General features: G+C 39.9%; 2 protein-coding genes across 5 annotated transcripts; one reads left to right on the top strand and one right to left on the bottom strand.

Moving 5' to 3' along the window:
* The first annotated feature begins 7,198 nt into the window (after nt 1-7,198).
* On the top strand, nt 7,199-15,069 carry VGLL2 (vestigial like family member 2). 3 transcript variants are annotated; one of them, XM_065911709.1, is made up of 5 exons: nt 7,199-7,488; nt 9,793-10,105; nt 12,080-12,613; nt 13,724-13,786; nt 13,869-15,069. In XM_065911709.1, the coding sequence occupies exons 1-4, from the start codon at nt 7,408-7,410 to the stop codon at nt 13,765-13,767; spliced, it is 972 nt and encodes a 323-aa protein (XP_065767781.1). In that variant the 5' UTR covers nt 7,199-7,407; the 3' UTR covers nt 13,768-13,786; nt 13,869-15,069. The 3 variants fall into 3 exon arrangements, with proteins under 3 accessions (XP_065767781.1, XP_065767782.1, XP_065767780.1); XM_065911710.1 differs by lacking the exon at nt 13,724-13,786; XM_065911708.1 differs by having other exon boundaries at nt 13,724-15,069.
* Nucleotides 15,070-31,619: 16,550 nt separating this feature from the next.
* On the bottom strand, nt 31,620-143,415 carry ROS1 (ROS proto-oncogene 1, receptor tyrosine kinase). Of its 2 annotated transcripts, none has more exons than XM_065911453.1 (44): nt 143,293-143,415; nt 131,457-131,501; nt 128,980-129,039; nt 126,384-126,410; nt 121,549-121,609; nt 117,268-117,416; nt 116,171-116,309; nt 113,105-113,306; nt 112,369-112,445; nt 110,765-110,887; nt 110,419-110,603; nt 109,137-109,234; nt 107,006-107,502; nt 105,431-105,643; nt 104,621-104,731; nt 103,467-103,645; nt 101,114-101,305; nt 95,483-95,583; nt 89,849-90,066; nt 89,363-89,523; nt 88,845-88,989; nt 85,841-86,103; nt 82,909-82,972; nt 82,066-82,268; nt 80,094-80,299; nt 78,725-79,008; nt 75,620-75,799; nt 73,572-73,774; nt 71,919-72,063; nt 70,828-71,060; nt 70,564-70,740; nt 66,837-67,005; nt 66,012-66,129; nt 62,813-63,003; nt 60,828-60,911; nt 57,167-57,299; nt 55,732-55,894; nt 54,360-54,424; nt 53,281-53,410; nt 47,137-47,234; nt 46,718-46,921; nt 45,186-45,320; nt 37,709-37,872; nt 31,620-31,930 (listed from the first exon to the last, which is right to left on the bottom strand). In XM_065911453.1, exons 1-44 carry the CDS (start codon nt 143,413-143,415, stop codon nt 31,620-31,622), a joined length of 7,029 nt encoding a protein of 2,342 aa, XP_065767525.1. The 2 variants fall into 2 exon arrangements, with proteins under 2 accessions (XP_065767525.1, XP_065767526.1); XM_065911454.1 differs by having other exon boundaries at nt 75,620-75,796; nt 89,849-90,063.
* Nucleotides 143,416-144,179: the final 764 nt, after the last annotated feature.

The raw sequence follows: 144,179 nt of genomic DNA, 5'->3' as shown, positions 1-144,179 counted from the left end.
CTGTTTTACCACATCCATTACAAAAATAATAAAGAGTAGTGCCTTGCTTTTTCGCTATTCCCTCATACGCCCAGAAAAAAAGCTATACACATTGATGCAGGGCGGGGATTCAAATTTATTTTAACCACTGAATTCTTGCAGAGAAAAAGAAAGCTAAAAGATAAAAAATACATATTAATTTTGAACCATTTCAGAATCACCATCTTCTTAAAATATTTGCAGACACCAACAGACACTACTAAGGTCATGGCCACATTCGGAGTACATGATTTCTTTGGAGAATTAGCTGTGCTCAAGAGTATAAGCACTCAGAAAAATAAGAAACTTCCTTGGTGAAAGTCCACTTTGAGATTTGAATTTCTCAATTTGATTTCTGACATGGTCATATTTAGCTGGCTTTCACTCCAAATTAGCTGGATGACTGCCAAATTTTCTCTTTTTACATATTTTTATTTATTTATTATTTTTGGCTGTGCTGGGTCTTGGCTGCTTCGGGACATTTTCTCTAGCTGTGGCGAGCAGGGTCTACTCTCTAGTTGCAGTATGCGAGCTTTTCATCAAGGTGGCTTCTCTTGTTGTGGAACTCAGGCTTTAGGTGTGTGGGCTTCGTAGCTGCAGCTCCCAGGCTCTAGAGCAAAGGTTGAATAACTGTGGCACATGGGCTTAGTTGCTCCACAGAATGTGACATCTTCCCAGACTGGGGATCGAACCCATGTCTCCTGCACTGGCAGGGGGATTCTTTACCACTGAGCCACCAGGGAAAGCCCCAAATTTTCACTTCGATTCACTGTGTGGCAACATCTTGCATGAGGCATATAAATTGAACAGGATGTACTGTTCTTAAATTGCACATTTCAAATTTTTAAAACTTCAATTTTTTTTCAGGTAATGTCATGGGTTAGGTTATTTTACAAATTGATTCATTCCTCTCATAAAGAAAGATTAAAAAGTCATGGTCAATAGCTAAACTTTTACTTTCAAATATGATGCACAGTATTTATACCATAAAGTTAAGAACAAAATTAAATATGAAGTCTGCCTTGAGGTCTGCTAAGCTATGTGCACCATCGATCTTCTTTCTACATGTTATACTTAAAACATAGTTAAAGTCAACTTATTTATACCATGGTGAAATATACTTAAAAATCAATCATGATAACCAAAGAAGTTAAAAACAGAAAAATACCAGCCTTGGAGTCAGTGCTAAAATTTCTTCCACACATGCCAAGAGAAACTTGCTATGAGTGAGTTCCTAAGAAGCTGTTTCAAGACCTCTTGAGGCATGTGACAGGACATCACACTCGGACGGGTATCTTCACCTTCTGTCTGTTATTTCTGTGGTCTCCTTTTAATCCCTTTAGCATCCTGCTGAAATGAAGTTTATAAACAGAAGTTTGGGAATGGATCAACACCAATACTGTCAAATATCTAAGTCAACAATTTAAATCCTTCAGTCTACTTACACCTTCAGAATGTGCAAAATCGTCTGTATCTCTGCGTCTTACAAAAGGGGCTTCACATACATGTTAGTTTCCAGCCTATGTTTGTGTCTAGGCTGTTATCTTCAGACTGTGTGTCTTTAAAGAAAAAAAAATTCCTATGAGTGAGTCAGACAATGGTCAGAAATAAAAGACAAGTAGGGTGACTTTTCCAGTTAAGTAAAAGATGAAGAACAAATTCTTCCCATTAAGAAATAATTTATACATATTCTCTAAATTAACTCTTTGTGTCCAAACAACTATCAGAGGATGTAAATTTCCTTCTAATATTTGTCCTCTTGTAAAAAATCTAACAAGTCAAAATATTTTACACACAGCTATTCCAAATCTATCTTTTTGCCATTTGTTATCATTTTAAAGGTTTGGGTCTTGTCAATTATATTTGTATAATAATACCTTTATACTAAGCATCTCATAGAGACCCAGTAAAAAGAACTCATTTCTGAAAGATGAATTTGGTCTTAAAGTCCTGGAACTGTTGATTATTGTCAACATGAATTCAAAACAAAAAAACTCAGAAAGTTGTGATTATTTAGCCTAAGCTAAAGTTTTCTTACACCTAACATGAAAATAGTTATTAAAATAGAAAGAAGGAAAAGTTTAACATTCTTATAGTAATCAAATATATGTTAATCATTACAAAGTAGCCTCATCTATTCATCAGGATAAACCATGGAGGATTTTTACTTGAAAACACTATGAAGAGCTACTTTAATTTATCTGAAAATAATTGAACACTCTTTCTCTTGGTTTTTCACTAAGCAAACTGGAATTCCTCCACTTAGCATTTTAGTGAGATTTCAGAGAACAAGAATTTTTTTTTATTTCTTTAAAATAAAATCACCATTCAGACTCTCCATTAATCACTACAGTATCACTACTAAGTAACACTGAAAAAGCTGGCTTCTGCAGAGATGTTTTCAACTAATACTATAATAAGTTGAATCCACAAAATCTTGTCAGCTATTCTCCAAATTCCAAACACATCTCTGCTCTGTAAAACAGGCAATGATGGGTTTAGCGGGGAAGAACAGCCTGTGAGATTACCATGTGTTCATCCTCTTTGGCTGGCAGAATAAGGCAGCATAAAATGCCAACACTCAATGATTCAAGTAAACCATGGCCAAGAGAGGGGTTGGGCTAGCTGCAGGTCAGTGCTCCAAATTAGTTCTATTCCATACATCTTTCCTTTAAAGCAGCTTCTTTGCAGTTTTCAGAATAAGAGATAATACAGGCAGACAGAAAAAACTCAAAAGATAACAGTCAGTTGGCTTATTAAAAAATGAAAGGCAGGTCTTCTAAAGAGGAAATTTCATTGTGATGCTACCTTGAAATATACTCACTCAAAGGTAACTTGGCTTCATTTATTAACTTTGAGAGTAAAGACACCTTTTATTTTCACAGTTACAGATATTGTTAGAATTGTACAAGAGAACTAGGGTAATTAAAGGGAATTTTGATGGAATTAATTTAATTTTCATATAGCAACTTCCCCCACCCCCAACCTTGGCAGCTCAATAAATTGCCATGAAGCTATCAAAAAGTAGAAATCCTTTCTAAAAGTAGTTTTATCTCCCCTCAGCCCAATTAGGAAATTAACAGACAATTAGATTAGATGCAATTCAAAATAGCTGATTTTTCTGGGGATATTAGTACATTTTTTCCTCAGGATCCAAGTTCTGAGACATTCAACTGTTTGGTTTGCAGTCTCTTCTCCTAAAATAACTGTGAAAGAGGAAGTGAGAGAGAGGGAAGGAGAAACTTTTCTCTGTTTTCTCCTTCAACATGTAACCTATCCCCAAGGTCCTGAATCAAAACCTGACTCTTTTGACCCTGCTAATGTCTTGGCAATTTGAATGGCTGGGAGAGTAGAGGGGTTAAATTTACTTGTTTTACTTTCTGCCTCAACACAGAAACAAGAAGCGACCTCATCAGACTGATAAATACCACCCACATGTCAATGACAGCTTTTCAGACTATAGAAAAGACTGAATATGCTTTGGATGTACTGCAGAATTTTCGCTTTCCTCTCTTGACTTTGGATTTGGAGGAAGAAGATTTTTTCCTGCCTAAATTCAGGACTGAGGTTCACTGGCCCAATTCTCCCCATTCCTTTAAGCCCCTGTGCAGGCAGTACCCTTAGTTCAACTCAGTTCAGTCACTCAGTCCTGTTGGACTCTTTGCGACCCCATGGACTGCAGCACACCAGGCTTCCCTGTCCATCACCAACTCCCAGAGCTTGTTCAAACTCATGTCCATGGAGTCAGTGATGCCATACAAGCATCTCATCTTCTGTCGTCCCCTTCTGCTCCTGCCTTCAATCTTTTCCAGCACCAGGGTCTTTTCCAATAAGTCAGTTCTTTGCATCAGGTGGCCAAAGTACCAGAGCTTCAGCTTCAGCTTCAGCCTCAGTCCTTACAATGAATATTTAGGACTGACTTCCTTTATGATTGATTAGTTTGATCTCCTTGTAGTCCAACTGTGGAAAATTCTTAAAGAGATGGGAATACCAGACCACCTTACCTGCCTCCTTAGAAATCTGTATGCAGGTCAAGAAGCAACAGTCAGAAGAGGAGATGGAACAACGGACTGGTTCCAAATTGGAAAAGGAGCACGTCAAGGCTGTATATTGTCACCATGCTTATTTAACGTATATGCAGAGTACATCATGCAAAAATGCTGGGCTGGATGAAGTAAAAGCTGGAATCAACATTGCCGGGAGAAATGTTAATAACCTCAGATATGCAGACACCACCACCCTTATGGCAGAAAGCAAAGAAGAACTAAAGAGCCCCCTGATGAAAGTGAAAGAGGAGAGTGAAAAAGATGGCTTAAAACTCAACATTCAAAAAACGAAGATCATGGCATCTGGTCCAACCACTTCATGGCAAATAGATGGTGAAACAATGGAACACCGACAGACTTCATTTTCTTGGGCTCCAAAATCACTGCAGATGATGAATGTAGCCGTGAAATTAAAAGGCGCTCGCTCCTTGGAAGAAAAGCTATGACAAATCTGGACAGCATATCAAAAAGCACAGACGTTACTTTGCTGACAAAGGTCCATATAGTCAAAGCTATGGTTTTTCCAGTAGTCATGCATGGATGTGAGAGTTGGACCATAAAGAAAGCTGACCGCCAGCTTTCTTTTGAAATGTGGTGCTGCAGAAGGCTCTTGAGAGTCCCTTGGACCATTAGTTAGGTTCAGTGATGTTTTTAAAACCTGTTTCCTGTAAGAGAGGATTGAGAAATGTGAACAGAAAGCAGCCTGGGGCAGCTGGCCTCACCTTCTCTTTTCTTGCTTCCTTCAAAATTTGGAAAATTGTTGCTCCTAAAATGCTTGTGAAAAATAACAATTCGTTGGGCTTTGCTGAGTCTGAAAGGTTTTGGTTTTTTTCCTGCATTTGTGGGAAAGGTAAAGTTCATGGCCAAAGTAGAATTAAAATGTCAACGTGAGGAGGTACAGGGGATAGGAGGTGGTTACTAGGAAGAAGTCAGAGACAGGTTTCCAGCTTCCTGGCACTGGCTAGACCTGCGATTCGGTGCCCGCCTCCTACCGGTTTTCCCAGCTCAGTACTGGCAGCCTCTGGCCACGCTGCGGAGCCCGGGCTGCGAGGCAAGGAGCGCGCTCAGGCGACGAATGCTCGGGCCTAGAGATGCCCTAACCCAAGGAAGCCAGAGTCGAAACTCAGGTTCAAGGATGAACAGCCGAACCTGAGCGAAAGCGGGGAGTGTGACTCGGGGAGGCTGCGCCGGCTGGCGGTGATTCGTTACCGCGCACAGCGCTGCGCGGCCCTTAGTCTTCACCCCGGGCTTGCGGGTCGAGTCCACCCGGGGCCCAGGGCGGTGCGAAGCGACGTGATCCCAGCAGCGAGGGTGGTCTTCTGGAGTGTTCGCTTTTTTGTCCCCAGAAGAGAAATGGATAAGGCGGTTGTTGCCCTCCTCCGAAACTCCTGGAGAGGGAGGGCTGGTGTAACGCTGGGAAGGGGTGTTCATTCTGCCTCACGTGTGCGCCCGGACCGCGGCAGGCTGCAGAAACCGCGGAGCTCAGCCACGAGACAGCCCGGCCGCTAAAAGCAGACTTGCCTGGAACTGTACCACAGAGGTGTCTTTATTTGATTTTAATTTTCTTTAAATAAACTGCATTGTAGTTAATTAAAGAAACATTTCAGTCACTGAGGACTTCTCACCATTTATAAGCCGAACTGGAGATATGAAGCCAACTTATAAATCGGGCAAAACCAAAATTCAACCCCAAAACTCTTTGGCTTAAAATACTCACGTTTTAAAGACAACTGTATATTTAATGGTGCATTTATTCGCAGTTTTTAATAGTCTGTGAATCACTGTGGGGCTTTCTGTTGTATTTAAACTGTATTTAAACTCCAGTTATTCACTAGAGGTCATTTCTATCAGTAATCCACGCTGTCACTTCCTTGGGTCTGGGCTCGCAAAGCTCGCAAACGCTACCCTCTCTGCTCTCCAAGTACGCCCCACAGGTATTTCCGTAACGTGCTTTCCCCCGCCTGACCGGATGGATAAAAAGCCTCGTCTCAATACGTTCCTAACCTCTAAGGACCGGGCACACCAGAGCTGGGGGAGGGTGCTTGGAAAGGATGGAAAGCGTCGCAGAAAGCCGGTCCGAGCCGTGAGAGCTCTCAGGAAAGAGAACGGCGATGCGCAAGGCGAGTTTCACAATTGAAGTGTATCCTCTTTCCCAGCTGCTGTATCACCGGCTGAAGAGTCAGCAAAAGCCCTCTCTGACCTGGCTGCAGTGCCTAAGATAATTCCTCTTGCAGCCAACGAGTCCTTGTTCCAAAAAGCTACTGAAACTTCAAAGGACGTCGGCCGAGGAGACTCGGGGCGGCCGGGGGCTGGGTAAGGCCTCCTGGACTCCTCGAAAGCAGCGTGCACCGGGAGGAGCCGGAGGCGGGGCGCGAACAGCGCGGACCCAGCAGGTTCGGATGGAGGACATCCCGGAGAAAGGGGCGGGGATCTTACTCTAGAGGGGTGGTAGGGGCCCGCCCCAGTGAATGGAACTGAGAGGTGTGGGAGCTGACGGCGAGTAGATCGGCTCCGAGGGGCCGCAAAGGAGGTGCCGCAGGGCGATGGTTGCACAGGCTTCGGCTGCAGCCGTTTCCCCGCAGAGGGAGCTCCTCCGCGCGGAGAGGAGTTCCCGGACTCTGACATCCTATCTGCGAAGATCCGGATCTCCTAGGGGATTCCTGGGGATGGCGCCGTTCCTCCCCGCAGGAGCCGAGCGCAGAGACTCTCCCTCACCTCGTCACCCCAGAGGCACACGCTCGATTCTCCACTGTGAGGTCGGGGCTCTCCCTAAAGACCTTTCCCCACCACGCCACAACTTCCTCTCTCCAAATGTAAGATCCCCGGTTCCCCCCTCTCCTCTCCGTCCTCCCGCCCCTGGGCTTTAGCCTGGAAGATCCCTACTCCTCCCGGTGCGAAGCTTCAGGGCTCAAGTTCCGGGCTGCGCAGGTCGCCGCACCCTGGCCACGGGCTCGCCGCGGGGTGTCCCGGGGAAACGCACCGGCAGCCCCTCGGTCCCTAGTCCCTCTCACTCCATTGGCCCCCCGGTCCCCGCCCCGCCGCCCCCCACCCCCCCGCCTCTGCGGCCCAGGAGTGGCGTCAGCACGCCTGCCCCGCGTGGGGTTTAAATGCCCACTAGCGGGAGCCCGGGCGCTTCCAGCTCGGAGCGCGGTGGCGGCTGGAACTGCAGGGGTGGGAAGGCAGCGTGCGAGCGGGATCCCGAGCCGCGGAGCGCGCTGCCCCTCGCTCCGCCGCGGATGACTCGGGAGCTCGGGGCCAAGTGGCGCCCAGGCAGCATCCCTGCCCTCCGCCGTCCGAGGAGAGTTGACGATAAAACATTTAAAAGTCTCCGCTGCGGGAAGCCATGAGCTGTCTGGATGTTATGTACCAAGTCTATGGTCCTCCCCAGCCTTACTTCGCAGCCGCCTACACCCCCTACCACCAGGTACGTGTCTCCTCTCGTTCGGGCCGGGTAGACAGGTGGCGCGCCCCGGCGGCCCAAGTACTGCCAGTACTCCGAGGTTCCCGGTACCTCCGCGCCGGTCCAAGGGAGGCCGACCAGCTTCGGATGCGGGGATTGCCAGCGCTGCCACCCAATAGGTTGAGCTAACCCCTTTAGCTTGCCCGTTTGCTCTCTCGGGAAGGCAGCTAAGCCCTGCTAATGCGCGCCCCGGATTTCCTGGGAATAATCAGACCAGGATCGCGCGGACCGCGTTGTTTCTTTGGAGTCTGTTGGACTCCAGATTGTTCCGAGCCCCGTGCCGGCTCGTGGAGATGCCAGCAAAGCTCACTCAGAGAAAACCAAACTTTGGTCCCAAACGTGAGAGTGACGACGAAACAAAGGCAAGGGCCTGCCTCTGTCTTTCTGAGATGCAAAGATTCGCGTTCTCATCCATGCAAGCTTATCAAAGCCTTTTTTATCCCCGTTTCAATTCTTAAGCGATCAGGCCAGTTAATTTCAGAACCAGCGAATTCCTTATAAAGAATACCGCACGAAACTCTCTAACTTTATAATCTTTGCTTTGCAAAGTTCTGGGGAATATTATTGACCCAAAGTTCTGGGTACGATTGACCCGGCAGGGGCCAGTTTCATAGATAATATTAATACTTCGCCTTTCGCTAGCCTGAGTAGCTGAATCCGGCTGCCCTGCCGTCAACAAACCCACTTTCGAGAGAACCACTGGCCCCGGTTCTGCAAACCCTTCAAGTTTTGTTTAATTATTCCAATTTTCTATTCTCGGGGTATTTTCTGATTGAACATTTTTCTTTTCAGTCCTCGGCTGATGTAGTTGAAACTGGTGACAGTAGTCAAGGAAATGAATAAGATCATACACTCCAGTGGGTGGAGGGGGGATCCCCTAGGAGTCCTAAGCAGGTTCCAAAGGGAGAGTCTGGACTCCTGTTTTGAGAAAACTGAAATACACCCCGGTGCCTGAGCCCGTTTTTTGCCAAATTTTGCTTGCAAAATATATATTTGAAATTTTCCTGATGAATTAATGATGGAATGGGTAGATTTTGCATTTTGGTTTCTGCTTTTTCCCCTCCTCCTCTCCTTTGCAACTTTGGGTTTATTTTGCAACTAAGAGTTTATTTAGTCTCAGTACTAACTTTAGGAATCACCAGAGTCTCTCATTTTAAGTCAAGTGGGAATATGGTAGAAATGGTGATGTAGCTAAATAACTTCAGTCCTTTAGCTTCAGTGTCTAAGATGAGCTTCTTCCCAGGCTGGGAGTGTTACAAAGAGAAAAAGGTGGGTTGGTTTTCTGTTTGGTCCTTTCTCCTCCCTGACCCTGGACCAATCTATATCACCAAGATCTCTGTTCAGTTTTGTATGATCAGGGTCTCTCTTGAAGGACACCTCTGTCTGCATATTGCTTTAGCGTTGCATTGTCCATTGCTCGTTGCTAAGAAAATGTTTTCAGCAACCACACTTGGTTTTGTAAATCACTATCAGACAGTCATGATTTACCCAACCTCACAGCCAAGATCATCCTCTGCTTCTCTTCATTTCTTTTTTTTCCTCAATACACACTGGTAGTGAGGGTAGAAATAGCCCACTGGCTTTTCCTTTCTCAAAAGAAGGTCTCTCTAGAAGCTGAGACTTTTAAAATGGCCAGTTCATAGATGACCACATACCAAATTCCGTTTATTAAAACGATCCATATCACATTGTTATTCCATGTTTTTGGAATTTATTCCATAAATTCCATAACAATTTATTCCATTGTTATCCCCATAGCAGTTATTGCATCCTGGTTGTGTGGAGTTGATTTTGTTACCTTCATATTCTATCACGAAGATGCTTAATCCTGCATCTTGTATATCTGCCCTGAATTCTCAGCAAGGAACAGTCAGGCTGTAACTGAACTTGGGTGCCCTTTACCCTTGGAGCCTGATTTTAAAAATATATCTGCCTTGAGCCTGCCTCTGCGGTCAAACTGCTTAGCCTTCTTCCAGGACCTTCACCCTGACACCTTCAGACAGTTTTCTCTGTGGCCTAGCAACAATTCTGGGGAGACAAGCTCCAAGAAGGACCTCATCTCTCAGGAACCCCACCTTTGTTCGGCTGCAGGTTGGAAGGCCTGCGGACTGCGGCCCACATTATTGAGGTTATTGAGGACCCGGCACAGGCACTCACAGAAGGCAGTTGCTCCTGGTTACCTTAGGGATCCGGATGAGGGAGTGCAGTGCGAACCCAACTTGTTATGTCTTTTGAAATTGACTTCTCTATTATTTCTCCTTTGAGCAGAAACTAGCCTATTATTCCAAAATGCAAGAAGCCCAGGAGTGCAACGCCAGCCCCAGCAACAGCAGCGGCAGTGGCAGCTCCTCCTTCTCCAGCCAAACTCCGGCTAGTATAAAAGAAGAAGAAAGCAGCCCGGAGAAAGAGCGCCCACCAGAGGCGGAGTACATCAACTCCCGCTGCGTTCTTTTCACCTATTTCCAGGGAGACATCAGCTCCGTTGTAGACGAGCATTTCAGCAGGGCCCTGAGCCAGCCTAGCAGCTATTCCCCAAGCTGTTCAAGCAGCAAAGCCCCGCGGAGCTCCGGGCCCTGGCGGGGTAAGTACGGGCCTCACCAGCAAGAGGGGGTTGAGAGCTCGCGCACAGCCTGGGGTCCACCTGCAGAGGCGGCTGAAAGAACTATAGGTGTTAGAGAAGAGGTGAGATGGGGCATCGAGGGAGAGTAAGGAAATCGGAGGACGAATAGATACAGGCAGGCATAAGATCTCTTCTTGAGGAGGCAGAGCAGAGCAGTGGCCTAGGAAAATCAATAGCTCTGAATTGGGAGCCCTTGGTTTGTGCATTGGATTCCACCACTCCCTAGCAATATGACCTTGGGCAAGTCTCTTAACCTCTTGGAGGTCACTCTATTTACTGGTCTCTAAAATTAGAATAACACTTGCCCTCTTAACTACCCCTGGAGATAACAGTAAGGCAACTAGAAAATATATGTAAATGTGCTATGGGAATATGAGGTTTCCAACAGTCTCCCAAGTCAGGTGTGGGGGTGGGGGGAGGTGTATCTTCAAGTACAATAGCTTTCAGGGCCCTTAGTTCCTTTCTGAAAATGTCTCCAAAGAAAAATGTCTGAGAATGCATTGCAAGCAAAACCTGCTGAAGAGTCTCCTAAAACCTACTTATGCCTCTTGCCAGATTTCAATTAATTGTGAAATCTTGAAGCGGAGAATGTCTTTCAATAAGCAAGTAAAGTAAAAAAGAAATAAGACTTAAAGGGTAGCCAAAACACATCTAAAGGTTTTCCCCAAAACACATCCCCTCTTTATTACTTTACCATTCTCACAAAGCCCTGCTTTAGCTACCCTGGGACAATGGTTTCTTGGATAAGTCAAGGAGCTCTCCCTTCTATTCTGAAATCTCCACCTCCCTTTATTACGGAGACAAGAGTGGAGGTAACTATTTGGTAAAATTTCTCACTAATCTTAGTTTTTGATGTGTACTAAGATGAGAAATGAGGACTTTATTGTAAAAAGGAAAACAAGTATTACAGTTCGGGGGAAATGACAACCATCGACCTTCCATTTTTTTCTTAAATCTGATAATTTGTACAAACCTTGCCTAGACAAGATCCAAAACCAAAACATTCCTCTTATTCTCCAGTTGCCTCAATGTTTTTAATAGACTGTTCACTATGCATTTTCGAAGCATTTTAAAGTATCGACTATGAAGTGCAGATGCCTCCTCCAAGGTCCTTTTCATTAAATGCCTTTCCTTCCTTCCCCCCGCCCCCCCACTAAAGGCAACAAATTTGATCTAAATGCTGCTCGCTTAAAATGCTTCCAGACACTAGGGGTCAACAATGACACGGACAATAATAATTATTATAATATTCCTGGGGCCCATACTTTGATGCATAAAGTTTGTTAATTAAAACGGAAAAGACCTGTCCGTTAGTGTCCCTCTGTGCAAATAATAAAGCTGTCCTTTTAACATGTCAAGTTTACTTTCGGGGTGGGGTGGGGGAGCTTTTTGAAAGAAAGTTGCTAGAAAGGAGGCTAATAATAGCAAGACTCCGAAATATGTCGATGGACTTCCAGTCTATCAGAGGCCTTGGAGAGGCACGATTTCTGGTGTAAGGGAGGCTGAAATGCGAGAGCGGGTAGTGAGATCGCTAGGCGACCGACCAAGAGCGGGAAGAGGTAGCTTTAGCTTGAGAAGAGGCTGCAGGCCGGGAAGGCGAGGCCGTTTCTGGCCCGAGGTGGCCCGGCTCGGAGTCCGAGGGAAGCTCCCCGCGCCCCGAAACTGGGGCTGGGGAAGGAAGCGCCGCAGTTCCTCTCCCCGCCACTCGCGGGGTTCCCGCAGCGGGAATACATCCGCCACTTGCGAGGGAGCGGCGCTCCTCCCGGACCTCGCGTTCCCAGGCCGCGGCCCCGCGAGACAAGCGCCCTTCCTGCCCTTCGCCCATCCGGAGCCATCAGCTCTGCGGCGGCCGCGCGGGGTCGGCCGGCGACCGTCTCCCGACGGTGACGCGGTCCTCTCTCTCCCTTCCCTTCCCTCCGCCTCGCCCGCCCGAAGACGGCTCCTACCCCATGAGCCAGCGCAGCTTCCCCGCCTCCTTCTGGAACAGCGCTTACCAGACGCCGGTGCCCGCGCCGCTGGGCAGCCCGCTGGCCGCCGCACACTCGGAGCTGCCCTTCGCCGCCGCCGCCGCCGCCGCCGACCCCTACTCACCGGCCGCGCTGCACGGCCACCTGCACCAGGGCGCGGCTGAGCCCTGGCACCACGCGCACCCGCACCACGCGCACCCGCACCATCCGTACGCGCTGGGCGGCGCCCTCGGAGCCCAGGCCGCCGCCTACCCGCGGCCCGCCGCCGTGCACGAGGTCTACGCGCCGCACTTCGACCCGCGCTACGGGCCGCTGCTGATGCCCGCCGCCTCCGGGCGTCCGGCCCGCCTCGCGCCGGCCCCGGCTCCCGCGCCCGGCAGCCCGCCCTGCGAGCTCTCCGCCAAGGGCGAGCCGGCCAGCGCCGCGTGGGCCGCGCCCGGGGGACCCTTCGCGAGCCCCGCGGGGGACGTGCCCGGGGGTCTGGGCCTCAGCGTGGACTCAGGTAAGCGGGAGAGGGGATGTGGCATCCCCGGGACCCTCCTGCCCTGCGCCCCAAACTGGGCTGAGCCGGGGACCCCATTTAGTTCTGCTTGGAGACCCCAGTGACCCTGAGGCGTGAAGGTCTGCACACAGCGGGGTTGTGTTTCAGCAGACAGATGACTCTGTCATCGGTGTGGACAAAATGAGAAAGTGGCCGGTTACTATTACAGAGGATTTTTTAAGAATAAAATTTGTCAGAGAGGTTCTAGCTCTGTGCTGTTCAGTACCGTAGCCAGCAGCCACGTGTGTCGGCTGAGCACGTGAAACGTGGCCAGGCTGAATTGGGGTGTGCTGTAAGTGTATAATACACACTGGATTTCAGGACTTTGTCCCCAAAAAGAATGTAAAATTCATCTCATTATATTTTATATTGATTGCATGTTTCAACATTGCACACTAAATATATATTGGGTTAAATAAAATATTTTACTAAATTAATTCTCACCTGTTTCTTTTTACTTTTTTTCAATGTGGCTGCCAGACCATTTAGAATTATACCCATGGCTTCCATTGCTTCTATTGGACAGCGCTGATCTAGAGTACCTGCTAAGAATGTCGTTTAAAATCCTCTACAACTTGAGGGGCAGAGAGGGTCTTGTCACCCAGTGATAGTTACAAGTCATACAAATATGACCCATGACTGATAACAACTCAATTGCCAAATGAAATACGTTTCTTGAAAACAGAAAACTTAACAAGAATATGTTGTTAGTGATAATATTATGTCCCTAGCTTAAAGAGTTGAATTTGAAAGGTACACTCAAATAAGGCTTTACTTTTTTGTTTACTTTATTTTTAGGGCAAAATGAAAAAAAAATTTGCATAATAAATGGGATTGTAGTCTTTCCCCACTCTCTGTTCCCTCAGGTGCAGATGTGACATTTGTTTGCTTTGCTTTTACTTTCATCCATGCCCTTTAGATGAATTCTGTGACTTTCACAATAAAACACTGGTGTTTGTCTTTCTCTTTCTTTAAATACCTTGTGCCTTCCCTCCCCCACCCCCTTCTCTCTCCCTCTCTCTGTCTCTTCTCCCTCTCTCTCTCTCCCTTTTATTTTCTCTCTGTTTTCAGGTTTGCAGCCTCAGGACAAAAGCAAGGATCTGTACTGGTTTTAGACAACCCACCTTCTTCCCTGTAGGTCTCTGCATAGTGCAATTGGTGACGCTCAGAGCTGAAATCAAGTGGGTTTGTAACAGCTTCTGATCTTGGTTTGCAGCTCGTCGTTATTCCCTCTGTGGTGCATCCCTCCTGAGCTGATCTGCTGACCTTCCCCCTGCCCCTTCCCTTCTGACCAGCCATGGAGGCTCAGCATCTGTGCCTCTCACTTCATGGATGAGGACTTGGGGGAAGGCAGAGACTTCAAACTGCTCCGTGTATCGGGAGAACCAAAACACACGCGACAGAATTTTCATCTAAAAATAATGCCTTCTGCCAAAAGAGCAGACCCAAAGACTGAATTAAGCTCAATGACTTGTGGGCAAATCACTGGAACTATCCGTGGTGAGATCACTCAGGTGACAAGATGTCATGGTTTTCTTGGAAAGAAGGAAAGAAAAAGAGACGTTTTGGTGTGAATATTTTTTTTTATGCTGGTGTGAATTATTTCATTAAGTAGTGGGATCACAGCACTGCTGACGTCAATATCCTCACATTGAAAATGTCTTTGTATTTGCATCGAAGACTATATGGTAGAGAAGTCAAAAGAAGCCAATTCTTTCTTCCTCACCTGTAGCCTCCAGCTCCCTTTCTGCCCACTCCCTCCCTGCAACACCCACTCCAGACACAAAGACACACCTTTTCCTTCGGACTGTGAACATGGAAGCCTCAGCCTGAATGTGAGTGGCAAGTGGCTTATCTGGAGCCACCTGCCCAAGTCTTACTGAAATGCAGCTGTCGTAGGACAACTGTTTAAAACTCCAGAAATACACCGACCAAGGTGGCACTTCCCAGTGCTCGGCACAACAATTGCAATTGCACTGGATATGTTTTATACATGTGTGTGTGTATCATATTTTTTACAAAGGACATTTTATGATGAAAGAAAAAACTCTCTCTGCCTTCTCTCCCACAAGTTCTGTCCCTCCCTCTATCCTCCTCTGGATGAAAGGGGGAAAAAAATTAAGCCTCGAGAGACCCCCATGGTCTCCAAGAAGAACTAGGAATCACCACAAGGGGAAGAGATGTCCGTGGAGTCTCGGGTACCTCAGATCTTTTTCTCAGTCTCTATGGTCATGATTTGATCACTTTAGTATTGGGACAGGGGAAGGAGGTACATGTGTGGGCAAAACTGAAGGTGATGAAGAAGAAACGAACATTAAAGATGTTTGTTTACCACTAGGTTGCTGTGTTATTTCTTCAAAGGAAAACAAATGTCTTAGTTTTTCTCTAATAGAATAAAATAATTTATAGTAGTATGACCTGATGTCAGTAAGTAAAATCACTTTGTGTAAGTATTTTTGGTTTTCCAAAGTGTTTGCCATGCCATGAAATCTGAGAACTCCTTTCCACCTTGTATCAGCCTTGGAGATGAGAACTTAGGTATTCCCTCTCTGTTTCGTAAATGAGAAAATCATGGCCCAAGGAAGCCCGGGTTACCTGATAGTCCTCATAAAGTAAAAGAAATGTATAGGAAAACCGACTTGTGCACCACTCAGTCAGACACACACATTATTCTCCAAAAGAGAATTATCGTTACTTCCTAGATTCTAGACTCTTAAAGATAGTAAAGTACTCAGTTTAAAAATGTTTTTGAAATCTTGGTTGTTTTATACTTCGATCAGCTAGGCTAAGAAACCAAACATACAACAAAGCCAAAAAAAAAAAAAAAGAGAGAATTTATTAAAAACGTAATGGTTTTATGTTACCTTGATGCCAAGGTTATTTGTGTTCTTTCCCCTAAAGAGAAAGAGTTAATGTTGTGCCCAGATTGCCCTTGAAGGCTGTTAAAGCATAAAATATTAATTCAAATCTTGATCTTCATTATAATGTGTCTGATTTTTTTGCAGCCCCATTTACTGTAGCCTGCCAGGCTCCTCTGCCCATGGGAATTCTCCTCCTTCATTATAACACAAGAGGCAAATACCATTTATCTTGGATAGTATTCTCAAGAGATGGTTGCAGTTAGGGGACCTTATTCAGAGCATGGCTTAGCAGAGTTACCCATCTCTTCTTTCTGTCATTTGGTACCTGTTAAATAGACTGTGATCATTAAAGAACCTGCTACTGGTTTTGCTCAGATGGAAGGTACTATGTGATTATATTTCCCCAGATATGATAGCAATCAGTAATAACTATTAATAATTGCATTGTATATAGCAATAACACATATTAATTGTTTATCATTTTTCCAGGCACTGGTCTGAGGGCTTTATATATAGGTTAACTCCCTTAACCTCACAACAGTTCTGTGTGGCACTTAATACCACAGAGGCTCACAGAGGAGGAATAATCTGCCCAGTCACATAGCTAGTAAGTGGCAGAGCCGGGAAACCAACCCAGGCATCCAGGGGCAGACTGTGCTGTTACCCACAGCAGTAACTGCTGATCCACTTCTGACTTGTCTTGAGATGCTCACCTTTGGGCTTACTTTCTCCCCCACAAAAGATGAATAAAGAAGGGAAAAGAGGCAGGGCAGCAAAGACCAGCACAGTAGAATGTACAGAGTCCCAGGTCTCAAAGGAAATATCATAGGACATTGTCCAAACTCCTACCTCCAGACCATGCAGCCAGATGCCGATTTCCATTCATCTCTAGGAAGGACTTATTATTGCATCTCTTATTAATTCATTTCAGTATTTTTAGCCTTCTTTGCTCTGAAGCTCTTCACACCCAACCCAACCAAGTCGTGTTAAGCATGTTAGTCTGAGGTTTGGACACTGAAGCAATAACTAAAATTAACTTTGGACTTCTCTGTGTTTTTTTAAATCCATGTTCCATTGGCACAGATTACCAGTGTATACAAGCATAAATAAAATGTGTTCCCTTTGAGAGCACTTTTAAAAACTTGCCGATGAGTGTACAGATGAAGACAGCAAGTATGTTCTCTGCTGGACATCTTTTCCTAGTAGTCTGTTCCCTCTCTCAGAAGCTTCCCTGAGTCCCACCTATTTTAGCACTCAAGATCTCTGATCAGAACCCACGGGGAGCCTTTTCCCAGCCACGAGGTTCTGATTACCGAAGCAGAGCTGCTGCTCTCCTGAGCTGCATCTGACCTGAATATCAGGTTGCTGGTGAGGAGACTCATTCACTGGAACTGGCCTCCGGGGCGGTCCTGAACAGACCTTCCAGGCTGCCGAGCAGGGCTCCGGTGACCTGGCGCGGGGAACACGCAGAGCCCGGCCCTTCCCTCCATGTTTTACATTCCCGAAGGAGAAATGCAAGAAGCCCTGGGACTCCCATCATTCGGATCTGCGTTAATAGTTTCAGAGGGGACTTTGGTGAATTCGTAGCCCTGACATTTTTTCAACATTCTCTTAGGCCTACCAAGTCATGTAAAGGATGAAGTCTCATGCTTGTCTTGCTAGTGTTTGTGAAACCATGCAGACTAGAGGAGGCCCTAGTAGTTGAAAAAAAGACATTGAAGGAAAGGAGGGATGCCATGAGAAAGGTAAACATGATGTGTTTGCACGTATTATACCCGGTTGGGGGTCTCAGAGAGATTCGATTCTCCTCTGATCATCCCAGTTGGCACCGGTGTCCTTCTTACCCACGGTTTTCGCTTTGCACTTGGCCTCCACTGAGGGAGAGGTGACGAAAAGGGGAGAGACAGCTCTCTGCTACCAAGTAATCCTGTTGCCGATTGCCCTCTGGCTGAGAACTCAGTCACCCAACTGCAGGGAACTCTATCTGTTCGACTCCTCTGGTTTAATAGGAGTTGCCGTCTTGTCTCATTTCCCCTTTGAAGTTCTATTTCAATGCGTGGCAAATTCTAGCAATGACTTAAGATTGATTCAGGCCTGGATGGGAGGGAGGGCAGAGGTGGTGGGTGCTGGGAACGCAGACTGCCTGACTGGAAGCTTCCCTTGCCACTCTTCCTGGGTAAGTACTGCGTTTTCTGAACCCTTTCAAACTGGGGGAAACAACTCGTAAGGTAATTTTAACCTCCCATTTATTAATACTTAGAATCGTAAATCCTGTGCTTATATGCAGGCACCCGTATACCTTCTGTCAAAATAAACACGCTTTTTTTTTTAAACACTTAGTGATTCGTTACTTCAGAGTTGGAGGAGATTTTAAAAAATAAAACTTAAGCTGCTTTCCATATGAATGCCGTTTCCATAAGCTGCATTTTTAAACATAACTCACCCGGTATCAAAGCATGGAGGAAAAACAGAAAGATATTCGAAAAGACTTTAAACGAAACCAGAAAATATAAGATTCCTTTATAAAATTGTTTTAACAATCTGTGGATCATTTGCATGCTGATAATTCATGTTTTGATTATACCTCTGAAAGTCTTTGCTCTCTATATTCCCTTCTTCCTTGCAAGAGTTTTAGGATTTATCATCATTCATTATTTGTTGCATATTTCTAAAATCTGGAGTTAAGGAAAAAGCATCCTAAAGGCACTATCATTATTACAGTTGCTCTCTGCATGTAACTGATGTTTTGACGTTTAAACAAACAGGGTAAAGCAAACATAAATTTCATACTTCCTCATTACTATTTCTGCTTCCTGTCCCATAAATAAATGAAATTCATAATACAAATACAGGATCCACACGATAGAATCTGTTTATCTATAAATACCACATACACATACACACACATAGAATCTGTTCATCTACAAATACCACATACGCATACATGATAAAATCTATTTATCTACCAATACCACATACATTCACACACATCACTAATGCAGGCCTAAAGAGAAATCAGAGACCCCATGCCCTCTCAGACAGACACAGACACAAATGATTATTCTCACTTGACACCAACTGTACCACTCTTTCCTTGTATTTCACTCCAGCCCCAGAGGGCTGGATCAGGAAAGAGACACTTGATAGCTGCTGTTTCCATGGTTGGAATATTTGTAAAGTTAACGCATAATCTGAAAGCAGAAGCTAATAAATTATAGGGTGCTAATTGGAGCTGGAACAGAGCTGTCAATCATGTTATCCTAAACACAGAGAGACCCTCATAACCTAAAAAGGCAAGGCAGCCTTCAGGAGGAGCGCCCAGTTGTCTCCAGCCTTGACCTCCACCCCAGTGGAAACACTGCATCCAGGCAGGGCGGCCACTGATAGTGGGCAGAGGTGGTTCTGCTAATCCAAGCTCACGTTAAGAAAATAGACACATTCTCTTTGGAGGAAAAGAATCAAATATTTGACTGAAGAATTAATGTTTAGGGAAACATTGTTCAGAGCAGTATATATAGTGAATTTACTGGAATAATTAACACTTTGGTAAAACATCACCCTCTATTTGGATTTTTTCACTTTATAACTTTTAACTCAGTAAGAGAAAGATCTAAAGTTCTCTACACTTGGTGTCATGTTCTACCTTAAATTACAGTGTTTCCAGGCGTCTACCAGTGAACTCTTATGGAACTAAACTCCTCTAAAACAGAAGCAAATTTCCTTCATCATATTGAATTCATTTGTTTCATCTAGAATAACAATAGCAGCATATTTTCTGTTCCTTTGTTTTGTCCTTAGAATCTCCTAGTAAGCTATAGTTATACTTTTCTCCCAAAATTTCTGGTTCACTAAAGAGTGATTTTGTTCAAACTATCCTCCTCTGTCATTATTATTTCCATTTCCTCTCAAAACTGTATAACTGATAAGTATACAATTGTTATTACCTATTAAAAAAAAATAGGTGAAAGATAGGCTAAAATTTGAAAAACAAAACTAAAATATTAACTTTTTATTTCTAATCATTAGTTGCATGACTAATGATCTAGTTACCACTTAGAGATTTTTACCAACATTTATTTAATGAGTACATAGTTTAGTCTGTATATGTATTTATAGGTATACATCATATATGTATTTATAGCTTATAGATGTACAAATATATGTATGTATTTATAGTCTATATATGTATTTAGTAAAACACTCTGTTTGCCTCATAATTTGGAAGCTTCTTTAGAATGCTTCACATAAAAAATTGTTTTCACTTAGGAAGAACAAATCAAGTATCTTAAAAATGTAAACACACAATTGCTTAAAATATGCATTATAATTGATGGGAATGTCAGAAATTATTTCTTTTTCTGCTAATTCTCATTATTACTGCATTGCCCTTATTTTTGGCAATGACATTATTGGCCCTTTGCCAGTCATGGTATTATCAAGAAACAGGGTGGAAACCAAACAAAAAATAAAACTTTCTGTTACTGCTTTTTATTTTTACTAGGCCCAATCCTTTTTTTTTTTTTTTTCCCTTCTAGTGCATTTTACCCACTGTGTAATACATTTCAGAAAACAATGGGATGTTTTGTCATCTAGTAACATAGCACTTTTCTCGTTGTACCTGCTTTTGGGGGGAATTTCTTGACATGTCTGGAAGGTCGTTTCCATATATCTGAAGGTTCTGTATTAGTTGTATTCTTCCACCTTGCTTGTGGAGTGTGAAATCCTGTTTTGACCTCAGGCAGTTTCTCCTCCACACTCAGAAACTGACAGAGGGCGTTGACAGATTTGGTAAGAAACACAAAGAACAGGGCTTATGCTATTTGTTCCTCCTTGTTCAAAGGCTTCTTCTAAAAACACATTCTTGTACTATTTGAAAGGAATAAGAAAAGAGTCTAGGGAAGTGTCAGACTTGTATCCTAAGGGAAAACCATGATACAGTTGCATTCACTTGGGATTGATGAGAAGGGAATTTTTATTCACAACTTTACACTTAACTGTTTCAAACTCTCTAATAAATTTGAAAAATGATAATATAGGCTCTGTCATCTTTCACTGAAGTTTGGGACATCTGGGTATTTGATGTTTAAGGACTGAAAATTTTTTTAATTCACCGGTAAGTTACCACCATCTCCTTTTTTTGGGCTGTATGTTTGTGATATAAATTGTATTGAAACTATTTTAAATCAACTGTACTCCCATAAAAATTAAGATAAATAGAATGTATAAAAACTTGAAAAGTAAGTAAAGCTTCATTACCGTAAAATACCAGGCTGCAGGCTAATATAGGCTTTGGGTCTCAGGAGACTGAGGTAGAAAGTACAGGTACCACTGACTCTCCATGTGTCATAGCAACAACGAGGGCAAGACGTTAAGTTAAAACAAAATTATACCACTTAGTAATGTATATTCTTTAGATCATGAAAGTTTCTGACTACATTTTCACTGCTACTTTAGAGTGCAAATTTAATTTTTGTCACTTCTTTATTAGAGGACTTTCTAGTTTGAACTCAATTATACATGCTTTAGAGGCTTCCCTGGTAGCTCAGACGGTAGTGTCTGCCTACAATGCAGGAGACCTGGGTTCAATCCCTAGGTCGGGAAGATCCCCTGGAGAAGGGAATAGCAGCCCACTCCAGTATTCTTGCCTGGAAAATCCCATGGACTGAGGACGCTGGTAGGCTACAGTCCATGGGGTTGCAAAGAGTCGGACATGACTGAACGACTTCACTTTTCACACATGCTTTATTCTCCTTTTTCTTACTTACTGTAAACAGAAAAGTTCTAAAAGTGACATTATAAAAAATGCTTTCCATGTTGTCTGCTCATTTCCTGATCTAGTTCTTATGCTTCCTAGTCCTTATGTCCATATGGATGCTCAGAATAAGGTTAGATCTGGCTTGTCACAGTTCTCAGGAGGACACCCAACTCACCATCAGATGCTTTCAGCTCAAGGGTACATCATCTAACAATTCTACTAGACTGCTCTTCTGTGTTAGCACACTCAGCAATATCTTTCTTATATTCTACAGAAGCTTCCTGGTAAATTCCTCCCTCCTGTGCTATTAGAAAACCTTCAACCTAACTACCCTCTCATCCAAATGCTATCAATTCTTCGAAGTCTAAGTTCTGCCTCTTACACGAAGCCTTGTCTCCACACTAGCCCTGGTGAGTGGTCTCACCTGTATCAGAACTCTTACTACCTAATGTCTATGCCATGTATTTTCCATTTATTATTTAACATCTTGTGACACAAGTTCAGGATTTAAAAGGTTGCAATAACCCTAAAGAGTATCGCATTCTCTCTTGACTTTAATATTCTTTACCCCCTCAACTAGATATTAAGTACATTGAGCAGGTACCACCAACTCTTGGGAGAAAAATACACAGATTATTGCATTAATTGTTTTATTTTATTATGTGCAAAGCAATTTTAAAATATAGGTTCATCTAAGGTTTAATGTACAAGTTGAAAAACAAAGAAAAAGTCTAAAAACCTGCTTAAGTTAAAAAAAAAATCCTCTTAGTAAAAGGAGTGGGGAGAGGTTCTGTCACTTTTAGGAGGCAATTAGTGTCCCAAGTGGCTCAGCGGTAAAGAATCTGCCTGCCAATGCAGGAGAGGTGGGTTTGCTCCCTAGGTCAAGAAGATCCCCTGCAGCAGGAAATGGCAACCCACTCCAGTACTCTTGCCTGGAAAACGCCATGGACAGGCACCTGGTAGGCCACAGTCCATGGGGCCACAAGAGTCAGATACGACTGAAGAACTGAGCACGTATGCGTGCACACATCCTTTTTCTGTGCTTCTATCCGGATCCTCAGTCTGGGTCTTCCGCTCAAGGACATCCCTTCAACTATTGTCCTCTCTTTTCCTGCACCATCATTTCTCCCCCTCTGCTGGATCATTTCCATTAATATAAAAACAGGCTGCAATATTTCCTGCCTTAAAAAAAAGCAACCTTCTTTGACCCCATCTCTTTTTAGTTATTGGGCTTCCCTGGTAGCTCAGCTGGTAAAGAATACACCTTCAATGCAGGAGACCCAGTTCAATCCCTGGATTGGGAAGGTCCCGTGGAGGAGGCATGGCAACCCACTCCAGTATTGTGCCTGGAGAATCCCCATGGACAGAGCAGCCTGGAGGGCTACAGTCCATGGGGTCACAAAGAATCCAACACCACTGAGTGACTTAGCACAGCACAGCACCTTTTACTTAGTAACTCATTTCTCTGCTCCCTTTAAATGGCAACAGGCCTTAAATGACTCATCTTCTTGCTTTCTCCACTAACTTTTACATCTTCTCTTGTGCCAAGTCTAGCTTAGATTCTACTACACACACTTGTCAAGGTCATCAGCTAGTTCTATATAAACCTGAAAATGAGCTCTCAATAATCTTTTATTTCTCTCAGCAAGAGGATGATGCATCAGTTAAGATCCTCTGATAAGCAGATGTCAAGACACGTACCATGCACTTGAGGCGTTATTAATATATTCTAGCAAAGATAGTGGCTCAGATGTTAAAGAATCCTGCAATGCAGGAGACCTGGGTTTGATCCCCAGGTTGGGAAGATCCCCTGGAAGAAGGCATGGCAACCCACTCCAGTATTCTTGCCTGGAGAATCCCATGGACAGAGGAGCCTGGCGGGCTACAGTCCATGGGGTTGCAAAGAGTTGGACACGACTGAGCAACTAATACTCAGTACTAAGTTACTTAATACTAAGTAACTTAGTACTTACTATACTAAGCACAATACACAGCAAAGATACTACATCTAGCATGGCAACTGCAGTCGGAGTTAGTATTTGATTTGACTCAAGCTACACTATAGCTATTCTCCAGAATCCATGCAGTTTTTTCAGGAGCTCTGGTGAAATAGAAGCAAATAAGACAGAAGCCATGAACCCTGTGACCTTTGGAACATAAATGCTGGTGCTAATCATTGTAATTCCCCCGGATCCTATTGTATTCTTAACTTACTGTATCGGCTAAGGGAGGGAAGAGAGGAGAGCCACAGTTCCAGAGATGTCTGTTTGGCCTTCCACGCACCATGATACATTTCACCCCACAGGTCACAGATGCAGTGAGCCAACCACCAAGTATATCAATCCCTATTACACATTTAAAAAAATCATTTATTTACCTATTTGGCTGCACTGGGTCTTCATTGCTTTGTATGGGTTTTCTCTAGTTTCTGCAAGTAGGGGCTGCTCTTCATTGCAGTGCTCAGATTTCTCATTGCGGTGGCTCCTCATTGTGGAGCATGGGCTCTAGGCACACGGGCTTCATTAGTTGTGACACATGGGCTTAGTTGCCCCATGGCAGGCATGTGGGATGTTCCCTGACCAGGCATCAAACCTGTGTCCCCTGCATTGGCAGGCAGATTCTTCACCGCTAAGCTGCCAGGGATGCCTGGTTCCCACCATTGGGTGTTAGCTAATTTGTGTAATTCCTTTGAGATGTAGTCTCTTCCTCCTTTATCAGATCCAGTCTATCCCAAGCCAGGCTGGTCTGGGATTTAATCTGGTTATCAAGCTGGCCGTATCCAGGGGAAGTGTGTGCAGCTCCCGAGGGGGCCCATGTTTCTTGCTGTGGAGAGGCCACCGGAGTATGTTCCAGTACAGAGTGCTGGCTCTTACATTAGAGCTATGAGCCTTCTCGACAAGCAGGGAGGGGTGAGAGCGGTCTGCTGAGCCAAATTCCTTCGGGGCATCCATCTAGTCTCTTTCCCCAGTCCGGAGTTTCAGGGTCTTAGGTTTTCTCAACAGACATACCTTGACCGATGGGTCCCACCTCTCATGCAAGGCTTGCCCCTTACTTGTGTCTGCTTTTACTTGACAGTTTATAAACGCCTCTTTTTAACCTATCAGAGACACCCTCTAGCCCTCATACTTAGCCTTTATTTGTTACATAACCTTGACTTCTCATGATCCTTCTTCAGGGAATCGGGGCATCTTAGTAAGAGACAACCAGTTCCTCTGTTCTCATAGACACTGTCAAGTCTGTGTCTTTCAAAGACCTGAATCATCCCATTGGCAGAGGTTCCCCTCCATGGGACATTTTTCTTATTCACCACTGATGAATCCCTTAGCCCTTGGGGCCCCCATTTTGTGCCCAGGACTGTCCACATCCCACATATCCCTCCGATGAGGCCCTCTTAGCCCCCTGAGTGATGAGTGAGCCAGACCCCAAACCCCATCTTGCTACCTGTTTTCTTTGGCTGTTCCTGCTACTATCTATATTAGTTAAGGGCCTCAAAGAAACAGATGCCAAGAGGAATAGATGCACAAATGATTTGTTGGGAGAAATGCTTGGGAAAGATAAAGGGAGGGAGAGAAGGAATAGGTTTAAAAAAAAAAAAAAACCTTAAGATTGCAATTCAGGCCTGAAACCTGTTAAGAGAGAGGCAGGAGGATTGGATGAGGAGAGCCTGGGGCTACAGTGCTGTTCTGGGTAGGTGTCAGCCAGACCAAGAGGGTGTTAGTCCCCAAGCCAGAATGGCCTGACAGTGGCCAAGTAATGTCCAGATCAGGCAGGAATGGCCCATTTCTGGTACTCCCCTGTGTTTAGTCAATGGCTGGAAATGCCAAAGGGAAGCATGACCTGGTATGAATGTCACAGTAGATCTGAAGGTACAGCAGCTGGACGTGTCAATTAGCCATGCTCCCAAGGCAGGTTCTCTTGAAAGATGATCTAAACAAGCACCCCTCCGTGTCCACCACAGGGGACCATGTAATTTATGGTCTGAACAAGATCACTTGTAAGTGTGAAATGAACATGGGTCATAATCCAGGACAAAGGCATAAACTGGGAGTACCCAGGCAAACTAAGACATATGGTTACCGTCACTGTCAATAATATTTGACACAGTTCATAATTCCATCCTTCTTCAAACACTGTGTTTATTTGGCTTCCAGGATTCCACGGGTTCTTGATTTTCACGCTACCTTTCTGACACCTCCTTCTCAGTCTTATTTGCTAGTCTCTCCTCGGCTCCCTAATGTTGCAACATGGAAAGACTTTGGCTTCTGCCCTTAGCCCTTCCTTCTTATTTATCCACACTGCTGGTTGAGCTGGGCCAGTCTCGTGTCTAGTCTCAGCCATATCGATACACTGACAACTCTCCAGCCAGAACCCCCTTCTTAATCCCGTCTCCCACTGCATATTCAGCCTCTTCCCTTAGGTCTCTAAGAATCCTCTCAAAACTAACACATCCTAAACTGAACCTCTAATTGCCACGTCACCTCTCAAAATGAATCTTCTCCCCTTCGGTCTTTCCCATCTGATAAGTGGTAACGTACGTTCCTCCCACTGCTCAGGTTGAAAATCTTAATCTTTTCTTCTCTTGTACTCCATATCTAATCCATCAGCAAAACCTTCAGAAGAAACAGAATCGACCGCTTTCTTCACTTTTACTGCTGTTTCATCTCCTTCCCTGCCAAGCCATCATCATCTCATGGTTAATCGTCATAACTTTCTAACATTTTCCTATTTTTACCTCTCTGTCCCACCCTACTCTCAGCCCCTTCTTCACACAGGCTCTGAAATGAAAACCAAATCAAATCATGTATTTTGTACGTTCAGAACCCCCCAGTGTCTTCCTATCAGGTAAAAAGTCAAAGTCCATATGGTGGCCTGCATGAGCTAACCCCCACTACCACTCTCCTCTCAGTCCTTTCTTTTGTTTTACTCGCTGTTAAGTTAAATGAATTCTTTGTATATTTAGCCCACCAGGCTCCTCTCCAGGCAAGAATGCTGGGGTAGGGAGTGGGTAGCCTTTCCCTTCTCCAGGGGATTTCCCGGCCCAGGGATCAAACCCAGGTCTCCTACATTGCAGGTAGATTCTTTCCTGTCTGAGCCACCAGGGAAACCTGTGTTTGGGGTATTAACCCTTTATCGCATTTATAATTCCAATTATTTTCTCACATCCAGTAGATTGCTTTTTAATTTTGTTGATTTTTCTTTTTAACTGTGCAAAAGCTTTTTAATTTGATGTAGTTCCACTTGTTCAATTCTGCTTTTGCTTTTGGTGTCAGATTCAAAACATCATTGCCAAGACATATGTCAAGGAACTTACCACCTGTTTTCTTCTAGAAGCTTTAAGGCTTCAGGTCTTATATTCAAGCTTTTAATCCATTTTAAGTTAACTTTTGTTAACTAAAGGGAGCTGTATATAAGAGAGCGATCCAGTTTCATTCTTTTACACAGGACTGTCCAATTTGCCCAATGCCATTTATTGAAGGGACAATCCTTTCCCCATTATACATTCTTGCCTCCATATTTTGTCATAAATTAATTGACCATATATGCCTGTGTTTATTTCTGGCTTCTCTATTCTCTTCCATTAATCTATGTGTCTGTTTTATATCAATACCACTACTATTTTAATTCTATAGCTTTGTAATATAGTATGAAATCAGGAAACATGACACTTCTAGGTTCCTTCTCCTTTCTCAAGATTGCTTTGGCTAATCAAGGTCTTTTTGTCTTCTTCAATTTTTTTAGTTAGCATCTTATAGTTTTCAAAATATAGTTCATTCACTTCCTTGATTAGATTTATTCTTTTTGTTGCAGTCGTAATTGGGATTGTTTTCTTAATTTCTCTTTCTGATAGTTCATTAGTAATGTAAACTAAGGTGGCAGACTTTTGTGCATTAATTTTGTATCCTGCAACTTTACTGAATTTATTAGTGCTAATAGTCTTTTTATGGAGTCTTTAGAGTTTTCTGTATTTAATAGTATCTGCAAATAATGACAGTTTTACTTCTTCTTTCTCAATTTGGATGTTTTTTATTTCTTTTTCTTGCCTAATTACTCTGGCTAGGACTCCCATACTATTCTGAATAAAAGTGGTGAGAGTGGTCATCCCTGTCTTGTTTCTGACCTTAGAGGAATAAGTTTCAGCTTTTCACTGTTGATTATGATGTTAACTGAGTTTGTCATATACTGTCTTTATTATGTCGAGGTACATTCTCTCTATGCCCACTTTGCTGAGAGTTTTTAATCATAAATGGATGCGGAGTTTTGTCAAATGCTTTTTCTGCATCTACTGAGATGATCATATGATGTTTATCCATCATTTTGTTAATGCAGTATATCATACTGACTCATTTGTGAATGTTTAAAACATCTTTGCACCCTGGAATAAAGCCCACTTGATCATGATATATCATCCTTTCAATGTATTGTCATACATACTTTTATTTTTTATTTTTACTATGTCTTCTCCCCCATCTAGAATGCCAGAATGTAGCCACCATCAAGGCAGAGACTTAGCTTTGTTTATGGTTCTATTCCTAGCACCTATGCTTTCTGTGTAATAAACTTTCAATAAATATTTATGAATGAATGAATCTACATGGGAACACTAAACTACAGTGTATCCATCCTAAGGGGTTGTATGCAGTTATTAGAAAAACAAGGAATTTTTAATGATAAGAGAGAAAGCATGTACAAAAAAGTTAAGTGGGAAAAAAAGGAGAAACTAACCCAGCCATGAAAATAAGCTCACAGTGAGGAAGAAATAAAGAAACCTAAAAGGAAATATTCTGAGTTACACACAATGGCATTTGGGTTTATATGTTGGCCCGTTGTTTCTTCTGGCTGTGAAGAAGCCTAGAAGGATTGTGAGAGGTCTTCTAGTCTGGGCAACCCAGAGCCTTGATCAACTGTAAACAAGCAAGACTGAATGGTCTCTTTACCAAAGAGAGAAAGTCAAAGAGAAGTCAAGGACAACTGAGCATCTATTCCACATCCATAAGGCCATTCCAAGGATAAAAGTTTGAGTTTACAATGAGAGAGAAAACTGATTTTTTGTCTCCTTTAATATCCTTTACCATCATTTCAAGGACTTTCAGCATTTCAGGCTCATCTAAGTCTGATCTGAAACTCAAAGCAGTCCACAAACTTCTGTAATATATCCAGGTCTCAAGAGATAACTCAGGATCAAAAGAATCCTCATGAGTGTCCCTCTCAGCAATATACCAGTCTTCTGGCATCTCTTTTATGAGCTAAAAGTGAAAACTTGTGAAATGTGTTGGAAAAGGATGATGAGAAAGCCAATTCACCCATTAAATATGAATACTTACTTTATATTAAAGATGCAAAGGGTTGAAAGACACCACCTGTGTTTGGAAAGCTTGCAATTTATTCAAGTTAATAAAACATATAGAAATAAGGTAGAAATACCATACCACAATACCATGATTGCCAGCTAACAAGACATAAAGACAAGAGCAGCAGTAATTCTGATAAGGAGGAGGGGAGGGAGTTAGAGACAAGCCTTTCCAACAAGGTGGAATATGAGCTGACCCTAAAGGATGTCTGGAATTTAGACAAGCAGAGAAGAATAGGTGAGAACATTCCAATAGGCCAGGGAAAACCAGGATGGGTAAGCAACACAGAATATCTGAGATCAGGGACAGGTTCTTTTCTCCAGGACATTCTGAATAAAGCATTTGCAGCAGAATTATAGCAACATATTAATTTTATCCAGGTAAATCTTTGTTCAGCTGGCAATGTTAAAAAAAAATGTTTTTCATTTTCAACTTAAATATTTTTCTTACAGACTGTTTCTTTTCCTTGAACAATTTAAAATGAAGGTTAGAGTTATTGATTGACTTTGTATTGTTTTGTTTTATTTATACCAATTATAACTTCTGCCTTTGGGAGCCATAATTTCTCTCAAGTCTAGTATTCCCAGGTCATTTTTGCAGATAAAAAAATTTATCAATGAGATTTTATTCTTCTGTTAATTTTTAGTGAATAACACATTTTAACTAGTGCCAATTTTGGCCATAGCCAATTTTCCCCTCTTGATTATGAAATCTAATTTTTCCAGAATAAACTTAAAGTTTTCAATATTATCAGCCATTTGTATTTTTATCAATTACTTTGATCTATAATAAATTTTCCTATGAGGTTTCAGCCACTGTCTATGTTATAGTAAATATTTCTATTAATATCATTTATTATGAATTAACTTTAAAAGTCTAATAATTTGCACTTATATCCTAGCTAAAACGTGATAGCTTATGGGCTGTTCTCCTCAGATATTCTGTAAATTTCTCTATTATCCAGATTGTAATGCAAGTGTATTGTACCGAAAATTCAATTCTTCTATATGTTTCTTTGTGCATTCCAAAATAAAGTTTCTGTATTACTTTGGCAGAGCAAAAGTCGTAGTTGCAAAAAACAGAAACTGACTCTGGCTGACTTAAAAGAAAAACATTTATTAAAAGGATATGGAGATAAGTCACAGAATCCTTGGGGGGGCTTGAGAACCGAACTCAGAGGCTATGGAACCCCTGCTAGAAGCACACAGCAGAACCAAGCCCCCAGTCTGCCTGCCCCGGCTGCCAGAGGCACCAGGCTCCAGGCTTGCTCTCCTGGCTCCCCTGGCCCTGGACGATGCACTCTGGGAGCAGACTAACTCCACTTGCCACCGTGAACAGGGATGACTCACCGGGGACCCTGCTTCTTTGCTTCCTTCTCTCTCGATTAGAAGCCTGTGGTGGGTGTGTCTGAGTGGTGGGGGCTCGGGTCACTGCCTGCCTTCGTATTGCATGAGATCTTAGGGAAGCAAATAGAACATGGCTCCCCATCTGAAGATAAAGGTAGGGGAACTCCCCAACAGGGGAAGCGGCATCATACGGTGGGCCAACAAAAAGAATGATCAATGCCCATTAAAAAGTCTGAAGATCGGAGGGAAAATACTCTGCCTTGTTCAGTGGATACTAGATGTGATAGAGTGGCCATGACTCCTGGACCTTTATTTGGAGGCTGTTCACCCCAGAACAAACACACTGACTCCCTGTGTACCCTACCACACAGCCTGTCATCGCTGCAAGTTCTCAGGCAGTGGACAAGTTTAAAAATGAACTAAATGACCCAAAGCGAAAATGGATCCATGTTCTGCTTCCGCAATAGTTTTTAGCAAATGTTATTAGTATGATCAAAGTATTCGTTGTATCTTGTGAACATTCTGTATGCTGCAACTAAATAACACATCGAATACTTTCATTAGATCTGTTGTGAGAAAGTTTGAGGCTTTCTGATTTAAATAGGTAACTGCAAAGAATGACTGGCTTTAAATTAGTGTTTCCCTGAAGCGATTTTTTAATAGTTCTCATTTAGGTGCTTATTATTTTGTATGGTTGCTGAAAATCATACAGCTTGAATTAACATTATATTATCATTTGTATTTAATTTTAAGGACAATTTCATAGTAAATGTAATCGTAAGTATTTTATGTAGAAAATAGATATGGCAAATAAAAAATCTATATTAGCTAATTCCTATAATATTAATAGCACACAAATCACAGAGTCATTTGTATATCATCCAAAGATCATGAAATGCTAAACTTTAGAACATAGAGATCTTCATGGTCCTCTTTGCAATATGATTGAGACTGCTGTTCCAAGACTCCAAAACACAAAATATTTTAGAGTAGTCATTAAGGACAACATTTTTTTGTATTAATAGCTTTCTTAATGACTTGTGTCTTGGGTGCTGGTTCCTTCTTTATGTGTAGAGTTATTTAGTCATTTCCTTTGTCCTGCTTGGGATAATCTGTAGTTCACTTGGCCCCCTGAGCACACTTCTTTTCCTCCTTCAGGTCTTTGAACATAAGTGTTTTTTTTCTATCTAACTAAAATGTTTCTCTTAGAGCCCAGACTGAAGGGTGGGAAGGGGCCTAAGGGACCTCAGGGCAAAGAATTACAGTTTCCTTTCCAGACTCATTAGTCTTTCTAAGCTTTTCAAATGCTCAGAGGTTCACCACAGAGTTCTGCTCAAGGTTAGACTGTTGGTATGGAGATTGTCTCAACCTAAACCAAATGGCTCTTAGAACCAAAATTCGAATACAGGAGAGTATTAATTTGACACTTTATGGGCTGTTCTCCTTAGATATTCTATAAATTTCTCTATTATCCAGATTGTAATGCAAGTGTATTGTACCGAAAATCCAATTCTTCTATACGTTTCTTTGTCCAGTGTTAATTTGGAGTTCACAGACCACCACACCACAACATCTATCACTCTACTAGGTTTTCTTTCAGTGACCACTTAATGGAAGGAGTGTTTATCTCAACCCTGCATGTCCCAAACAGAGCTATTAATCAAACCCATCTCCATATCCACTGTGAGTGAGGCAGGCATAGTTCAGGCCTTCAGGCTTGCCAGGAGGGCAGTAAGCCACTTGTTTTTCTTGGCAGATAGCTTTGTCTGCATGTGGTTCCTTCTCTTCTTTCCTCAGACCACAAGATTCAGATTCCTTAGAGCCTAGAGGACCCTCAGAATTGGCTTCACCTTGTCTGCATTCTGTGGCAAGTACCATGTAGTTTAATCCTTCTTGGTTCTTGGTTTCCATAAAAGCAATGGACGTAACGTCATCTGAATTCAAACAAATTGGATGACCATCTTCATCTGTGAAAAAAAAAAACATCATTCCAGCATCTATTTGGTTTCTTATATTTGTAATATCCAGGCTCTATGAAAATTAGAAAAACACCAGCCTTGCTCATTGGTTCAGTAAACATTTATGATGACCACTGAGGGAACACAAAGAGAAAAGACATGTTCCCTGTCCTTGATACCACTGCAGTCTAGTTACGAGAGCAGAAGTAATAAACTGTGATGGAAGGTTACGTGTGCTTATGTAAGAAAGGAATACATGAAGCAGTAAGAGCACAGAGGTAACTCTGCCATAACAGGTGACACAGGTCTGGTCTTTGTGACAGAAATTAAGTGCCCCTAGGATGGCCCTTTTTGTATAAAGTGCTTACCCTTTCATCTTGCCACATCGGCTAAAATATCCACCTTTAAAGATGTACTTTTTTAGATCAAGGAAGTCAATCATTTATTAAGCTAATATTTATTGCCTGCATACTGCATACCAGGCTGTGTCCTAGGTATTGATGATATAACAGGGCACGAAACACATTTGCTGCTATTTGGGGCTTACACTCTAATGGGGGGATACAGACAATAAACTAGTGGACAACTAAATCTATGTCAGGTGGCGATAAACACTGATATGAAATATAATCATAACAATTGTTATTAATACTTACAGAATACTAATTACATACCTGCACTATTCTAAGCTATATGCATATATTAACTCATTCTTCCCCTATTAAGTAAGTACTGGTACTATCTCCATTCAACACAGGAGGAAATTGAGGACAGAGAAGCTTAATACTTTGCCCAAGGTCACACAACTAGAATCTGAACCCAAACTGTCTGGCTCGAGTCTGTCCTCACATTCACCTCCCCAAGCAGAGAGGAGCTGCCGTGCCATGTGCAGAGGAGGCGGGTAGGCAGTGTACCCTACAGGAGGTAGTCAAGCCCCTCCTTGAGAGGGGCTGACTCCAGACGCACATGTGCGAGGAGGGGGTGCCTGCAGAAAAACGGATAGTCAGAGAGAAATCTGACCTTCACAACTGTGCTCATATCATTTTCTTTCTCTACTTAAAGGCTGACCTTCAGGGAACACATGTAAATCCATGGCTGATTCATGTCAATGTATGGCAAACACCACTACAATATTGTAAAGTAATTAGCCTCCAACTAACAAAAATAAATGAAAAATAAATATAAAAAAATAAAGGCTGACCTTCTTACTTAGAAACGTATAAAAATTCTATTGAAACCTAATAGCAGAGTTTCTGAAACATTCCACAAAATTCTAGGGAATCTACAAGATAAACATATGCATGTATATTGTAGGAATTATTTGGTTTTTTATCCATGTTTTTCAATCCCTGAGCATTACTGCCTGGATGAAAAGTTTACAGTCAGAAATATAACTGTTCTTTCACATAGCATCACATTTTACAAATCAGAAACATTTCAGTCAATAGATGAATGTCCGTCCCTTTCTCCTAATGATACTTGCAGCACAAGAGCGTCCAAATGTGTGGGTGAGACCAGTCTGGCTGCCAAGCTTCTGTGCATACCCCAGGCTCCATTTATTTGGAATGTATTTAAATTGAAATATTGGAAAAATTTAAACAATTTTTCCTTAAAAGGATGAAGGGAGGCACTATTGCACCTATTTATTCCCTGATGGAATTTAATGGATCTACCTATTAACCAGGGCTTCCCCAGTGGTTCAGCGATAAAGAATCTGCTTGCAATGCAGGAGACACAGGAGACATGGTTTTGATCCTTGGGTCAGGAAGATCCCCTGGAGGAGGGCATGGCAACCCACTCCAGTATTTTTGCCTGGAGAATCTCCATGAACAGAGGAGCCTAGCGGGCTGCAGTCCATGGGGTCCCAAAGAGTCAGACATGACTCAGTGACTTAGCACGCATGCACACACCTATTACCAAGTTCCAAATCTGAACTACAAAGCTTATTTTATTATAAAAACACATGAATCACTGTTCTTGCTCTGTCTTAGCAGGTGTTTATTTCGTTTTTCAGGCCCTCTCCCGCTGCCGAATAACACAGAGGCCAGGCTGCAGGCTCTTTGGTATCACCCCATGTTCCTCTTCATTATTCCAATATCATTCTAGTATATTTCAAACCATGTGAATAGTCAGTTATTCTAAAATATCTCCCCCATAAAAATAAGCTTATCAGACGTTGAGTTTGGTTAGTGCCTATGTGCTGAATATATATGGAAGGATCCAACTGTTATGATTATTGTCAATATGTACTGATAGCCATTGAGAAATGCTTAAGAATAACTTGCTATGCATGAAAATAGCAATAAAAATATCAAAAAATGATAGGAAGAAATAGGATTAAACTGCCCAATGGCCCAGATTATTGAGAAAACTAGGATGATATTCCTGAAGGGCTTAAAGAAATTAGGCTAAAAGAGTTTAAATTTCAACAAAAACATATGCTTATAACATAGGTCTAGGTACTCACATTATCAGCTGCTTCACTGCCATACCTTTGGCTCATTAAATGGTATATTGGGAAGCATGATTTAATTTTTTTGCCTACATTGGAAATAAATTATTTTCCATAAGGGAAATAAATTCTATTTTTACAAATTCTGGTGCAATATGTCAAAGAAAAATCATTAGCTCACTCTTTCATCGCTTCATAGTACTTAGGACAATATTTAGTAACTTGACCCTGGCAAGCTTTCAGCAATGAGTACATCTTCTTATTGCATAAGGAATTTATGAGAGATGGTGTGGGTTGTTTATTTTGATCTTAAAACTACTAAATAGAAAACTTGCAGGTTCTTAGAGCAGAGATCCTGAGCAAAGACGGCATGCACTTGGCAACCCTTGATTTAAGAGGGAAATGTTAAAATAAAGACTTCCAAGTAAGACAGGGTATTTACAGACGAGACATATGCCGGCTGACTGGCTATGTTTAGAACAGCAGAGGAGCATTTAGATTTGTTTCCTGTAGAACTCTCTGGGACTGATGAGGTGATGTTTACACAAATGCTTGGATGAAGTCACTAGGATATTTTTACTAGATGCCCAGATATGTTACTAATCTTCTCTCTATCCCCTCTCCACCCCATTAGGTCAGTAGGACCATAGCATAGGCATGGTATTATTGCTCCCTTAATCCTAATGCCCCCTTCCTTTTTTTTTTTTCTTCAAGAAAGTCCTCCTAGTGGCTCTACTTGTCTTCTTATATATCTCTGACAATAACAAAGACGACTTCTTACTGCTTTGTGAAATACATCCACCAGTCTGCAAAACAACAAACTATTATTAAACACATTCTTTTACTTAAAAGTCAATTAAGTGTAAGCTTGCCTTAAAGTGACTTCTATGATTTCTATCCTTTGCAAATATTCAACCTCTGCTTTTCATTTTATTTCTTCTCATTTCTCTGTCACTTTTGTTCCGTCACATGCCAATTATCAAAAAAGGTGATCCCCATATATCTTTCCATTCCTTGTGGTCACGATTTACATTTGTTGTAGATTTCAGAATGTGAATTTCTCTTGTTACCAAAATCATATATCTGTCATGGCACAGACTTGTTTCTAAAAAATTATTAGAGTTTGATTATATTCCCTGTTAACCTCTTCAAGTATCCTTATTCTGCCTATTTATGTCTGCTTCTCTATTTTTTAAAAATATCCTTTAGAATTTTAATTCAGTCTGTCAACAACTTGGCGCCTCAATAAATTAGATATAACCAGGACAGATTTTCTAGCAGGCCAAAAGTAGCAAATTCTTTCACTACCCCTAGCTATGCAGAACACTAAAGATAACAAAGTTTCCTTGCCTTAGCTGCCACTCTGTGAAGTCTGAGAGTACAGGCTCTAGAATAGAGTCCTGCTCCAGCCCCATTCAGCAGGATGACCATGGGCAAGTTACTAACCTCAGTCTTTTCATTTGTAAAATGGTAATATTATAATGCCCACTTCATAGGGCTATTGTAAGGATTTAATGAGTTAAATAGCACAAGTGGAATATTCAAAAGTGCTGAAATAAAGTTATATAGTATTGCAAATAAAAGCCATTCATTAAAAGGGATTTGTCCTTAATAGATACCCTGAGCAGTTTGGTATTAACTTCAGCTTCATAGATGAACTAGGTAACGCTACATGGTAAAAAGATTTCTGTAAGGGTTCATGGAGACATCTGGTAGACCCTAAGGTAAAGCTAAGCTCTCAGGCCTTCTAACACCCATTATGGAAGCCTTTGCTTTTTTTTTTTTTTTTTTTTTACAAATGTCTGTACACATTAGAAGGAAAGGCTTCTGTGAGCAGAGCTGAATTTTGAAATATAACACAAGTCAACTATAAATTCCTCATATCCCCACAGAACTCTTTTTCTCTGCAGCGTTTGATCACTTCTGACTCTGAGTCTCTCTTTTCGATTTCCATGACAACCTTCCGCTTCCCATTCTGACTTCTCTCAGTGCCCACCAAGAAGTCAGTCAGTCTTCTGTCTTCTACCACTGACACTCTCAGAATCATCAGCTCAGCTTCATGATGAGGTAGCAGGTAGCGCCAATGTGAGATTATTAACAAGGCTTATTCTGAGGAGGATCGGGGTGCATGCTCAAAGCATATCTCTTTCCAAATTGTCACTTAGCTGTTCATGTTAAAGAAAGTCTCATGATCAGAGTCTTATCTCCATTCATGTCATGGATCGAAATTTACTCAAAATGTGTAGTTAGAAACACAGCAAATAAGACAAGTAGATAGTCATCCTGGGCCTTTTATTTTTCCCTGCTATTATTAGTCAAGTGCATCACTCAAGGCGAAGGTCCCACTGTAGAGTGATGCCTCCAGGGCAACAATCAGCCATTGTATAATCAATCAGTACTGAGCCAAGAGGCTTAATTTCCGAGGGATTCTGAGTCATGGTCCATCTTGCCAGGTTTATTTCTAAGCAAGAATGTTTGCATTTGAAAAAAAAAGAAAAAAGTCCTGTGAACTTTTAATTATGGAATGGAGTTTACGAACAACTGGAAAGGATCATGTTAAAATTTATTTTTCTGCAGCCAATTAGGCAAATGTATTATAAATCTGCCTTTGGAAATGAAGTAAGTGACTATTGTGTTTTAATACCGAAATACTGAGGTGGAATTACACTATCCTTTATCAGGGTAGGACCCACTACAATAATCACAGCAAACTAACTAGGCAGTTTGAAGTACTAGATTAGATATACACACATGGATGACTTTTAAAGACACAGTATTAATGTGAAAAGGAAGAAAAGAAGCACTGTAGAGCACTAAAGTATCCATGCATACAATACACATTTTGTAGAAAACATACAAATTAACAGAGACACATTAAACGGCTACCTGACAGGTAGAAAGAGGAAATAGAACAGAAGAGGAACACAGGTATAAAGGACTAAACCAACAAATGAAAGAGAAACCCTGCATAGACCAACGATGATAACGTACCATCAACTGTAATTAACTCAACTCTGACATCGGGGTCCAAACTGGCATGAGAAGTGGAGAATGAAGAGAACAGGCCTCATGAAAATACAGCCCAACATGTTAATTCTCTTCCTTACTATCTTAAGTTATAAATCCAGGGGCCATATCATTATTATTTTTTTTAATGTAATGAACAAAGTAAAATTACTTTCAGAGGAGGATAATAAATACTTAATTATGAGGATGGTGCCAGTATATTATTCCCCCTGTGCATGGAAGGTATCTTCCAGGTACATCCCATTTTGACCTTGTTCAGTTAACACTGGAGACAAAACCCAGAAATTCTGAGGAAGAATCAAACTTACCTTCAAAGCCTTCATTTATGACTCCACTGGGGTTTACTTCTCCTCTGCACTGAGAAATACTATTTAAGGGAAAATTTCTGAATAACTGAAGCTGTTCTTGAATTTTATGGAAGGTAGGTCTTTGGTCAGGTTCTTGAGCCCAGCACTGGGTCATTAAATTCCACCTGGATATATGAGTAAAGACATGAAAGTAAATGGTGACTGGATATCATTAGGTAGCCGTTACCGATAACCTGGGTAAGGTCATTTCAGAAGGAAAAGAATTTGAGTTATTGCCAAGTTTTCCATAATTAATATTAATTGAACCAGAACAAAAGCTTTTGTTTCTTATTTATTTAATTTCTTGTTGTTGTTTAGTTGCTCAGTCAAGTCTGACTCTTTTGCAACCCCACGGACTGTAGCCTGCCAGGTGCCTCTGTCAGTAGGATTTCCCAGGCAGGAATACATTTCCTTCTCCAGGGGATCTTCCCAATCCAGGAGTCAAACCCATGTCTCCTGTACTGCAGGCAGATTCTTTACCGCTGAGCCACGGGTCAGGAAGATAACAGTTGCTGGCAATATAACTACCTTTATTAGAAAACTTCTTCCTTCTGAAAGACCAACATTTAACAATTGTTAATCAAATAAATAGATAAATATACAGTTAGAAAATGTTTACCGAACCAATAAGAAAACCAACAGCTATACAAATTATTGAAGAAGCTGAGATTAAATTTTACATTTATACACTGATATCTGAAACAAAATCTAAGATGTACTCCAAGCCACACAGATATTTAGTGGCAGAATCAGAGGCAGAAATCAGATCCATTTCTTCATTGTCAGGTTGATTAAGATGCTCAGTTCCCCTGGTCATAAATAGCTGGTTGTTTGTTATTATCTTTTCCTTAATGATTGTCTAAGACATGTCTGTACAGAACTCTCAATGAGTGTTCATTCATTCAGCAAAGATCTGCTGGACACATTATATACAAGCAGGGTATCAAGATCAAGAGATGTGTTGGTATGGCTCCTGTCCACATAATTCTCAAAGCCCCACCCAGCAGAAGAAAATTAACTTCATTTAGAACAATGCCAGTTATAAACTAGTCTGTTCTGAAAGCCACCCTTATTAGGTAATCCTCAGTCTTTTATGGCTAATAACTCGCTGTCTCTTATCTTCAGGCCATTCCTACTCCCTCTGTCTTCCTCTCCAAGGGGATGTCAGGATTTGAATGAGCTGTACTGGCCCTGTGAAGGATGCTTTGGGCCCCACTGTGCCCTCCAGGCCTTCTCTAGTCTCAGAGTGGAATGATGAGGAATTCCATAAGGAGCAACTGGTCTGGTCCATCCTGCAGGCATCGGCTGCTATCTGCAATCCATGATCTCTTTACCTGCTCTTTTGGTCCGTCTCATGGAACTGGTCCTCCCGTTTCTCTCTCTAGCTGCAGGCCTCTCTGAGACTGCATCACGTCCTACATCTGCTGACAAGGCTCAGGGAATCCTTTCCTGTTTCTGCTGCCTGCCTATAGGATGCTCCCTAGCCAAAGTTCTAGCTTTCAACAAAATTTTCACTTTACACGGGGAAACAAAGGAGGTTTCGAAGTTCAAGCTACATGTTCTCTGTCTGGACGTGCCAGTCCATCCTACTCAGGATGCTGAGTGTCCCTGTCAATGTGGGGGGTCCTTGCTCAAGGATCTCCTTGCCATCCTGCCAGGCTGGGAGGAGCAGGCAGCTGCTCCCTGTGTCTGGAGGAGCAGACACACCTCATCTAACTGAAGCCTCCAGAGGTTTCAGGACCTAAATATCCAACATCTTCACACTTGTATCTCTGTCAAGGTTTCTTCTTCCTCCCCTTGTCCAGAGCTCAGAAGGAGTGGAGTTTCTCTTCAATTCTTCTTGCTTATTAGATTATATAGAATTATAGGTTTAGTAGCTCAAAGTTGCCATTTAGCAAACTAACAAGGAGCTAAAAGATTCTACATAACCCACTCTCTGCTCTAAGCATTGTTTCCAAGTCTGCTGGCTCACTAAAAAGGTCAGTACCTGCTCTCTTCTTTCACTCTCTGGAGCTAGAAGGCTGACTGGGGGCAGAGAGAGAAACACTAGTAAAGAAACATAAACTGGGAAGTATTTAAAAATTTTAGTGCTACCATATCCACAGATAAATATATAATTAAAAATGACAAGTTCTAAAAATGGTACTATAGAAAACAAATGTGAACTCTAATTAGAGATGGAACATTTTTGGTAAGTTGTTCATAGAAGAATTTCTGCAAAGGTGACATTTAAGCCAATGAACTCTGTAGAAAAATAAGATGCTAGTCATGGGAACTGGGTGGGGATGAAAGTCAGGGAACACACTAGAAGAGGCAAAAGCATGTGTAAATTCCTAACTTTGGAAAGAACTTGGCACATTTTAGAATGCGAAAGACAGCCAATATTGGCTATAGAGCAGTCCCTGAGGGGGAGAGTGTAAGAGATGAGGCCAGAGAGGAAGGCGAGATCACAAAGGTCAAAGATCAGCCTTGGCGCTAGATTTTATGCAACACAATGGAAGCTGTCAAAGATTTTTAAGAGGGCATGATCTTTACATTTTTAAAGGATGACTCTAGCTGATATATATGGAGAATTGATTGCAGAGGGGCAAGTTGGAAGCAAGGAAGTTACTAGAGAAGACTAGGTGAGAGGCGATAGTGGACTAAAGCAATGACTATGGAGTGAGAATGCATTCAATCTCTAGGGGACAGTGACCCAGAAACCGTCATAGGTATTGATTGAATAGTAATATCTATATGTGGCACAAAAACTCCACTTCCATCTCTTTTATTTCTTGACAAGCACCTCAGGTCAGTGGTAATACTCAATATCAGAGTATTATAGAGAAACCTAATACTGATCTTTTTCAGTATTGATCTCATGACTTTTCATTTATATTACAATTTACATTCTGGATATAGAGTACTGAACATGGCTGTATTTTTTATAGATTGGAGTCATCACTAAGAACCTAATCCTTTACATATTGCTTTATAATCTTTGGCATTTAGCAACAGGAATGAAACAAATAACTCAAAGAAGGACAATTTGACTGTGAAATAATATCATGTAACTGATACTTGATCATGGAATTTAAACCAATATTTAAAATAGAATGTTAATGACTGACCTAAGGGTGGACTGCTAAAGTGGTGTTACCAGTAAAGAATCCACCTGCCATTGTAGGAAACGCAAGAGATGCAGGTTCTATTCCTGGGTCAGGAAGATTCTGTGGAGTAGGAAATGACAACCCTCTCCAGGATTCTTGCTGGGAAAATCCTGTGGACTGGCAGGCTACAGTCTGTGGGGCCACAGAGAGCTGAGCACAACTGACTGACTAAGCACACAGTTGAAAGGAGAAAGTAAAGTGTAACTTGCCGCCAGAAACCTCACCTCTTCTAAAACAAGGTCGTAATTCTGAGATATTACCAAAGGATACGTTGAATCTCCCAAGACTTGTCATATTTCCGTTATGAAGTTTTTCCCTTATTTATAATCCACTTCATTCTACAAAGTATTCAAGACACTTAATGAAGATGATAGAGTGAGAAGGAAGGAGGAAAAGGAAGGAGGGAGAGAGGACGGAAAGCACCCAGACAATTGCCCCTTCTCCTCTGAACCTCACCCACTCCCACTTTCCTGCAAAAGTTTAGTTTATGTAAGTTATGTAAGCAGACATTCCTAATTTTTCATCTATGGAGGCTTTAATTTACATTATTCTGCTTAACTCTCTAATGGCAAAAACAAGTGACCTGATAAATATATAAAACTCTTCTCTCCCACTGTCCAGGGTCAAATGAGTACAGGATTGCCCTAGATTAAGAAAAGAGGCACACTCCTTGAAGCAATAGTCATTTAAAAGTAAAGAGTACAACTTATTCAGGCTTCCCAGGTGGTGCAGTGGTAAAGAACCTGCCTGCCAATGGAGGAGACACAAGACACGTGTGTTCGATTCCTGGGTCGGGAAGATCCCCTGGAGAAGGAAATGGCAACCCACTCCAGTATTCTTGCCTGGGAAATCCTATGGACAGAGGAGCAGAGCAGGTTACAGTCCATGGGGTCTCAAAGAGTTAGACTGAGCACACACATAACTTGTGCTCTTAAACAATATTAAGATGGCAATGGAATAGATGACTAGGTTTTTAAATATTATCAGACCCCCAAAAAATGCATTTCTTGCATCTTGTAAATTAACAACTATTTCTTTGGTATAGGAGTCTTTCCTTACAAATAGGGGTCTTTCTTCACTTGTCACAATTCAATATCATCCATTAAATACTTTTACCAAGTTATAGTTACAAATATTCAATCATATTAGTCTAAATAAAGTGACAGGTCCTTCAATTTTGTTAAAATTTACCTGGGCTGTTTCTACCTCTAAACAGATACTCCGAAACTTGAAATATCTCATTTAGCTAAGTGTTTCAGTTCGAATTCTTCCATTCACCGTACCAACCCTATTACTCCTCTTTGCTTCAATTTTTTCCCAAATAGCACAAAACTCATTAACCATGCTCATTATTAGTTTTTATGAGTAAAGTTCTTGGATTCATAAGGCAATTGAAATTCAACAGATGAAAACTGCATGGCATCTTTCAGAATTAAGAGGAGGTTAATTAATAGGGGTTTAAGCAAATCACATTAGATTCAGATTTGAAAAACTCCCTTACTTATTATATGCAATCCTGGAAAGATGCAATTAACATCCAGATATACATATTCTTGGGCTTCCCTGGTGGTTCAGATGGTAAAGAATCTGTCTGCAATGCAAGAGACCCGGATTCGATCCCTGGGTCAGGAAGATCCCCTGGAGAAGGAAAAGGTCACCCAGTCCAGTATTCTTGCCTGGAGAATTCCATGGACAGATGAGCCTGGCAGGCTACAGACTCTGTGGTCCCAAAGAATCAGACATGATGGAGCAACTAACACTTATACATATTCTTAAAATAAAAATAAGATGGTGAGCCTCCATGTTCTCTATCGTGACCTCCTGCATTGGAGAGACTCTCCAGTAACTTCAGTTTCCCCTGTGATGCCTGTGGCCGAGAACCCCAAAGAGCTCTCACTTGATGTAGATTGCCCTTTGATCCCATTTATTCCTGAGAGTGCTGAGCTTGTTGTGCAAAGTAAAAGCCGAAGGGAACACTGAGGACTGCGCTTTGCACCATACATCCCAGACTATGGAGAGAAGGGCGGGAACGCTCTGAACTCCCACATTCCATTAATAGCTGAGCACAGCGTAGCCGCCCATGGGCTCCCTGACCCAGAGAGCATCCAGGTGCAGAGCATTTAAGCGGTGAATGGAAGGTGCAGATCGGCTCAGCACAGACTTTCAGCCCTCTAAGCTGGCCTGTGATCCCAGAGAGAGGCTTCAAATAAAATCAGTTTCCTCTGCACTCTAAGGAGAGTAGTTAATCTTTATCATGACAACTTAAGGCCGTGGCCAGATGAATGGCATCGCTGAGAGCTCCATTTCCTTAGCAGGGCTTGTCTTCCTAGTCGGCCATGGATCGTTAACCCTTCCTGGGGATCTGAAGCAGGCAGCCTTTGGAGGGTGTGGAGCGTTGTTTGTTTTTTAATTACTGATGTTCAAATGAACTTCAAAATCAGCAATGGAAATTTTGACTTCAAGGAAACTATACTTTCATAAAATTAGAGCAATAATATATCCAAATGAATAATTACTCAAGATAAAATCATATAGAACATTATCTTTTTTCACTCATAATCAGGAATATTTTTCTAGAACTTTTCTAGCACTCCTTCTTCCTTCTCCTTCTAGTTAAATTTCTGGATACCTTTGGAGAGGGCAAAGTTCAATATAATTGCATTTTTCTTCCTTACAATAGGACAATTAACTATCTACCTTCTTCCTCCCCAAACGGAATGAACACATTAATCAAAATGTATAATTCAGTGATTCCTAGAGTGCCTATCAAAAAAAAGAAATCCATAATTATGATGAGATACATTACCCGCTAGAGGGGAAGAAGTGCCAAATAGAATTCTAACAGTACAAGGAAAATTTTGTGCAACTGAAATTTGGGGGAAATTTTCTGAGTATTCAATAGATGTGTAAGAGGTGCAAAACAGTGATTAGTTTGCTAACTACTTGATACAAATATATTTCATACTTAGGAATGCTAGGGTTTTTTTTTTTCCCTCAAGCCCTAGACTAACTTTTTAAAAATTTGTATAAATTTCTTACCCCTAACTTATAGAAGTTTTTCCATCTGCCCCCAAAGGATCATGAATCATATTTTTAGGCACTGCCACCAAACTCATTCAGATATGTGTATAACTGATCCTTCTGAAAATATCCCAGAGGCTATAAAAGCTAAATCAGAAACAGACAGTGATTCCAATCTTCTTCGAGCTGGAAGACTTAAATAATACAAAAACATTCACCCACACAACATCCAACCAAGGTGCCCAGTTCTTAATCATCTTTTGGCTCCAGTCTGAATAATCCTCTAAATAACACAGCATAGTCAAGGCAGTACAGCCATGGTGTGTATCCGCATACTGCTAATTCCTTTTGCACTTCTCTGTACCACACAGTTTAGCACGTTATTACATGTTGGCTTGTTATCCAACTGCTCCATGTGTGTGTCTGTTCTTTCAAAATACATTTGGAGATGCTGAAGAGCCGTGGCTCTGGTTTAAACACCTCTGTATTCCACACAATCTGTAGCATGGTGCAGTACATACAACAGGGGAGTTTATACTTGTTGATTCTATGTTCTTTCAGAAACATCTTGGGTAAGACACCTTTCAGAAAAAGTGTCAAGACTTCCTATTTCTGCTAAAAGGTTGTTCACAAGAAGGTAGATTTGTCCACAGCAAAATAACCTGGTTTGTTTTCCCTTTATAATTAGATCAAAATCACCTACTGTTCCAAGGAACACAAATCTATTAGAATTCAGTAGTTGCCAGGACCAATTTGATAGAGTCTTTAATACTTACTCTATGTTAAGTTCATAAATAGATAAAAACCTATACAGGTTGTTATATATTTTTAGTAGTAGTATACCCTAATATCAGCTTTATTAACAAAAGCAATTCCACTTTTAAACAATATATTGCTATTTAAGAGAAACTCTAAATATGCAGATTAGGATGTTAGTCAAATCAGATGTTCCAAAATAAAATGAGTATGTTTGTGACACACACAAACATACTTTGTTTACTTATTAGAATTCACTTAACCAAGTGTATAAACATATTCTGTTCTTCTAGATTTTGCTTCTGAAGTATTATGTGTGTATATGTATATAAATAAAAAGAAATCATCATACATTTAGTGAGTTAAATGTCACAATCAATTTACATTTTAAATAGGATATACAAATACATGAACTCCAGCTTTTATTTAAAAATACCATACCAGTGAGGCATAAGAATGCATGTACATGTGTTTTTGTTCTTGAGATGATTATGGGAACATAATTAACTTACAGATCATCAGGACAATTTCTTGGTGGCTCCAGTCTCCCTCCTGTTTGCACATAGTTTAAAACATCAAGGTTGGAATGAGCTGGGTAAGGCTGATGACCAAGAGTTAAAATTTCCCAAATCAGAATTCCAAAAGACCTAAGGATGTTAAACAATTTGCTTTAATTATACTTATTACAAACATCATCTTTACAGTAGTTTTTCCAACATAATTATTCCTGGGGCTACCAAGAGTCTACTTTATGATTGGCATCATTGGCCCCATAAAAGTCAAATGGGAGACTTAAAAGCAAGTCAACCTCAAGAAAAAGTCGAACAAGCAACTGCCTACTAGCAATACTTCAAAGGTGATAGGAAGGCTTAGCAGGGGCGCGCGTGCGAGCACACACACACACACCACACACACACACACACACACACACACACACAGTTTGCTCTTCCTCCCTGGCTGAACCTGCACTGCAGACCTCCGTTACCTATGGCTTTCATAGCTTCATTGTGTAAACACACTAGGGGTGGGCAAGAAAGCTTTTCATCCACGTGAGTTTGAGTGCTAGCAAACGTGGAGAGGGAAGGCATGAATAAAAAGTGGCAACACTGAGGGCCAACTTTATCTTATCCCCAATTTTGCAGAGGTCCAGTCCAGCTTAAAAGTTATTGGAGGGCTTCCCTAGTGAAGAATCTGTCTGCCAATGCAAGTGACATGGGTTTGATTCCTGGTCCGGAAAGATCCCACATGCCTCAGGGTAACTAAGCCGGCGTGCCACAACTTCTGAGTCTGTGCTCTTGAGTCCGGGAGTCAAAGTGCTGAGCCCACAAGCCACAACTACTGAAGCCCGAGGGCCCTCGAGCCTGTGCTCCACAACAAGAGAAACCACGGCAATGAGAAGCCCGCTCACCACAACGAGGCAGCAGCCCCCGTTCCAGTAGCGCCCGCTCACCGCATCTAGAGAAAAGCCCAAGCATTAACGAAGACCCAGCATAGCCAAATAAATAAATAGAAAAAATTACTTTTTAAGTTACTGGATACATCTTTACATTTTGAGCAGCTCTAATCAAAAGTTTGGGGTCGACAAGCAAAAATGAGGGGTTCTATTCAAATAATAAAGAGCTGTCCAAACCTCCCTCATGTCCTAATCTTTTTGAGATCCATGGTTTAAATTCTGCTTATAAATCAATGACCAAACATCCCAAAATAGTAGGCATTTGGACACAAACTTAGACACTAATTCATAGGTGTCAATTCCTATTAGTCATAGCCTCTACATTTTTGAAGACTAATAAGATAGTTGAAGTAAATGAATCTCTTGAACATACACCAGTAAGCTAAAGGATCAAAAAGAATTGGTGTAAACTGCTGAGACCCAGGACTAGCCTCTTCTTGCCCTCTAGCTTTCACTTTAGCTTGAGGAAAATCACTCAACCTCTACGGTCTTGTGTTTTCTCACATACAAAACAAGATGACCTTTTGAGGTCCCTTCTGGCTCTGATATTTGATGGTGCTGCCCACGTTTCTCTGTGTCCTGTAAGCTCACCATACATCAGACTGAGTAGTGAAGATTCCATCCATCAAACTTTCTGGAGCCATCCACCGAACAGGGAGCAGACCTTCTCCTCTCTTCCTATAGTAATCGTTTTTATAGATGTCCCTCGCAAGTCCAAAGTCCCCAATTTTCACTATCCGTGATGGATTGGTATAGTCCTTCATGGAGACAAGGCAATTCCGAGCTGCCAGATCCCTAGAGCAGAAGCTATATTTAATAATAATACTAACAATAAAGTTCCAGAGATCAGAGAAGCAACACTAGTAGGTCTGGAGAGAAGAGAGATTTTAATAGAAAGTATTGCTATTTTGAAGGGATGAAAATGTTAATTATCTTGTAAGTTTCACCCAAACTAAGGTGATTATTGTATCAATTTGCATAAGAACCCAGTATCCACAAAGTCACTATACCTATGAATGAAGTGCATCTGCTCCAAGTAGACGCAGCCTTTTGAAATATCTACACATAGGTCCACGAGGTCAACCAAGGTGAGTAAAGGGCCATGACACTGTAGGAAACAAAAGAAAAATTACAGACACTTTTCCAGTTTGCACTATATATATATATGGCTGGGCTTCTCAGGTGGCACTAGGGGTAAAGAACCCTCCTGTCAATGCAGGAGACAGGTTTAAGAGACACAGGTTGATCCCTGGGTCAGGAAGATCCCCTGGAAGAGGGCACGGCAACCCACTCCAATATTCTTGCCTGGAGAATCCCATGAACAGAGGAGCCTGGGGTGTCCATAGGATCGCAAAGAGTCGGACACTACTGAAGCGACTTAGCATTCATGCATACATATAACTGCATATATATGATGTTTTTAAGGAATTTTTAGTTACGGTTAAGGAATTCAAACAAAGAGGAAAACAGCTATATTTATAGACTTTGCACCAAAATATACATAAATAAGACTATGTTTAATAAGCCAAGGCAATGTAGAATCTTCATTGGAAAACTCTCAGGGTGTTAGTCAAATGGACCATGTTAAAACCTATTTCTGCTACTTAGAAGTTGTGTGAACTTGCTTACATGGCTTAATGCACGAAACCACTTTCTCATGTATAAAACGGGAACAATAAGACTGATTGTGTTGGATCTGAGATGAGATATGTAATCTGGTGGTACATACCAGGAACTTAATAAACAGTAGCTGCTCTCATAAGTAGTAGTTATGATAGTTTAATTATTGGCCCAATGTCATGCAATAATGTCCGTCATGAGAATGGGCTTGTTCTCCATATGAGCCCCACAGAAATTGCTAGCAATTCTCTATTTCAAGGTCACAGATTACTCCTCTCATCTAGGAGAACCAGCACAAACACATAGTTGAGCCTGTACTAGCTGCAATGATTTCTACATGAAAAAAGCCAGTTGGAGTTTTTATTAGGACCATGTGGAAAAAATTCAAAGTTCCTTCCTGGAGGCTATGTTCATATGTCTGTTCCTTACTATTTCCCTAAAATTATCATCCCTATCTGATGCTTCCCAAACTCCCCATGTCTCCAGCCCCCTGTGCTTTAATTAGCTCACTTTGTTGTGACCCACTGCCTGCAGCATCTATTAGAGATCCCTGAGCACAGCCTCCATGGAAGTCCCAGGCTGCACCAGCCTCTCCTCACATCTATTTATTTTCCACAGATTCTCCTCCCACAATCTGTGCTTCGGTCACACGGGGCCATTTGCAGTTCCTTATACCTGCTCTGCATTTCTCAACCTCTGTACATTATTCCTGCTATCATTCCTGGAAGGCCTTCCCTATGCTTGATTTCCATCAACATCCGTCACTGAGCATCTCAAAGGATTCACAACCTTGAAATCCCTTGATTCCTCATAGACAGGTGCTCTTAAATATACTTGTTCCCTCTGTCTCCTCTGACAAGCTCATGTCTTGTCCCCAGAGTAGGAAGAATCCTGATGATCTTGGACTCAGTATTGCCATGATCCCACTCGACCACACCTGCATCTTATAACTCGACCTGATTTCATTCCCAAGAATTGGTCCCCTGTAGCCCTGTTATGGTTCACCAGAAGCCTGTCCCATAGCCTTGTGTCTGAGTCCCTGCTGGGTGTCCCACCAGGTTCACTGGTTCTTTGATGAACAGAACCCTGCTTTACTCCTGGCAAAACCTACTCTACTCTTGAAGACATTCTTCCCAGGGAATCCTCCTCCTGAATGACAGTCTGATGGCTGGTGCCTTGTTCCCTGCTGACAGATTTTCAGATGCTCCTTGCCTGCCTGGATTTCCAACTAAAACTTACACCTATTAGTCCCCGTGACAACCTACTGGGACACCTCATCACCCATGTCAGGACTCTCTAACTCCAGATGCTACCCTGGACACCTGTCTTCTCTTGCCAACCCTCCAGATGTATCAAATCTCTATCTCGGTCTGTCCCTAGTCAAAGCCTTTTATAACTCACATGGGTGTAGTTTCAGAAACTGTTCTCTCTCACACCTTGATTGTGTCCCAAACAGAAGACCTCCATCATGCAACCTTCTTGCATCTTGCCAGAAGGTAACATCTCTCTTATCTGAGCTTCAGCGGTATATTCTCTGCTCCATTCTAAGGAACCTTCTCTCTTTCTACCTTAAATGAGTTATTCACACGTGACTTACCCACTCTACCATACGGCGAGGTCCCTGAAAGCAACTGCCACATCCCCCACTGTTGTATTAAATGAAATAAACATGCAGCAGATATTTCACGAATTCAATCATATCTGGCTATGAATGTGTATTATAGATACAAATAATAGATTTGTATCTACAGAACTTTTTTTGATAGAGCTTTTTTGTTTTTTTTTCTTTTTTCACTCTTTTTGTTTTTTCACTTTTTCTATCTTAGTACATCTTAGAATGTCAAAGTTAAAAGGAACTGAGAAAGTTTAGATTCAATATTCCACTTTACAGATGCAGAAACTGAATGTTCTGAAAATGAAGGACTAGCCCAAGGTTTATAAACCCAGTTGCAGTCAATCCCTAGGCATTCAACTCAACAAAACAGTCTCAGAGCAGGGATGAGGAGAAGGATGTTTGTGGCAAATCTAGAAAGGTACCTCTGAGCACCCTCCGTGGAGAGATGGCTGGCCCCACACGAACTTAGCCTGTTGAGGGCTTAGAGCCTGTGGTGCTCTGCTGCGGACCCCAGGCCTTAATTCTAGCACTGAGCACCTAAGGGCACCCTGTCCTATGGGGTCCTGGCAAGGGAGACAAGCGTGGAAGCTGCCTGGGTAGCCAGCAGGAAAGACAGCAGAAGGACTGATGTGCACTTGAGAACCGATCATCTGAGCCACTAGGACACTAGCTGAATAGGATTCATTACAAAGAAGCAGCGCTGTGAGTTCTTTCAGCCCATCTTCATTGTCTCTTCTCTCTCCAACAAAAAACTAAACGAAGAAATCTACCGAGAAACTTTCTTACTAAAGTCTCTTCCCAAATCTTACTAAAGTGACCTTATAGAGGGAATGTTATAATCTCACGAGGGTGAACAGATGAGAATAGATAGAGCATGAGCCAACGTTTTGGAGGAAGGAAAGCGGATGGAGGCGTGGTCATTTAGCTGAGCCCAGAGAGGTGAAAGCTAGCTGCCTGCAGAGAAGAAGACAAAAATTAAGAGATTTTTTTCACTATAGAACCCTGTAAGTACTCTGGAATTGAAGGCAGCAAGTATCTGTGAATGCAGGTGTGAGAAGTAGAGTGAAGAGCAAGGTGAATACTTAAAAGCTTGTTTTATGGGCTAACTAGAGCCCCTCACTGCAGCAGGAGGCTTTCCTCTGCAAACTGCAACCCACCCTCCCACCCATCACACACACATTCACACAGAACCAAAACAACTCCAAGTTCAAAGATAGCAGTCATGCTGAGGCTCTGTGCTGAAAACGGAGAAGGAAATTAAACACGCATCCTCATTCTGAGCCTTGAGACCCCCAGCTCTCTTCCCTGCTTCAACTCCCTGAACTGAGGCTCACGCATTTATTGCCCAGGCAGGAGACCAGCCGACTTCTCTCTGGGGGAAACTGGCATGTGCCAGGGAAGACATCCAGATGCTGTCATTAGGGGACCTCAACAGAATAGCAGCAAAAGGAAGGTACTTGGACACATAGGCTCCAATCAGCTTCTTAGGGCTCACTATTAAATATGCAGACCGGCCACAAATTACCACACATTTGAGAAAAGCTTCTCCCATTACAAACAGGTCCCAGAACAAGAGGCAAAAAGGAAGTCAAGACAATGTAGAAAGCAAATTAACACTTAAAAAAAAAACAACACTATAACTAGTATCCTAGGAAAGATAAAAGATGATTTTGCATGTATGGAAAAATCAGAATACTATTTTAAGAGGCAGTCAAAATATAAGAATGAGCTGTGGAAAATTAAATTTTTAAATTCTATTTCAAAGTTGAGGAAATATACCAGAATTGAGAGCAAAAATACAGAGTAGAAAATAGGAGCAAATAGTTAATAAAAGGATAAAACAAAGATGACCATTATCCAAATAATAGGATTTTTAGAATAAAGAAATAAAGAAAAAAAAGAGTTAATTGCCAAAGAAATGATATGAAAAAAATCCCAGAACTGAAAGGTATGATTTTCCAGGCTGAGCATCCAGATGAGTAAAAAGTACCACAGATAAGGAGAAGTTCCTAAAATTTTCCAAAGAGAAGGGCAAAAAAGCAGATCACTGATCATTTGTCCAGGAATCAGAATGGCACAAAAGATTTTAAAGGCAATTGTAGAAGCTAGAAAATAAAGACAAAGAGGATTTAGTTTTGAGGAAAAGGGATTCTCAACCTAGAACACAGCAAATCATTGATCCAGTGTGAGGGAATGAAAAAGAACATTTTCTCAAAGTGGAAAAGAAAAAAAGGAGATTTTTTCCTCTTGTGCTTTATCTTTTCTAAAACAGAATAAAGTCATGGAATTGAGGAAATAAGGGCCCAACATGGAAATTACCAGGGTAAACATGAAGGAAACCCCTAGATAACAGCTCTGTAGAGATAGAAGACAAGGTGCCCATATCAACTCCATGAGGGAAGTGTCCAGGGGAAAAATTGCGAGGCGCTGGATTACCTGATACATTTAACCATGTTGAGAAAGGATTACAGTTCTGCCAGAAAGTTTAGGTATATAGAAAGCTAAGCAAATGGGGGAAAGAGGCATTTATTAAACTACTCAAGAGAAAAATCACAATCATAGTATTTGAGTATCAAATAATAATTAAATAGGCATAGCAATGTAAACCTGCAAAGGTGATTTATCTGCAAATTGGGGTGACTGTCAAAGAATGGGGAAAATGAAGTTTTTCTGTGTGTAGAGCTGATGGGGCTGGGCTGGTACATGACTAAGGGGTTAAATCTTTGCCTCTCATGGTAGACAGTCAATAGATTTCCCCCAAGGTTGAAAACTCACTGTGTACCATATCCACAGAGCACTTAGGATCGCAGAGGTAAACACCAGAAGGAATGAGCAGACACCTACTTTTCACCATAAACCTTGTCATGTAGTTCAGTTTTTTATGCATATAATGTGTACTTTGATGGGTCTCCCTAGTGGCTCAGACGGTAAAGAATCTGCCTACAATGCAGGAGAACTGGGTTCTATCCCTGGGTTGGGAAGATTCCCTGGAGAAGTGGCTACCCACTCCAGTATTCTTGCCTGGAGAATCCCATGGACAGAGGAGCCTGGCAGGCTACAGTCCATAGAGTGGCAAGAGTTGGATACAACTGAAGTAACTTAGCACACATGCACGCACATGTACTTTGATAGAAATAAAAAACAGAAATTTTAAAACTACAGATTTAAATTTTAGTTACTTGTTTTGTCTCAAGTGTTTCTCATCTGAGACCTAAAGCAAATTCCATAGGAGCTGAGACACCGACCCCACCCACGAGCCTGATTCAACACACACAGGCCACTGGATTTCCAACGACCACCTGTGCAGGCCGAGACCACCTGCTCTCGGCCCCAGGGAGATGGGGAGGATGGACTGGGGCTGCATGTTGTAAGAGGAACCCCAGAGCAGACAGGACCTATTAGCCTGATGATAGGAAAAGAGAAAGTAAGGAACTGGATGGGGGGCATGAAGGAGGATGCATGACATCAAGAGATCTGTTTTTGAGATGCCTGTGAAAATCCATACAGAAAATGTCAACTGGGGAGGGACATATAACCTAGTACTTGGTAAAGACATGAGGGGTGGAAATTTCAATTTGTGACATAAAAGCAGATAAATTAAGTACAGAGAAACTCCACACACTCTCTGTTCTTGAGAGAACACGATTCTGGCAGCGTGGTGGTGGTGGTATACTAATTTAGTATCTAATTTCCATTAGATACTAAAAACAGGCTCTATCAGCCAGAAAAGGCCAGACATTAGCCCAGGGTTCTAGTATGAGTAATCCAATATGAAGGAAATACAATAATTTTTCTGATGGAAGTCTTCTAAATTTCTACCACCAGGCAAAACTGCAGTCTATTGAATTTAAAAGAAGTTTAAGAGGAACTTAAAGGTCATCTGTGTTACCAAACCAATAGTGTGGACCACATTTCCTACCTGCGTCATCCGGGCTTTACGCAAATAGGTAAGAAGGTCTCCTCCCTCCATCAGTTCCAGGATAATGTACTGGGGTTCGTTCAGCAGACAAACTCCAAGCTGCTTCAGAATGTTGGGATGATTAAACTTGCTAAAAGGTGGAAACAGACAGGCAGGATGACATGTCAGCGACAGAAGTCTCGTGAAGGCCTTTGTGAAACAGAGGAAATCTTTATCTCTGGTTTCCTTTCAACCCCTGATTTTTTCCCCTCTAATAAATGAAAGCCTCCTTTTCATGCCTGCCTTACAGAGGTAATATTGCAACCCCTAGTGGCCAAGGCATGTGGATAGAATAGGGCAGAAGTGGCATTTATAGCAAGTATTTTATGTTTTGGGAAAAGAAAGTAACTTTAACCAATATCTTTATTCAAAAGACATTTTAAAACACTACATTTTTGGTCATGACAAGTATGAAATAATTCTCTCCCTTTTAGAGAAACAATTCAGACACGCAATTTTTGGCTACAATTGTTTTCTCAAGAGGTCAAAGTAAATAAGCCCCAGTCTAATGGTCAGAACCTGCAACCTGGGACCCTGTCGACCACCGCCTCAGCATTGTTAAAATGTACTTGAGTCGTTTCCATTACTGTCAAGTAACTCTAACTTGAAGACAAGTTTACCAAGTCCAAGAATATTTTCACTGATGTCACGGTGCTTAAGAGAATTCTCCCTTACTTGGTCTACTTGACTTATGATTACACATTTAGAAGAACATAAGCATGTATAAAGCTTATCAGCCTCAGAAATCACTTGCAAAACATGATTCTTATTGGAGGTAAAATAAAAGAAGACCTATTGTCTAAGGACTGCCTATGCCCAGTCTCAGAGAAACTATCATAAAAATCTATTCTACAGAATACTTGTCACTCCAGGCATACTTCCTTTTAAATTTCAGCTATGAAAAAAAAAAAAATTTCAGCCACGCTTATTTTGAACATAATCTGCGATGTCAGCTGATTTTGAAAGTTAAAAATCGACTAATCATATGTAAAAGCTTCCTACCCATACCAAGGGAAAATTATTTCAGAACTGCCTAATACCTCATCAGATGTGCCTCCTTCAGGAATTCAATCTTCTCCTGGTCTGTGGAGCCCTTCTTCAAAGTCTGCACAACATAAAACAAGCCAGGAATCAGTATAACAGGCATTTCTGTGAGCTAAGTAGTTAATAGGGACAACGTTTGTTTTGTAATAGCCACCTTTATCTTACAAAACTGTTCTCCAACTCCCCAGCCTTTCTTGCAAGCAAGCATGGTCATATGACTCAGTCCTGATCAATGAAATGTTAGGGGTAAATTGTTGAGGAGGTGTGTGGAAATTTTTTACTTTCCTGAACATATACACGTAACACTATCCTTCCCCTTTTCCATATCCTGAATGAAGATGTGATGCTTGATTCTTTGGCAGCCATCTTAGAACCATGAGGCACCACACACGTACAAAGTCGAGAGAATTTCAGATATACTAGCTCTGGCTTGACACAGTACTACACCAAAGCCAGAAGTCATCTTGTTATGTAAGAAAAAGAAACACTTGTTTAAACCACTTGAGATTAAAGTATGTTAAAATACTATCAACCGGAAATGGAGAGAATTTTGTAACTTCTCTGACAACTTCTCAAAGCAACAAATTCTTAACAAGCAATAATCAGGATATTACTCAATTACATAAAAGATACGTCATCTGTTGATCAAAAGAAAGTTTTATAAAAATACAAGAGTATATCCAGCGATTCCTTTTAACTGCATTGAATGCACTATGATGAATAATTTTGTAGTACAGGGGTCAGCAAACTACAACCTGTGGACCAATTCTAACCTATCATCTATTTTTGTACAGTTATAATCTGAAAATAGGTGTTACATTTTTATTTTTCCAGTTTTACTGAGGTATAATTAACTTGTTACATTGTGAAATGGTTGAAAAAAGTTATAAAAAAAATAAGAGAACTGCATAACACATGAAAATTATGTGAAATGAAAATTTCCATTTTTATAAATAAAGTTTTACTGGAACACAACCACAGTCATTCATTCACATATTGACTGTGGCTGATTTCACAGTGCAGTGACAGAGCTGCATAGCTAGAACTGACACCATCTGACTAGCAAGTCTATAATATTTACTATCTGCTCTAGCACCAAGCACCGCAGTTCTCTTAGAGCATATTTGAAAGGAAAAACTCTCTGCTAGTCTTAGTGAATCAGTAACCTCAGAGGTAACTGTTAATAACAGAACTTATGCAGGAAATGGAAAAAAGGACTGTTGATTTCCGTAGCCATGGATAGGTTTCTACCTTCTCCCAGGCATCTTTTCAGTCAAGATCACTCCTCTTTTCTCAGTGTTATATTTAAATAAGTCCCTGTCAATAACGCAGACATAACAAGCCGAGGAGTTAAAAGATCCACATTACCTTCACAGCGACTTTGGTTTCTCCACTTCCAACTCCTAAGATGTCTACCGCTGTCCCTTCATACACTTCTCCAAAGGCCCCACTTCCCAGTAAGAGACGCAGAGTCAGTTTTTCCCGAGGGAAGGCAGGAAGACTTTCAATCTCCTCTTGGGTCGGAAGATTACTGGAAAATAACGCTGTTTTTGGTCTCCCAAAATGGTTTATAAGTGGATATGGGTATTAGTGTTTGAGAGTAAAAAAGGAGGAGAAAGGGAAGAGAAATCTCATGGCTTGGCAACGCATTGAAGGTAGTGCCTTCAATGTGACATGGTGTTGTGTCTGCATCCCTATTCCAGTCCTGTTCCACCTTCTAGAATATTCCTTCTGTCTTCTGAAACCCAGACAGAGTAGGCTACTTCACTTCTAGGCAGCTTCCTTTTGATAACATGCCTGTGAGTGCATTGCCTCAAAATTTTTCACTGTAGTTTGTTTTGTTAAAATTATCAGTTTGTATTTTCTTCAGGTCACCTATTTGTATAAAAAGCTATTGCAAATTAGTAATAAATACAGCTGGGCTTATGAGCTCAAAGCTTTTACTTTACTTCATACACCTAATCTCTCAGGTAATACAAAATTTACTATAACATCATTTCTTATCCATCAGATTAACTTTTAGAAAGTCAAGTTTCTCACTTGGAATATTATGAGGAGGAGAAAATTCACCAGCATTAAAAATGCTTTGAGTTTTTAAAAGAGAATCTTGAAAATCAGATACACTGCATATTTTCTCAAGGAAAAGTCATCTCTGAAAAGCATATTTAGGTCACCTCTGTGTCTACTTCAAGTCCTGTGTTCTTGTGTCTTTAAATAAATTTCTAGAAATAAGGCCTATGACTATATATAATCCTTTTTGCATGGAGCATAATATAGTGTCTTTTAAATGAGACATTTAAATATCTTCTTAAATTAAGATGACAATGGAAGTTAAAACCTCATATATTTTAGAGAAGTTTTGTAGACAATCACCATACAATTTCTGAAAACAGAAAAAAATTGACTTAATAGCACACACAAGAGAATCCGTCTCTTCTTGTTGAATCAACCATATTACCATCTACTCCCTTCCACGTAGCATTTATCTCTTTGTTTTACTTATTTTTAAATAATGTGCTAAAACACTAGAAAACATTTGATTTTTGTTCATGTTTCTTAGGATAGGATAACAACATAATTTGCCATCCATCCCAGGTCACATTTGAGAATGAAAGGGGATGTCATTTTTGAATATGACAGAATGATGGGCATAAACCAGGACAGTCCTGGGCAGCGTGGCACTCATGGACAGTCTTTTTAGAGTTGCCCACAGTAGGATCACAGAGTCCAACACGCCTGAAGCGACTTAGCACGCCCACACTTCTCATCTAGGTGTCCCGTAATGCCAGCCCAGGTTACATACTGAATCGCATAGCAGGCGTTTGCCAGCCCTACTCCAGGGGCCAGACTTCGCAGTTCAGCCAATTGTTTGTCTTCGTTTATGAGAACCGTCAGCCCTTCCTTGGGAGTGTTTTGATTCTTTAATCTATGCCAGACTATAAAGAAAAAAAAAGCATAATTTACCAAATAAAATATTGCTTTCTCTTTCTTTAGAAAATGCTGCTAACAATACATTTTTAAAGTTTATACTGAACAACACTACTGACAGAACAACCAAAGTTGATTGAAAAAAATAGGCCCATAATAGAAAAACTAACTAAATCCAGGTAAAAAGTCATATGAAAATGTATAACTTATACCACATCACATTTTATCTCACTTCTCAGGATAACTCTTAATATATTTCCAATTGCTGTTATAAACACTTAGAAGTATCTTACTATCAGAACTTATTTCACAAAATCACTCATAGACTAGACTCAAAATAAACCAAAACAAATTTGCATTATAATTGTTAGTGAACAAATTCATTTTTGAATCCAGATACATCGAGGTTATTCTCCTCAGCAGACCTGAAGGATGCTTTCTATATAATGGCATGTTTTATTTTAAAAATGCAGAGGTCAGAGTGTATATTCATTGTTTTTCATAATACATATACTCACATACATGGAAAGATTATTAGAATGAAATCTATCAAGTGTTAGCAGTGTTCCTCCCTAGTTGTGGAATCATGGGTGATTTGTATTGTTTTCTTCATATAATGGGCAAATAATATTTTTATAAACATAAAACATGTTATATTTTTCAAAGATTAAAATACGTTTATGTCATTAAGATTGCCCATCTATACCAGAATATTGTCACAGAAGTTGAAAACATTAAGGATGTTTTGCAAGATGATGATTAAAATTTGAACTTTATTCCACAGTAGCTTCTGTACCCAACAGGTGAGTTTTACGCAAGTGAAATTCCATCTGAGGGACCAGACAGGAAAAGATCTTAAGTACTTATGCTAATGCAATTTTTCTAAACCTGAAATGCTCTTACCACCCGTCTTTCATTTTTAAAGACCCAACTCAAGACTCCATATCCTCAGAGATGCTATCCAAGGCCTCTGCAACCTCTGTTGATATCTCATCTCTGAACTTATAAGACCAATTGTGGCTCTCAGTCAGCATGACTGTGTCACTGTCTTCTACATTCCATTTACTACTTCTTTTTATTACTGTTTAACACATCTCTCATTATACTTTTTGCACAGGATATGTCTTGAAAGTGAAAGTCACTCTGTCACGTACGACTCTTTGTGACTCCATGGACTATACAGTCCACACAATTCTCCAGGCCAGAATAGTGGAGTAGGTAGCCTTTCCCTTCTCCGGGGGATCTTCCCAACCCAGGGATCAAACCCAGGTCTCCCACATTGCGGGCAGATTCTTTACCAGCTGAGTCACAAGGGAAACCAGTATGTCTTACCTCCCCCATTAAACGACAAGCTCCTGAGGTCAGCAATTATATTTTTTAATTTACTTTTAACTGGAGGATACTTGCTTTATAATGTTGTGTTGGTTTCTGCCATACAACAACATGAATCAGCCATAAATATACATATATCCCCTCGCTCTTGAGCTTTCCTCCCACACCCCATCACACTCCTCTAGGTTGTCACAGAGCACCATTACAGCCTATTTTCCTTTGCTCCCAGTGTAAGGCTCACGTTACACGGTAGATATAACCACTCACCAAAGAGTAGGCTGTTGATGCTTATTTTAAAATCTTTGTTTCAATTTTGTATTCATGACTGATGAAAGCCCTCAGCACAATTCAAATTTTTAAACAATTGGTATTTTCATTATTTGAATAACTCAATCTTTCCTCATGCACTCACACAATCCTACCAGTAAAACCACATGCACTACTACTAAAAGTCAAAGAACCAAATTAGCTTAGCTCCACTCAAAAATGCATGAGTTCCAAGTAGAATAAAGACCTTTAAGTCCTGAGAAAGTTAGATATCCATGAAGTGTCTTGAAAGCACAATAGGTTATCTGAAATTATCTCATGTTCATCCACTAGAGTCATGAGTTTAGACAACGGTGATGTACAAGTAAGTAGGCAAAGGTCAGATGCAGGATCCTTCACGTAATACTCCTTCCCAGCAGGAAAGCAGACAGTCAAGCGTATATGCCAACTGCCAAATATACTACAGTCATATGCGTGATTCTGGAGGGGCTGGCTTAGGGGCACAAACATCCGCTGTGCAGTACTTAGACTCCTTGGAACCACAGGTTAAAATCCTGGCAGGCTCAGCTGAAATTTTTAGCTTTCCAAGTTAGCTGAAGGAATCATATATTCCACATACTGTTTGGTGTGGAATGTTTGAAAAAAAATCTCAATTCAAGTTTCAACATGCTAATAGCTATGACTCTAATCAGTTTGGGGAAAGAATACAGATTTAGGACATGGAGTGAAATATTGACTTTCTTTATCCTGAGGGTTCAACTTTATGTTTGTTGAATAAGGAAAAGGTTAACTTTTCCTTAATCTTTCCCCTATTTATTTAAAAAAAAAAGAAGCTGCAATTTCCTGAATATATGCTTGAGTGTTGGTTTCTGGTAAATATTCTTCAGCATGTCAGAGGCTCATATGTTAATGACAGAGTGACTGTGTATCTTATAATCCAAATCAGGACATTTCAGGAGACTGAAAGCAGTAGGGATGACTATAATGGAGTGACGGGAATAAAGCAGGATGTATGATCCACTATGATAGCCTGAGAGTGAAAGGCTCTCAGTCATGTCCGACTCTTTGTGATCCCATGGACTATATAGTCCAGAATACCGGATAGCCTTTTCCTTCCACAGGGGATCTTCCCAACCCAGGGATCAAACCCAGGTTTCCTGCATTGCAGGCAGATTCTTTACCGACTGAGCTACCAGGGAAGCCCTGATATATGATAACCTGAAAGGTCTAATGTTTAGTCACCTTTGGGGGGCTTGTCCCTGTATTTTCTCATTATTAGATGTTTAAAGAAAGACTTTTAAGACTAACACATTAGTATAAAATTAGTGATGAGAAATAACTAACTTTCTATCAATCTAGCCAAATTGCTCTACTTTCCTGGTTATTTACAAATGAGCAGAGATTTGAAACAAATAGACCAGACATCCAAAAGTGAGAGTGAATGCTACAAGCCAGAAATGGATCTTCTGCAAGAGGCCCTGTTCATTTTAAACTAGGCTGTCTGCCTGAAAACCCAGACTATCCCGAACAAGGGTTTCACTGGTCTCCCTTTAATCCTACACTTTTTTTATACCCAGAGTTATTTTTCTTTTACTTTTTTCAAACTATAAGTTACAAACACTTGTTATATAGCCAATCTGTAATACGGTTTTAAAAAAGGCTAGAAGTTGGTGCCTTAGCAAGTGGTTTTATCTAAAGAATACTGTGAAGTGTAAATATGGATATATTTTTCATGAAATGGTTACCCCAGATTAGAAAAAACAATTCACAGGGTTTAATGGTGACTGAAGCACAGCCAAAGGTAACATTGTGAATTTCATGAATCTATTTCATGTAGAAAATTAATCAGATATAAATTAAACTCAGATAAATCAATTAATACGATCAAGTGACCAGTTTATCACCTATTGATGTATTTTTAAATCTATTATACTTACCAAAGACTAATGGGATTGTAATAACCAGAAATATTCCAATTATAATAGTAAGTATAAAGCTTGTTTCTGGTATCCAAAAACCATCTAATAAAATAAATGAGAAAAAGAACATAATTCAAAGAGTAAAACTCAATTGTCTCAGTATTATGCCAGAATATGCCAAAGTTAACTCCTACTGAATTTTTGCAAGCCAATAGTTAAACCATCAGTAGCTTGAAATCATCCATGGAGAGAGTATATTTACACTGTGAGTAATCAAAGTCAAGGGATTTTTTTCTCTTTTTTCATTTCCAGTGATCTGGTTTCCAATATACCACTGGGATATACCCACCCTATCTCCTGCTTTAAAATGGTTGATAAAACATGAATAATCTTTTTAATGAATTTGGGACAAAGACATCTCAACTTTCATTTATCATACAGTTGGGAGCATTATTTCCTCTATAACGTCTTCATATACATTTAATTCCATGAGCATTTAACTGAGGAATATAAACATGGAAACATGATGTGTGTGTGTGCTTGCTAAGTCACTTTAGTCTCATGTCTGACGCTGTGGGACCCTATGTACTGCAGCCTGCCAGGCCCCCCTGTCCATGGGAATCTTGAGGCAAGAATGCTGGAGTGGGTTGACATGCCCTCCTTCAAGGGATCTTCCCGAGCCAGGGATCAAACCCACATCTCTTACATCTCCTGCATTGGCAGGCGGGTTCTCTGCCACTAGCGCCACCTGGTGAAAACACTGAGAAGATGAACTTGTGGACCAGAGCTTGGCATCTATGGCATGCAGGCCACATCTGGCCACAGTAACCTCATTTTGTGCTATTCGTGAACCAAGAACAATTTTTACATTTTAAAAATATTATCAGAAAAAAAAAGAAGATGCTACAGAGACATGTAGCCTGGAAAGCCTAAAATATTTACTATTTGGTTCTTTCAGAAAAGGTTTGTGGAATTCTTCTCCAGGTAACTAACTATAACACAAATAAGAATGACGTCAGTTTTGCACAGAACAACATGCTGTGTGTGTCTAAGGAGCAGCAGTTACGCATCACAATGGATACTGAGGGATGAGAAGAATTTCAATTGACAAAGTGAGAGACAGAAAAGCCCAGTTAAGGGCAAGTGGTAGGTGGTGCAAGCCTGCATTGAGGCTGAGGGAACATGGTGTCATGGAAGTTTGTTTGTTTGTTTACCAGTTTGGTATGGCTATAGCCGTAAGGATACATATTAGGAAAGAGGAACCACAGTTGGAGGGCAAATCGTGGAAGGCCTTAAATGCCACAGAAAAGTTTGTACTTGATTCTGAAGGCAGTGAATGGAGAGCCATTTCAAGATTTTCAGACAGCGGTGCAGTGATCCAGCTCGTGCTTCAGCTGGAGTAGCTGTCGGCCGTGGGCTTAAGCCAAGAGTATGGGCTTGTGTGGTAGCTTAAGTTAGGAAAGCCAAAGTCGAAACAGGAAGAAGGGGACTTGGTGGACAGAAGTCAAGATAATAAAGTCAACAGAACTTGGTGACTGAATAAAGGGGAAAAAACCAAACATGGTACTGCAATTTCTAGCCTATGTGGTTAGAAAGATAAAGTATTATAAACAAAAATAGGCTCCCCAGTGGAAGAGGTAGATATTGGAGAAGAGACAAAGTCGAGTCTCAGGTGTGTTGTGTAGCAGATGAGAGATCCAGGAACAGAAAAATAAGGCTGGATAAAAAACAGACTGTGAATAGCCTTAGAAGTCCATCTAGGAGCATGGACTTGATGCAGTAGGCATTAAAGATCAGCTGATGGCTACTGAGGAGAAAAAGGACATGTTGATATTGATGTTTCAGGAAGCTCACATAGTATAAAATAAATTGTTCAATAGTTTCTATGGTAGTTTGGTGAAGTTATATAGTCACTCAATTACTGCTAACGCTAAGAATACGCTTATCTTTATTTCTGAATCCTTGTGTAATAAGTTAGTATGTAGACAGACATGGTAACATACCTCCAACTAATATAATATCTTCACTGATTCCACTGTATTCACCAAACCCCAGATTATTTACAGCTACTACCCTGAACTGAAATGTTCCTCTCAGGTTTTTGGACTTCCATGTGCAAATGCTATTGCATGAGCCATTAAAAGCCATCTTCCATGTTAAATTCTGGTTCCATGAATCATTTGAAGTGCTTTTTCTGCAAAAAAAAAAAAAAAAAAAAAAAAGCAGAATCATAAATATAGGAAATATACAAAACAATATATGTGATATTTCTAGATGTTCATATATCATTTTAATGACAGAACTCCGGAGCGTCTCCTGTTGCACACTTTGCCCTTGATCTCATTCCTCTCACATGGTTTGGCTACAGAACATAGCAGAGTCTTATAAAGTCATCCCAGCAATGCCTGGAGCCAACCGACTCAGCCCATCTGGAAAATGACGAATAATCAATGGCTGAGAGACAGCTGAAGAGCCTCTTCTTACTATCGGAGTGTGCAAACTTTCTTCAGAATTCCAAACACATAAGTCAGTGATTTCATACTTTTTAACTGGGAATTTTAAAATTTTTCTTAATTTTCAGTCTCTTATGCTATCTGTCCTTTACTGATACCATATCTGGATAAAACACAGAACATAAAATTGAAAAAGAAAATAAAATAGTTCAGCCACCAAAATTATCATTGTATCTGAGATTCCGAGCCTCGTTGCTTCCAATTAGCCTACACTCTACCTCAGTATCAGTCCTCATTACTCTTCCTAATGAAATATGGAAAGAGAACAAGAGCTGGGTTCAAAAGACATACTAAAATGACTTTTAACAGAACCATAGACTGAAGGTAAGCTCAAGGCCTTCCCATCATGTCTTTTCTGACAATGACCTTTTCAAGTCTGCAAAGGTCTGAAACTTTTCAGACCGCAGCAGCTTTAGGGGATGGTACCCACCCACAGTCAGCTTGAAGATAAATAATGGAAGCCAGTTCTGCTCCCACTAACTGAATGACTGTCCTGAAAGAGCACCAAGGACAGCAAAAGCTGAGCCTCCAAGGGACAGAGGATGAGCTAAGACATCATGAGGAGCAGGACAGCAGCAACGGTCACAACTGTGACCTGCAGCTAAGTGTCCTTGGGACCATCCTGAGTAAAGCTGTGGGGCAGTGTTTCTCCTGCCTTGTCTGAAGCCTCATGTTGGGAACTGGCAATTTCAATTTTCAACCCAAACAACTCTGATCCAAAAGAAAGAGACCTTTAAACATGTATAAAATGGTAAAACAATTGTCCTTCAGTTAAAAATAAATAGATTTTTAAAATGTATAAATTGGTTCTTCACAGACATTGGCCACTAAGGAAGAGAAGGAAGACTTTTTATACTGGTTGAGCACCTTCTATTTACAATATCATACTGGGGCTTTTCATATGCTGTTTCATTTCACTGAATCTTCACAGCAACCTGAAGAGGTAGATATCATCAGCTCATTTTACAGACGAGAAAGCTTAAGTTCAAAAAAGAAATAGAGCAAGGATTTTAAGTAGTCTATGTGCTGGGTTGGCTAATCCCCCTCAAACTTCATGCCACCCAGACCTTCTGAATGTGACCTTGCTTGGAAACAGAGTCTTTTCAGATGCAATTAAGCCAAGATGAGATGGTCCTAGTTTAGGGTGGGCCCTAAATCCAATGACCAGGGCCCTCTTAAGAAGAGACACACCCAAGGAGAACATCATGGGATAACAGAGTCAGAGAGTGGAGAGATGCCTGTACACATCAAGGAAAGCCAAGGATTGTGGTCCATCACCAGAAGCTGAAAAGAGGCAAGGGAGGATGCTTCCCTAGAATCCATCCTGCCAAGACCTTGACTTAAGACTTCCAGTCTCCAGAACTGTGAGAGAATACATATCTGTTGTTTTAAGCCAGCCAGCTGGTGGTACTTTGTTCTGACTGCCCTGGGAAACTGCCCTGGGAAACTCATGCAATCTACTCAGCTCCCAAGTGCATGCACTTTGCACTAACACCACCAGTACAACACGAGCAAGTACACACAAAGGTCCTGACCGAAGAAGTTACTCTGAGATACTGTGAGATTCTCTGAGATAGATGACACTTTATATTATCCTACAGTCTCTCTCCTGAGAGTAGAGACTTGGGAGCAAGGAAATGCAGAGTATTTATGGAGCTATGCACTTCACATGTTACTGAGGGGAATACACTACAGAGCTCCTAGCAAGGCTATAGTAAGACTATGGTGTGGCCTGGCTGGTGAACATAACTGCAGTCACAGACCACCAAGACAGTTCTACAGGTCAGGATGTACTTCAGTCTGCATCATTTTTTAAAAAAGTACCAGAAATTTCAAGAAGTTTTCAGTTAGAAATAAGCAAACATAATTCTCTAGTGTGAGCAGGAAATTTTTTTAAGGTTATGGGAATGCCAGAGCAAGATGAAGCAAAAATAGATCTAAAGCTCAAGTTGCCAGGACTATAATTATGGAAGTGACTTTTGTCCTTGGAGCTTCTTAAAAGATGGTTTCATAGTCCCGTGAGGGGAGTGTCTGTGGAATCTGGAATTCTCTCCTTAAGCTGGCACGAAATCAGCTCATCTGAGCCAGTTGTGATTCACAGAGCTCCCCATACTGGCCGGATCTGAGGTTGCGTATGTTCATCAGATTTTCATCGAAGGCGCAATTTTAGTCCCTGGGAACACACTACAAACTGTAACCCTGAAAATGGCGAGAGAATCCTGGGTTGCCTATACACTACAGACCATTTCAGATCTTGACTTGACTTCACCTTCTGAAATATACCAGCTCATTGTCAGTTCTCACTAGATCTTATTCATCTTTCTAAAACAAATCAGTCTCAGAAATTTACATACATATCATCATCTAACATCAAACATCAATTTAGCTTCTTAAACAAAATCAAGTAAATATTAGGTGCATGCTCAAAAGACCGAGTTGTTTCCACTGACAAGGTGTCGCAGATTTCTGAGAAGAATGACTATCTGCCTTGAAAAGGAATGCCAAGGCTAACCACTAGGAATTGTGTAAAGAATATAATGAGGCATGCAAGGCCCTTACACACTAAAGATCCCTTATGTTTACTTATAAACACACATTCACAAATATTGTTAATTTTGATCCAATAATACCTTAAAATCAACTGCTTAGGTCTTTGTAGTTTACAAAGCACTTTTGTAAACAGACATACCTGATCTCAAGGATATAGTACATAAGTCTGCTTCCATTATCATCAGCTTTTTCCCACTGTATTGAATTTTTACTCCCTTCTAATAATTTTGGAATGCCTGGTTTACTTGGGACTCCAGCTTTGGAAACAAAAGAAAATTTGATTGATATGTTAGAAGTATAAAATATTCTGCATAACATCTTTCTATAGACAACATTTACTAAGAGAAAAGCCAAATACATTAAAGAAATGTTCAGAAATACGTTCATATGAGTGCATATGTTTAAGTGAGTACCTGAAGATTTTTATTAGTGACGGTTTAGATAGATTTATGATAGGAGTAACAATAGATCTTAGACCGACACAAAATAAGTGATGCAAGTAAAAAAGATGATTGTAAGATTTGGAGCATTTTTCACTTATTATTACGGGGATCAACTTGGAGTTATGGAATAGCTGTTAAAACACTGGTTAATTTAATATACTTTTTAGATTTTTTATTTTTAACATCTTGTTGTAGTAGTCTATAAGTAAATATTTGAACACCCAGTGACACTGTTTTCATTTACTTCTTACTACAAAATATCATAGCTAGACAGAAAGTCAGAATAATGAAAAGGTGAAACAATTTTTTCCAGTTTACGATCCTGCAAAACCAGACAAGTATTATCTCATTACTGGCTGTAAGAAACCCCTACCTCTTTTCAATTTCTTCAGTCAGGCTCTAAAGATAGTAATTTACTCTTTTAAGAAAAATCTCAACCTCTAGGATTAGTGAAGCGAGCAATGAGAAAAGAATTGAGCGATGTCTAGAGTTTCCTAAGTGTTGAATATGTTAGTACTCACCTTTAGTCTTAAAACTTCCTGGAAGCGAGGTGCTGTTTGCGCCTGTCCTATACACCACCACTACTCGGACATTATAGGAAGCATAAGGCTGGAGGTCTGTGATGTTACAGACATGAGCAGGACCTTGGCTGCACGAAGCTTTAACATGGTAAAACTCATTGTGCTTCCACTAGGAAAAGAAGTCTCAATTAACATTTTTCTTTCTTTAAGAAAAACTTCTTAAACATAGAAATTCAAAAGCCTGTAGCAAGCATTAAAGCTTGCAGTTTATACTAAAATAAGAGCTTCTTTATGAGTGTCAGATCCCAGATAGTATCCCCTTCCACCAACAGCAATTTTATTTTTTACGACAAGCTGTAAGTTACTTGAACGATGCTCCCGAGGATAAGTCCAAGGTGCGACGTGCACCTCTGACTGTTTATCCTTGGGAGGATTGTTTGGCTTCTTGGTATCCCTAATGATAGGCCTCTTTATCAAATCAGGATGGCTGAGGATGCAAATTCACAGCTGAGGGGAAATGATCAATTAAAACTGTGATATTTTCAATTCTACATATTTGCTGATTTCAAAGTAGTAATATTTTCACAATATTTCACATATTAAAGAAGTTCACAGTGATTTATAAATGAAAACATTTAGTTTTTCCTCCCCAAACCCTCTTCAGGCATCTAAGCAACATTCCTTACTTTTCTACATATGAAGCCTAGTTCCCTAAAAGAAGGAAATCTTTGCCTATTGTCACTCAATCACTAAGTAGGCAAGGTTAGAAGTTAAATATAGGAAATGTTACTTTCATTTCACTGGGTCTGTAATTAGAGCTATACTAAAATTCTTTCTCTGAAACACTGCTTTTAAAAAATCTGTGTATTTTTAAATATCTGTGTATTCTAAATAAGATTCAAGATCCTTAATATCTTATATGAAAATGATGACTTTTTTCAATATACAAATAGGAGAAGACAGAGGATACGGCCTTCTGTCAAGTGTTCTTCGTGTATTTTCCCCAGTAAAGTTTCCTAAGAAGATCAGTTTCCATAAATAAACCTCACTTTACATCTCCTTTTTCATTTAGCATTCACAAGGTCATGCCATTTCATTGGATGGGCACTTTATATTAGTTTTCTATTCAGTTAGAAATAATTCATAGAAAAAATAAAAAAGAAATAATTCACTATAGCACCTTCAGGAAGTAGATCACTCTATTACAGAAAGAGGAGCAGAAGGAAGGAAAAGAAATGCTGATGTCAGAGACATTGCCTGTTAAACTCAGAAATGTCTCAGTCCTGCTGATTCATATAGCCTAATGAAATAGATGCAGATGCAAAATAATATTTATTCTGAACCTTCTGAAGGGGTTGAGGGGCAAGGAGGAAGGGAGATGTTGATTCCTGGCTGAAAATTTTTAGCCCTTTTTGGTCCTGCCTCCTTAATGCCTCTTCAGTGAGTAGTCTAGATGACCTGACATTCCACACCACCCAGAAATCATAAGAACCCCTTGGAATGTCAGGGAGATATTTGGCCAAGGGTTTTGCTGGAAAACTGTAGCATATTGACCTCACCACAGCAATGAATGTCCTGGGCGGACCACTAACTTGGAGAGATGCCATGGGCTACCCCAGTAAATCACAAGGGAGTTGGGATCTTCATTCATCAGAGGCCAAGAAGTGCAGCGGGGAAGGCTACCAGAGAGGATTTCCAAATTATTAAGCAAGGGTGTGGGGGAAATGGTGCAGATTATGATGTCTCAGAGACGGAAACTTCGGAAATGTCTGGTTCTGGTAGGGATTCCCCTGGATAGCTGAGAAAAAGACCATTTTAGTGAATTTTCATGAAAAAAATTTACCAAAGCAAAATTACTTGTTTCTCCTCAATCTAAATTGAATGTGTTCTTTTTCTACGCATTATTATAATAAAGAATCTATGAAATCTAGAGACCAAGATAAAAATTTAGCCCTTGTGCTCTAAGACTCTCATTTCTCCATATAAGGAGAAGATGAAGACTGGAAGCTTATCTTTTTCTCCCTTTCCAGAAAGGAGAAGGGTGGAGGTGGAAAGGAACAAAAAAGATTAATTAAATTATGCATATTCACCTTTGTCACTCACCCCTCAGAGTTTCGGTGTGGCATTACAAGAATGTTCCTAACTTCCTATCATGATGAGGTAGGTTCAACTTACTCAAAAGAAATAGACCTTTCCAACTAAATGTCATCACCAACCCTCTCAGAACACAGCCTTCTACATTAGTACTTGTAGGTGATCATGCATGTAGAAATTGACATCTTACATTTGCAGCTTCATGATTTCTCAAGTGGTCTATCTAAAAATCTGTTCTGAGCAAGGGTAGAGGAGGTCTTGAAACAAAAGCATCATAAGAAAGTCATGGGGACAGAACCAGGTGGCCCCGTCTGCTGCCCCTCTCCTAAACTTTAACAAGTGGGGTGGTTGATGATGACTCATGTTCCTTCTGCAGATGGACTAAGGGAAAGCCTCTGTAGCAATGAGTCAGCTCTGAGGGTCCTCCCCGTCCAGCCATGATTCTGACTCATCGGGCCACCTGCCTGAATCTCCAGCCTCTCATCAGTAACAGGAGAAGCTGGAATCACCTCTAAGGTCCTTCCTCAGTTCACACCTTTGATATGGGAAATGAAATTTACAACCCTGCCGTTGACTTCAAGCTGAACCGCATTAAGCTTACTTAAATAGTTGTCCCCCCAAAAAGATGATCCTTCAGTTTCTCCAATTTAAAACTGAATTTTTATGAAATGACTATTTTCTAAATAGGCAACAAATCATCATTAACATGCTCAATGGAAAAAATCCAATTAAACTGTGGTCTTTGGTCTTATCAACTTAATACTTAGAGCAATTTATCACTGCTGTTGCTTATTTTTCATAGTTTTTATCTAAAACTACAAGATTCTAAAAAATATTTTATATAGTAAAAATTTAAAACCCCTGGGGAACAACTTCATTTTTAAAGAAAAGTGAGGTCATGACCATACTGATTTGTTTTTACAAAACACTCCTAACCAGTCTTTACAAATATGGACACATAAATATATAGTAGTGAAAAATGAAATGTCACAATTATAAAAACTTAATAATCTATTAAGTGTATCAGTATAAAAATCAATGTAGATTTTCCTTAGAAGTGAGTTAATTAGATTAATTGATGCTTAAATTCAGTGGATAGCTTTACATTGGTTAAAGCATGAAGATTTTTGAATGGGGAGCTATTTAAAGTTTACAAGCTAAGATCCAACTACTTTAGAATAAACTAGTTTATCATTTACTTCTTTCCTGTTGCTATACAGTCCTTAAATTGTTGAAAGAACATTTATAAACAGGTTTTAGGTTTATGTTTGTTCATTTCATTTCATTTTTTTCCCCATAGAATAAAACAAATTGCTATGGACTTCAAACCAGAGAACGCATGCTGATAACATCTAAAGTAAGTAAAACATTATGAAACCAGTTAACCATAATTTATACCCTTTTATGTGGAGCCTTTTAAGAGCAAATTAATCTCTCTGGGAATTTTTTCCATCAGAAATCAGTCTAGATAGCTTACCACATCTATCTGGAAAATCTGAATCAATGAATGTTGTCAAATATATCACTCATTTAATACAAGTGAATGCCCTCAAGATATTTTTTGAAAAGTCCTTTTGATTTATTCTATAGCATAAAACAAAGATTTGCATTAAAAGTGTACGTTGAGATGTACCTTTTGGAGTTCACACCAAAATCTGATGAGGTGAACATTTGAAGGAGCATTCCAATGTAACTGCAAACTAGTGTTCCCTGGAAGAAAGCCATAAGGTTTCTCTGGCGAGTCAAATGTTTCCACAGTGACAGGGTGACTCTCTGTACACCACATTTCCTCGGCGTGGCAGGCCAGAACCTTTTAGTAAAAAAGAACAATTGCTTAACCTTTCTCGAACCTTGCTCTCGAGCGTGGTAATTAAAGTACCCAATCCACTGGCCGTACCTTTAACACATAGAGTTTTCCACCAGACAGTCTAGTAACGAGGAGAGAGAGACTCCCATCTGGATATTCACTTTGCCTTAGTGGAATCTCTGGAATGGGAGCCAGATGAGAGATTGCCACCTGATAGCGGACGGACTCTCTCGGTCCATTTGGCCTGTGAGATTCCGTCCAGGATATAACGAGGCTGGTGTCTGACTGCACGGTTGGGTTAATGAGCCAAACCGCCTCTGGTACTGAAATAAATAGCAGCGCACAATAAGGGATGTTGCAACAGCACTGAAAGATGGAAAGAAGTCATAGGGTCTTGGTTGAGGAATAAGCATATCATGTGAGCAGAATGAATGACAGATGTTCCAAGGGAAAGCCAGCCTCTTATATAATGGTAAGTTACCAGGCTGCCTGAAAGGCTCTGGCTTATTTTTGACTAATGACTAAATCATTCTCTGACTCCAGTTCAAGGATCTGGCCGATTCTGGTTTTGTGAAAGCCATCGGAGACATGTGAAAGAAATGGCATTTCCTCATAATAATCACCACCTCTTACGACACATTTTCAGACTCTAAATCCATTTTCTTTAAGGCAGTGAGGTTACATGACTTTACATCTCAGTAGCCCTCGGTAAAATTCACATAGACCTATGGTTGATTCATGTTGAAGTCGAACAGAAAACAACAAAATTCTGTAAAGCAACTAAATTAAAACTTCAATTAAAAAATAAATAATTTTTTTAAAATTCACCTAGAGAAAAAGTTTGACTTTCCTGGGTCTCACCACGTGTGCAGAGACCTAGAAATATACAGGATGAGAGTGACACTGTGTGGTGAGACCAAAGAATGTGTTTCCAGTAACAGAATTTGTTACAATGTTTTGCTATATAGTTGCTTTTCATTTTGATGGAATATTATCCATCATCTTCTGGTGTTAGAGTAAGGATGTCATCAGAATATTCTTCTACAAACACATTTTTCTATTAAGCTTAAAAAACTCACATAAGAAATATTTCTTAACATCCAGATAACCAAATATAGGCTCACACATCACGTAAATTGCAAAATCCTACTCTAGAAACCCACACCATGCCCATAACTCACCTCCACTTTTAGTTTTTCCCCATATCTCTTTTCCCAGAGGTATTTGTTCCAAAGGATCTGAATAATAATTCTTTACAGCTATCTGTATCATATATGTTGAAAATGGCTGTAAACCTTCAATAAGGGCAATGCTCCCCTGAAATTCCTGTAATTAATTTTAAAAAATCAATAACTTATTCTTATTTTTGCACAAATGGGGAGAAATTATTTAATCAAAGAGAGAAAAAGGAAAAGACTCAAAATTTTTAATTTATTTTTAAATCTTGGATCATGACTGATGGTCTTCATTGTCCCGGTCTGCCCAGACCTGAGTTGTTTAATGTTTCCAGGAATGCCAAATGATTGGCAGCCCTCAGTTAGTTGTTACTTAACTATTTTATGTAGGATGATAAATTCCCAGAGGACAAAATTGTCTTATTAGCTGTGCATTAGAAATTCAGCAGGAAGGTATTGTGAGGATGTGACACATAAGTGAATACAGTAAAAGATTAAGCTATGCTACGTAATCACTCTTAGAAATAAAGCTTAAGAAACTGAAAAGGCTTTCCTTAGACCAACAGTTCTCAATTTTAGTTATACTTTGGAATCATCTGGGGAATTTTAAGAAAACACTGATGCCTGGGTCCCACCCCTGGAAATATGATTGCATTAGTCTTAGGTGAAGCATGTGCTCAGAGACTTTAAAAACTCCAATGCACTATCAAGGTTGAGAACCACTCACTGCCTTTGATCCATGTTAATCACTGTGAAGCCAAAACGATAGATTAACTCTAATAAGAGAAATGCCAATGCCAGAAGCCCAATCTTAGTCAGCCAAATGATCTAATCTGTCTCTGAAACAACTCCTTTTAGAAATGTGTAAAGGAAGATTAAAATAGACAAAATTCAAAAATAAATAATATATATATTTTAAATAGACAAATGAAGTAACAAGAATCAGATGTACTTTCTGTCCAAGTATATAGCGCTTGTTACCTCCAATAGATGATGGTCAATTTCACCTTTTCACTTGATCAAAATATAAGTACAAAGAAAAATACGAGAAACACATGATTCCATCACGTGGAATTAGAACATCAGGGCCAGTGATGGAATGAATTGTGTCCATTCATTCATTCAAGAAATACCTAGTAAATGCCTATACAATGCCAAGTAGTATGCTAGGTGCTAGGAATACAATGATGGATGAAAAGGCAGTCCCTGCCTAATTGCACATTTATAGAAAATAAAAATATAAAGTACAATTTGTATATTAGCTATATACGATGGAAAAGAGGTACACAATAATGTTCTTTCTGCCCAATTTACTTGTTACCCCTCAATCTTTTGAGAGGGCCACAAAAACAGGACTCCATCACTTTCTGGGTATAATTAGATAAAATAATTAGAGAGACAACAAACCCAGCTCTTGTAGGACACTCAGGGAACAGTTACTATGAGGCAATCTACCATTAGTTAGAGTTAAGGTACTTCCTTAAAGCTTAACTTACTCCCAGGCAAGAGACTAGAATCCAGAATGGTTTGATGATTCAGCTGTAAAAAATCAAACTAATAGCATATTTCAGAACATTATACAGAAAATACTTTGGCTGAGGATTTTATATCAAAATAGGGCATCTTGGGAAAAGACAAGACAACTGGCTTCAGCCTTACCAGCATTTTATCTCTCAGTTCAGAGCTGTTCTTCATGTCAATTACTTCTTTGTAATAAACCAGGTATGTGGGAGTGGGACTGGTGATGCCGTCCCATGTGAGTTTTGTCCGAGTGGGTGGTAATCTGATTGTGAGGCTGGTGTTAGTGGTGTTAAGTATAGTTGGCTCTGCAATATCGGAAGCTAGAGACAGAAATGCTCTATCTAAAATAATAATAAAAATGATTAAATATATACACATATGGATAAGATAGAATCAGCAGATTTATCTAACATCAAGGATAATGTCACATTTCATTTTTATTTAACAGATAAGGTATGATATATTGGAGTGTTGGAAATGTTATTCTGGACAGGAAGACACATTTTTTTTTCATGCATTTTGGAGATGCTAAATGCGTCGGGAAAAAGAGAGCAAAGTAACTGGTAATTGCTTACAATCTCCAGCAGATGGAGCTAAAGTACACTTAATTATGTACCTGCTGCTGCGTTAATCACTTCAGTTGTGTCTGACTGTGAGACCCTACGGCTTGTAGCTGGCCAGACTCCTCTGTCCATGGGATTCTCCAGGCAAGAATACTGGAGTGAGTTACCATTTCCTTCTCCAGGGGATCTTCCCAAACCAGGGATCGAACCTGAGTCTCCTGCATTGCAGGCAGATTCTTTACCCGTGAGCCACCACGGCAGCCCTAATTATGTACCTGCTGCTGCTGCTGCGTCGCTTCAGTCGTGTCCGACTCCGTGCGACCCCATGGACTGCAGCCCACCAGGCTCCCCCGTCCCTGGGATTCTCCAGGCAAGAACACTGGAGTGGGCTGCCATTGCCTTCTCCAATGCATGAACGTGAAAAGTGAAAGTGAGGTCGCTCAGTCGTGTGGGACTCTTAGCGACCCCATGGACTGTGCATGGCTCCTCCGTCCATGGGATTCTCCAGGCCACAGCACTGGAGTGGGGTGCCACCTAGACAGTAGCAAAATGGACCCTTTTTTATTTCGAAGAAAGTAATGAGAGCATTCTGTCAGTCCCGTTTTTCAATGAACTCCTGTGATGAAAACTGATGTCACCTTTAGGACTTTCATCCTTCAGATATGCCTATGTGCTCAATCTCATCTAGATATTGCATGTGCCTTTTGAATCTCTTAACGAATTAATTACCAAAATATACATTCAGCTTATTTATGAATTCTCCCAGTTTTCATACTGTATAACTTACATATTTTATAACTGAATACATTTAAGCAAAGAGAGTTTCTTCTCTTCATTTCTGTCCATCTCTAAGAGGGAATTATACTGAATTTAGAATGACATTGTGACTTTAATGGAAGAGAGAACTTAAGAAAACCACTTTAGGTTTGACTCTCACCCATAAGGCTACGTGATGCTGCTTTTGTTTTTGGTTGGTTGGTTTTTATATTTCAAACATTTTTTATTATGACTCTCAGCAAAAAATATAGTCAGTTCCACCATAATATGATACATACATTCCTAAAAGTCATTGTATTAAACAAAATCCAGAAGGTTTCTGGGGAAAACAGATTTAGGAGCACAACACTAGAAAACTTCATGGATGACACATGAAATAAACAAGATAGAAACAATAAAAATAGTAGCACAAATGTACACACGTTAAATAGTTGACATATATAATACTATAATGCATAAGTCACTTCACCTTGAAAAAGACCTGAAATTAAATGCAAAGCTTTTTGACACCACTGGGAAGTCTAAAATACCATCAGGGGAGACACAAGACAAAAAGAAGGAAAGTTATGTGACTGAGAAGAGAAAGAGAACAGACAGACAGATTGACAGGACAAGGATTTCCCACATCTAAAGTGGCCTGCCACAGCCCAAGCCGCGAGTACACATAGAGATAAACTGTGACCCAGGGCAAATAGCAATTACAGCGTGCACCAAACCCTGAGCATTTGGAGCAATGCTGAGAGCACAATGAAGAGCTGGAAGGACTGCCCTGGAGGAGGAGACATTATGAGATTTTCCTGATCCGAAACTGGGAGAACAAGCTTATAAAAAATGTGACTTTCCTACCTGGAAAAGACTGTAGAACTGAACTGTAAGCCAAAATATGCTTACTCCTTGGGGCTTCCACCTGGGAGAGGATGGCCCCATTGCTTTTCTTTGCTTGATAAATCTGTGTGCTGTCCTCTACTTTGGAAATCCAATAAAGAAATTCTCCATCCACAGTCAAGCTAACAAGCATTTTTCCTGCTGATAAAAATCATAAATGAAAAAAAGAACATAAAGAACAAAATACATAGCTGACATTTTCTGCTCTAAGCAATATGTGAAATCTTTTTTTCCGATCAATTTTGAATCTATTATTTCAGCACAAAAGAATAATTTTATTTTGAGTTTTTAGCCTAAGTATTTTACAGATATTTTCTCATTTTAGTGTCATATCTGGCCAACCTGCCATATCAAGCCATATCAAAGCAAATACTATTATTATTAGTCTAATTTTGTAATTAGGAAACTGAGGCTTGGGGGGTGAAATAATCCCCTCAAGGCCACAAAGTTATCCAAGGGCAGAATCAGGATTCAAAACTTAGCTGTGTGATTTCACATGAAACAACACTGAATGAAGGGAGGTAAGAGATGAGGCTCAGGGCTCAGTACCTCGCTCAATATTTTTATCCATGATTTAGAATGAATGCAGAGCAAACATATTTATCAAATTTGCAGATAATACATATGAATCCTAATGTCACTAGTGCAGTCAGTCTTAGGCTTACCATTCAAAACTATCACAGCAGAATCATGAAATGGATGGGAATTCAATAGCTTTTAATTTAATAACAAATATAACATCCTAAATTCAAGGTTAAATTAAGTCTGTAAATTAGGAAAGAAATCTGGCTTTATAATCATTAACATAAAGAAGACCATGGGTTCTTCAAATGGCAGGCAACTCAAAGGCCTGATGTCACTTTCAGCTGCAGTAAAAAGACCTGGGTAATCAGAGGTCCTCTGCACTGACCAGAACATATTCAAAGTACAGTGAGTTATTATGGGGCACCATTTAAGAGGATTAAGCAGCTAGAGTTAAATCTCAGGAGGGTGGACAGGGCAAAGAAAGATCTAGAAGCCACATCACCTAAGGAGTACTTATAGATACTTAAATTTTTTCCTCTAAAGGAAGTGCATCTGTTTCTACAATTAAGTGGCTATCATGTGGAAAGTGACTGATTTATACTTTGTAAATTTAAAGATCAGAATTCAAGCCAATGAATAGAGAAATGGGAGAAAACTTTAAACATAAGAAAAATATATAATACCTAGAATTGCACAAAAATTAAACAGACTTCTTTATAAGGTAGTAAATGTTTCACAAACAAGAGCTCAAGCAGGGCTGTTTTTGTAAAGAAGATTTCTTCCAATATTACACCAGCTAAAAGATCTCTAAAGTTATTCTAATTTTCTAATTTTGGGATTACGGATTTCAATTGTGGCTTCCTGAAAGACTGACTAGTTCTATAAGGGCCCATTAAATAGTCCTGTGTATCAGATGTTAAGGAAAGTTATTCTGACACTTGTTTAAATGGTCGGGAAGACTTTAATCAAGGTTGTTGGAATATTGCAATGGGGGAGGGAGACGTGGACAACTCAAATGCAACAAGGACAGCAGGTGCTGTTGCCAACGAGGAGAGGAGACATCAAGGGGCGGGGGGCTCCTGCTAAGCTGGTCCAATCGGATTTTTGCTAATGGCGAGCCAAGAACATCAAGAAAGGGGGATAAAGAACTTGGTCAGATACTGAGCGGGAGGGATTCTCTCTAAACTGATCTGGCAAGATTCTAGGTAAAACTGGACTCAGCAAGGATGGACATGCAAAGTCAAATGTGAGGCCTAGTTTAGTTACACGCCTCACAGGAGTGTAACTAAAGGTTAATTAGGGACTTCCTTGGCAGTCCAGTGGTTAAGACTCTGGACTCCATGCTCCTACGGCGTGAGGCACTGGCTGGATACAGGAAGTAAGATCCAGCAGGTCACGAGGCACGGACCAAAAAGAAGGAATTAAAGTTTGACCAAGGAGTCTTTGTGAGTCTTTGTCACAGATTCAATACAGGCAAGTTACTCTCCTATTAAGAGAAGTTCAAAACATTATCTCTAATCTGAAGCCCACTGAAAGTACATTGGAATTATTTCTAGAATGCTCTGGGTGACATGTCAACAAAACCATACATTCAGTTATACCACACACACATATACACACACACACGTTTGCAGTTTCAAAATGCCCAATAGCACTTTTGATGATGGAAATATTTTATATCTATGCTGCCCAGTACAGTAACCTTAGCCACTTAACGGGTTTTGAGCATTTAAAATGTGACTAGTGTGGCTGAGGAATTAAATTTAGAATTTAGTTTAATTTTAATTAATTTAAACTTAAATCACCACATGTGATGAGTGATTACTATACTGGATGGTGAGGACTAGAGCTTTAAGAATATATGGGGATGTTTAGGGTGTTTTTTAAACTTTACAGGTACTTCTAATTAGGAGACTACCAAAATGACTTTAAAATATTTCCTCTACAAGCTTGTGAATTTCAACAAATAGACCTGTCAAATATGGACCAAGTCATACTAAATGTGGAGGCAATGAGATCAGCATGGGAGTGAAGTACTGGTAGGAAGATCAGGGATGCTGTAATTAGGCCCAATTTCAAAACACCAGCTCCTGTATTAATTGTGGCCTTACAGACATGTGACCTTACCTTTCTCAGCCTCAGTTTCCTTATCTGTAAAATGCATGTATTAATATCTACTTCACTGAGGTGTTTTGAAGATCAAATACAATAATGCATTTAGTAACCTGTCTAGAATATGTAATTAAGCTCAATAAGTTATATTAATACTTCTGTTAACTGTAAAATGACAAGAAAAAAGCTCCCTAATCCAGAAAATTATGTGAATGCCTATGTACAATTTGCCTGAATACAGCTTGAATTCTACAACAACATTTCGCATGGTCTGGAGCAAATACCATATATGTATATTATATGTATGTATGCATATATATGTATATACATATATATTCATTTGAGTATATGTTGACTGTAACTCCTTTGTAATGGGACAGGAAGGTCCCCCATCGCCAGTGAAGACCTACATACACACATGTGTCTTACCAAGAAGAGCAGGCAGGATGATAATTTGCCAACACTGACATCCTTCTAGATCTGTGGCCCAGATCTCTTGACCTTTGACAAAGTATATCTGTGGTTTCTTTAGGTCAGAGGTGTCAATAGTCATTGCTCCACTCAACTCAGATTCAGTCACATTGCAAGAACATTGGCTCCCGTTTGGATGGTTTATGACTGGGGCTTGCAGAATTCTGTGCACAGTCTGGTTGATAATACTGTAGTAGAACATCTGAGATCCAGAATCAAAAACTTCTGTCCAATATAGGCGACTATTGGGGGGAAAAAAGATCCTCCAGTTTAATCAGTTAAACCTACCATCACACATAGCACTTTCTAATGAAGAGAAATCTTTTCTGATGGCTGTGGGAACAAATGCCACCTTTAGAGAGAACATGTCTCAGTGCTCAAAAACCTTCTGATGGAAAAGGTCACATGAAGTCTAGTATGTAGCGTTTCCCAACAATTTCTCAATAAATGTGTTTACAACAAAAGACTTGGATTATAATGACCTTGTAAGTGTGTTTAGTCACTCATTTGTGTCCGACTCTTTGTGGCCGCGTGGACTGTAGCCGATCAGGTTCCTCTATCCATGGAATTCTCCAGGCAACAATACTGCAGTGAATAGCCATTCCCTTGTCCAGGGGATCTTCCCAACCCAGGGATCAAACCCATGTCTCCTGAATTGCAGGTGAATTCTTTACCGTCTGAGCCACCAGGGAAGCCTTAATGATCTTAGGTATTGTATTAAATGGCTCATTAAAGGCTCTAAATATGAAATACATTTGCATACTTTCCATCAACACCATCTCCATTCCTCTCTTCTTAATTTTGTTTCTACTTTTTAATACTAGTTACCAATCTAGTTTCAAGATAGATTATAACCATGCGAATGGCACAAACATAAGCAACCTGAAAAACTGCCCTTCAGTTGTTGAATGGAGGTCTTAAAATTCATCTAATGAAGACATTAATTAAAGACGAATGAGCCCAGAATATCATTTACTGTGCAAAACAAACTGCCAATCTCCTGCTCACTCTCTGCCACTGTCTCAATCCCCTTCCTGTCCTTACCAACTGGGGGTGTTTATTAAATTCACTGGATTAAAAATACACTTCAGTTTCCTGCTGGTAATTAATCTAACTTCAGGTTAAAGGAGTTCTCAGTATGGATTAATTTTATATAGTGGTGGTTATGGGCTCATTATTCATACATAGAATTACTTACTGTAAGTTAACATCAAGAACATTAAGCATCTTAGTGTCCCATCATTGACTCTGATATTAAACCAAAGATATCACATTAAATATGTTTATGTCTATTTCATCACAATAGAAACAGATACACTTCACACACCTTAAAAAAGGATACACAGAAAAAGAAGTTATTGTTGAATTTCTGTTGCAAACTTTCAGCTTCCTGGGATATTTCACCTTGTTTTCAAGATCCATATCAAATATTTGCATTCCGTTTTGTGATTCTTTCAGCACAAAGTAGAGGTGCCTTGAAATCCAGTCAATTGTAATAATTGTGATATCAAAAACCAGTGCATCTCTGAAAATCTTAACAACAGGTAGAAAGCACGATCAAGAAGATAGTGGTCATTTTCCTCAAATCTGACGACTTTTTTTAAACACTCATATTACTTATTAACTGCACTTCTCTTTTGTAACATCAAACCTTGGTAACTCTGGATTGTGTACCATTGTAACACTGGACCTCTTTTCACACGTGGTTAATTTCAATCACCATGACTTCAACTGTAATCCATAGACCAGTGCTACAAATCTACATCTTCAGGCAAGGTGGCTCATTGAGTTACTGATTCAAATATCAAACTACCTTCTGAAAATCTCCAAATTAACGACCCCTGAAAACAGAATGCATCACTCCACCCCCAATTCTCCTTTTCTCCTGCATTTTATATTATTATGGATTTCCAACACTCACCTGAGGAACAATCTTGACAATTGTTATTCACCCTTGACTTCTTCCTCCCATTACTACCCATAGTGAGTTATGGATAGTATCTCCCGAGTTTATCCTCTCTTCTCTCACTCACTGTCTCTCATTTCCTGCTTAAAATTTCCTGTCTGGATTTCTGTGCTAGCCTCCTGACTGCCTCCGACTTAACCTTCTCTAAGGGTATTCAGACAGGTAACAGAAAGGTCTTCCTGAAACACTGGTTGATTGCGTTAATGATCCACTAAATGTCTTAAATGGCTTAACGCTGGCTTTAAAATTGACACTCAACTCCTTAGCACAGTAAAGAAGGCCCATTATATTCAGGTCCCTGCCCACCTCTCTGCCTTTCACTGTGCCCTCACCTCCATCTCCATTCCAAATTCCTTCTACTTGTTGTGTAGTCACCAAATCACATTCAATTCTTCTGCCACCCCATGGACTGTAGACCGCCAGGCTCCTCTGTCTGTGGGATTTCTCAGGCAAGAATACAGGGGCGGGTTGGCATTTCCTTCTCCAGGGGATCTTCCCAACCCAGGGATCAAACCCATGTTTCCTGCATTGCAGGCAGATTCTCTACTGCTGAGCCACCAGGGAAGACCTCCTTCTAGTTACAGCTCCCCAAACAGGCTGTGACTCTCTGGTTTCCCAGACTTTGCTGATCGCTCAGCCATGCCCCACTTTCACCTGGTTCATCATCTTTGTACGCAAGATGTCTTTCCACTCTACCACTACCACCACCATTCCACCCTGGGTTAAGTATCCGTTCTCTGCAGTCCCACTGCATCCTGCCCTCAGCACAGCCCTTACAGTCTTCTGCCTATCCCCTCCACTAGCTAAATTCAGTGAATGCCTACCACATGCCAGGCATTGTGCTAAGTGCCTGCCAAGGCTTAGCTCATTAATCTTCTAAGATGAGGGACTATGCAACCACAGTGGTTAAAGAAATTGCTGACGATCACAGATCTAGCATGCAACAGAGTCAAAATTAAACTCTAGCTTGTCAGATTTCAAAGCTCACCCTCTTAATCACTAAGCAACACTGTCTTCGTCATCTTAGACTATGTCATCCAGACTTTGTCATCCAGACTAGACTGGATTTGTTCAAAGACAGTGACTTTTTTTTTTTTTTACCTCTATCCCAGGTAACACAGTGCCTTAAAGTCACTGTTTGCTAAATTAAGCCTGAATCACATTTGCCCCAAATCTAACCTGAATTCATTTGTAACTAAATAATTATACAACACCTGTCTTTTTCAGCCATTCTAATCTTAATGTCTCAACCACTGGCCAGTCATTTTAATCACAGGCTCGTGTGATAGGCAAATACTCCACTTTGGTTCAAAGGAATTACATAGCAAAATACCTTAGTGCTGGACCGGCTGTCCATTTTGAGGAGGAAGAGGGAGTCTCCCTGAGCATAGTATCCCACTGCATCATCAGCTGTGTAGCCCATGGCACCAACATTGCCTTCTGCTGAAAATGTCCATGCCACCTGATTTCGATCCATATCTAATAAAGTTATCTTGTTGTCAACAAGAGTTATGAGGTATGGAAATGGGTTAATTTCTAAAAACAAAACAAGTAGATAATATGTATGAGAAAAAGAACTTTAGCAAAACCCCTTGATTCAATATCAGACCATTTTGAAATCAATGAGTCTCTGGGCTCATGAACTACACCTACACCCGTCTCGATGGAGACTGCCCAGGCACTCTAAGCCCAGGTTTATATAAGCAGGTTTGGTGATGACAAAAGTTGATTACTTTATTTGACTTTAGTTTCAGTTCAGAGACAGTACTTGGGTATCTCTGAGAATACTAACGGTCAAAATGTTTTTAAATCAGTAGAGAGAGAGTGAAGTGAAAGTCGCTCAGTCGTGCCCGACTCTTTGCGACCCCATGGACCGTCCATGGAATTCTCCAGGCCAGAATACTGGAGTGGGTAGCCTTTCCCTTCTCCAGGGAATCTTCCCAACCCAGGTATTGAACCAGGGTCTCCTGCATTGCAGGCAGATTCTTTACCAACTGAGCTATCAGGGAAGCTCCTGATAATTAAATCAGTAATTGTTGTTAATATCTGATAATTAAATCAAATTTATATTATATAAAATTACTATGTTAATATTATATAAACATATAATATTAATATTTTATAATTAAATTACTAATTGTTATTAACACTTGCACAGGTTTCAGATGATAAATACCTGATGTTTTGGACTTTACTATGTCAGAAAATGGTCCAGGTCCTTTGGATGTGAAGACTCGAACCTAAAGAAAGAAAAGGATATAAAGAAGTGCCTTCAGAAGGGTCCTGAGTGACAATAATTAAGTTCTGAGACTGATAAATTATTGAATGGCTCATTTCAGAGTTATGAGATACACTATGAATAGTTTAGTTAGTCACATCTAAGTATACAGCAATAAATTATGAGGGAAAATATTGTCCTAAACTAATGTTGGTAAGGTTTTTATTGTCCAGAAAAGTACAAAGTAATGGCACAAATCCCTATTGCAAAAGATCTAAAGTTCTTAAAAAAAGTCTTTAGCTATTTCCAAAATTAAGTTACATGGAATATTTAACAGAAACAAAACTATACAGATTATGGTAAACTACTTATTGTGAAATCAACATGAAGTTTCAAATAACTAAATTTACTGTACTTTTTAAAAAGGAGATTTATAAAAAGAAAATAGTAATTAACCCTTCTATTTGAAAATGAATTGTGTGTTTCAAACCACTTTTACATATATTATTTCTTTTGATCCTCACAACTACTGAGAGTAGAAACTGGACAAAGATCATCATTAGGGTGGGTAACCCAGCCACAATGACACATGCAGGAACTGGCATAAGAACTAAGTCTTCTGAGGTCTGTATGCCTTTCTTCCCACTGTGCCACGTTGCATTCCAACAGCAACATTTTTTAACAATTTTTATTAGGTGTCTTTTATTACATAATAATTATTTCCACTTCAAAACCTTGCCTGTGTACTATAGCCTACAAGAAAATTGTCATCCATAATGATGACCTTGAAAGATAGATCCTCAAGTGTTCTCTCAATCAACAAAACATTGGTTCATTTTTATTATACTTCTATTAAATCTATTCTATTGTATTCTATTTATCACTATCTGTCTATGGTGTGTGTGTGTATGTGTGTGTGTAACATGGTACATATATATATATATATGTATATTTTATATATATCAAGCAGTCTTTACTTCTACACTGGACTATTCTTTAAGTAAAACTCATGCCTATGTATGTATATCACTTTGCAAAGTTCTGTCCTGACTGAGATCTGAACCACTATACTAACCATACAGGCTCAGCGGTAAAGAATATGCCTGCTGATGCAGGAGACATGGGAAGAGCCCCTGGAGGAGGAAATGGCAACCTACTCAAATATTCCTCCTGGGATATCCCATGGACAGAGAAGCCTGGTGGGCTGCAGTTCACAGGGATGCAAGAGTCGGACACAACTGTGAGACTAAACAACAGCAACAAGCCATAGAGGCAAACACACCTAACCAGAGTGTTTGTTTAACTGGAACACACACAATTCTTAACAGATAGGAATGTGTATTATCTTTCACTTTTATGTATAATTTTTATTAGTATATGTTAACAATACTTTGGCCACCTCATGTGAAGAGTTGACTCATTGGAAAAGACCCTGATGCTGGGAGGGATTGGGGGCGGGAGGAGAAGGGGACGACAGAGGATGAGATGGCTGGATGGCATCACTGACTTGATGGACATGAGTTTGAGTAATCTCCGGGAGTTGGTGATTGACAGGGAGGCCTGGCGTGCTGTGATTCTTGGGGTCACAAAGAGTCGGACACGACTGAGCGACCGAACTGAACTGAACTGAACTGAACATATTATAAAAATAATCGTTGAATTAAAATTTTGCAAATTTTGAATCAGTTCTAATGAGATGGATGAAACTGGAGCCCATTATACAGAGTGAGGTGAGCCAGAAAGATAAAGAACATTACAGCATACTAACACATATATACGGAATTTAGAAAGATGGTAACAATGGCCCTATATGCAGGGCAGAAGAAGAGACGCAGAAGTACAGAACAGACTTTTGAACTCTGTGGGAGAAGGGGAGGGTGGGATGTTTCGAAAGAACAGCATGTATATTTTCTGTGGTGAAACAGACCACCAGCCCAGGTGGGAGGCATGAGTCAAGTGCTCGGGCCTGTTGGGCTGGGAGGACCCAGAGGAATCGGGTGGAGAGGGAGGTGGGATGGGAGACCGGGATGGGGAATTCGTGTAACTCTGTGGCTGATTCACATCAATGTATAACAAAACCCACTGAAAAATAAAAAAATTTAAAAAAAATAAAAAAATAAAAAAAAAAAAAAAAAAAAAAATTTTGCAAAAATAAAATAGATCTTCTGGAAACCACAAATCTCTAAAACTCTCCCCAAAACCTTACATTTCCCAAAAAGGATGGATGCATAACCTTGTCACTAACCTGATATATAATGAGGATGTAGAAATCATCAAGCCATCTACCATAAGGGGAAAGTTTTGTCATATTAAATTAAAAATGCCAAAACAGGTGGCAGTAGCTTTTTCCTTTTAACTCATACTCTCTTTTACTTTCTTCTCTCTCAGCAGCCAGGCGAAAAATGTGAGATGTCAACTACCCAGACCCTCAGCGTCTATTTCCTTCCGTAACTGGAAGCAAGGGCATCCCCGCTTGTTGGATGCCTCCCAGCAACTGATGTGATATGATGGAAAGGATTCTAGAAGCCAGACCAAACAGCACACTACTTCCCAACCACACAGCTTTGGTACCTCCCTGATGCATCCAGGGACATGACTTTTTCTTCACAGACAATGTGAAGATCAAATGAGATAATCAATATAAAAGCACCTACATGGCCTTTAGTGATGGAGCCAAAAATAATGATTTGTTCTGAATCTGGAAGCAAGAAAGTGTCAAGATGTCCTTAATCCTAGCGGTCCCCTCTCCCTGCTACATATTTGCTGCCCACTCGACCTCTGTGATTACAGCATAAATCAAATTATTAACAGAGCAGGCTTCTTAACCTAGTCCTTTAATCCACTCTCTGTTTACACTGAGACCCCCGTATCCCCATTTTCACTCCCGTACCTGGAAGGCAATGCTGTACCCGGGACTCATGCCCTCCAGCTGAAAAGACATCACTGAGGGAGTGACATTGACAGCAATCCAGTCTTCAAATGTTTTGTTTGTGTCATTTTGGTTGGATATTTGGTAGAAAATTTCGAATCTTGTTAACACACCGTTTTCATACTGAGGCTTATTCCACCTAAATTCCACCACAACTTCATCCTTGTTATGGTGTTTTTCACTTGGTAATATAAATATTCTGGGATTCTCTGGTTCTGATGGAACTGAAAAGCAGAGACACAGGGCAGAAAAGAATGTAAGGTTGACTTCTATCACTCACAATGAGGGTACAGAGCAATATAGTAATAACTATTTCTCATTCCAGACAGTTAAGGTGTATCTGTCTTGTCCTTAAAGATCTTCTGGAGAGAATACGCCATAGATTTCTTCAGGAACCTATCCTGATATTTCTGCTAGTCTTCCTTTTCTCCAACCCAAATCCTGCTTCCTACCACTGATGAGGCTCATCTTTCTAGTCTGTGTCCGTATACATGGAAGCTGGCTAGTTCTCCTTATAAAATACAGTATTTACTCCCATTCTGGAGATGGAAATGGCAGTCACCATTGGAAGGAAGACACTATCTCTATCTAGATTTTAGTCAGTTCAGGGTGTAAAATAAAGCATATCCAGGGTCCAGGTCATCTCATCTTGAACCCTCTCTGGGAGTATGGCTTGACTGTTGCCATCTATTCTAGAGCCAAACCAAGCAATTGAGCTTCTCGCAGTCCTTTAATTAATTTCTCTCTGTGTGTGTACGTCAATCAAGAGGAATTCTTCTGCCTGTTTTCCAAGTCGTGCCATCCAAGACGTTCCTCTTCTTTCTCAGGATTCCCCCACAAGGTCTTCTCCCAGTCTCCCATTCCAACCCCATTGCTCCTTAATGTTCAGCACTCACATCATTATCCAATCCCCAGGCCTTTTTACATCGTACCTACATGGGATAAACCTCTTCTTGCTTCATCCCTTGGAGCCCAGCTGAAGTTTCCACTCCCCGAAGGAAGGCCTTCCCTGGTCTCACCAGTCCACAAGCATGGCCCTCTCCTGAGAATGCTTCACTTCATAGAGGTGAAGGTTTCATGGCTTGTTTATTCACTCTATGCTATTGCTAGTCAACTGTCACTGTCTCATTTCTATTATTATTAGCAATATCTGTGTTTATCTCTCTGAATTTTTTAAAAATTTCCCCACAGCTTTATTAAGATATAATTGATATACAGGCTTCCCTGGTGGCTCAGATGGTAAAGAATCGCCTGCAATACAGGAGACCCAGATACAGAGTCCTGAGTCCTGAAATACAGAGATCCTTGAGTCAGGGATATTCCCTGGAGAAGGAAATGGCAACCTGCTGCAGTATTCTTGCCTGGAGAATTGCATGGACAGAAGAGCCTGGCAGGCTACAGTCCATGGGGTTGCAAAGAGTTGTATACAACTGAGTGACTAATACTTTCAATAGACATATAACACTGTTTAGGTTTAAGGTGTACAATGTGATGGTGTGATATACACATATATATTGCAAAATGATTAAGGTCAATTAACACATCAACTTACATAATTATAATTGCTTGATGTGACGATAACATTTACTATCTACTCTCTTAGCAACTTTCAGATATATAATACAGTATTGTTGACTACAGTTACCATGATATACATTGATCCCCAGAACTCATAACTGTTTTATGAGCTTCATCAGAGAAAGAGAGAAGGCACCCTTTCTTAATCCTTATTAAATCCCCCCAAATCTAGCAGAGGACTGGCACACAGTAAGTGCTTAATAAATATTTGTCAATTTGAATAATTTCCAACTGTATTATAAATTTCCCAGAGACAAGTGCCAAATTGTATCATTCTTCCTTATTGCCGAGTACTGAAGATCCCTTGTTCCCAGTGCATCCCATGGTGGATGCAGTCAAGTCCATTCCACAGAAGAATTCTACCAAAGCTAACATCCCCAAGGCAATCTCAAAGAGTGCACACCTGAATCCAAATGCTAACTGCTCCGGAACCTGCCCAGGTTCCACTATGTTCCTGTTATGAGACTCATGAATAAATACTGCTGATAAAATCTTAACAGTTTTTAAAAAAATGCAATGGCAAATGGATTTCTATGTTTATTGTACTCTTACTACTTGCCAGGTCCCATGCTGGGAAGTTTATGTAAATTAAATTAACATGATATGATCATTTACCATTGTTTACAAAACTGACTGAATGGAGATTTGAAGAAACCAGAGTGAAAAGTCCAGAGTAAGCCCCAGCCCAGCCACTTAACTATCTTACATGGGGCAACTCCTAGGCTTAACATAATGTAATAACCTGCTAAGTGATTGTTATCTCTTAGCATAACGGAGATAATAACACCTGTTCTACCTACTGCAGAGCTGTGTAAGGATCAAATAAAATGATACAATGATGTTTCTGACACATGATAGGGATGTAATAAATGTTTAATAAAGAAATGATACATATAAAGGTACTTTGTACACTTTTAAAGTGACATTCACATGTAAAGATGTGGCTAATTTCCTTTTTAAAAATATATTCCAAAGAAAAACACTTTTTAAAAAGTTTAGACATCAGTTATTCATCTACAAAAGATTCTGAGTTACCACCTATAAGAACACCTCCTGGTAAACCTGCCTTCCAGGAAATTTTTATGTTCTTAAATCGCCTTTGTCCTTAGGAAGCATTTCACAAATAACCTGAAACATATTTCTGCGTTTGGTACATACATCATCACAGTCAAGTGAAACAGTCTTTAAGAAATCTGAAATATTGTTTTGAAGTTAATTATGCAGATTTATTTTGCTATTCTAATACCCAAAAAGTCACTGAAAGAGTATTGAATCTAAATATATCTACACAAAACTAAAAACGATTGTCAAAAATGATTAATTATCCACTCTAGATCATGGAAAGCAAGATATTGCCTTTTTTAAAAAGAGGTTTTAACCCTTGTACCTGATTCAGGTGTTCGGAGTGATAGAGATGTTTTGGGACCCTTTCCCCAGTAGGTATAAGGAGTGACAGAAAGATTAAATAAGGCATAGGGCTCCAGCCCTTCCACAGTAAATACAGGTTTAGACTGTTGTTCACTAGCCAGGAACTAAAATATAAGCACAAAACATTATTTTCTTAGGGAGAGAATCATAACATTTTTTTTCAAATTACAATCTTTAAACTTTAGTCCACATGAAAGTTACCCTTGCAATTTTGGAAATGCTAATGTTGCTAAGTTCCATGTTGTTCCACAACACTAGTGTATGTAACACACGAATGGTTAACACTAACCATAAAGCAATCAGAGACTAGCTGTAAAACAGAATTCTCAGGAATAATCTTTACAACCAAATGCTACAGGAACAGTGAGGGAGATGGATTTGGTTAAGTAAAGATTAAGTGTAAATCAGTACAGGCAGGCCTGATGCAGACGGCACAGTCCTCTTGAAAACTAGAAGTTACTAGAACCAATGCCATACCTTAGAATGAGCACTAAATTCCACACTGTAGAAAATGATGCCCCAATCCACTGCTGGGGGAGCATTCCAGAGGATGTGAAATCTCGAAGCATTTCCTTCGATCATAAACGAAGACTCTGGAATGGCATCTGGGATAACCTTAGGGGTAAAGGAGAAGTTCCCTATGGGAGGAAAGAAAGAATAGAGAGAGAAAAAAATGGGGATTATCAATTATCACGGACACGTGGAATATTAATAGAAACCACTGATAATTAGAACCAAAATAAAATTTTTCTTTCCTTTAATATATCCTGAAAATCATCTTTTTCTGACTGTTTCAGGCTGTAAATTTGGGTTAAGAGTTAAAAGGATTGCAAGCACAGAAACTACTAAAGCCTTTTTTCCCTCTTAAAACATAATTTTAAAGGAAAAAAAAAAACCCAATCTTAAAATTTATTTAACAGAAAGTATGGAGAAGAGAGGGTAAGCAGGAATACAATATCCTACCTGGCAGAGGCTTGAGGGATGTCTGAACAATTGTGAACTGATTAAATTTGGCTGGTTCCAAAAGGGAGACGCTGGTCCTCTGACCGATTTCCTGAGCTGTGATAATGCGGAAGCCGTTGATCCAGAAGAGCCGACCACTGTAGAACATCAGTGCATTCTGAGAAATGTCGGAGGTGCTCCAGGCTGCGAATTCTGTGATGGTGGTGTCCCCGGCACTGCTGAAACAGGACGCCAATTAGCGTGTGTCTGGAGTGGGGTAAGGGGTGGTGCGTTCAAGTAGAGAATTCAAGAGGTGAGAATGTGTGTTTGTTTCGTGTGTGTGTTTGAAAACAAAGAGAACAAACTTTGAAACAATAATTCTCTTTATTCTTAAGTCTCTGTAAAGTTGACTTTTTGCATTTTTTTCAGGAAGTATTCCTCAGGTAGATTTTCCAGGGCTTTTCTTACGAACGTGATATTGCAATAGCAAGTGTTACACAGATCTTAATAAATCCTCGTGACTTTTCGTAATAACCTCACATCGAAGGCACAACCCACTGATTGGTTGCTCCTCACTGCCTTCCTCTTCTTCTTGGTTAGTTGTACTATTTACTCACCAATCTTTATTCTAAGCTGTTTAATCCTTCACTTTATACTATTCCCAACAGTCGGTTGCTTCATTGATACTTACTAATTTCCACAGTTTAGTCCAAATGCTGTTTCAGACCAGGGAATTCAAGTAAACAGAATGTCATTTAAAATTGCTTTTAAAGTTTTTTCTCAACGACGAGGAATGTTATCATGATTTTTACTTTAAAACTCTGCTTGGTTGTTTCTAAAATTACTTGGATTTTCTAGTACTCAATAATAACTATCTCAATGATTCTCAGCCTTTTGGAGTAGTCATTTCACTTTAAAAAAATGATCTCTCTATATCTTTTAAAGTGTTGACATTCCCCTTTTTAGAAAAATATGGCACTTAAAATCAAAATAAATAAAAGGTTTGTTTTGAGAGTTTCATTAATACCTCCTTGAGAAAATCGAAATTACCTCAGAGGACCTGGGAGTTGTAAGCCTTATAAAGAAAAACAGCATTCACTTGTACTATTCCCATAGTCCTTTTTCTTGTAAGAGATTCTTTATTCATACCTACTCAGATGTGAAGATAGCCCCTGGCTTACCTTTTGGATTTTCACCTTTTCTAATTTTACACTTTCTTATTTCCACTTCTCAGGAGACCTTTCCAGTATATCTCTTGGTGAGATATATAAAACCAAATTCTATATGGAAAGAAGCTCACCAAGCAGGATGCACTTGACCTGAGAAGGCCGGCCCTTCTGGACCATGCCCAGGGATGCTGCAGCCTAGATCCCACAGATATGTTCCTGTTAGCCTTGTTCACAGGCGGTTTGTTCAGCATTCCCAAAACAGTCTCCAGGACAGAGACTTCCCTGCAGACTAAGACTGGAAATCCCTTAATTGTCATTGGCTGGAACTGCCCCTCATTCCCAGCTGAAGACTTCTCTTCTGTAAGTATCTCCTGGGCCAATCCAAAAATTCTTGACATCCGGTGTTCATCACAATTTCAGCACAACTTCCTCACTTGCAGCAAGTCAGTACCTCAAACCCTTCAGTCCCCAGCAACCGGTAGAGCTGGATTTAAATCACAGCTCAACAACAACAAAAAATCACTAAAAGGTAAATCCTTCCATGAAGCATGTGATACGTATAGAGGTCAGCTGAGGTTACTCTACTAGAGGTTTACTCATTTATTAAGTGAACATTGGTGCCTAGTTCTGTGGTGGCCACTAGGAGTACAGTGGTAAATAAGACAAACACAATCCCTGCCCTCCTAGAATATACAGCCTAGTAAAATAGGCAGGTAGGAAGCAAATAACCACATTATTGAACAACACTGTCAATGGAAAGGTAGAGTGGGCTCCTTAACAAGGAGACCTAATAGGATCTGGTCAGAGAAAGCTTCTCTCAGAGAAAACCATGTTTAAGCTGAGCCTTGCAGTCTGAACACAAAGTAACCAACAGAACCAGGTTTGGAGACCGTTTTATTCAGAGAGAACAGCAGAGTGTGGGTACCTTTAGAGCAATATACTCGGTTCTGACGTGACTAAATATGCCTGAACTTTTACGACAAATGCACCCTTTTCAACCTCCAAGACAGATTTGGTGTTATACTGATAATAGATTCATTATTTAATAAACCAGAGGGAATGGCTGTACATACCAGAGGGAAGAACAGTTTGAAAAGCCACTTACAGTTCTTGTCAAGTTCAGAGTATGCTGAAAGACAGCAAACAGCTAATCTCATCTCTATTGTTGTTTAGTCACTGTGTCTGACTCTTTGCAACTCCATTGACTGCAGCCTACCAGGCTTATCTGTCCACGGGATTTCTCCGGGCAAGAATACTGGAGTGGGTTGCCATTTCCTTCTCCAGGCAATCTTTCTGGCCCAGAGATCGATCTTGCATCTCCTGCACTGGTAGGTGGATTCTTTACCACTGAGGCACTAGGGAAGCCCAGTCTCATCTCTACTGTATGCTAGAACTACACTGTCCAATAAGGTAGGCTACAGGTGACTGTTGAGCCCTTAGCTACTAAAATTAAGAAACTGAATCTTTATGTTATTTACTCTTAGTTCATTTAGGTTAGAATTTTAAGCTAATATTTTATTTATACATTATAAATCATATATATGATTTACTAGAAAACTTTTCAAGTATTTTGGAAAAACTTGGGTACATAAATCAACTTTTCAACTGTAAATTTTATAAAATCTAACTGCAGATCAAATATTTCCTATGAAAATTTAGTGTGCAAATTGAGATGTGCTAAGTCTGTAAAATACACCCAGGCTATTAATTAGAATTAATATGACAAAAGAGTGCAAATAGCTCATTAATAATTTACCTATGTTTTTACTTTTTTAAATGAAGCAACGAGGAAATTTACAATTATGTATGTAGCTCACATTATTTGCATTGGGCAGTGATGATTTAGACTAGAGGTAAGGAGCTTGAAATGCCGTAGAAGGAATTTTGGTTATATATTAGGGAAAATTTTCTGCTTGTAAAATGGTTCTGGAGTTCCTATCTTTATCTACCACTCTTTTCTCTGGTATGATAAAAAGGCAAGACTTACTTGGAGGGCAAAATGCCTGTCATTTCTATAACCCTGTCAAGATCTGCTGCACTCCATTGGGCATGCATACAAGGAAAATTAACCTTGAAATAAAGAAATGCATTTTTAAAGGAGAAACTCCCTTCTCTTATCTGCTGAATCCAACAGTATTGATTTTCTGGACACTTGAGAGCAGGACTCTCAAACAACTCCAGTTAGACTGTCCTCTGAGATAGGCAGACAAGTACATAGAATCATGATCCCTCAGCACACCGTCACTTTGAGCACTGTCTATGCACACAGACAGACTCTTTTGACAATCAGATTGCCAGTACTTCACACTTCTAGAAAAAGGAACAGCCAGTTTTCTATGGTTCACAATTGGGAAACTAGCTAGAGCTATATGTTATAGCTGATATAAAATAAATGATTAATCACATTGCTGTGTATATGCTGGTATGAATTATAGGTATGCATTATAGGTCTACATATATATATAATATATATGTATATATATAGGCTTCCCTGGTGGCTCAGACGGCAAAAATCTGCTTGCAATGCAGGAGACTTGGGTTCAATTCCTGGGTTGGGAACATCCCCTGGAGAAGGGAATGGCTACCCACTCCAGTATTCTTGCCTGGAATATTCCAGGACAGAGGATCCTGGCGGGCTATAGTCCATGGGGTCACAAAGAATTGTACACAACTGAGTGACTGAGGATGCATGCACATACACCTTTATATATACATACATATATACTCCATTATATGTTTATATATGTATGCATATTCCTTTTTCATGTTCTCTATGACTAAGAATTTTTCCATAAACCAAACAAAAGTATTTTTTAATCTAAAAGTAATCTTGAAATTGTATTCATAGAACAGGAATTTTTGGCCTTTGTGAGATTAGACTCTTTTGAAAATTTGATGAAATGATGGATGCTCAGCTTCCAAGCACTCACACACATCCTGAAGCCAGCCATGAACTCCCTAGGGGATCCAAGAACCCAGCATTAGAAATCTCTGCCCTACAGCAGGACGTTTTGCTTTACTTTAACTGTTTCCTATCTCTCCAATTTAGTGTGTGACAGTCAGCAAATTTATATACATCTCTATGTGTATAATGTTTCACTGTCCTCATCTATGAAATAATATGACCTCTAAATTCTCCCTCTGACTGCTGTTCTGTAATGACTTTTTGTCCTTATCTTAATTTGAGATATGTAACTGTTTCCTTGAAGTTAAAAACTATTGGCTGTTTAAATTAAAAATAATAATAAACATGGATTTTATAGTATAGGTAAAAGTAAAATATATGACAATGAGAGGACAAAGAGTGGAGGGTGGTAATTGGAAACATATCATCATAAAGTTTTAAAATCATTTATGAAATAAGAACACTTTGAATATGACGATGGTAACTTGAAGATGTTTACTGTTAAAAGTGCTTAGTTTACTCTCTCTCTAAAGAAAATTATAAATACACATAATTTAAATGTCATGAGAGGAGATAAAATGGGATACTAAAATAGTATTTTATTCACTGTCAAAAATGCATAGAAGTAGAATAGAGGAATAAATGGCTGATGAGACAAATGGAAGTCAAACACCAAAATGGTAGACTTACATCCAAACATATTAATAAATAATTATATTAGATGTAAATGAACCAAACACCCCAATTAAAAGGCAGAAACTGTCAGACTGCATAAAAAAGCAAAAACTTATATGCTGTTAACAAGGAACACACTTTAAAGATAAAGACAAAAATTGAAAGTAAAGAGAGAAAGAGCTGTGCCCTACAAACTAAGCATAAGAATGCTGCTATAATATCCTAATATCAAAATAGTCTTTAAGATTAAGAGTATTACCATAGTTGAATGAGAATATTTTATAGTGATAAAAGGAAATATAATCAAGTATATAGATAAGAATACTAACACAAAGCATTCAGATACATCAACTAAAGAGGACTATAGGCCTACCTATAATCATAGTTGGAGACTGTGCTAAGAAGCATAGAAACCTATCCACTCATTTCCTAGGCTCTTGAGGGGCATTCTCCTCGGTGCCTCTACTGGACTCTCTTCATACCCCATTGCCATATTCACCATGGTGGTGGTTTAGTCAGCTAAGACATGTCCAACTCTTGCAACCCCATAGACTGTAGCCTGCCAGGTTCCTCTGTCCATAGGCTTCTCCAGGCAAGAATACTGGAGTGGGGTGCCATTTCCTTCTCCAGGAGATCTTCCTGACCCAGGAATTGAACCCAGGTCTCCATCATTGCAGGTAGATTATTTACCAACTGAGCTAAGAGGAAAGCCATAGAATATTCACCATATTCTACAGTAATTAGTTGTTTACAAACATCTTTCCTTGCAAACACAATGCCTGAAAACACAGTGGATAATTAGTAAATGTTTATTGAAAGAATAAATGAATTCTTAAGCACTGTCACTTATAACTAAGGGGCAAGTTACTTTCTTTTTCTCAACCAATTGCCTTCAGTATTACTCACCTGTGACCCCGAAGAACAGCTGTATACAGGTGAATACACTGACTGTCTTGAACCAACCAATATAGGAACCCATCACTAAGGTCTAAAGTTAGAGCAATTACCTAAATAGAAAATAAGGAAAGAAAACAAATCAAATACATGTTTAATCTTTGTGATTATGTCACACTTAAGCTACAGATTTCTCTTTAGCATCCTCTTTGGAATAATAAACTTACTGATTTTTACCTTTCACTGAATATAAATATCATGTGAGTATGCTTAATACTATGTAGTTTGGATATAAGCACTGGTTTCCTAAAAATCCTCAAATGGCAGAAATTATCTATTATTCACTTCTATATACTTATCTCTAGTGGTTCTCAAAGTTTGATTTTTGAACTACCAGCATCAGCATCAACTGGTAACTTGTTACAAAGTTTCAACCACACTCCAGGTCCTTCTGAATGAGAAACTTTGAACCACTGTGTTCACTGTGTTCACTGTGTTCACTGTGTTCACTGTGTGAACCTTGTCTAAAGCTAGCACAACTTTGGACTCTTCAGTCACATAAGTCAATGAATCTGATCGTTGTTTAAATCAGTTATTCTCAAACATTGCTGCAGATTAGAATGACCTGTGATTCTTAAAATATTTCAATTTCCAGTCTGGCATCCTGTTAAATTTTGATCTCTGTAGACGGTACCATCTCCAGTATGTCTTCAAATTCCCCAGATAATTCCAATGTGTCACCAAGTTTGAGAACCAACCATTCAAGCCATTTTAAATTATATTAATATCTGTTATTACAACCGAAAACATTCTGATAATTTTCTAAAATACAATACAGACATGGTTTTCATGTGATATAATTGGATAGAGTTGTATACATATGGAACTTTAGTCCCATTTCCAGCTGACATCTTACAACCACTTTTTATTACTCTTTCTTTGTCTTCTTGTTACAATTTGTGTCTTAATTTTAAGTCCAGTTGCTTAGGTGAGACCTGTGGAAAAGACTGAGTCTTCCTATGAAATAGAGTGCAAGAGACAGAATTTACAACCCAAGAGATCTTTTTTGCTTTCTTTGGCTTTATAGATATTGAGATTACTAGGAGTCTGATCTCAGAGTAGTGGAGTCTTTCTAGAGCAGACCTGGAGGCTAAGAGGTATCAGATAAAATAAAGTTGATGACTATGTCTTTAGCAAGATATAACAGCATATAAACAAAAGCATCAACCAGTGAAAAATACAAAAAGAATACAATGAAGTATCCAAGAACTAAAAGTACTTGGTTACCTAAGACTTTCTATAAAGAAATAATCTCAAGTTTCATGGCTGCCAGAACCTTCAGTCATCATATGAATCACAGTCTTCTGTCTTTAAGAAAACTCAACCTACTCTTTTTCCAAAAGGTAGAAAACTATTCTAGCAATTTCCAGCCTTTGGGAAATTGAATTATGTCCTTGCTTCAGGCTAAAAGAGATTTATTGATAATTTTTCCAGTTAAAGTGAAACCAGGTTAACATTACTTTTTATCTATAATGAGATGCCCTAGAGTTTTCTAAATTACAGATTAACTCTACTCTATCTCTTAAAAAAGAAGATTCTACAACTCCCTTTGCTGAAATATGACAAACTATGCCAGCTATAAGTCAAATTCAGGGGATGGGTCATTACCCCATTCCTTTATATCAGCCATTGGAGCCCATGGTTAAACAGTGTCAGAGGGCGTTCCATAAACCTTTGGTAACCATCATTATGTCTAATAAAGCCCATCCCTTGGAAATAATCCCTTTGATCTAAATTAACACCTTGAAGTTTAATCCTGTGGTAAAATGTACTATATACTATGAGTCCAACATCTTTTCACTTTAAAGGAATATCTCATTTCATTTTCCTTTTCATCATACAAATGAGTCTTTTCTATAAATGACTATTTTATCATACCTACTGATTGCGAAGTATCTTATGACTCCATGATAAATTTGTGAGTAACATGTGAAGGAATGACAGTGAGAGGGAAAGCTTTACTCAGTGCAAAACATTACCTTTAAAACACTCACTAGCATTAACAGAGATGAATGAATAAAACATCAAACAGTGGAACCAGAACACATATTGGCACAAGCAGCAGCACCATTAGCCAGCCTGTGAGAGAATTTGGAGTGGATTTTAAATAAAAATGTATTTCCTCAAACATGCTGAGACATCTAAAAATTCACTTATTTATACAAAAGTCCCAAAGGGCCCCTCCAGGGCTGTCTTGAGTAGATGTATCCCGAAGGACGAGATCAGGACAGTGGGGTGATTACAGATGAAGTCAAGGGGATGAATAGGAAATTACTCTAAGATACTATTATCTTTAATATGCTTTTACAAAAAAGAGTTTTTCCCCTAACATTTTTTTATTGAAACATAAAAAATATACTTTGTATTCAGACTCAAGTGGCCCCAAAATACAATTAAGGGATCTTCTCATTATTTGACAGAAATGAATAATCTCTGGATATGGTGTGTAACTTCTATTTCTTTTAAATACCTGTGTTATAATCTGTATATGAAAGTCTTAGGAATTATAACCAGCACATCTTTCGGAATTGCGGATTGAATAAGTCAACAATTTATTTGTTTATAAATGATCTGGTATACCTGTATTATGTATGTTTTATCTCTATTGACAACAAAAAGGGATAAAAAATTTTAAGAAATATTAAATAGATAGAAATAGTATGAATGATTTATTTCTTCCTCACACTTTTCAGTGATTTCTAAAATTTCTACAGTAGAGATATTCTTAAGAGCATCAGAAAAAATAAATTTTCAAAATATAGATGGATAGTTAGAGGGAAGCTAAACAGGATCATGAAAAACAGATGTTGCTTCTAGAAGTTCAGGAAGTAAAAAAAAAATTTGTCTTAGAATCATTTCTCTTAATATATTAGTGCATTTTTTAGATTGAGTTATAAAATATAACTTAACTATTGAGTGGTTGTTCTCACTACTTCCCATGAATTATCTCATTTAATCATCACAACAACCCTAAGAGAAAGGACAGTTGTTAATATTCCCATTTTCCAGTTAATGAAACAGTTACAGAAAAGTCAAATAACTTTCCTAGGAACTGCATTATTAAAGCAGTCAGTAGCAGAAATTGACTAAAAATAATAAAACACCTAATAATCACCCACGAAGTTCTAAAATATCCAATAGAAATCCTAAAGACTAAAAATGCTCTTAATGTGTGAGATTTCAGATTGATTATATTTCTTGCAGCCACAGATGGAGCACTCTATACAGTCAGCAAAAACAAGACCGGGAGCTGATTGTGGCTCAGATCATAAACTCCTTATTGTCAAATTCAGACTTAAATTGAAGGAAGTAGGGAAAATAACTAGACCACTCAGGTATGAACTAAATAAAATCCCTTATGACTATACAGTGGAAGTGAGAAATAGATTTAAGGGACTAGATCTTATAGAATGCCTGAAGAATGATGGACGAACGTTCATGACATGCAAAAAAGCAAAATGGCTGTCTGAGAAGGCCTTACAAATAGCTGTGAAAAGAAGAGAAGTGAAAAGCAAAGGAGAATAATAAAGATATACCCACTTGAATGCAGAGTTCCAAAGAACAGCAAGGAGAGATTAAAAAAAGCCTTCCTCAGTGATCAATGCAAAGAAATAGAGGAAAACAATAGAATGGGAAAGACTAGAGATCTCTTCAAGAAAATTAGAAATACCATGGGAATATTTCATGCAAAGATAGGCTCAATAAAGGACAGAAATGGTATGGACCTAACAGAAGCAGAAGATATTAAGAAGAGGTGGAAAGAATACACAGAAGAACTGTACAAAAAAGATCTTCACGACCCAGAAAATCACGATGGTGTGATCACTCATCTAGAGCCAGACATCCTGGAATGTGAAGTCAAGAAGGCCTTAGGAAGCATCACTATGAACAAAGCTAGTGGAGGTGATGGAATTCCAGTTGAGCTATTTCAAATCCTAAAAGATGATGTGGTGAAAGTGCTGCATTCAATATGCCAGCAAGTTTGAAAAACTCAGCAGTGGCCACAGGACTGGAAAAGGTCCGTTTTCATTCCAATCCCTAAGAAAGGCAATCCCAAAGAATGCTCAAACTACCGCACAATTGCACTCATCTCACACACTAATAAAGTTATGCTCAAAATTCTCCAAGCCAGGCTTCAGCAATATGTGAACCGAGAACTTCTAGATGTTCAAGCTGGTTTTAGAAAAGGCAGAGGAGCCACACATCAAATTGCCAACATCCATTGGATCATCAAAAAAGCAAGAGTTCCAGAAAAATATCTATTTCTGCTTTATTGACTATGCCAAAGCCTTTGACTATGTGGATCACAATAAACTGTGGAAGATTCTGAAAGAGATGGGAATGCCACCTGACCAGCCTCTTGAGAAACCTGTATGAAGGTTGGGAAGCAGCAGTTAGAACTGGACATGGAACAACAGATTGGTTCCAAATAGGAAAAGGAGTACATCAAGGCTGTATATTGTCACCCTGCTTATTTAACTTATATGCAGAGTACATCATGAGAAATGCTGGGCTGGATGAAGCACAAGCTGGAATCAAGATTGCCAGGAGAAATATCAGTAACCTCAAATATGCAGATGACACCACCCTCATGGCAGAAAGTAAAGAAGAACTAAAGAGCCTCTCGATGAAAGTGAAAGAGGAGAGTGTAAAAGTTGGCTTAAAGCTCAACATTCAGAAAACTAATATCATGGCATCCGGTCCCATCACTTCATGACAAACAGATGGGGAAACAGTGGCTGACTTTATTTTTTGGAGCTCCAAAATCACTGCAGATAGTGACTGCAGCCATGAAATTAAAAGACACTTACTCCTTGGAAGGAAGGTTATGACCAACCTAGACAGCATATTAAAAAGTAGAGACATTACTTTGCCAACAAAGGTCCGTCTAGTCAAGGCTATGGTTTTTCCAGTGGTCATGTATGGATGTAAGAGTTGGACTGTGAAGAAAGCTGAGGGCTGAAAAATTGATGCTTTTGAACTGTGGTGTTGGAGAAGACTCTTGAGAGCCCCTTGGACTGCAAGGAGATCCAAACAGTCCATCCTAAGGGAAATTGGTCCTGGATGTTCATTGGAAGGACTGATGCTGAAGCTGAAACTACAGTACTTTGGCCACCTCATGCGAAGAGCTGACTCATTGGAAAAGACCCTGATGCTGGGAGGGATTGGGGGCAGGAGGAGAAGGGGACGACAGAGGATGAGATAGCTGGATGGCATCACCAACTCAATGGACATGGGTTTGAGTAAACTCCGGGAGCTGGTGATGGACAGGGAGGCCTGGCGTGCTCCATTTCATGGGGTCGCAAAGAGTCAGACATGACTGAGTGACTGAACTGAACTGAAAGTGTGAGTTCATTCAAGATAAAGCAAAATATAAAAATCTCCATATTATATTTTATTTAATCAATTATGACAATCAAATAAGTCTTAGAGAAATTTGATTATACTGAGATCTTATCATAGTAGTATTTCCTTTTGGATTCTACCTGAAGTATTCACAGCAAGTGGAAATAGTATTATTATAATTATACACAGCATTATTTAGTATAATTAAATATCAGATCTTATTTTTTTAACTTTCACCTTTTTCCCAGAAAACCAAGGCTGTGCCTGTAATACAAGTGGACTTTCTCCATTTAGCCTGGTACTTTCAACTGAATATAATGTGGTCCAATAGAGATATCCACCAACTGAGTCCACCACCATATCATTTACCAGCAACTTCACGTGAGTCACAATGTCTGTGTGTCCTGTCAACACAGACTGCCTTTGAATCTATAAAACAATCATAACTCAGTTAGTGATTTTCAAATGGCATCATTATTTCTGAATAGTTTATTGCAATTGTTAGTAAATTACTGCATTCATTCATTCATTTCTCCAGCCATAAATATTTACTGGCATTCTATGCTGTGTCCTGTGCCTAGCTTCAGGAATGTAATTACAAGGAATCTTACTCCTTTTCGTGTCTCTGAAGAGAAAGGAGATACACTTATTTTGAATTAATACTTGTTCTCCCTAATCATATACCTAGACAATCAACACATAATCAAAACATAAGAATGTATTTGATTAGACTCCCAAAGATGTATACTCCAAATAGTGATGTCTCTCCTTGTTCCTCTCTGTCTGTTTAATCTCCCTAATATTAATTACTGTCATTATTGAGTACCTATTATATGCCAGGCACTGTACTTCTTTTTTATCTTTAAAATGTTAGTTATTATAACCCTCACATTAAGCCTGTAAAGAATTTCCATTTCCTACTTTTTCACAAGTAAACTGGGTTCAAAGAGGTGAAGTGATTTTTCAAGAAGTTAAATCATTTTATGAGAAACAGAGCAAATACTTGAAACCAGTTTTTGTACTACTCTTCCACTTCCTCCTTCAAAACTATTTTCAAACTAATCCATTTTCAGAAGCATTCTCTGATTAACCCCACTCAGTTCCATTCTGCCTACAAGTCATTGGCACTTATGAATTCAGACGATATCATATTACTTTGCTTCTAAATACAATGCTCTGTCTTTGGGGAAGGAAATGGCAACCCACTCTAGTATGCTTGCATGGAAAAATCCCATGGACAGAGGAGCCTGGTGGGTTGCAGTCTATGGAGTCATAAAGAGTCAGACACGACTGAACGCACATAACAACAATGTTGTTGCTGTATGCTTCTTCTAATGACTCATGATGTTTTCTTTTTTTGGCACTGGTCTTGGTTGTGGGATCTAGTTTCCTGACCAGGAATCAAACCCAGGCCCCCCAGGAATTGGGAATGTGGAGTCTCAGCCACTGGACCACCAAGGAAGTCCCCATGAATTTATTTTTATGTCATGAAAAGAGCAGGGGCAAGTGGTGATGGTTGCACAGCACAAAACATACTAAAAACCACTGCATTTTATATAATCAAAGGGTGAGTTTTATGGTACATAAATTATATCTCAACAACAATTATATCTGATATTTTTTTTTCAAGGGCAGAGACATGACTACTATTTTCCTCATATTCTCTACTATGCCTATTTTCAAGGCTCTACACATACTGGTAACAGATAATGAATAAATAAACAAACAGACATGTGCCCTCCTGATTAGAAAATGAGTTTTGTACCATGAAACCAAAATGACTTTTTCGTGTCATAAAACTGAAACAGTTTTTTTCTTGATCTGTTAGACCGTTGATCTCATCATCAACCGTTCTTTTCTTCAGCGTGCACAACGCACAGGATGCCTTCATCTTGCCCCCAAATCCCACCCTGTCCACCCTCCTCAGTGGCCCTGAGCCTGACACGGATGGACTGCATCGACCTAGCTCCCTGCTCCCTGGCTTCCAGGGAGGTTCAGCCAATGGACGCAGTGGCAGAAGATCAGAGGGCAGAAGAAAAGAGGGCTGGAGGTACATATGTACTTTCGTATCACTGCTTGCTGGACTATACCTTTTGACCATGGCTGGTTTTCATCTCGGCCACTCTGCTAAAGCTACAGCCCTCACCATTCCTTCCTGGCTTTCCCTTGTCTTTTATGCCTAGAGGCAGTAATATCCTCCCACACTTGCTAGCCCAGAGCATGCTTCACCGTCCTATGCTCATTTTCCTTAGCCTTGTCCATACTGTTGAAAATAGTCCCCTCACTTAATTTCTTCTCATTATGCTTTTGGGGTGTGCCATCTTCCCCAGGACACTACTCCACCGGTGAACATTTTAATATATTTATTTCAAGATATTACTGAAAATATATGACTAATCAAATACTGATATAGAATTTCCTTTCTACATAAATATTTTAATTAAAAGGTGAGTAAGCTTAGAGACAAAGATTAAGTAAATAATAACATGGGTGAAACACAAGTATGAAAAAAACCATGAAAATGACATTCCAGTCACTGAAGTGGGTAGGCATTGTTTGAGAGCTTGGAGGATGTCAGGCTTTAACTTACCACATAGGTCTTTCCAGCCCAGTAGAGAAAGTGACCCAGCCACTCAAAAGCTAAAGCCCCTGCTCCTGCAATGTTGGGTATGTGATAATTCTCTGAGACGTCTGTCCCATTCAGCAGCCATACATAAACATCACCTTTCATGTCGCTGTAGTAGAGGCTGTTGTTATACCAATCCATGTCTCAAAACAAAGTGAATTGGTAGCAGTTATTTTTTCATGTATGCCAGTGTAAACATAGCACGTCAGCAAATCACACATGCACCTCAGCAATAACATAGATATTCACTAAAGCTTCAGAGACATGTCAAGAATGTTTCAAAAATATTATTCTAAAATCTTAAGCCCTGGAACTAGACACAGGAATTATTATTCATTGAGCATCTCCTCTTTGCCAGCATTGTCCTGGGCACTTTTATATATCTCACTCAACTCTTAAAGCTCTAAAGTAGAAATCATTTCCATTTTTTGACATGGCAAACCCAAGACTAAGTGAAATTATCTGTTTTGCCCGAGGTCTCACAGATGAAAAGAGGAGGAACCCACACTTGAGCCAACTTCAAAGTATCATTCTTTCCATTAGTACCATACCACCTCCTAAGTCCAACTCATTTTGGTCAGAAGTGCTATGGTAATTTTTAATGACCAAATAAAGAAATCAAATAATTAGGTAATTATGCAAGATGTCATTAAGTAACAAATGGGTAGTTTTGCCTTGGGCATTTATTACATAAGCTTCTTTGCCATGAAATTCTTTCTTATGCTTTATTTAGAACTTCACATAGCTGTTCTGTGCTCCCATCTTATAACAAATTCATAACAAATTACTTAACTATAGCTATCTTCATGGAACAAGATAGTCTGTTACTTTGAGATGACATTGAGAGATTAAAATACATGAGAAAGTATATCAAAGCCTTCCTGAAATGGGCATACATCATTAAATAACCTCACATTTGGTGGAGTAATAAATGGCCCTCATCCTTGAGAACAGACATTTTCTTCATCATGTCACTGGCAGTATAATTAAGTCAATATTTTTTCCTTTCATTATTGACCTAATATTAAAACATTCAATTCTTCTGATTGGTTGAATATCTCAGGAAGTCTAACAAGTAGAAACCTGCCATCCAAGTGTGCAGGGAACTTGGTGTTTACCTGACACATTTCCTACATCAGAGGATAGGAATTCTCCCGGGCCAAAGCTATTTAACGGCTTACTCCAAAGTCCATCTTCTTTCACAGCCATGATAAATGGTGGTTCTGCAGCTGTTTGGTTTAAAAAAATTGAAAGAAATATCACAGAAGACACGCATTTTTAGGTACACATCTTGTTTGTTAGATTTCTTTTATAAAGTAAATCAGCATTTTGAAAAATACACTGGAAGTATATGAATAATTGTATCTGCTTAAAAGAATATGCTATCATATTAAACACACTTTGATTTTTAAGTAAATATTTGTAATTGAATGTGAGGAGAAATGTGTATTGATGCTGCCACTATAGCAATGTCACATCATGGCAAATCTTTTTGTTGTTTTGCTTTAGCTATTGGTGATATTCAGAAGCAACAGTAGTATAAATGGGTCAGTTCTTTCCATTTTCTTTCAACCAACAGGACAGAATTAAACATAATTCACAGCCCCTCAACTTCTCTTGTCGAGACTTTCAGCATCCAAGCAGTGCTACAGCTTAATAAGCCATGAGAAAGGAGAAAACCATGCAGAAGAAGAAAATCATATTGTTTGTTCAAAAACATCTTGGACAGTATAAAATAGAACGTTAGAAACATTAATATCGCACTGTGCTTTACTTGCTTCCCTAATGTCAGAAAATAAACATGCTCAAGGGGTCAATGCACCCTCATTCTCATTTCTTTACCACATCTAAGGTGAGAAATTTTAAAGAAGACAGGGAGAAAGGCTTTTTTGTCAGAATCACTCCCTAAATCAAGAGCATTCTCTCACCTGGTACCAGAGTAGTTCCCACTGAGGGCTCTGACCAAGGGCCTGGCCCCTTGGGAGAACTTGCTCTCACAGAAACCTCATATTTTGTAGCACTCTGAAGGTCATGTACGTTAAGGATGGTCCCACTTATATTAGAGAACACGTGAGTGGTTTCAGGAAGGTCTTGAGTTGATACTTTCACCTCATAAGTCCAGTCCTGCCAGGCAGAAGGACCTATGCGGAAGAGTTAAACAATATTACTGACTAGGGTGACATCAGCAAAGGCAAACAAAGGATTGTCCGTAAACTTATCTACAGCTTCACCTTGAGCGGAAGGATAATTGGGCCTGTTACCCCTTAATTACCGGGGTTAACGATGACATGATTAGCACAGTGGCCATTCTGCTCACTTATTTTGTCTCATCAAAGGAGACGTCTTGCCAACAAACGGGAGGCCTCTGTTCCCCTCTCTGTGCGCTGTGACTGGCTGCAAAGAACTATCAGAGGGGTATACTATACAAGCTCCTAATAAACAAAGACTTAATGATGAATCTCTAATATTATTCCAGTGTCAGCAGAGTATCAGTCTCCAAGAAGCCCAAAAAATAAAAATTAAAAACTTTTGCTAATTCATTTTCAGTCATCTTTGAGGTATACAACAAACAGGCATAATTAAGTTGGTCTTAAAGTAAAAGTAGCCAATGTTTCCTAGGGGACCAGAGGTTGGCAAAATGCAGCCCACAGGCCAAATCTGGCCCATTGCCTGTTTTTATAAATAAAGTTGTAATGGAACACAGTCACAGTGACTTATTTACATATTATCTATGGCTGCTTACATACCACAAAGACAGAGTTGAGTATCTATCCCAGAAACTGTATGACCCACAAAACTGAAAATATTTATTATCTGGTCCTTCTTTTATTAAAAGAAAAAGAAATTGCCAACTGCTATGCTAAATACTGTTCTGGGTTCTACCTATGCATCTTAATTTGGTCTATATGACAACCCCTTAGAAGGATATAATTAATATTTTTATTTCCAGTAGTGGAAACATGCATGAAGTGGTTAAGTAACTTGCCTAGGTCATTCTGCTAATAATTGATGAGACTAGCCTTTGAATCCATGCAGGCTGGCTCTAGAGCCCACCTGCATACCCACCGCACATGCTGCCTCTCCAGAGATGAAAACTCAAGTCCCGAGAGTTTTAGGCTCAAATTCATGCAAGGTCTCCCTGGATACAAAATCTCAACCCAAGTGTTCCATCCTCCTGGCTAATGCATTCCCTCCAACTAGAATGTCAGTGCCTGGCTCCAAGGAGACACTCAATAAATGTTCCAACCCCTCTGTTGGTATGTAGATGATGAAATATAGAAATTTTCTTAATTTATCAAAATTGATAAATATAGAACAAACATTATAACACTGTGTGTATGTGTGTCGGGGGGAGAGAGAGACAGAGAGAGAGCTAAGGAGGGCTTCGGGTTAATGGCTAAATAATCACTTAAGGGCTCTCAAAGTTGAGTTGCCATGCCAAGCCTAGTAAGTCTTCCCCTCCTTCTGACAAGGCCAGCCTCCCGGCAGGACAGGGAACTCACTGGCTCCGATGGCGAGCGTGGGGGGCTTCCACTGAACCAGGGCCTGGTGGGAGCCGAACAGCACGGAGACCTGCTGCGGGCGGCCCGGCAGCGGGTGTGGCTGGGTGTATGAGCCAAAGATGACCAAGTTGCCAAAGCCAAATTCTTCTATGTGACTCAGGTCACATCCCACGATGAATTCATTAAAAGACAGCGAATCCTGTTGGAAAACGGCCTTGCCGTCTGTGACCAGGAAGTCGTTGTTTTCACAAGCGAAGCTCTTCACATTAGTAAAGGGGACATGAGGTAGGACGATGTGGGATGCGGAGCCGTCCAGAAAGGTTGACATGAAGACTTGGGCGGTGTCGTTGAAGTAAATGATTCGCTTGGACTGGGGCTTGATTGCAAAGTCCTTTAACGTGCCACTCTGCACAATATGCATCGCCTCTGAGCCCCCACCGGATGGCACAGGAAGGTCGACTCTATAAATGCCGTCTCTCAGGAGATAAAAGACATACCTGACAGAGGGGCAAAAGAAGCCTGGTGTGAGCCGATGCAAGGGTGACAGCGGAACACCACCACTGTCTCATCCTGTTGGGCAATCAGAACCAAGTACCTCCAGAGTGGATAAGTACAGGGTTTCCCAAGATGCAAACTGATGAAGGCATTTATTAAAAACATGCTCTATTCATTTAAGTTAGAAGCTGGAATCCTGGAAAATGTCAGCCCCTCTTATAAGGCTTAATCTCCTATTTATTACATGTGACTTTTTAAGGAATCAGAATTTAAGAAGGTTAAGAATCAGAATTTTAATTAAGGGGTCTTTAAAGGTTTTCTAATGAAGTCTACTCTTAAAGGAAAGCATACTATATAAAACATACATGACTGAACCTGTCATTTATTATGAAACATTTTTCTCCAATACACAGAAATTCTTAGTCAAAATCTGTCAATAAATATTCTATGCATTGTGAATGACAAAATGGGAGAAAACAGAAACATTTAAGCCATTTTTAAAAACTTCATGGTATTATTTTGCACAGTTGCTACCCAGCAATGCTAATCCTACGCTTGTATTAGACTAAGCTTTTTGCTGACAAAGGTCCCTATGGTCATAGCTACGGTTTATCCAGTAATATGGATATGAGAGCTGGACCATAAAGAAGGCTGAGTGCTGAAGAATTGATGCCTTTAAATTGTGGTGTTGGAGAAGACTCTTGAGAGTCCCTTGGACTGCAAGGAGATTAAACAGGCCAATCCTATAGGACATCAACACTAAATATTCATTGGAAGAACTGGTGCTGAAGCTGCAGCTCCAATACTTTGGACACTTGATGCGAAAAGCCAACTCATCGGAAAAGACCCTGCTGCTGAGGAAGATTAAGGGCAGGAGGAGAAGGGGGCAACTGAGGATGAGATGGTTGGATGGCATCACTGATTCAGTGGACTTGAGTTTGAGCAAAGTCCTGGAGACAGTGAAGGACAGGGAAGCCTGGAATGCTGCAGTTCATGGGGTCACAAAGAGTCAGATACAACTTAGTAGCTGAACAACAGTAACAAGCTTTTAAAAATATTCACAATTGAGTGAGGCAATGGTGTTAGCATTTTACAAAATCATGATGAAATACCCCACAATTGAGTAAAAACATCTGGGAAGGACCACCCAAAATCAGCAAAAAGAAGTCAGTGGAAGAATGCTAAACCCGTCTCCTGACAGACATGATAGCCAGACCAGAAAAACAAACAGGCGCTGAACTGCTCAGCAAGAGAAAATGGTGTAATGAAAAGAGGAAAGATAGGCAGGAAAGGCTTCTCATGGGGAGAGCTGAGGGGGAATAAAACTCTGAGTCATGCATAAAATCATGACAAACCCAAGACGAGAAGCCAGGTCCCTGAGTCCCAGAGAAGAGATTTTTCCCATATGCCCATAATCTACTGCAAAGGAGAAAGGAAAACCTGCTTACCTAGAAAAGTTGTGGATGAAGTTTGAAAGAAATTTCCTCTGGGCTCTATAAGAATGAAAACTTTGCCTGGATTTAATTAAATATGAAATCAGATTGGCTCATCTGAAACTAGGATATTATTAGCAAGTAAGCTTCCCCAAGATTCTTGCCAAAGGAAGAGAATTCACATTTACAAGGCTAACACTTACCCATTGTATGAATCAGCCACAATTTTTTGAGGTGCAATGTTTGAGGGAGGTGTAATTGTCTCAATGTTTGAACAGTTCTCTAAATCACAGACACATACCTAGAGAAAAATACATCAGTAGCATTAGTGTCTATAGTCAATTTGGCCAATAAATATTCCTTGAGCAACTGTTCTGTGCTTAGAATTTCACCAGTCACAGGGCAGTTTTTAAAAACATTAAAAAGTCCTTAAAAGACAGTTTTATATCCTATATCCTAATGATAACCATATCCTCTTGATATCCATGAAATACAAGTACATATTTTTCATATTTGTGGACACACTCAACTACTTCTATTAATATCTTAGCTATATCTAAGCTTATGGACCTATCTAAGCACTGAAGAATTGATGCTTTTGAACTGTGGTGTTGGAGAAGACTCTTGAGAGTCCCTTAGACTGCAAGGAGATCCAAACAGTCTATCCTAATGGAAATCAGTCCTGAATATTCATTGGAAGGACTGATGTTGAACCTGAAACTCCAATACTTGGGCCACCTGAGGTGAAGAGCCTCATTTGAAAAGACCTTATTTGAAAAGACCCTGATGTTGGGAAAGATTGAAGGCGGGAGGAGAAGGGGACAACAGAGGATGAGATGGTTGGATGGCATCACCAACTCAATGGAGATGAGTTTGAGTAAACTCTGGGAGTTGGTGATGGACAAGGAAGCCTGGCGCTCTGCAGTCTATGGGGTGGCAAAGAGTCGGACACAACTGAGCAACTGAACTGAACTGAAGCTTATGGGCTTCCAGCCACAGTGACTGAGACCAGTCTCTCTTTCAAAAAAGGAAACTTGAAACACAGCATACTGTGTCCTCTCAAAGATGTGATAATACCAATATTTTCAGAGTCCTACTAAAGTTATCCATGATTATTACATAATTACAAAATGCTCACAGATGATTTTAATCAAGATTGGCAGTTGTTACCCAGTGATAATTCAGGTACCACTGTCTCATGGAAGTCAAATTATCATTAGTGAAAACTCACAGCTCTGAAAAATCACAAGAAAGATGATTTAATGGTATATCAGAACTAAGTAAAGTACTTAGTACTAGGTAAAGTCTAGACCCTCCTGTAAGACTCTATGTATGATTCATTGCTAACCCAGTATCTAAAACATAGTAAACACTCAATGATTAATTATTGATTGAAAGAATTATATTTCCTTATAAATATTAATATGTCAAGATATGCATTAGATTTTTAATATCTAGTTGTTCACTTTAAATTCTCAGACTAACCAGTTCATCCATGATGAAGTACATTTTCTGATAAAGCCAGTCTATGGAGATGGAAGAAATTAATCCTGAACCTCGGTAAAAAATTCTCAGGCCAGACACATCAGACACGTTGGCAGCGTCCTTCACCCAGATGAGAGTTCCTTCAGAGAAATAAACAACTTGCTGGTGGACATGAACTGATATTCCTGGAAAAGTGATGCACATGCATGTGTTACTATGTAACAACCAGACAAAACACTGAGGCTAAAGAGAACTCATTTACTTAATCTTTAATGAAGGTATTAAAGTTGAAGTCAACCTGGATCTTTCCTTACACATTAAGGAAACTTTTCTCTATTACACTGACCTGTAATATTATGGTGTGTGGCATCTGACTGAAGGCAATGTGCTTCATCTACTAAATGTTTTAAAGATCTCTTTCTTAGAGAAGTTCTCCTGGATAAAAAGAGCCACTGTTCCTCTTCTTGAACTAAAACGACAACACGACTTTATAGACAGACAGACCAATCATATACATATTGACACAAAAAAAGATCAATACCACCCTTAAAAACAAGGGGACTGGCACATGGAAGAGCTTCGCCGGATACTCTCTGAAGATACTGGGTTATTTCAACTGTGGTATAAATCACATTCTATGATTGGGGTGGAAAGTACTGTGTCAACCAAGTAGGATTTCTGGGTATGTGCCCCTGAATGCCCTTAAAATAACATCACCTGCAGTATCACTGTTCTCAACAGCCTTGCCCAAATAGGAGCTCAGCTCATTATCCTCCACCCTGGGAATCTGACTGTTTGGTGGAGGTGGTCCAGCTCAGGCTGGAAGGGTTGGTTGCATAATACACACATATAGACAGACTTTGGTTGCCTCAGTTTTGTCTTCAAATATCTCTCCCTTTGAGGCAGGAGAAAAGCCTGTAGTAGTGAAATTTGAGGACTGCAGAACTATGCATGATGTCCTATTCGACTGGAGACTGATGCATTGTGCCTTGATCAACACTTTGAGGGTAATTAATAAATGTTATTCAGTAATCACAGTAATAACGACTTTAAACCTGCTCTATATTTAACTCGTCCTTTGGATGGTTCTTGCATAACAAAAATACCTCTCCTTTCCTAGGGTCTAGTAACAGCCAAAGAAACTAAAGGTTAGTAATGGATGACATTCAATAAATACCCACCGGCATATCTGGGGGCAGATTCAGGGAATGGGAGGTCAGGTCAGCAAACAGGGTTGCCATGAAGACAGAAAACACACTCCTAGTAGTTTGAGTTTTCGTGGGTTATTCCAAACTCTTTGAACTAACTTTCCCCAAAATATTTCTGTTGCTTCTTAGAGAGCATTTTCTTATGTTAAAATTTTGCTTATGTGGGAATCATGCAGTAAATATTTAGTCTCCCAAGGCAAACGTTAAAATGCTGAAGCCAGAAAAAAAAAAAAAAAGGTATTTGCCAAATAATAACAAAAGTTAATTTGGTAGTTTGAATATTCAGAATAGTAAAATGTAACTTACTAAGTCCGGATAGATTTGAAAACCTAAAGGAAACTGGAAGAAAATGATATCTGATCTTTATTAAATGATGACCCATAAAGCAGAGGTTAGAGTAGGATACATGTATTCCCTAAGTATGTAAATGAAAGTCACAATCACTAGTGACTTTAACTGAAACCAAGAGTTTGCTTGGGACCATTTTTTAAATTCCTTTTTTTTTTCTTTTTTAATATCAAATTTCAATGTGAAAACATTGCTCTAACAACTTACTCTTGTTTGTCAGATGGGACTGATATCTCATTTAAAATTGAAACTTATCAAGCATTCACAAGACAGTGTTATTTGGGCAGACGAGTAGGGGCTTAAGGAGCAGTAGATGACTCAGGACCTGTAAGACCTGAATTCACCCTTCCACCCCTCAACTTCCCAGTAACAGGAGGCACACCCCCATCTATACCTGCTGGAGATGGAGTGGTAATACTAGATTCTGCTTCCGGCCCCTCACCAACTTCATTTACTGCTGCAATAGAAAACCTATTCCAAAAACAATTTGGAGAGATGTGTTTTACACGGCATGGTGTGAACACAGGATAAAAATAGAAGGAGCAATAACATTTCTATTTAAAGGACAAGGTGGCAATGCGCGTATCTAGTTACTTGGTGCGCTGGTCAGCACTAAAATGACCATCAATCATGTCTTGTTTGCATTCCCCACAGACTAGTTCAGGGTCACAGAGGTCAAAGACTGAACTCTGCTATCTGCATGACCCTCATTCATGCTCTAATTTATGGAGGGCTTAGTAAATGCTAGAAAAGCTAACAATAATAAAATAATTCCCTTAACAGTTAATATAAAAATACCATTAACAGAATCCTCTTTATTTTTTCATGTTGGATTAAATGAAGAAATGATATTGATGGTACTTATGTTGTCTTTTTTAGCTCATATTTATTAGCCCACATTTGTATTTTTCTCTGAATATAATAGAAATGCTTGAAAATGCTTTTGCTTAGGATGGTGTAATCTAATAAGCACACAAACTTGAGGGAAACCACAACTTCAAACCAGCAGCACAAAGTCAATGAGACTTCTCAAAATAACATTTCAAATTATTTTGTAGCCATATTTCTTAGATAATCATCATGAATGCACCCATGCTGGTCACATTCTTCACGCACCACTAAATTCTTACCTGTAGGTGGTATTTGGTAGAGTGGAGTAAAACTGGAAACTGGTTCCCTGTGTCCCTGAATCTAATTTCTGATTTTTGCTGATCAGCCTTAAGTTGTAGCCCAAAATAGGTCCACCTGGGAATTGAGGTGGAGCCCAACTGACTTCCACCGTGTCGGGACTTGAGCTTTCAATATTCCTAATGAAAGGAGCAGTTTCAGGAACTAGAAGAGATAATGGTAACACCATGAGCAGAAAATATACAGAGAAAAATGTAATAGGGTAGGGTAATAAAAGTCTTGTTTTTTGAAAACTTAGCATAAATGAAATATTTTCTTTAATTAGTCACAATAAGTGGTAGGAGGTGGTAATCTATGAACCACAATTCTTGATCCCTAAACAATATCAGTTAGCTACTCTTCTAAGGGATAAAATTAAATGTGGAAGTATACAAATAGGATAATGCTGTAGGGGGAAAAAAAAAACTGTTAAAAATCTCCAGATACCTGACTGAGTTGAAAGACGGTATGGAACCAGGTTAGGAAGGAGAAGAGGCTCTGTAACAAAACTGAAGTCAATGATTAACATGACTTGAAAGAAGTAAGGCCTGCGGCCTTTTCCCTCACTAGGGTCCTGTGTCCCGTCCAGTTCTAGCTAAAGATAGGGATTTAGATAAGCCTGAGTTAGAACAGTCTGCTTCCCTTTTGCTGGCATCGGCCCTGCTGACCCAGACGGTACTCTCCCCCCACCCAGCTCTCAAGGTCCCCCAAATCCAGGGGGGGATTTTCTGTGCCTTAGCAGCATCCCTTCCCTCACGAAGGACGAAAAGGAGCATGCATTTGCTAACCAAGCATTCACCCACAGACTGTAGCATCTACCCCAGTGCCAAAGAACAGAAAGGAAAACAAATGATCTAACAGCCTATCTTCCAGCCCAGTCCCCACCTGCTTTCCATACCTCCTATGCCCTGCAGCCACACCCATTTGTTTCCCCTTTTCATAGAAAGACAGACTGGTATCACTTTGCTCTTCAGCAGGCTCTCTCCTTCTAACAACTTTTGGCAGGCGCAGTGCATCACCCCTGTCCCCTTAGAGGAGGGAGAGAGAAGACAGTGCAGTCTTCCCACTGGCTGTGTTTTAAAAAGGCCCTTCAGCTGATCTCTGATGTGGTTCCTCCCCAACTCTCAGACTGAGCTTGAGCAAACACAAATGTCATTGCCTCACTCCTCGGCTCCACCCACCAAGTGACTCAGATGAACAGGGAAGTAGGAATCATCTCCTAGCGAATCGGAATCAGGACGTCAGAAAACCTAACTCTTTAGCCCACACCCAGACAGGCATGATCTACCCCGCTGCAAGTACATTCCATGTCACCTCCGTGGCAAGTTGTGAGTAATCCAAATCTCCTGACAAAAGTCATCTCTGAAAAGGCTGGTCAGGTTAGGCAAGGTAATTATTCCACCTGATTAAGAAATTATCTTCATAAGGGCCCCAATTAAAAGGCGATAAAAACCATCAAAGTCATATATTTCCTATAGCTGAAAGAGAAAAGGGCCACAAGGTGATGGAACACAAAATGGATAACTCTATAAGTTTTGATGTGGCTAAAAAAGTGAGACAGAACTGAAGCATAAGATGTTATCCATGGAAAGGATACCCAGTATAAGAACTGAACCATGTGGAGGGTATGGGGGCTTGCATATCCAGAGAAAGACTCAGTAATGGAAAGCAAAATTTGCCTTCTTCACTACTTTGGCTTAACTAGCCATCTGCCCTGGACCACAGTATGTCTCCAGTACTGGAAAATATTCCCATACTGTTGGAGTCCATGAGGCACTTCTCTGAACAAAAAGGATCTGTGTATTCTACTCTGATCTGGAATATTTCAAATATTGCCCCAGACCCATGTCTAATCTGAGGTCCTGAGGATGGTCAGGGAACAATCAGCAGAGGGACCCAATGTACCCTAAAATCTGATAAGCGCTAATCAGGGGAGAGGGAAAATGCCCCAACCAGCTTCATCAGCTGTCCTGCTGAGGTTTGGTCCAAGGTCTAGTTCAATGTGAGGGTCTCTGCACGCAGCTGATTCTCCAGAACGGAGGGGTAGGGACATCCACCATCTGGCTTGGAATAAGCCCTCCCAAGTCCCCTCGGCTAACTCAGATGTTGAGAACAGCAGCAACTCTCCCCGAATGTCTTCCCCTGGCATTTGTCTCTCAGAAAGGCTCTAGACTTGATTCCTTTTCCCAGTATGGAAGTCAAATCTTTGAAAGAAGAAATCAGAAAATGTTCCAACATATCGACTATTTTTTAAAATCATCTCTAACCAAAAGTTGAAGTTCAATAATAACCTTCCAGCTGGTCTTACTTCCTCGGTACTTCCTAGTCTCTATCACTCAATATCATTCAATGCATTCTATGTGTATTTGCCAATTATCTTCTTAAGGAGCATTCTAAACAATTACTCCTTTAAAACCTTCTATAACTCCTAATCACATAACAAGGCTTATTCTGACCAACTTCTTTAATGTACTCCCCATTTTTCACGGACAGACCCTGCTCAAAGCATTTTTCTTACCATAGCAACCCACTGTCTTCCTACTCACAGTATACTTTCCTTATTTATTAGATTTACTGTCGAGGGAATTTCCTTTCCACCAAAATGAGAACTTCACTAGGGCAGAGATTTTTGTTTTGATCAGAGCACCTGGGCTTCCCTAGTGGCTCAGAGGGTAAAGAATCTGCCTGCAATGTGGGAGACCTGGACTCAATCCCCGGGTCAAGAAGATCCCTTGGAGAAGGAAATGGCAGCCCACTCCGGTGTTCTTGCCTGGGAAATCCCAGGGAGAGAGGAGCCTGGAAGGCTACCGTCCATGGGGTCATAAATAGTCGGACGGGACTGAGCGACTAGCACTTTCACTTTTCATGGTGAGCACCTAGAGGACGACTTGACACCCAGTTACGTACCCCAATGTTAGATGGATTGATTTACAAAGGAATAGATCTATTTCACTATTTAAAATAAAAGTGAACTAAACCAAAGCTTTGGAATGACTCCTGATTTCTCGAGCAAGGTACGCATGCCATACCTCCATAAGGATGAGTCCTGTAACTGGGACTTGGAGGGGAATACAGGTGCAGCTGGGCTGTGAAGATCCAAACCACTCGAAAAACATATTCAGTGAAGGGATGCAGGGGCTCTACCACGTAGGAGAGCTTGGACACAGCCTAATCAATGAGAGATCAAACATCAGTATTTATGGAATCACTTCTGTATATTGTAACTAAGAGCATAGATTCATTTGTAGATGATGCATGGACTTCCCGATATGAAGTGATCCAGGACTTCCCTGTTCTCCGACAGTAAAGAATCCACCTGCAATGCAGGAAACCTGGGTTCAATCCCTAGGTCGGGAAGATCCCCTGGAGAAGGGAATGGCTACCCACTCCAGTATTCTTGCCTGGAGAATTCCATGGACAGGGGAGCCTGGAGGGCCACAGTCCACGGGGTCACAAAGAGTGGGACACGAGTGAGTAACTAAGCCCACACAGCACAGGGCCTGCCAGACCAGCTGAAAACGAGGCCTGGAGCTTAGAGCTGAGACGTCCCGATTTCAGTCCACACAGTTCACACCGAAACTCCTTCCTTCTTCAAACTTGCAAAATTATGGATTCAATTATTTGGCATTTACCTCAAGGCTTTCCTTTCATTTTCTGTGTTAAAATACTTGGTGTCTTGGGACTGTTCTCTGAACCTGCTTTTGCTGTCTTAATAGGGACCCGCCAGGGTGACCTCCCTGACCTCCACCCTAGTTGGCCTCATTTTCAATGGGGTGGACAGATAATGACCAATGATATGAGTAGTTGGTTATGTGATGTTGAGCTGGAGGAATAATATCTATATCCAATAATATATTTTCCACAAAAATAAAAGGTTTAGCATGAAGAGTAGCAAAGATTGAAGTTCAGTGGTAGTAAAGCATCCACCTGTCAATGCAGGAGATACAAGAGGCACAGGTTAGATCCATGGATTGGGATCCCCTGGAGTAGGAAGTGGCAACCCACTCCAGTGTTCTTGCCTGGAGAATCCCATGGGCAGAGGAGCCAGGTGGGCTACAATCCATGGCGTCGCAAAGAGCTGGACATGACTGAATGGGCACGCAGGTACATAGGCAGTGGTTCTTACCTCAGTGTAAGTCCAGCTTCCAGGAAGTTGTGTGTATTTCCACTGAATGATGTATTTTACTCCAGAGATGTTGGCCGATTTCCATCGTAATGTCATACCATGGCTTCCAATGGAAGAAGCAAAGGGTGCAGTAGGGAGGCCTGCATTTTCTGGGGAGAAAACAAGATTTCATTCACCACATCCCATGTCTGCCGACACAGGAGAGCATGTCCCTGCTTCATCTCAGCACACTCCTGCTATATCTTGCCACAATTACTCATCTGAACAGTAACTGATGCCTATAATTCAGTTGGTTTATTTCTTTAAATCAGCCAGTTGGTCTGGCAACTTTTTTCCCCCTCATCCTGCCTGCATGCTTAGTCGTGTCCAACTCTTTGTGACCCTTTGGATGTAGCCCACCAGGCTCCTCTGTCCATGGGGTTTTCCAAGCAAAAATATTGGAGTGGGTTGCCATTTCCTTCTCCAGTGGGTCTTTTTGACCCAGGGATCAAACCTGCATATCCTTTGTTTCCAGCATTGCAGGCAGATTCTTTACCCACTGAGCCATCTAATCTTTGAAAATAGTTATTCTTACAGGCAAGCAAAATGGAGTATTCTGAGACCATCTGGTTTTCTCTTGTCATACCACTTCTATACAGTTTTGAGGGGTGGGTGTCAAGGGTATGTGTAGGGCAACAGAACCATCCACTGACCCAGGGCACATATCTCAAGATATTTTAAAATTTTACACTACGTATCTGTAGCCCATTGTGTCGAACACATTATTTTTATACGTGCAAGTAACTGTCTGAGTTCCAAAGGATCCTATATTCTGCTCTTTTTTATTGTGAAGTATTTCATGACTTTTAAGCATTAGCAACATTACAATTGGTACATACAGTTATTGGTACTACTTCTCAGACACATTCTATAAGTGTTAGAATTCTGAATGCCAGAACCATACTCTTGATTATTATAGGTTTGCAATAAGTTTGAAATCAGGGAGTATGAATCCTCCAACTTTGTTCTTTTCAGAATTTGGGGTCACTTGAGATTCCATGTAAATTGCAGAATCTGTCTTTCTATCCCATGTAAAATGTATTTGGAATCTGCAAAATTGTATCCCATCTGCAAAAATGTATTTGGAATTTTGATAGGGGTTACATTAAATCTGTAGATTGCTCTGATAATATTGACATCTTGACAATATACCAAGTTTTTAAATTCATGAATGTGGGATGTCTTTCCATTTACTTGCCTTCTTTAAGTTGTTTCAGAAATGTTTTGTGAACATTCCACTTTACAAATCATTCACCTCCTTGGTTAATTTCTAAGCATTTTACTGATGCTACTGTAAATGAAATTGTCACCATAATTTCCTTTTCAGATTTGTGCATGGTAATGCAATTGATTTTCTAGTTTTAACTTTGTTTCCTGCTACTTTGCCAAATTTGTTTGTTAGTTCTAACAGGGTATTTTGTGGTATCTTTGGGGTTTTCTGCATATAAGATCATATCATCTGCAAACGAAGATAATTTTACTTCCACCTTTCAAATTTGGATGCCTTTTTCTTTCCTAGTTGCTTTGGCTAGGATATCCACTATTATAGAAGTGGCGAAAGCAGGCATCTTTTCCTGAACTTAGAGGATAAGGTTTCTTCACCACTCTGATTCAGAAGCAAATCAGGATAGCAAGGCAAGATCCACCTGCCAATTTTCATCAACCATTGAAACAAGGACTGTAGCTTATGGAAAAGCCAATCATCTCTTGTTCCGGAAGGAACTGTTTATCTTCCAGTGGGAGGAAAAACTGGGGAATTCTGGAAAAGCTAGCTGCTAACATAGACTATAGTTAATCAAAGTGTTGATCCTTCAGAAACGACTAGAGAATTAAAACTCTCAGGCAAAGTCTCTCTTTTTTTTTTTTTTTAAATATTATTTTTTTAGTTGGAGGCCAATCACTTCACAACATTTCAGTGGGTTTTGTCATACATTGACATGAATCAGCCATATAGTTACACGTATTCCCCATCCCGATCCCCCCTCCCACCTCCCTCTCCACCCGACTCCTCAGGGTCCTCCCAGTGCACCAGACCCGAGCACTTGACTCATGCATCCCACCTGGGCTGGTGGTCTGTTTCACCATAGATAATATACATGCTGTTCTTTCAAAACATCCCACCCTCACGTTCTCCCCCAGAGTTCAAAAGTCTGTTCTGTACTTCTGTGTCTCTTTTTCTGTTTTGCATATAGGGTTATCGCTACCATCTATCTAAATTCCGTATATATGTGTTAGTATACTGTAATGTTCTTTATCTTTCTGGCTTACTTCACTCTGTATAATGGGCTCCAGTTTCATCCATCTCATTAGAACTGGTTCAAATGAATTCTTTTTAACGGCTGAATAATATTCCATGGTGTATATGTACCACAGCTTCCTTATCCATTCATCTGCTGATGGGCATCTAGGTTGCTTCCATGTCCTGGCTATTATAAACAGTGCTGCAATGAACATTGGGGTGCACGTGTCTCTTTCAGATCTGGATTCCTCAGTGTGTATGCCCAGAAGTGGTATTGCTGGGTCATATGGCAGTTCTATTTCCAGTTTTTTAAGAAATCTCCACACTGTTTTCCATAGTGGCTGTACTAGTTTGCATTCCCACCAACAGTGTAAGAGGGTTCCCTTTTCTCCACACCCTCTCCAGCATTTATTGCTTGTAGACTTTTGGATAGCAGCCATCCTGACTGGCGTGTAATGGTACCTCATTGTGGTTTTGATTTGCATTTCTCTGATGATGAGTGATGTTGAGCATCTTTTCATGTGGTTGTTAGCCATCTGTATGTCTTCTTTGGAGAAATGTCTGTTTAGTTCTTTGGCCTATTTTTTGATTGGGTCATTTATTTTTCTGGAATTGAGCTTCAGGAGTTGCTTGTATATTTTTGAGATTAATCCTTTGTCTGTTTCCTCATTTGTTATTATTTTCTCCCAATCTGAGGGCTGTCTTTTCACCTTACTTATAGTTTCCTTTGTTGTGCAAAAGCTTTTAATTTTCATTAGGTCCCATTTGTTTATTTTTGCTTTTATTTCCAATATTCTGGGAGGTGGGTCATAGAAGATCTTGCTGTGATTTATGTCGGAGAGTGTTTTGCCTATGTTCTCCTCTAGGAGTTTTATAGTTTCTGGTCTTACATTTAGATCTTTAATCCATTTTGAGTTTATTTTTGTGTATGGTGTTAGGAAGTGTTCTAGTTTCATTCTTTTACAAGTGGTTGACCAGTTTTCCCAGCACCACTTGTTAAAGAGATTGTCTTTTTTCCATTGTATATCCTTGCCTCCTTTGTCGAAGATAAGATGTCCATAGGTTCGTGGATTTATCTCTGGGCTTTCTATTCTGTTCCATTGATCTATATTTCTGTCTTTGTGCCAGTACCATACTGTCTTGATGACTGTGGCTTTGTAGTAGAGTCTGAAGTCAGGCAGGTTGATTCCTCCAGTTCCATTCTTCTTTCTCAAGATTACTTTGGCTATTTGAGGTTTTTTGTATTTCCATACAAATTGTGAAATTATTTGTTCTAGTTCTGTGAAAAATACCGTTGGTAGTTTGATAGGGATTGCATTGAATCTATAGATTGCTTTGGGTAGGATAGCCATTTTGACAATATTGATTCTTCCAATCCATGAACACGGTATGTTTCTCCATCTGTTCAGGCAAAGTCTCTTAAAGACACCCAACCTGCTCTGAAATAAGTCAGAGGGAACTGGGGACATATACAGTCAAGCTCCTTACATACTCCAAATCTAACACTGAGAAGAATAACTTCTACACATTCTGCAAATTTCCCAACATGTTGTAGGGAGCCATAACTATAGAAGGTACTCAGTCAATTGAATAACTGTGAGCTGAGCAATGAAATTCACATTAAATAAAATATTTCTACACTTTCAGTTCATTAAAACAGTGGCATTTCCTGATATCAAGTTGCTCAGGATTCTCTCATTAAGAGAGAAGTGATTGCATCCACTGAACTGAGGGCAAAATCTCAAATTCTACACATGTCATGTGCTGTTTCCCCTAATTTTCTCTGAAAGAAGACTTTTGCTGAGTCTCTAAATATGGATTCCACATTTGAAGTTAATAAAAAATATATACTCAATTATATATAGATATAGATAGATAGATATAGATCATACTGAGACATAGAAGTCTAGATATTTTAAGAGATGGCTCATTACCCCTACATTAGGACAGGTACCTGGAGTGGTGTAGACTGTTTTCAATAACAGTTGTGTGAATCTGCTTACCTAGCACTTCCTCTTCATACGCGCCTTCCCCGCTGCTGCAGCCGACTTCACAGGAGTCTCGCTACGGAAGACAGGTAGCATGCCCGTCAGTGCAGCCTTTGGACTGCTTTTGCTCACAAGCTTCAACCAAATTTTGAAATATGAATGCCTGATATATAAGGATACCTGTATATCAGAATTTGAGCTGTAATACTCAAGTTCCCACTTGCTAGTGGGATTAGAATACCTTTCAGTTTTTTTGACCATGTCCCAAATTCCAAAATGCATTTAACAAAACAACTTTTTACACACATACAAGTTGGTGAAAAAGATTGCTGAAACGGTAGTTTTTTCCCTTTTTTAAACAGTTTCATTGAAATATATTTGACATACCATAAAATCTACCCCTTTAAAAAGCACATAATTCAGAGGTTTTTAGAACATTCAAAGAATTGTAAAATCATCATTACAATCTGAATTTAGAACATTTTCATCTCCAAAAGGAATCCTGAGCTGTGATGCAATCTTATATGTTCTATTCTATGTCATTTTATTTATTGTGACTCTTTATTCAGTAAGTTAATTTCATGACGTTCTAATGGGTGACATAATACTGAGCTCAACAATGCAATTATATGTTTACTATCTTAGTTAAAACTTTAGGGAGTTACTTAAAAATCTAGCCTAAAATGAGACCTATTTATTTCATGTATCCATGCCTTCCTTGAAAAATTAAAAGTGAACTGTAAACTTTAGAGCAACTGAACATTTCAATGAATGTCTTAGAGCCAAAGTTAAATTTTAAGGTCTACAAAAACCTAATGGTGATTAACATCTCATCTCATTAACTGAAAACAGAGTAAACATTTTGGTGGCTGAGACACAAATTTCCTGCACCTTTTAATGTTAACATTGTTAGGAGGAGGAAAAAAAAGGAGAAAATGCACACATCATAAAACTACAACACAATCATAATCAATCTTCCCACTCTCATTCGGTTTATAATTATAACACCTACGACAACATTCTATTGTTTCTCATGATAATAGGGGAAACCATGATTCAATGCACTTACTCTGATGTCCAGGTAGAGAAGGGCTGTTTAATTTGCAAATACTCAACTGTCCCATATTTGATCTGCGCTCTCCGAGGAAGTGGAGCCTGATAAGCCCAGGTTTGCTTAGTTAAGGATTAAATACCTCAGTCTGGGCTCAGGATTATTTAACTTAAGGGTCTAGTATACTTTTCACATCTTCTATGAGGTTTCAGTAAAATATTCACTGAATATTTTCAGTTCACTAACATGGGATTTTCTTTTCAAGAAAGACAACTGAGGAAGAAGAAAGGAAATGGAATAATGAGTATTTGGTAATACAGCTAGTTCTGACCTATCCAGGAGCTTAAATGTTCTGTTTACCTAGATGAAGTTTGCCTTTTTTCCCCAGCTTTATTAAGATAAATGATTACCACCACAGCATTAGTTAACACCTTCATTCCATCATATAATTACCATTTCTGCTTCATGATGAGAATATTTAAGATCAACTCTTTAGCAGCATTCAAGAACATAATACAGTGTTATTAGCTATAATCACCATGTTGGACGTTAGATTCCCAGAACTTGTTAATCTCATAACTAGAAGTTTGTACTCCAGAGAGTTTAAATGCTATCTCAAGTGGAGGCAAAGCTATTGAATAGGATTTCCTTCTTTTGTCTCTCCCTCTCTCTCTTTCTGTGCCTTCCACCCTCTATCTTGCTTTCTCTCTCTCTCTAATCTAACATTAGACTTCAAATGAAGTTATCCAGTGTTTCTCAAACTCAAGTTGCCCTGGAGAGAACTTAAAGGAATTTGGATTTAAGAAGTCCACCGAATCTGAGCCAAAAGCCCTGGATGGGGCATTTATACAACATATTCCAGGCTACTGAGCTGCCATTCCCACTGCAAAAGCCAAGTTCATCCTTCCCAGGGGCTACACCCATCTGCTCTCTCTGTTCTCGCAGCAGTGAGATCACTTTTGCCATCATCCCTCTGGCTCCACTCCTGTGTTTCCCTGACTGTCACACCTGCTGTCGGTGACCTTTGTTATTCTTGCAGCTCAAGGAGGACAGGCCCCACCACCCTCCCTGGATGCCTCCATTGCAGAGTCTCCATATGAATTGTGGCTTCATCTCCTAAAAAGTCATTCATTCAAAAAATATTTACTGATAACTTTAACATGCCAAGCACTGTTTTAGATTTTAAGGCTATGGCGATGTATAAAACCATTAAGTTCCCTGACTTCACAATTTATATTCTCTTAGAAGAAAATACACAATAACAAAGTAACTAACAAAAAATAGTACGCTTGGGTAATGTATTCTTGCCTGGGGAATCCCATGGACAGAGGAGCCTGGTAGGCTATGGTCCAAAAGGTCACAAAGAGTTGGACATGAATGAGGAGACTTAGCACGCACCCATGAGGAAGATAAAAGTCAAAGACATAAGGCATGACCAGACAGGAAGGGGACTAACTTTAGTTAGGGTGGTCAGGAAGAACCATGCAGAGGTGACCATCAAGACAAGACCTGAGTGATTAGAAGGAGCTGGCCTTGCAAAAATCTGGACAAGGGCAAATGCCTTGAGGTAGGAATATGGTACATAGACTTGGAGATGAGGGAAAGGCCAGTATGGCTGGTACAGAGAACAAGGAACAGGAGGCAAGATGAGGTGCATGAATCAGAAAACACTGGTAGTTTGTACTTTTTCTCAAATGGCAATGAGAAGTCATAGAAACGCTTTTAGAACCTTTTAGATTAGGATAATCTAATTTGTGTTCTAAATTATCAGGGATAAGCCATCTCACTTGCTCACATCATTTTCCAAGTCACACCTTGCAAGCTACCACTTCTAAAACTATTCCCTCCAAGAAACATGTGGGCAAATCCCAAGCTTTCTAGGTGGAAGCATTGATGGTCAAGGAGTTCAAATTTCCTAAAGGTGTGAGCAGCTGAGTTTAAAATATCTATCTCTATATCTTTCTCTTTACCTCCACCTCTATCGAGCATGTATGACTGTTTAGGTCTACATTATTTAACGTATAAAATAGCAAAATATAATAGAAAAGAATGGAATAATTACATGTTACAATAGAGAGCCAAGGTCCACGTTACATAAGCGCGAGTGGGCAGCATACGGATGAACAGTGAACTATCGCACTAGAAACCCAGTCCTCGAGGAACAGAGATGCTGATGCAGAGAGCGGATATGTGGACACAGGGCGGGAAGGGGGTGGGATGAATTGAGAAAATAGCATTGATAAGTATACACTGCCATGTGTAAAATAGATAGCTTGTGGGAAGCTGCTGCATAACGCAGGGAGCTCAGCTCTGTGTGCTGTGATGACATAGACGGGCAGGATGCAGGGAATGGGAGGAGGCTTGAGATGTATGTATACATGCAGCAGATTCTCGTTGTTGTAAAGCAGAAATTAACACAACATTGTAAAGCAATTATCCTCCAATTAAAAAAAAATGCTTTAAATTAATAAAGTTTGAAAAAAGAGAAAGAAACCCAGCTCTGAACTGCTTGGCTTCTAATCGCAGTCCTCAAAGGGACTGTTATTTTGGCTGCTGCTTTTGCTTTGTTCACGTAAAAGAGTTCTCAGGCAGTTGTTTTTTTTTTTTTTTTTTTAATCTCATCCAGGAACAAGCTTTAATTGTCTACTTATATAAGGAGTAATTTTTCCTCTTTGTTTTATTTCTTCTTAGCTAACTCAATCACCATTCACTCCCAAGGAAAAATCACTCAGATACAAGGTCACCACAGACTATTGAGAGAATATTCCAATTTAATTTTTTGCTTTTATTTTCTATTCGAAGGAATTTTTTCTATTTTACTAATGAATGATCATCTGTATCTCTTCCTCAGGCAAGATAGGATAGTTCTGTTCGCTGGTTTCAAGGACATTTTAAATAGAATACAGCATAGATGTGAAACTGAGAAATAATTCAGTTTCATCATAAGTACCTATTGTCAAATAAACTAAAATAAATTCTGCAGGGTACAGAATCCTGGACAGGAAATTTTAATTGAAGAAGACTGAAGGAGAAGAAGGTCAGGTGCAGGGGAGAGACCTCCCGTGGGGCTAGAGGAGAAGGTAATCAGAAGACACCTGGGCAGCCAGAGTCAGTATGAGGTCCCTCAATATCATAGCAAGAAGTAAATTAATTAACTGAAATTTAAATTTTAAAAAGCTGTGTTGTCAAAGGAGTTTGCTGAATAAGGAATAAGATTGCAACCTAAGAGTACTCTTCTGCGACTTTCCTGGTAGTCCAGTGGTTAAGATTCTGCACTCCCTATGCAGAGAGCATGGGTTCAATCCCTGCTGTGGAGTGTGGCCAAAAGAGAAAATAAATGAGCAAATAAATGAAGGGTTCTCTTTGAATGCCCTGTATTTAATGATAACCCACAGGCTTTAGGGGAAGGAGGTGAAATCAGCAGAGATGAGGGTATCCCTGCTATGCCTTTTCCTCTCTTCCCACCACCCAGGCTTCAGGAATCAGAAGAACCTTTCAAACCAGATTAGAGTAATACATATGTACACCTGTGAATGTGTATGAGTGCATACATACATCTATGTATGTTATTAAATGCATTTTATATATGCACATAGATATGTAGAGCAGAGCAAATACCTGAGTCAAAGATGGAAATACAGTCATCTTTACACCCAGAGTTAGAGCACTCCTAGGAAGAATATTTCTGTGCACCAAGAATGACTCTGCTTTCTCTATTGTTATTTTAACAGCATTTTAAGGACAACAGAGAAAGACGTGGGGTTTAATGACACCTTTTTTGCAAGTGACTGGCACTCACCTCACAAACTGCAGCATAGGTTTCATTCTGCATAGAGGAAAAAGGAAAGAAAAATTACTTAGAATCTTTAAAGTTGTCAATAATTTTATTGACACTTAGCTAGGCATTTCTACCAAATTAATTTATGCCCCACCATCAACAAAATGCCTCCCCAGTGGTTCATCCACCTTCAGTACAGAAGACACAGGAGACTTGGCTTCAATCCCTGGGCCAGGAAGACCCCCTGGAGGAGGATATGGCAACCCCCTCCAATATTCTTGCCTGAAAAATCCCATGGACAGAGTCTGGGGGGCTATAGTCCAAAGGCTCACAAAGAGTTGGATAAAACCAAGCAATGGAGCATGAGCACACGACAAAATAGTCAATAAAGAATAATCAAAAGCAAAAGATTCCAGAGCTGGGCGTTCTGTCTAGGAAGGCCACTCACTGTACAAGCTGCTGTAAAAATTATGTTCTTTGCATCCCTGGAAAAACAAGGACACGTGATGTCTACTAGAAAGTCTCAACTAAGCAGTAATCCGTGACGGATCGACCAGGTTAGAGAATGAAGGGATGTTGGTAGGTGCCTAGGGAGACAGAGTCGGAAATGAAAAGCCACCAATAGGTCTGATTAGGAAAGGCCAGAAGATTCTTCTGCCCAAACTGGCCACTCCAGCATCCACTCTGCTTCCTGGACTGATTCCCCCAACAAATGGTACTTATTCCTTCACTTGCTCAGTGCAGTCTGAGCACTAGCTACGTGCCCCTCACTGTGTTTGGTGCAGAGGACAGTGTGAACAAGACAGAAAACATCCTCCCCTGATGGCCCTACATGTCAGCAAAGGATATTAAACACGTGACTAGGCAAATAATGATTCAAACTACCATCTGGATAATGTGCTACCAAGGAGTAGGAAAAGTGTTTTTATTTTTTTGCTTATTTATTTACTTGACTGCTCTGGGTCTTAGTTGCAACATGTGGGATCTAGATTCCCAACCAGGGGTCAAACTACAGCCCTCTGCATTGGGAGTGTGGATTCTTAGCCACCAGGCCACCCAGGAAGTCCCTGGAAAAATGTATTTAGTGTGTGTGATTGTTCACAAGTCCAAACAGCATCTGCTCCATCTTTTGGTAACTTCCAGTCTATGAAGCACAGCGTCGAAAGCAGGAGAGTGGGTGTAAGTGACTCCTGTGGCTGAGATCTGTGAGGACACCGTACAAGAACAGCTGTGAGGACTGACTATACAGAAGAAGACGTTAATACCCTTGTTTAAATCTCAATGCTGTAATTTGAGGCATTAATAGAAAATGATATTCTGTGTGCTTAGTTGCTCAGTCGTGTCCAACTCTTTGAGACCCCGTGGACTCTACCCCGCCAAGCTCCACTGTCCATGGGGATTCTCCAGCAAAAATACTGGAGTGGGCTGCCATGCCACCCCTCCGGGGGATCTTCCCAAGTCAGGAACTGAACCCAGGTCTCCCGCATTACAAGCGGATTCTTTACCATCTCAGCCACCAAGGAAGTTCAAGAAAATTATATTACCTAAAGTTATCATGATCCTAACTAATTTAATCTCTGAACTGAACAAAGCAACCCATTTTTAAATTACAAAACTCTTATCCATGAGATTGAAGTAATTAATTATAGTGTAACAAGCACTATCCTTAGCAGGGATTCGCTTATTATCTTAATTTACCTATTAGGAAAGTAAAGTATGAAGTACCTTAACAAAGTCACACACTAATTGGCAAAGCCAGGATAAACAAAAAAATGAAAAAGTATTAGGGAATGTATTTCCTACACGAAGTGAAGTAAACCTAGGTGTGTGTGTCCTCTGGGTTAGACCGCTTCCATATTCCCCACAGAGAAACCTTGAACGTGATCTAGGTCCCTCCAAAGTGTGGTCTGGAAACACCCATTGCATCACCTGGGAGTTTGTTACAAGCACAGAATTTCTAGTTCTCCCCACAAAACCCAGTGAATCAGAATCTGTATTTCAGCAAGATCCCAGATATTTGTATATTAAAATTTGAGAAGTACAGGACTAGGAAATTTAACAAATACTTAACATTCTACTAAAAGGTCACTATAATTTGGAGCAATTGGTCATTGGTCATTTCTGGCTTCCATGGTTTGCATTAACTTCTCTTGGTTGCCAGTTCACCGGTTGCATTAATAATGTTAATTTGGGGACTTTCCCGGTGGTCCAGGGGTTAAGAATCCACTTTGCAATGCAGAGGATGCATGTTCAATCCCTGGTTGAGGAATTAAGATCTCACATGCCACAGAGCAACTAAGCTCTCACACTGGAACTCCTGAGTTCACTCCACAACTAAAGAGCCTATGCACCACAATGAAAGATCTCCCGAGATGCAAACCGAGATGCCGTGTGCCACAACTAAGACCCCACAAAGCCAAATTAATTAATTAAAAAAAAAAAGAAACTGATCTCATTTTCTCCATTACTCCATTTCCATTGTGTATTACTCATACTTTTGCTTTCAAGTCAAGCAAGCTAATTAAAAGTCAATGGAAACTCAAATGGGAATCCTCATGGAGAATGATTCTCTTGGGGGAAACATTCACATCAAAACAGAAACATAATTAATACTTACACACTTTAAGGCACAGTTTTCCTGATCTGCTGAATTCCAGAAATGACATCCTTGGATGCACTATAAGAGAGAGTAAGAGATGATGATGACTGAAGAAGTGTGATTTTTCTAGTCACCTGAAGTGCAAATAGCAAAAAAGTGTTCCTGGAGTAAAAATCTGTCTACCAAGGAATCTGTGGCCTCACAGTGATCAGGACTTCTGGGACTGTAAGCAGAGCTGTCGTATTCACAGACAGAGCAGGGCTTGGTGTGGCTCGGGGTTGCTGAGTGGAGTCTAGCCTGGGGCGGAGCGATGGACTGTCTGGGAACACACTGTCCCCTGGGTGCTTGGGGCAGGGGAAGTCCAGGACCGCACGGCGTCAAGCACATCATTTAAGTCCTTGGGGTGTGTCACGCAACAAGAAAAACCTAAAGCTGGAGACTCAAGCAGAGGCAGCACATCAAAACCGAGGTAGGTGGATAGTTTGGGAAGTCGGCCGCCCTGACCTCCCACTGGACAGATTCAGCTGGGGCCTCCTTACCTGGCTTGTCTGTGCCTGCGATTGTGTGGACCATTCAGTCCACAGGCCACAATAACACCTAAATTGCATTCCCCTTTTCCTCAGTTCCTTCTGCTCTGCCATCTCTTTTTTCCTCTCCTTTTTCTTTTCATGTCTACCTATGTCCTATCCTCAACTTTTTCTCTTTTCACTCTTCAGGTTCTCCAAGACTGAGCTCACATCCCTTCTCAGTATCATCCATCTGAACTTGAATTTCAGCGGAGACCCCTTCCTGAGCTCCAGACCCAGATTTCAATTGTTTGTTAAATAGCTCCATTTGAGTCCCAACAAGCACCTCAAATACCAGAGTGAGTTGCTGTTTCCTCCTCCAGGAGATCTTCTCTATCCAGGGGTCGAACTCGCGTCTCTTACATCTCCTGCATTGGCAAGCAGGTTCTTTCCCACTAGGGCCATCTGGGAAGCCCCCCATTCAGCATATGAAACATCAAATTCCTCCCTTTGTACCCTCGAATTTGCTCTCTCTCCTGTGTTTTCCATTAATATGCTTCCATCTTCTGAGCTGCCTGAGCCGGGAATCAGGCAGCTTCTCCTTCTTTTACTGCCTTCCCACCCCATCCTCATGGACAATCCATCACCAAGTTCTACTGATTCACTTCTTTGTTTCCTGGACTCTGTCTTCATTCCTTGCTCGCTCACTGTCCTTGCTTTTCTGGGCCCACCACCGCTTGCTAACAGCTTCATGGGGGACAACAAAACCTAATCATATCCTTATCCTATCTAAAACCCTGTGTGCCATTGAAACCAAATATTCCCAACCTGGTACACCGAGCTCTCTGCCATCTGGCCCCACCTAGCTTACCAGCCCAGTCTTCTCCGTCCTGTCTCTGCACACGCACACTCCCCCAAGCAAGCTGAAGTACCCCTCCTTTTCTGCACAACTCAGCTGTCTCAAACTTTTGGGTCTGGACACAAAGGGCTCCCTCTGACTAGTGTACCTTTCCCCTCTAGTCCTTCTAGAAAACTCTTCCTTTTTCTAGTTTTAGCCATGCAAGACCTGCAGGCAAGCAAACTGCTTTTCCTCCTGCGTATTATCCTTTCTCCTCCCACCCGCCGCTGTTTTGACTCTCACAATGCTGTCTGGCTATGATTTTATGCACGTGTCTGTCTCTCCTACAAGACTGTGAGTCCTTTGAAACAGAGCCTCTATTTTACTCACTCTTAAGTCTCTACTATCCAGCACAGTGCCTAGTTCATACCTATACTTGGAGTCACCAAACACATATTCTGTAAATGGATACAGGCGCAGGAAAGAAATAAGACCATAAATGTAATTGATAGAGGAAAGAGTAGACACTGTCTAATCCAACCCTCTCAGAATACCCATATTTTAGTAGTTTTAACTACATCTCAGAAATTTTAAGTAATTTGGCCAAAGCCACATTCATTGGAAGGACTGATGCTAACTAAAGCTGAAGCTCCAATATTTTGGCCACTTCATGCAAAGAACTGACTCATTAGAAAAGACCCTGATGCTGGGAAAGATTGAAGGCAAGAGGAGAAGGGGACAACAGAGGATGAGATGGTTGGATGACATCACTGACTCAAAAGATATGAATTTGAGCAAGCTCTGGGAGTTGGTGATGGACAGGGAAGCCTGGCATTCTGCAGTCCATGGGGTCGCAAAGAGTCGGACAGGACTGAGCGACTGAACTGAACTGAACACAGCTAGGTATAATCAAAATCATGGTCTTGTCTTAGTCCTATGTTCTTTTCACTTCAATGCACTGTCCCTGAACTCATGTTTGAATAATCTGTGATGCAGACTTCTTGCTATTTTCCATCCAGCTTCCTCCATCGGGCACAATTAAATGAGCTTTTACTTAGGATTTATTATTACGGTAATCAAACCTGACTTTTGTCCCTTTTTTTATCAATGCAAACACTGTAAAGTCCCAGGCAGTGGAAGCAATTACTTACCGGTTCACTCAGATTGTGAGGTGTGCCGACATCAAGCTGTCTGCCCTGAAATGAAGAAGGAAGGAATGAATACCTTATCAATCTTGTGTTCGGTATAACTACCACAACTTTAAAAAAAGAAAAAAAGAGCTTCCTTTTTTTGCCTCCCCAGTGTTTTCTAACTGTAAATTAAGGAGCCAAATGTTTTAAAGTCATTAAATCAGTCATAAAACCAGACAAGACGCCTCTGCAAATTAACAGGAATACCTTGGAGATCCCACAAGTTTGGTTCCAGACTACTGAAACAAAGGAAATCAACAAATTTGGGGGATTCCCAGTGGATGTACAAGTATGTTCACACTACACTATAATCTATTAAGTGTGCAATAGCACTGTTTTTAAAAAAGTACATGCTTTAATTTAAAATGTTTTATTGCTAACAAATGTTAACCACCATGAAACAACACAAGGTTATCACAAATCTTCAATTTGTAAAAAACCAGAATATATGCAGAGTGCAATAAAACAAAGTGTGCCTGGATAAGATGAAATGCCTAAGGATTCTGTAGAAATGATAAAAGTGGGAGTCAGGATGTAGCCGAAAGAAGTGGTTAAGAACAATGGGAGATATAGTATTAAATAAGCCTGTGACATTAGTCAATCAAGGTCTCCTGGATTAGAGATGAATTACGTTTGCATTTCTCTTTTTTTTAAAGACTAAAACAATTGACAGCATTTAATTAACATTATATAACAAACCATACCAAAAAATGTATTCATGTTCTAACCTAAATCTGTATACATTTGTGTTCATGACACATAAGATAAAAGTGTGAATAACAGCTGCCCTAGGCAAGATTTTTTCAAGGTATATCTCTTCCTCGTGTTTCTATGCCTATTATTTTGGATTTGCTTTTATAATGTGAAAAGCTATTTTCCTCCATCCAAGAAAGTACTTTTTATATAAATATCATTAGTGCCCTTGGATCTAGAATTAAGAAATGGAAAAATAAACTCATAAGCTAAACAGACTATTTGACCATGAGGTTAATAACCTGAAGCCCAGAAACAACTTGATTTTGTTCCTTATAAAGTCTCATGTACTAATATGAACAGTGTTTCTTAATTCTCATGGCTAGGCAATGTGTGTGTGTGTGCATGCATGCTCAGCCATGTCTGACTCTTTGTGACCCCATGGACTGTGGCCTGCTAGGCTACTCTGTACATGGGATTCTCCAGGCAAGAATACTGGAGTGGGTTGCCATTTCCTTCTCCAGGGCATCTTCTGAACCCAGGGATCAGACCCACGTCTTTTGCATCTCCTGCATTAGCAGGCAGGAGCTTTACAGCTGAGCCATCGGGCTATGAAATATTTGAGGTTTATATGACCAGTCACTCTCCAACTCTTTAGCAAAGAGATTTTCAGAAGTTCTGCAAACAGAGGAGTTAATGGAATGGCATTACCACTAAAAGATTTATGCTAACCAGGTGTTTGGGTTGCTTGAAAAGTACACCATTTAACATACAACATTTCTGTTGTAAATACTATACCACCAGAAGACAGATTAAACAGTTTTGTATAAAGTTATGGTATAAAAAATTAGTGTTTATGTGCAAAGTCAATTCAGCCATGCCCAGCTGTTTGCGACCCTATGGACCATATCCTATCAAGCTCCTCTGTTCTTGGGATTTTCCAGGCAAAAATACTGGAGTGGGTGGCCATTTCCTTCTCCAGGGGATCTTCCTGACCCAGGGATCGAACCCACATCTCTTAAGTCTCCTGTATTGCCAGATGGGTTCTCTATCACTAGTGCCACCTGGGAAGCCCAGGAAGCTCCCCAAAATAGGGATAATGAAAAAACTTTGTACTCAACTTTACTTGAGTAAATTGCCAAGCACATGATTTGGAGAATGCCACAATGCCCTTATTACAAAGGTCACTTAAATTGTCTCATACAGAGAGGAAGGTCGTATCGGGAGCTTTAAAACATAAATGTAGAATATGCATACCAGAAATAGATTAATGACTATGCTAATCAGACATACAATTATATGTGTCATGTAAAAACTCAAAGTACCCCAAGGTTATGGTGGCCTATACCATCATCACCTTGGGGTCCTTTGAATGATTTTTTCCACATGACATATATAATCATAGTTCTAATTTGGGAAAGGAGTACATCAAGGCTGTATATTGTCACCCAGTTTATTTAACTTATATGCAGAGTATATCATGCAAAATGCCAGGCTGGATGAAGCACAAACTGGAATCAAGATTGCTGGGAGAAATATCAATAACCTCAGCTATGCAGATGACACCACCCTTAAGGCAGAAAATGAAGAGGACCTAAAGAGCCTCTTGATGAAGGTGAAAGAGGAGAGTGAAAAAGACGGCTTAAAACTCAACATTCAAAAAATGAAGATCATGGCATCCAGTCCCACCACTTCATGGCAAATAGATGGGAAAACAATGGAAACAGTGACAAACTTTATTTTCTTGGGCTCCAAAATCAGTGCAGCTGGTGACTGCAGCCATGAAATTAAAACATACTTGCTCCTTGGAAGAAAAGCTATGACCAACCTAGACAATGTATTAAAAAGCAGAGACATTATTTTGCCAACAAAGGTCCATATAGTCAAAGTCATGGTTTTTCTAGTAGTCATGTATGGATGTGAGAGTTCGACCCTAAAGAAAGCTGAGTTAAACTGTGGTGTTGGAGAAGACTCTTGAGAGTCCCTTGGACTGCAAAGAGATTAATTCAGTCAATCCTAAAGGAAATCAGTCCTGAATATTCATTGGAAGGACTGATGCTGAAGCTGAAACTCCAATACTTTGGCCACCTGAGGCAAAGAACTGACTCATTTGAAAAAACCCTGATGCTGGGAAAGATTGAAGGCAGGAGGAGAAGGGGATGATGACAGAGAATGAGATGGTTGGATGGCATCACCAACTCAATGGCCTTGAGTTTGAGCAAGCTCCTGGAGTTTGCAAAGGGCAGGGAAGCCTGGAGTGCTACAATCCATGGGGTCACAAAGAATCAGACATGACTGAGCAACTGACAACAACAACATATAATCACATGCATGATTAGCATAGTGATTAGCATAGTCGTTAATCTGTGGCTTATACCATCATGGGGCTTCCCAGGTGGCTCTGTGGTAAAGAATCTGCCTGCCAATGCAGGAGACGCAAGAGACGTGGATTCGATCCCTGGGTCAGGAAGATCCTCTGTAGTAGGAACTGGCAACTCACTCCAGTATACTTGCCTGGAAAATTCCATGGACAGAGGAGCCTGGCCAGCTACAGTGCATGGGGCCTCAAAGAGTCAGACAAGACTAAGTGACTAAGCAGGCATGCACACACATACAGTCATACTCAGAGAATTTTACTTTGTCTGAATAATGAGCTTAACCTGTTAATTGCTAAAAATCCTGCCTGTTTGGGAAAATTATGCTTTTTCAGATTTATAGTCTTGAGCTTTTTTTTATACAAACTAACCACTAAAAATGGGGGCTGGGGGAAGTGTTTCAAGAAATAAGCATTATAGGAACTAACCTCTGGGTCAAAAACTACAATGATTCACAGGAGCAATTTCCTGGGGTTTCATAACTTTTCCATGAAGGGATTTACATATCTCCAAAAGAAGTCACTGCTAAAACTTTTTCCCCCCCCTTGGGGCAGAAGGGCAGGAAGTAGTGGTTAAGGGGTTAGGGTGTGCTGTTTTCAATAAGCAGTGAAGTAACTGTATCTGTTCACGGTTACAGAGCCATCATGCTTTTTGTTTACTGGGTCAATACGTTGTTGTCATGTTAACTTGCATCTCAGCTGATCACGAAAGTTGCCTCACAGAAGGTTTTAATCAAAGCAGCCAAACCAACAAAATAAGACATCCTGTTTCAAATTATACCCTCAACCTCATTTTGAACTGCTGCTTTTTCAAGAGATTTGGCAAATTTCATAAGCCACTTAGCAAAGTGTTCACATTTGATGAAGCAATTTTTATATAAAAATAATTTTCTGCCACCCAGTCTTCTAAAATGTCAACTATCCATAGTTAAATGAAGAGCAGTGCTACATTTTCAATCAGTCTACCATGAAGACTTAAGGCACAGAGTCTAAAATTGTGCTCCTATTTAAAAGATGTCCCGACTCATATCTCTATAACTTGGACGCAAATCTTCAAAAAAATTAAACATTTTTTCCATTTTTTTCAGCTTCTCACAAACATAAGGGCCATCAACCTTGTTTAGTATTTAAGCTTTTGAGTATCTGTATCCATCTTCCTTTCACATTGCTTGAATATAACAGACAAAACAACTTGTACATGACTACTAGAGCCAGTTACTGTAAAAATGAAACAGAATACCACCCATTGTAGTCAAGAGTTACTAGATTCCCACCAGACTCCCCTGGGACTCCACTCTTCTGCTGTAGGGGGCATGGGTTCAATCCCTGGTGTGGGAACTAAGATCCCGCATGCTGGGCCAAAAGAATTATTAAATTCCCATCTGGATTTCCCATGAATCACCAAGTTAGCATACAATCACAACCCAGAAATTTCTAGATTGTTCACAAATAGCACAATAGGTCAAGCCTGGTGCAGGTTTAACAGGATTTTGATTGAAGACCATCCTATTATCATTCATATAGTCATGGCCTCAACATTTTTTGCTGATGGCTCATTGAAGCCCAGGGTTTTTTTCTTAAAACAAACAAAAACTAAAGTCTCATTTTTCTCATAGACAGATATGAGATTGATATTAATTCTTAAAAGCCCAGTGTGCAAACATTCGAGACTTCACACAGAGGCAGTGTGTCTGCATACATGTGTGCAAGCAAGTGCAACTGCTGCCGTGTGACAGGTTAGGAATCATGTCTTCTAACCCTACCTCATGGCACATGGCATTTTTCTTTTTTTAAAAGCAGTCTTACTAAGAGCAAAGGGAAATATACAAATTCAGAATTTTGCATATAGTGAAACAACAGATTCCTCTTTTTATTTCTCACATTTTCACAAATTTTAAGAACTTTTTTATGCTGAAGGAAAATAAATGGAAACTAAGAAGGAAGAATCTATAAATTGTTCATCCTCTCTCTGGTCATTTTTGAGTGGAGTCCTTCATGAGCAGAAAGGCTTACAAAAGATGGCAATGCTGAGTCTATGATAACCTGGTATGCACCCAAATAACGTTATATGGGTATGATATAGTTATCAACCTGCCCTACTCATTGACTTAGAAATATAGGCAGAGGAAAACTAAGTGAATATTTTTAGTAACTCTAACCGGGTACTAACCAGCATCTGCCTGTGTGCAGTCGTGTTCAACTCTTTAGGACTCTACAGATGGTAGCCCGCCAGACTCCTCTGTTCATGGGCTTTTCCAGACAAGAATTCTGGAGTGGATTGCCATTTCCTCCTCCAGGGTATCTTCCTGACCCAGGGATGGAACTGGTGCCTCCTGTGATTCCTGCCTTGGCAGGCAAATTCTTTTCCCATGGAGTCACTTAGAAAGTTCAGTACTGACCAGAACCTCTCCTTAAAAGTTGCTAAATTTGAGCCATTGAATTAGAGAGGTGATTAATTTAGCAAGGAGGCACACCATCTGTCCTGGGCTGACCCAGCACTGCGAGCAAGATTCGTTTCAAGGGACAATAGAAAACCTAAAAGCGCTTGGAAGGTGACCTAAGCATCTGTTGTGGCCTTCTGAACAGCCTGTGTTTTTCAGAAGGAAGCAAAAAGATGACCATCACTGAGGTCACGGAGCCCTCTCTTTCCATTCTGTGTAAGCACCATCCACTTTGCTGTTCACTCTCTCCAGCCTCTAGAACAATGCCAAAAGGATAATGGTGTTCCATAACTATATGCTGCAGGAATAAATCCAAGAATTCAAGACGGCCTACTATTCAGGAAGGGGTCCAGAAGTGCCTTGGAAGCATCACCCAGTGTCCTAGGATCATGAGGGATTACTCTCAGTACTTGAGAAGTAATCAGACACAGGAACCAAAGGACAATTTTTGACTTCTTTTCTTCTCATTTGGTGTGTGAAGAAAGATTCCTCTGATCGCCATTCCCTAATCATTTATATTTGTAGAGAAAGGAGAAGAAAGCTTAATATTTTTTTTGTTTTTAGATAATTACGTACACAGAGATTAAGAATTGTATCTTTTAGGTTAATTGTGCAACCACATGCTTCATAGTTCTTTGTGTTCATAATTTTGTTCAAAATGAAGCTTTTGATTCCCCCTTATGTGATTGAAATACAACCAAATATAATGACACATAAGACGGCGAATTTGCAATTGAATTTTTTCCTATTCCTTCAAAAATCAGTGTTAGCTCATAAAAACAAAAGGGTGCATGCCTTAGTAGTTTTTAAACAATGAAACAACAGAGATGTTTCTTGGTGACCTTTAAGTCACACTGTAATAGTATTGAGTCTTTCTGTTGGCAGCTCTCAAAATTAAGTTTAATAAACTGAATGGCATGCCCATCAAACGGTCTTGGGCAAGGTAGCCTCATGAGTCAGGCCTAGGGGGTTCAGATGAAGATGATTTTGTCAACACTCTTCCCTAATTTCCAACTCCATCCCCCTCCTCCCCATAATCATAGCTAACATTAGTGAGTGAGTCTCGAGTTCCAAGCACTGTTTTTGGTGTTCTACACTGAATCTCATTCAATGTCCCAACAACCCTATTTGGGACATACTTTTATTAACTTCATTTTGCGGCTGAGAGACAGAGAGGTCTAGTAAGTTGTCCAAGAGTTAGGATTTGAATGGGGTGCTAATTGCCTCCAGAGCCCGTGTCCTTAACCAAAGCATGGATGCCTCCTATAAACTGTACCAAAATTCCTCACTTTGGAGTAAGAGTTCTCATCGTTTACCTGCGCTCACCTCTTCCAATTACCTGCCTGAAAGACACTGTCCCAGTCCCAGATCTTAAATCCTCAACCCAACTCCTACTTCTTGGCACAAGCATCCCTATACTGCCCACCTCAGCCAAAACTAACTTCCCTCTTTACTTCCTGCCTTAATAATGAAACAGAGCAGAGTGATCTGCATTTTAATCCCACTTATGATATTTGCTCCTGATGTGATCATTTTAAAAGTTAGCTGTGTTATTTAAACTTAGTATTCTCATCTGAAACATAAGTAGGATAATAATTAGTGCTTAAAGTTTTGTGAGGATTAAATTAAATTATATATTCATTATTATAGTACAGTGCCAGGCACTTAGAAATCTATTATTAATATTATGCACAAATTTGCTGTAAACAGCCTTTTGCAGACATATTATTGATGCAATAATCTCTTCAGATAAATTTCTTGATGTTCAGGGTTAGAGGTATGCTTTCTCTTTTATCTCTTTTGATATTTATTTACCCACTATTTTCTAGAATGGTATCAACTTACATCCTAACGAAAAACACATGGAAGTTCCAGCTTATCCAAACTTGGCCAGTTATAAGATGTCTTTATCTCTGCCAATCTGATAGAATAAAAATTGATCATTCATTTTTCCTATGCAATTCTATGTTGCTGTGAGGTTGAACATCTATCACATTTTTTAGTCATTAATGTTTCTTAGCCATTAATGTTTCTTTTTTTAAAAAAAGCAGGCCTTCTTGTTCTGAACAATATTTAAATACTCTCCTTTATAAGAGTTGGTAAAATTGTGCTTATCATGTGTAAAACTTTTTTCTATTCTTTGGCTTTGTTTTTATTGTCTTCTGTTTATTGTCATATAGTTAATTTCTAAGCAGTTGAATTTATTAATAATTTCTTTTAGTGAGTCTAGGGTTTGAAACAGACTTCTTTCCCACTCCAAGATTATACAAATAGTCTTTCCTAACTTATCAAAATATTTTACAGGATGAAGTCTTGTTCTGTTTTTTTGTCTGTTTGTATTTAAATTATATCTTTTTAAAATACCTTGTGGAATTTATTTGAATCTGGTAGTAATATGTTAACAGGAGTTGAAATTTTTTGAATCTTTTTTTTTCACTTCTGTTTTCAAAGAAAGGAGTACTTTATTTTTTACTTTATTTGGTTTAGATTAGCTCAAGGTATACAACAGAATTGAGTTTAAGGTACAGAGATTTCCTATCAACTCTCTGTTCCCACATATGCATAGCTTCTCCCATTATCAACACCACTCACCAGAATAGCACATTTTTTAATAAGCATGAGCCTACAGTGGAATAATCACAATCATCCAAAGTCCACAGTTTACCTTAGGGTTCAGTCTTGGTATTTGGACAGAAGTATAATGATTACCATACAGAATACTTTCACTGCTCTGACAGTCCTCTGTGTTCTGCCCATTCATCTCCCCAGAGCCCAGCGCCATGGCTCTCAATCATCAGTGTTTCCAGTATCTCCGTAGCCTTGCCCTCTCCAGAACATCATGCAGTTGGAGCCACACAGCCTTTTCAGATTGGATTCTTTCACTTAGTAACTGGCATTTAGGTGTCCTCCATGTCTTGATAGCTCATTTCTTTTTATAATAGCCTTGAATAATATCTCCTTACCTGAATTGTCAGTTTACTTATTCTTTCACCTACTGAAGGAAGGAGTTATTTTTCATTCTAAATGGAGAGCCTCACTTGGGCTTGAATTATCATCTTTATCATATTCCACACTCCCTTATGTACATAGTATAATTTCTGGAATATATTCTGTTTTACCGGCTTGCCTATTCCTATATCAGTGCATGGTGTACTAATTTCTGGATACGTTATGGAATTTTGGAGTTATGGTTTGGTGGCGCTAGTGGTAAAGAACCCACTTGTCAATACAGGAGACATAAGAAACTCAGGTTGGATCCCTGGGTTGGGAAGATCCCCTGGAGGAGGACATGGCAAACCACTCGAGTATTCTTGCCTGGAGAATCCCATAGACAGAGGAGACTGGAGGGTTACAGTCCATAGGGTTGCAAAGAGTTAGACACGACTGAAGCAACTTAGCAAACATGTTATAAAGTTGTATATTGATATACAAGAAAGGTAATGTATATATACACACATATATATACTTTTTTAAACAGGACAACCTTCTGAATCTTATTATTTCTGACAATCTTATTGAATTGACTTGAGGCTTCTAAAAGAGCACTTCTGAGCAATAGGTCCTCAATGGTTGGGATTTGTTACTCAAAAAAAAAAAAAAAAAAAAAAGAGAGAGTTTTATTGCCAAAGATCACAAAATTGTTATAAACAAAGCCATCAATATGAGATTGTATCCTGTTGAATCTTCAAAAAGAGGGTATGGCAAAAAGCATTTTCATAAATTATTTGGCCATGAATCTCTTTTGTTTCTTTTTCATAAAGGATCTCACAATGCTAGTGTTCTGAAAAACAATAATTATTTTTTTGTTCTCTGCAGCACATGGCATATGCAATCTTAAAATATCAGGTCAGTTAATACACTCAACTAATACATACAGATTCCTCCATTAGTGTAAAACCCATGCTCAAACATAGAACTATGATTTGTGCATTTTGGGACAGCAGTTTTAACATTCCTTTCTACAAGACACTTTCATTTCTTTTTAAAAGGCAAAGATGCCTCAATATCAAGAATCACCCAGTGGGAATGATAATATAATATACATTTAATTTGAGTCTCAGGGTTTCCCAGGTGGTTCAGTGTTGAAGAATCTGCCTGCCAGTGTAAGAGATGCAGGGGGTGCAATTTTGATCCCTGGGTAGGGAAGATTGCTGGAGGAGGAAATGGCAACCCACTCCAGTATCCTTGTCTGGGAAATTCCAGAGGAGCCTGGCAGGTTACAATCCATGGGCGCAAACAGACAGATATGACTGAGTGACTGAACATGCACAGAGTATCAGTAGGCAAGAAAAGGATATAGTAGAGGCAAACTTTTGAGAAATAATGACTAATAATTTTCTAAAAAGGTTGAGATACATGAATTGGCAGTTATAGGGGATATGCTGTATGTTATTTACCAAGCATGATAATAAAAAAATTAATTAAAAGAAAGAACCACCCAATGAAATCAAGGATGACCTTCATAGCAAAGTCCAAGCTAAAAACGATAGCACAGAAAAAAAAAATCAAACAGTGCAATAAAATCCAGCACTTTTCATATCGTTCCTCTGATCCGTGGCTCTATTCACTGGTCTTGCACCTAGCTTTTGTCTCCCCTGCCCTGATGTGGGAGGAACAGATGGAGAACATGATTACAATCACTAGTCAAGTTGGCAGACCATGTCTTCTGCAGTTCCACCATATCAGCTGTGCCTTTCTCTGTAGGAGGTGAACGGAAGGCAACTCAGCAAAGGAACAGACTGTCTACTCCTTCTGCCAAACCCTGAAATCAAGGAGCCCACACACAGAAATAAGATAAAACTAAGTTTAGCTAAAAAATAAAATGGAGACTCCAATAATAGAAACAGCCAACATCAGTTTTGATAGTCGGGAAATTAATAAACAAATTATAGTGGCACATTCATATGATGGAATATTTAAAATATATTAAGGACCTTATTTCCATAAAAACATCAAGGTATACAGGAAAATCCACAAAGTAATGTTCAATGAAAGAGCTGGGTGCACAGTGTGTGAAAAATTGTATACATACTTGAGGAAAAATCATCGAAAGAAAATATAATTATAGGTCAATAGTTGTGGAATTACAGGATTCTTTTCTTTTATTCTTCTCTTAAAAACATTTTACAATGAATATGTATTGTTTTTATAATCAGAGAAAAACATTTAATAAAAAAAGAAAACATTTAATAGTCCCAGTTTTCCATTTTTAAGTTTGGATATTTAGTTTTATAAAAACCCTAAAGCACATATTTCTATATCCGTGGTAGTGAAGTCTTCAGCAAAGAATTCTATAAAATACCAACCATATTTTTTAAAAGTGCCGAAACAATAGTAAGCTTAAGTAGTGTTTAAAATGATAGTTTAAATTAAACCAAGAGTGTAACACAAATACCTTTCCTTTTTTACTCTACCACAGACTTCTATCTTTAATACTTTAGCCTAATAATGAATACTGTATTTGGTATTTTTTTATTTTAAAACTATAAGTATTGTCACATTGTCTTTAGATAGGAAGAGGGCATCTTTCCCTGACTAGAATGTGTTTGGCTTTTAAATTTGATTCAGTGATTGTTTTGAACACAAATAAGTCACACTATAACTGTAAAGATATGAAACACTATTTAGGAGGAATAACACCCAGAATGAGAAGAAAATCATAGATTTCCAGAAAAACTCACCAAAAAAATTATAAATGCACAGGTAGACAGGAATTTACAAACAATTCTGTCATTTAATAATGATAATCATATATAAGTATATAACACATAAAATAACATGTAAATATATAGTGATCAACAATAAGATAAAGTGTTCTACATGGCATCCACATCTGCTTCCCTCATCATCCCCCTCCCGATACAATCATCTATCCACAATATAAATAGTACTTTTGCTTGCAATGACAAGGCATTGCCCTGTGGCCGAACCTATTTCATGCTTTAAGATGAATATAAATGATTTTGTAATAAATGAGTTTAATTGGTTTTTTTAAGGTGTGCAAATTGATTTCATTTATGCCTCCTTTGCCAGAACCCCATGCCCCCAGTTGCAAAAATAATAATAATAATAATCTATGAAGAGACAACTTGAAAGAAATAAAGCAGTTCTGCCCTCCTTACTATAATCACTAGCGTTCCTAATTTATTTTGGAAAAAAGACTCTTGCCTTGCCATCATTTCTCATGAGAAAGCTTCTCATAAAGAGAAAGTAATTCAACCACTACAACAAGCTGAATTCTATCTGTTCTACTTCCTACGAAGACAAATATTAGACCAGGAAAACTTACCAGGTTAGTTACACATGACTTTAAACAGCTGTTTAAAACAGTACACTGGACCACAGAAATCCATAGGCAGCCAAGAGTTGCAAACTTGACAAGTTTCAGACTAAGCCAGTAAACGTTCTTCATCACTTCACTAATGGCGGATTTTCAGATGAACTTTCTTCTCATTTTCTCCATTTCGCTATCTGAATTCTTTGGGTTTCATCACTTCAGTTGAAAGAGTGGCTGGTGGACTTTTTGGTCTTGTTTTGATGTGTTGGGATATCTTTGCCTTTTAAATAATGTTTAGAACTTTGAATACTAGATAGCTTGTATCATTCCCATAACAGCGATTTCATAAGGAGGCTTCCTTTTACTCCCATAAAGAAAGTCACCCACCCGAGTAAAGGTTAGGTCTTAGGAGAGCGCTTCACAAGGAAAGTAAACAAAGCAGAGAAGGCAAATTGCATTTCAGCCAGCACGTGACACGTGCAGAGTCTGAGACGGGATCAGACTCAGTGGACCCTCCACCACTTCACTTCTTTGAGGTTTGTTCAGCTATGCAGGAAACTGGGTTTTAACCATGTTTAGCAAACAGTAACACTATTCTAATAAAGAATTATCCAAAAAAAAAAAAAAAAATTCAAAGCGCCCAAATCAAATGATGCAGCAAAGAGGAAAAACATAACCCTTTGAAACCAAACACACATACTTTAAAATGAAAAAGCAAACTAACCTGAAATTAATAGACAAATACTCTGAGGGTCAGCTAAAGACAAGGAAGTTTGTTAGGCACTTTCAGAACTTCACTACATATTAACAAAAACACTGCCTTATCAAGTCTATTGAGATAGAGAACTGAAACTAGCCACCAAAGAGACCTAAGATATGTGGGAGCGTAACTGTCTTGA

This window comes from Muntiacus reevesi, chromosome 19 (assembly GCF_963930625.1).
Source record: "Muntiacus reevesi chromosome 19, mMunRee1.1, whole genome shotgun sequence".
Taxonomy (NCBI): domain Eukaryota; kingdom Metazoa; phylum Chordata; class Mammalia; order Artiodactyla; family Cervidae; genus Muntiacus; species Muntiacus reevesi.
The sequence above is the reverse complement of the archived record's forward strand: the minus strand, read 5'-3'. Positions and strand labels throughout refer to the sequence as shown.

Excerpts from the sequence above, each read along its gene's own strand:
- ROS1 (XM_065911453.1), bottom strand. The coding sequence starts at position 143,415 with ATGAAGAACGTTTACTGGCTTAGTCTGAAACTTGTCAAGTTTGCAACT. Across the intron at positions 113,307-116,170 it reads CAGGACTCATCCTTATGGAG|TTCCTGAAACTGCTCCTTTC; the intron begins GTATGGCATGCG and ends TATCTCTTCTAG. Across the intron at positions 86,104-88,844 it reads ACTCCGAACACCTGAATCAG|TTCCATCAGAACCAGAGAAT; the intron begins GTACAAGGGTTA and ends TCTGCTTTTCAG.
- VGLL2 (XM_065911709.1), top strand. The coding sequence starts at position 7,408 with ATGAGCTGTCTGGATGTTATGTACCAAGTCTATGGTCCTCCCCAGCCT. Across the intron at positions 10,106-12,079 it reads GAGCTCCGGGCCCTGGCGGG|ACGGCTCCTACCCCATGAGC; the intron begins GTAAGTACGGGC and ends GCCCGCCCGAAG. Across the intron at positions 12,614-13,723 it reads GGGCCTCAGCGTGGACTCAG|GTTTGCAGCCTCAGGACAAA; the intron begins GTAAGCGGGAGA and ends CTCTGTTTTCAG.